This window comes from Hylobates moloch, unplaced genomic scaffold (assembly GCF_009828535.3).
Source record: "Hylobates moloch isolate HMO894 unplaced genomic scaffold, HMol_V3 SCAFFOLD_11, whole genome shotgun sequence".
In the NCBI taxonomy this organism is placed as follows: domain Eukaryota; kingdom Metazoa; phylum Chordata; class Mammalia; order Primates; family Hylobatidae; genus Hylobates; species Hylobates moloch.
The window spans coordinates 83,757,768-83,879,663 of record NW_026652286.1 but is presented as its reverse complement, the minus strand read 5'-3'; the positions used below and the strand labels follow the sequence as shown (position 1 = coordinate 83,879,663).

At 40.8% G+C, this 121,896-nt stretch overlaps 1 protein-coding gene across 1 annotated transcript; it reads right to left on the bottom strand.

Moving 5' to 3' along the window:
• Positions 1–4,691: 4,691 nt before the first annotated feature.
• POU2AF2 (POU class 2 homeobox associating factor 2) lies at positions 4,692–83,844 on the bottom strand. Its single transcript, XM_058446242.1, has 6 exons — positions 83,801–83,844; positions 60,091–60,179; positions 35,276–35,385; positions 9,635–9,677; positions 6,716–7,017; positions 4,692–5,449 (listed from the first exon to the last, which is right to left on the bottom strand). The coding sequence occupies exons 1-6, from the start codon at positions 83,842–83,844 to the stop codon at positions 5,048–5,050; spliced, it is 990 nt and encodes a 329-aa protein (XP_058302225.1). The 3' UTR covers positions 4,692–5,047.
• Between the last annotated feature and the right edge of the window lie 38,052 nt (positions 83,845–121,896).

Below are 121,896 nucleotides of genomic sequence, written 5' to 3'. Positions count from 1 at the left end.
TACTATTTTGATATTTAGATTAAATATTGAAAAACTGATCACAAAGATACTATAATACTTTTATACATGTGTGTACCTATGTATAGATGTATGTACATATGTCAATGTATATTTTACTATTGGCATTAGTAATTATTTTCCCTTTGTGCAATTTCTTTTAGAGTGCTTCTGTCTTCTCCTCCTACCCCAATAGTACCATGAAATTGTATTATTAACTGAGCTATAGCAAGTCATAATGATCATTTGAAATCATTTATGAAATAACCGAGGTAAAGATGTAGTTTTCTTCTCTCCTTGTTTTGGGGTTTGTATAATATTGTAAGAGGAATGCAAATGCCTTCAACTACATACTGCATGTGTTTCATGGCATGATTGTCTATATTGCAGCTTTTGCATGGGCAAATTGTGCTTGATTTCTTTTTGGCATTATCATCTAGTCAGCTTTCTTTAGTGGCTTGAACTTGACATACCATCTCTGATTACTTAAGTCTTAAATATATCCTGTGTCCTTACAAGACCTGAAAGAGATGGAGGGTTGAAACAGAGCTCTTTAACTTTCTCTAACTTTCTCGGGAAAGTTGTAAGTCAGTGAGTCAGTCAGTGTAGGCAGGTTTAAGGAAGGTGAGGGAGAGAAGAATGCACCTATTTTTGTATGTTGGCACGGTACATTGTTATGAAAAGGTGCGGTTAGTCCCCACATGTTGTAGAAAATTGGCTGGGCGTGGTGGCTCATGCCTGTAATCCCAGCACTTTGGGAGGCCAACATAGGTGGATCATTTGAGGCCAGGAGTTCCAGACCAGCCTGGCCAACGTGGCGAAACCCCATCTCTACTAAAAATACAAAAATTAGCTGGGTGTGGTGGTGCATGCCTGTAATCCCAGCTATTCAGGTGGCTGAAGCAGGAGAATTGCTTGGACCTGGGAGGCGGAGGTTGCAGTGAGCCGAGATTGTGTCACTGCCCTCCACCCTCCAGCCTGGGTTACTATCTCAAAAAAAAAAAAAAAAAAAAGAAAGGAAAGAAAACACAGAGTACTTGAAAGAAAAATGGGATGGGATAAGGAAATAGAATTAATTTTCCTGTCATAATTTTGTAGTTTGATTTCACCTTTTAACAAAGTATTCCCTGAACAATAAAACAGAATCAAATTAAAATATGTGTAAAACGGAGACACATTGTCAAATTAAACAGAATTCTCTTTTTTTTTTTTTTTTTTTTGAGACAGAGTTTCACTCTGTCGCCAGGCTGGAGTGCAGTGGCGCAATCTCGGTCACTGCAACCTCCGCCTCCCGGGTTCAAGCAATTCTCCTGCCTCAGCCTCCCGAGTAGCTGGGACTACAGGCGCCCACCACCATGCCCAGGTAATTTTTTGTATTTTTTAGTAGAGACGGGGTTTCACCATGTTAGCCACGATGGTCTCCATCTCCTGACCTTGTGATCCACCCGCCTCGGCCTCCCAAAGTGCTGGGATTACAAGCGTGAGCCACCACACCCGGCCCAAACTAAACAGAATTCTTAAAGATCACTTATTATTTGGAATTATTAGCACCAGCCCTACTCCCCAAACCCCTTTTAGACTAGATAACTGAAGTGGACACTAGCAGGCATATGTGGGCCTGAGTGCGTCTCTTTTTTATAAGTTAATTTAGTCAAATGTTATGAAAGGGATTGGATGCTTTAAGAAGAATGTAAACATCGTCGTCCTCCCTGTATTTACCTCCGTTCCAAGGTCTGGTTGTTGAGCTCTCTTTGTCTGAGAGCCAGTGCATCTTCAAGTTGTTAGGAGATGAAGGAATGCATGAACATGCATAATATGTAGTGTCACTTCTCAAAAGAAGACATTTATGCAGCCAACAGACACATGAAAAAATGCTCCTCATCACTGGCTATCAGAGAAATGCAAATCAAAACCACAATGAGATACCATCTCACACCAGTTAGAATGGCGATCATTAAAAAGTCAGGAAACAACAGGTGCTGGAGACGATGTGGAGAAGTAGGAACAATTTTACACTGTTGGTGGGACTGTAAACTAGTTCAACCATTGTGGAAGACAGGGTGGTGATTCCTCAAGGATCTAGAACTAGAAATACCATTTGATCCAGCCATCCCATTACTGGGTATATACCCAAAGGATTATAAATCATGCTGCTATAAAGACACATGCACATATATGTTTATTGCAGCACTATTCACAATAGCAAAGACTTGGAACCAACCCAAATGTCCAACAATGATAGACTGGATTAAGAAAATGTGGCACATATACACCATAGAATACTATGCAGCCATAAAAAAGGATGAGTTCATGTCCTTTGTAGGGACATGGATGAAGCTGGAAACCATCATTCTCAGCAAACTATCGCAAGGACAAAAAACCAAACACCTCATGTTCTCACTCATAGGTGGGAATTGAACAATGAGAACACTTGGACACAGAGTGGGGAACATCACACCCCGGGGCCTGTCATGGGGTGGGGGGATGGGGGTGGGATAGCATTAGGAGATATACCTAATGTAAATGACGAGTTAATGGGTGCAGCACACCAACATGGTGCATGTATACATATGTAACAAACCTGCATGTTGTGCACTTGTACCCTAGAACTTAAAGTATAATAATAATTAAAAAACAAAAAACAAACAAAAATTCAGAGTCATAATCACGTGAAAGTTAAAGTTATGTGGACACATATTTATGATTTACACAGCCACTACTGTGTTATTGATACCCAGTAAAATGGTAAGCAGTAGAGGACAAATCATTTTAAACTTTACAACACCAATCTAGGAAAATGACCCTGAGACCCTTGGGAAGACCTCTATATCTGCAGAGAGGGCCAGATCTCTTCTTTCTGATGCACAGGCCTGCTCTTCAGGTATGAGTAACTGCTGAATGACAGATGGTTCTACTAGCCATATTGGAAACCAGGACTGAGGTTGCAAGTTTCTGGATTTAGGAAAGAACAGCTCCTTTCTTGCACTGTGAACATTGCCATTTTTCACTGAAGAGCAAGCACTAAGCAAAGCAAAGTTCAGGCTGCCCAAAGTTGCTGGTGGAGGGGAAGGAAGTGGGGCAGGGGGCCTGGCAGTGCTGTCCAGGAGCAGAGAGCCCCATGCGTTCACTCTTGATCTACTCCTGAAGAATGCTGTGCCTGGAGGGAGCCGAAAGGATGAGGTGAAGGAAAGCTCACTACCCAAGCATTTCTGGTGGCACTCCATAAACTAGAAGTGTGTTTGCTTAACCAGAAAATACCCTGAAGGCCTGGAAAAAAAAGGAATATCAATTATTTGCTTGTAAGTGTGAATTAATCCCCTTATTGGAATTTCTGGGCTTCTACCTTGCTGAGGTAGAGTATGGGTCAGTCACAGAGGATGTGATGGAGATTGTGTTGAGGGTCTTTGGGCAACTAGAGGGAAAATGAAGGCCTTGGCCTCCAGAAGATGGAGAGAAATGGCATTGGATCAGGAGGGACCAGAGGGTGGAAAAGATGTGAGAATGAAGTGCAGAAAGACAGGTGGTAGGAAGCTAGGAAGAAGGGTGCAGGTACAACCCAGGGGCCTCCACTCATGCATCTGCAAAGTCTCAGTGTATACCAGGCATGTATGATGAGCTTGGCCTCAGATAGGCATGCTGGAATTATGCTGGGAACCCAATTAGCCAAGGAACCTACACCAATCAAATGTGGACAGATTCGTGCTTCAGATGTCAGTGTCTTCACTGACACATAGTAAGAGCTGTACATTTCCGACCAGTAAGCCACCAAATAGGAGGTGCTGTTTGTCAAGCCATTGGCTCACACATGGCGATATGTCCTTCTCCAAAGTCCTTTTGCTTCTTGGTGTTTTGTGGTCTGTTTCTTGCCAACAGCTTAGTCCTATTTTCTGTATTTTCTTTAAAGGGTATGAATTTGGTTGGGTGTGGTGGCTCACGCCCATAATCCTAACACTTTAGGAGGCCATGGTGGGTGGATAGATTGAGGTCAAGAATTCGAGACCAGCCTGGGCAACATAGTAAGACATTGTCTCTACAAAAACTTTAAAAAACAAAGTAAAAAATAAAAATACTAACTGGGCATGGTGGCATACACCTGGGTCCTAGCTACTTGGGAGGCAGAAGTAGGAGGATTGCTTGAGCCCAGGAGATTGAGGCTGCAGTGAGCCATGATTGCACCACTACACTCCAGCCTGGGTGACAGAGTGAGACCCTGTCTCAAAAAAAAAAAAAAAAAAAAAAGAATAAATTTCCATTTGATTACAGAATGCCTATTTTATTCATTCATGCTGATAACTGTAGGTTTATTCCATCAGAGAGACAATGTCTGGTTTAATTAAGGCCATCACTGATCAGAAAAAATTTTTGGCCTTTTTTGGATTGAACTAATTTGGGGACATCCTGGGCTTTAGGATAGAGTCAAAAAATAACTTTGTTATGTACAAAGCCATAGTCTCCTGATCTCATCCTATTTTATGGACAATAACGTATTTATAGATTGTGCCTTTTTTTTTAACTGGGCTTTTACAAGTCACTATAATACGCCATAAATATATGTATATAAAACACTTCAATCTTTCAAGTCACATGCTCTGAGTTTTATGTGGTCATAGCTATATTATATCCTATCCAGTGTCTTTTACTGCAGAATACACATAGTTTATAACTAAGAAACATTTGACAGAAAAATCAGTATGTTTTATGATCTGCATAAACTTTTTAATGTAATTTAAGAAAAACAAATCAGTGCCAAAAATGATACTTCAAGGATAACAGAAGATTCAGAACGTAACGGGTTACAACAGTTCCAAAAAGAACACATTGTAAGGTTATCTTACTAGAATACGGTCTCTGATACATTTAATTAACATTCTGTTTTATTTCAGTGGGGCTACGGTGGAGAGGATTACAAATAAATGCCCTCGTCCACTAACAAAGGGCGGCATTGAAGCTTATTCTGAAAATCCAGTCCTGGATGAGATGACACACCTAAAACGATCTTTGGAATATACCTCAAGTTAAAGAAAAACCCAGAAGTCCTTTGGCCCTCCCCTCAATAAGCTCTGCGGCATTCATATGACCCCCAGGCAATACTCCCGTCTTCTTTCACCCAAGGAGAAGGGTCATGGAGGGAACCGGTGTCTGCTTCCTCATCTGGGGAGAGCGGCCCCACCTTAGGCGGTAGGTCGTTTGACACCGTCATGAAAGGGGTGAAGGGGTAAGGATGCGGGGTAGGGTACCCTGGAGTGTGGTGCAGATCTTCCAGAGCATGCAGCGAGTAGGACTGAGTCCCAGCCAGGGAGGTCCCCCAGCTGGAGCCCCTGTGCTGGGCGATGCTCCCGGACTCAAGCTGGGAGAGGCAACTCGTGCTGGGTGGCAAGGTCTGCAGGGCATCGGCAGACACAGGGTCGGGCTGGCTGAGACCGTCGGGCAACGTCTGCTCCCATGAGTCCCTCTGAGGAGAATGGAAAGGCCACGGAGGTTATTCACTAGGTGACACTCTGATGATACATTGCATGCTGCCAGACTGTGGCTGCAGGGCAGCCTTCGTCCCCACTCTCTGCTGCCTGAAGCCTGGCTCTCAGGCTGCTCTTCTCTCTGGCTTTTGACACCAGCAGTGAAAGTTTTCCTCCCTTCCTACTCTAGAATTAGATTTGCTATAGCTATTGAGATTTCTTTTCCCAGAAGACAACATTAAATGAATGAAATGTGAGACTAATAAAATGCACATCTATGCAACATTTTACTGTGTACAATGCACTCTGTCTTGGATTCTTTTTGAGTCTCCCATTAGTCTGGGTCCTAGAACGCCCTTTACACAGTGGGGAAGGTCAGCGCTTGGCCCGCTCCTCGGAGTAGGCCTTCAACTCCATGGTGAGCTTTTGAGGGGACTAAGAAGCCCACTCTGTCCTCAGTAAGGCAGGAGGAAAGAGGCAGGAATCCCGTAAGTTTGGAGCTAGAAAGATTTGGATTCATTCATGGCTCCTCCTGACTCTGAGCCCAACATTGCTCATCTGCAAAATGGGACTTCCATACATATATCCTGAGTTGTTGCAAGTATTGAATGAACACATCACATTTCCCGGCATAGAGTATACTTAATAATGGGAATTCTCATCCTCTCCCTTTTGTCTAAACTCCTGTCTTTAGAGATTCATTCCTTTGTGGTAGAAACCTTTATGATTCTCTGTGAGCATTAGCAATCTTCAGATCTTTATGAACTCACCTGTTTGGAAGGATTGAGAGAGAACAAGGATTTTTAGGCTACAAATATGGGGAAGGGGAGGCAGGGGACTTGGAAAGAAAGAGGACCCTCCTTGGGAGATTATAATCCATCTCATCACTGCCTAGCATGTCTGAGATGCAGCTTCAGTGTTCCTTCCTTAGGGGCTGCAGGAATGATGACGACTGGCACTAACAGGGTGGGGGTATATCAGGCAATATCAGTAGAGCATTAACAAAATGGATATAAATCCTGCTGTACATTCCTCCCGGTTCCAAGCCCTGCGTAGACGCTCCTGGCTGTCATGGCTAACAGGGATCCTTGAACAAAGCTCCCTCGGAGGTTGTCCTGGCATCTCCAGGCAGCTGCAAAGCAGCCTCAGGAGTCTCCAGGGTGAGCCAGACCTGGCTTCAACCCGGATGCCAAGCACAGCGGCTGGGCCAGAGGGCGAGCCTCGCCTCTCTTTTACTCCCTCACACGAGGTCTCTGCATACTCACAAACAGGAAGTGAGCTGGGTCTCCGGGGAAGGGCGGCGGCAGGAGCGGCGGCAGGGGCGAGGCGCTGAACAGAGAGCCCGCGTTGGGCGTCAGCGCCGGAGGCCGGTAGTCTCCGTAGGGCTCCTGGGGGAAGTAGGGCTCCAGGAGGGCCGCATGGCTCTGGCCTGCGGAGGACTCACAGGGAAACGGCTTCCCCACGCTGGAGGTGTAGACGTCATTTGAAAACTGTTTACTGTTGTGGAAGTCTGAGTCAGATAAGAAAGATCTTCTGACACCGTAGTAACCTGACGTGACCGGCGAACCTGTTGCCAAATGAAAAACACATGGGCAGAAAGTTCCTCCCAGGGCGGTCAAGGCCTCGGTTGCAGCTGAGTCTCTGCCTGGGAAACGATATTACTAACGCGTGCCTGACTCCAACGCTAACATGGAAATAGAGAAATGTCTTGAAAAGCGTGAACTATTCCTGCATTAGCCCAAATAACTAATGTTCGAAAACATTGTCGCCTTTAGGGGTGAGTTCATTTTAGACAGTACCGTATCTGTTCATTCATTCACATTTACTGAGTACCTTCCAGGTGACCGGCGCTGTGCTAGGAAGAGATAAATGAAATAATCTCTTGGCATTCATATTTTAACCAAGGAAGCATCTTTTTCACAACATCGGAGCTTCCTCTCCATATACATAGAACTGTTAACGAGAGGCTGCTCCTGCCTGTTATCTGAGATCACTATCTCTGGATAAGGTAACACATATAACCCCACCTCAAATCAGAGGCAGGCTGTACTCTGTCTTCTAATTCTTCACACATTGACCTTACACTGGGTCGCACGCCTGGCAGACATCAATAAATGACTTGCTTTAGGATTAGACGGCTACACAGAAGCCAATTTTAGAGTCCTGTAGTTTTAGGGCTTTGATGAGTTTTATGTTATTTGCTGCCCTCTTGTGGCCTCATAGAATCCTTCACTCAACTCACCAGGGCCCAGCAAGTCTAGGAAGACAGTGCCGGCTACAGAAAGTTTCCCTTGGTGGGGCAGGCTCGGTGGCTCACATCTGTAATCCCAGCACTTTGGGAGGTCCAGGCTGGCGGATCACGAGGTCTCGAGCCAACGTGGTGAAACCCCATCTCTAGTAAAAACACTACAAAAATCAGCTGGGCCACCGTGCCTGTAATCCCAGCTGCTGTAGTCCCAGCTACTCAGGAGCCTGAGGCAGGAGAATCACTTGAACCTGGGAGGTGGAGGTTGCAGTGAGCCGAGATCTCGCCCCCAGCGAGAGTCCGTCTCAAATAAAAAAAAAAAAAGGAAAAAGTTTCCCTTGGTGGAGAGAAAGAGGGACAGAAACTGATAAGAGCTTCATTTAAGGTAAGCCCAGCAGTGAAATGGTTTCCAAAGAAAAAGGTGTGTTTGCTCAACACTTTCTGACCCCCGTAGCTCAGTTGTAGCAGAAAACACTGATGATTCAGAACATGTTTGAGGGCATAGACTTGAGGTCTATAAAACTGATGGTTTAATTGTTCCAGCTGGCCTTGGGTGTGATCTAATGCTAACACTAACACCCTTAAGTCATAGGTCACAAAAAGGCTGAGCTGGAGAGAAGATATAAGTGCCTGTCTTCCTTACCTCACCCCAACCACAGCAGCAGACCACTTCCGAGCTTCTGATTCTATAGACACAGAATTCCAGCCCGTTCCACAGGACGTGGCACTTTATATTATGCTCATTCCTCTTTCACTTGAGTCACAATGATCTTTCCAGTCAACCTGCGAGCCCAAGGGGGGCAGAGCTCATGCCTTATACATTTTCTTTAAACCTAGTAGTATAACACTGTGTTCAAGAATGGCATGTGAATTTATTCATCCAGAAGAAGAAATCAAAATTCCCCATCAAAACCTATAGCACGATTCTACTCACTTCACTTTCATCTTATATTCTATAACTTCTAACCTGCTCTTGTATTTGAAAGCTGCAGTTAGGGTTTTCATTATAAGCATACTTCCTTGAGAAAAAACTCTGTGCAGCTGAACCTTAATATAAATAGATCAGGTTCTGTTTCACACAATGAAATTATATTTATGAGAGTGGTTAAGGTTGAGAATATGAAAACAAGGTTTCCAGGCTCTCATCTATACTCCCAATTTCCAAATCAAAACCACCACAAAGAAAAAAGCCTCTGCTCTCTTAGCATGGATTTTCTCTGTACAAAGAGAAAGGATAATTTCTAGGTAAAGAGAAGCTATAGAAATTTTTTTTTCTGTAGAAGGCAGGAGATGCAACCAAATTTCAATGGCAGTATATATGATTTGGAAATAACATACAGACATTTAAATATTCGGGATCCTCGATTGATTGCTCTTATTCCTTTCCCTTATCCAGCTCTGAAGGTGATAAAACTATTAGGGACTGTGCCACTTCTGCGTTGAACTAAATGAGATTGTCTTTGCCTGTGTGTGTGTTTATACGAGAATGTCCAACAGTATTATTAGGAATTCCCCTTTTACATCCCCACAGGAGTATTTAATGAGACATAGGCATTGAAATGAATTCAAAATGCTGAACCAGGTGCCTGACTCCCTCTGCTCGCAGGCTGCTTTCCTCTTTCTGTTTGAAAGCAGATGCCTCATCTATCAGATCATGGTGTCAGAACTTTAGACAATTTAAAACTGTATCAAGGGCATAATTTATATTGCCCTTGCCCCAAAAGCTTGGGATAAAAGGGCTGCTTTCAAGACAAAATGAATTTTAAATTCAGAAATGACTGCATGAGTTCTGTCCTTCGCTGATTTTGTGTTTTAGACAAAACTATTTTAAAGGAGCAGAGTTTTGGAAATGTTATAAGGTCGTTATGAAAGAATGGAAGCCCAGATGCTTGATTTAAATTCAAAAGGGAATAATTGCTTATTGAATTAAAGTACTCACCTGGCATCTGCACAAATGGAGACTGAGAGGAACTGACGCTGCCCTGGAAGGTAAACAGAATTCAAGTGTTTTTTTTAGTCGTTAGTTTGAATTTAATAAAAATTAGGAATATACCTTATAAGCCTGGTTTTATGATATTCAGAAATATTATCTGGGGAGTTGGGTTGACCTCAGGTCAACTGAGAATAAGAATTCAAGTACCATAGAACAAAGTTTTACAAGGGACGAAGAGAAACCACACTTTTACATTTTGATAAACATCCCAGAAAGCACTGGCTGGATGAAATGTGGTAATTTATCCTTCATTTTCTACTGTTCCAGTTAACATCCCCTCATCCAATATATATTAAGTGACTATATATATGCATATCCAGTAGCCTCCCCTTACCCACGAGGGATATGTTCCAAGACTCCCCAGTGGGTTCCTAAAACTGAGGATAGTACCACACCTGATTGCCATCATGTCATCCACCCACAAACTCAATGCCTTTTCCATTTTAGCTAAGAATTTATCATGCACTGTGGCCACAGTTTTGCAGTTCGAGGTGCAACAGCAAAACTCGCATGAATTTCTTTCTCCTTCTTCACAATTTCACAGACAAAAGATTTGTTCTTACCATACCAATGTCTGAGCTCAGCATACATTTTTTTTTCTTTCCTTATTAAGTTGAGACGGTTTACTTTTTCATTTAAAGGAAGCACATTCCGGCTTCTCTTTGGCGTATCTAAATTGCCAGCGTCACTACTCTTGTGCTTCAGGGCCATTATGAAATACAGTAAGGGTGACTTGAACACAAGCACTGCCATACAGAGACAGGTGATCCAATCACCGAGTCGGCTACTGAGACACTAACGGGCAGGTGGTGTAGACAGTGTGGATCGGCTGGACAAAGGTAAGATTCAAGTCCTGGGCAGCACAGAGTGGGACTGAATGAAATTTCATCACACCACTGAGAAAGGCATACCATTTGAGATTTAGGAATTGTTTATTTCTGGAATTTCGTATTTAGTATGTTCAGACTGCAGTTAACCATGAGTAGCTGAAACCTCAGAAAGGGAAACCGTGGCTAAGGGGCGCCTACTGTATGTGTGTATGTGCATACATGCACTTAGTGTTTGGCTTCAGCACTGAAGGGCCACTTCAGTGTTTACTGTCTGAATCCATGTGGAGGAAGAAACTCCACCAACTGTGGGTACCTTGACTGTGTGTGATGTGCCCTCAGTGCCTAGAACAGGGTGTAGTTCATAATAGACATAAAAATATGTGGAATGAAGACACAATCTTCAAAGAACCCACAGGCTAGAGAGCAGGGAGAGGTTGGGGAATGTGGTGGGTTGCATTATGTGCCCCCTCCAAAAGATATATATATATATATATATATATATATTTTTTGAGTTGGAGTCTCACTCTGTCACCCAGGCTATAGTGCAATGGCACGATCTCGGCTCACTGCAACTTCCACCTCCCGGATTCAAGTGATTCTCCTGCCTCAGTCTCCTGAGTAGCTGGGATTACAGGCACGCACCACCACACCTGGCTACTTTTTGCATTTTTAGTAGAGATGGGTTTCACTATGTTGGCCAGGCTGGTCTCGAACTCCTGACCTCAGGTGATCTACCTGTTTCGGCCTCCCAAAGTGCTGGAATTTCAGGCATGAGCCACCCAAAGATATATTGATATCTTAATCCCTGATACCTGTGAATGTAATGGTATTTGCTAATAGGGCTGTTAAAGATGTAACTACTTAAATTAAGATGAGGTCATACTAAATTAGGGTGGGTCCTAAATCTCACATAACTGATGTCCTTATAGGAAGAGGAGAGGGACGCACAAAGATACAGATGCAGACGGGACAAGGTCATGTGAAGACAAAAGCAGCAGTTTGAGTGATACAACCTCAAGCCAAGGAACATCGAGGATCGCCAGCGACAATTGCCAGCTAGGAAGAGGTAAGGAAGGATTCTCCCCAGAGGCTCCAGAGGGAGCATGGCCCTGCTGACACCTTGATTTTGGACTTCTAGCCTCTAGAGCTATGAGATGATACATTTCTGTTGCTGTAAGTCATCCCATTTGTGGTAACTTGTTACTGCAGCCCTAAGACACCAGTACAGGGGTGATTGATGACAAAACAGAATATTCGGTGTAGTATGAGAAGTGGTAGCGTCGGAAAGATGGGGTGATGCGGGCACCTAAACTGGTGTTAGTGTGTCCGGAATTGGTGGGTTCTTGGTCTCACTGACTTCAAGAATGAAGCTGCGGACCCTCACGGTGAGTGTTACAGTTCTAAAGGTGGCGTGTCCAGAGTTTGTTCCTTCTGATGTTTGGATGTGTTCGGAGTTTCTTCCTTCTGGTAGGTTCGTGGTCTCGCTGGCTCAGGAGTGAAGCTGCAGACCTTCGCGGTGAGTGTTACAGCTCTTAAGGTGGCACGTCTGGAGTTGTTCGTTCCTCCCGTGGGCTCGTGGTCTCGCTGGCTTCAGGAGTGAAGCTACAGACTTTTGCAGTGAGTGTTACAGTTCTTAAGGCAGCGCGTCTGGAGTTGTTCATTCCTCCGGTGGGCTCGTGGTCTCGCTGGCTTCAGGAGTGAAGCTGCAGACCTTCGCAGTGAGTGTTACAGCTCATAAAAGCAGTGTGGACCCAAAGAGTGAGCAGTAGCAAGATTTATTGCAAAGAGCAAAAGAACAAAGCTTCCACAGTGTGGAAGGGTACCCCAGCGGGTTGCTGCTGCTGGCGGGGGCAGCCTGCTTTTATTCTCTTATCTGGCCCCACCTGCGTCCTGCTGATTGGTAGAGCCCAGTGGTCTGTTCTGACAGGGCGCTGATTGGTGCATTTACCATCCCTGAGCTAGGCGTAAAAGTTCTCCATGTCCCGGTGAGATACAGAGTATAGACACAAAGGTTCTCCAAGGTCCCACCAGAGCAGCCAGACACAGAGTGTTGATTGGTGCACTCACAAACCCCGAGCTAGACACAGGTTGCTGATTGGTGTGTTTGTAAACCTTGAGCTAGATACAGAGTGCCGATTGGTGTATTTACAATCCTTGAGCTAGACACAAAGGTTTTCCAAGGCCCCACCAGTGTAGCTGGATACAGAGTGTCGATTGGTGCATTCACAGACCCTGAGCTAGACACAGGGTGCTGATTGGTGTATTTACAATCCCTGAGCTAGACATAAAGGTTCTCCACATCTCCACCAGACTCAGGAGCCTAGCTGGCTTCACCCAGTGGATCCTGCACCGGAGCTGCAGGTGGAGCTGCCTGCCAGTCCCGTGCCATGTGCTCGCACTCCTCAGCCCTTGGATGGTCGATGAGACTGGGTGCCGTGGAGCAGGGGGTGGCGCTCATCGGGGAGGCTCGGGCCACACAGGAGCCCACAGAGGCGGGGGAAGGCTCAGGCATGGCAGGCTGCGGTCCCGAGGCCTGCCCCGCGGGAAGGCAGCTAAGGTCCAGTGAGAAATCGAGCACAGCGCCGGTGGGCTGGCACTGCTGGGGGACCCAGTACAGCCTCCGCAGCCGCTGGCCAGGGTGCTAAGTCCCTCATTGCCCAGGGCCGGCAGGGCCGGCTGGCTGCTCCGAGTGCGGGACCCGCCAAGCCCACGCCCACCCGGAACTCCAGCTAGCCCGCAAGCCCCGCGTGCAGCCCCGGTTCCTGCTCGCGCCTCTCCCTCCACACCTCCCTGCAAGCTGAGGGAGTGGGCTCTGGCCTTGGCCAGCCCAGAAAGGGGCTCCCACAGTGCAGCAGTGGGCTGAGGGGCTCCTCAAGTGTTGCCAAAGTGGGAGCCCAGGCAGAGGAGGCGCCGAGAGCAAGCGAGGGCTGTGAGGACTGCCAGCACGCTGTCACCTCTCATTAGGAATGGGGTGGGAGACACATCTTGCAGTACGCAGTGCCTAAGCTGACCTCTGAAGGAAGAGTATCTAGGCGTGTAGAGTCTTAAAATACGCAAATCATGGCTCCAAGATGTCCTGGAGCAAAGTAAGTGGAGAGGGTGTAGCTTCTGTGGAAGTTAAGAATCCTCAACATCCAGTTCATTGAATCTGAGCTCTTTTGCAGTGACTCTAATGATTCTATAGACTCTCAAGAGTTGGAAGAAATTTTACAGAGTCTCATTCAATGATTACATTCTCTCCATATTACTAACACCAGGTGCATCTAATATCCAGGCACAGAGAACTTAGCATCCTCTGAGGAAACCCATTTCTTCTTTAGGAACTTTTACCAATTACAAAGTTGGCTGGAAAGAATAACTTTCCTAGTTCTAATCCCTTTGGTCTTCATAGAATAAGTTTAACACTTCTTGCATACAGAGCCCTTCAAATATCTGAAGACAAGCCTGTGAAAAATACCATAGACTGCGTGGCTTAAATAACAAAAATTTGTTTCTCATAGTTCAGGAGACTGGAAGTCTGAGATCTAGGTGTGGTTTTTAGTGTGGGCTGCCTTTCTGGTTTGCAGAAGGCTGGCTTCTCACTGTGTGTTCACATGGCTGAGAGAGATAGAGACAGAGAGAGACAGAGAGACACAGAGAGAGAGAGAGATCATCTCTCTGGTGTCTCTTCTTATAAGGACACTAATCCCATTAGAGAGATTCACCTGCAAGATCTAATTACCTCCCAAAGGCCCCTTCTCCAAATGCCATCACACTGGGGATTAGCACCTCAACATCTGAATTTTAGGGGAATGCAAACGTGCAATTGCCATCTGTAGTATCAACCTCGAATTCGAACTTCTCCAGGCAAAATATCTTCCAACAACTCAGAAGCAGCATGGTAATTAAGAGTAAAGCCTCTGGAACCAGAGTGACTACATTTGAATCCCAGCTTTACCTCTTATTAGCTGTGGGATCTTGGGCACATGAAGATTAAATGAGATTATTACATTGAGCTCTTAGAATAGTGTCTGTGACAGGGTAAACAGCATGCGTGCCTTAGCTATTATTACTATTATGCATTTGTTGGTTCCTTCAAATCTGTGGTATATTTCTCCAAACCTTTTGATTTATGGGTTTTCCTGTTTAATATTTTAACACTTTTAAGTGGCAGAAGGTAACTCTTGGGCATGTAGTGGTCAGAAGTAGGTCCCCTAATATTTCTATGAGAAGTAAAGGGGCAGTGATTAAACCATAGATGCACTTGTATTTGGGCACATATTCCCATGTTGCAGGCACCCATGTTATCCAGTGTTACCCTCCCGTTTTCAGCTCTGTGGTGTGGCTGGGTCTTCCTTTGAAGACTTGTGCCAACACATATGCCTTCTGGTTTCAGCCTCAGCCTCCTTCCAGGTTAAGTAGGATGTGGCAGGGGGTGATAGCTGTCCTGGGTGCTGCCCAGGGAGATGTCCCATTGTTCTCCTGCTTGCTACTCTTAAACTGCTCTGGCCAGGGCTGGGGCCAGGATCAAGGCCCCTGTGAGACACAGCACACCTGCCCAATCTGATGAGCATCAGCATCAGCACCCTATTTGCCCTTAGCATGTTAGCCATTTATTTATCAGCTGGAATGGCTCTGCCTCCTGCCTCTGCCCCAGGCAGGGAGAGAGCCCAGTCTATGTCACTGTGGCTGACACAGCTTCTTCACCTTTTGACATCTCTGCTCTAAAAGTTTTTCTGTCTTTCTCCTCCACTGCCAACAATCTCCAGCATCTTCTATGATGCCTCCTCCATCTTCTGCCCAGGCTTAATTATTACTGTGGAACTGACAGTACTGACTCCTCCCCAGCCCAATTTTTATACCAGAAGTCTCTACAAAGATTTCACAATTAAAGGTCTAGTGGATTTTATTTATTACTTGATGAAGTTTTTTGTACTCTTGTCTCCTATATGATTTTGTTCTCTACCTGCTGTGGAAATTGTACTCTCTATTTTTATTCTTTGTGATTACCCTTACAATTTTACCATGTATATTTAACAAAACCTACAAACAATATCTTAAACCTGCAATTGACAGATAAGAACTGTCCCTCTTCTAATTTATGCGTGTGCTATTCTCTTTTCTTTTAGCTTGTTTCTTGTTATTGTCACAAATTAGACATCAATATCATCATTTAACTCAGTAATTCTGTATTAGATTTACTAATTTGAATTAAGGTTCAAATGTCTACCATTTGCTTTGCTTACTCCTTTCCCAGACTTTCTTTCTAGGTTCATTTCCTTCTTCTGAAATAATTTTTTTGAAAATTCCTTAAGTGTCAGTGGTGTTGACAGTAAACTCTTTCAATTTCTATTTATCTGAAAATATTATTTCTTTTGACCTTGTATTTGAAAGATAATACTGCTGGATTCACCATCTTAACTTTATAGTTTTTTTTTTTGTTAGCACTTTGAAGATACCATTCCACTGTCTTTTGGTTTCCACAATTGCTGTTGAGGTGTCTGCTATCGGTCTTTTATACCATTATCTTTTTTTTCTTTTTTTTTCTGATGGAATCTCGCACTGTCACCCAGGCTGGAGTGCAGTGGCGCAATCTTGGCTCATGGCAACCTCCGCCTCCCGGGTTGAAGCGATTCTCCTCCCTCAGCCTCCCAAGTAGTTGGGACCACAGGCACGTGCCACCATGTCCAGCTAATTTTTGTATTTTGTATTTTTTTTTTTTTTTTTTTTTTAGTAGAGACGGGTTTTCACCATGTTGGCCAGGATGGTCTCAATCTCTTGACCTTGTGATCCGCCTGCCTTGGCCTCCCAAAGTGCTGGGATTACAGGCATGAGCCACTGTGCCCGGCCAGTATCTGCTATTGGTCTTTCAGTTATTCTTTGTGACAATCTTTTCTTTATTTCTGACTGTTTCCAATATACTCCCTTGGTCTTTGAGGTTCTTCGAGTTCACCTCATTTTATCTAGAGGCAGATTTCTTTTTATTTATCTTCCTTGATATAGAATGGGCTTCATGAATCTAGGGATTCATGTCGTTCATAAATTCTGAAAAAATGTCAACCATCATCTCTTCAAATATTGTCTTGTCTTTATTATGACGGTTCTCTCCTCCTGGGACTCTGTTTAGATACATGTTAGAACTTTTACTATTGTCCTCAAAATCCCTTAACCTCTCTTTATTTTCTCTGTGTCTGTGATTCTTTCTTCTATATTTTGGTAGAGATTGGCATAGATTTCTTCAGATGTGTTTTCAGTTCACTAATTCTTTATTCAACTATAGTTAATTTGTTATTTAACTCACACATTGAATTTTTATATTCATGATTTTATATTTTTTTCATTTCTATAAATTCCATTTGATTTTTAGAATCTATTTGGTAAATTTTTGATATCCTCTTGTTGAGCGCTCATTATGTATTAAGTGTTATGTATTTTGTATTCAGTAATTCTAATATATGAAAGTTCTGGGAATTTAAATTTATTGTCTATTGTTCATGTGGACTCATTCATAGTGGTTTGTTTTCTTATGCATGGGTGATCTTTGATTGAAACTCACATCTTGTTGGCCTAATCTGTGAAGATCTGGGGTCCTGAATTGAGGCTGCTTTCCTCTAGAAGATTTATGTTTCTATCTATGGGGAGCCAGCTGCCTTCCATGTTCCCCACATTAATCCTGGAGTCCAAGGTTCAGCCTCCCAACCTTGGAAACAGGTCAAGAACCAGTCTTCACATGTAAAGCCAACTGGACACCTGTCCTCAGGAAACCTGTCTTTTTGGAATGATCACCTTCTCATCATTTGGTGCTTTGCTTTCTGCTCAAACCCTTTTTCAATCTCCCATGCCAACTCCTGCCCCTACCCCCAGCTTTAGAGATTTCCCTTACTTTCTGCTAGCTCAACAACTCACTAAAATTTGTATTATGTAAGATCCAGTTTTGTTGTGGGAGAGCTCTTCTCAACCCCCCATACCAGAGTTGAATCTGTAAATATTGAACCTAGATGTAGATACCTTCCTGGTTTTAACACAGCACAAAGCTTTTATTTTTCCATGACTTCCAACATTTTCCAGCAGAGATTTAAGTTATAACAGAAGTAATTCATAAGCACTTACTTATAGTAATTTCATAAACACACTGTTGGCCATTGCTATGGTCAACTGTGTTATATGTATCATCTCATTTAATTCTCACGACCACCCCAGAAGATAATTAATATTATTCTCATTTTGCCCACGAGGGAACCTAAGCATAGAGAGAATAACCTGATTTCCCTTCTAGGAGAGGATTGGTTGTGGCGATGGTGGTAGTAGGTGGAATTAGACAAGGGCTTTTCTGATATCAGAGCCTGTTTCTTAACCACCACACCAGTCTGCTTTGGAAGCATTTTAATAACTCAACAATTAAAAATAGAAAACCATCCTAGTTTGAAAAAATTTAGTATAATGGAGACTTAGGGACATCCAGAGAGATCATATAATTATATAAAAGCTCACAAAGAGGATCGGGTGGGATGCTTTCCTGTCTGTCTGTCTATCTGTCTCTGTCTCTTTCTTTCTCTTTCTTTCTTACGCACACACACACACACACACACGCACACACACACACCCTTTATCCTTTGAGTGACATTCTACTTTTGAAGGGGTCAGCTTTATTGAGATATAATTTACATATAATAAAATTCACAAAATTTAAGGGTACAATTTGATGAATTTTGGCAAAATTTGATGAACACTTGTGACCTACCACCACAATCATGATGTAAAACATTCTCATCAGACTAGTCAGTTTATAGCTATAATTAATGCTGCCCCCTCTGTGGTGACCTGGGAAATATTTTGATGGATAAACACAAAAGTCAGTGATAATGGACCTCTTCAGTTGGTATCACAGACCCTAGAAGACTCCCAAAGGGCCTGCATGGGGCTGGGAAGGATGCCACTGGGAAGGTTTCAGAGCTGCCACTTGCTTCTCCACCCCTTTTCCAGATTTCACGGGTCAGGAGAGAAAAGCCTAAACCAGGGTCCTTCAGCATGCGCACTCATTGTCATTTCCTATGTGAAGGGAAATCTTACATTTCTTTCCTGGTTCAATATATTGTATTCACACAGTTGCCGCTTATCGTGCAAATCCTCCAAAAAATAACATTGAAATTAATATTGAAGAGCCCATAACTTTTGACCAAGCGAGATGGTATATAATTTTTATTTTGCATACTGCAAACAACAGGATCCTGCAATGCCAGCTAGCCAAATTTAGAGGTTTATATTTGAATGAAATTTGCCAGCCTGCAACTTCCTGCAGCTAACACGGCAGCCTCACAGCTGCCCCCAAAGCCCCTCCATGAAAATGAGTTAATTTGAACTAATAGGTCACCAAGGTAGTAAAGTGATAAGATTAGGAGTTTCCCTTGAGTACATTTATAGTCATTTTATTATCCTATAATAATATTTTTAGGTGCCAACCTAGTTGAAGGACATATTGAAATGTACTAAGGAAGTGATGTCTGACTAGCATGACATGTTTCACACTGCTGTATAATTTTATTTCTTAATTCAAATTGAGATACAATTTCGTTTAGAAAATAAGTCTTCAAACTTAAAGGTATTGCTACTAATGCTTAAGTAATAATAATCATAGCCACTTGTGAATAGGTGATAGATCTCTTTGAGACATTCATAGTATTTTATACATTTAATTTTTCATTGTCATCATTTCTATGGTTGTGAGGCAGGTGGAGCTGATGATACCTTAGTGAACATTCTGACACTACATTTTAATGTGTACATTTAGATCCACCATAGGTCATATGGTTTTCCTCCAACTTTGGAATTAAAGGAAGGTTAATGCCGGATGTTAACACAGTTAGTCTTTAAATGGGCACTGATGTTAGGTTGGAACATCTCCTCAGGAAAAAAAAATGGGTACAGAGATTTACATCCCTTAGTTAACAGGATAAGTATATAGTAGAACCAGGGGCATTTCAGTTGGTGTGAAATGTTGTGTGTTGGCTAAACTATCTCAACCATATTCTTATAAATCTTATTACTTTTGCAAAGTTTGAAACAGGTTTTGATTTATAGGCCACTTATCTGAGTTATATATTTAATTGTAAATAGAAAAAATACTCTATAATAAATATAAACTACAGTTATAAGCATCTACTATGCATCAGAAAAGGGGGAAGTCAATGTGTGGAGGATTTGAATTGGGTGCTGAAGGCTGAGAGGATGCAGAGAGGAGAAAGGAAGCTCCCAGGAAGGAGGAATTTTGTGAACCAAACACAAGGTGGGAAAGCACAGCTCTTCTTCAGGGAATAATAAGCAAATTGGCTTGTCTAGAGCAGAAGTTTCATTTCATTCATTCTATTAAAATGTATTCTGTGCCTACTCTGCACCAGGATTGTGGTAGTTTCCAGAAATATAAAGAGGAGTAAGACATAGATTCTATTCTTGACAGCACACAGTTTCATCGCAAAAACAGGTGCATAAATACATATGTAATTGGTGTAATAATAGAAATAAGAGTTGTGGTTGAGAAGACTAGCATTTCCTGGTGCCACTTCCTGCCAGACTCTGTGTCTGGCACTTTACATATGTTAGTGTGTCTGTGTGATCATTTTTAGTGACAACTAATGTCTGGGTTCTTTATGTACTCTGTAGAGTGTGAGATGATTTACATGCATTATTTCATTAGTTCATCACCATTAACCAATGAGATAGATTGTTATAATCCCTAGCTTATTGATGGGAAAACTAATAGATACTTCTGAAGGACTTGTCCAAGGTCACAAAGCCGCTAAGTGACATAGCCTGAATTCTAAATGTGATTTAGTGCAGGTATGGGGGTGGGGGCAGGGATGAAGGTTGCGGGGGTGATGAGGTGATTTACTGTCTTGGGGGAATGTGATTTAGCACATCAAAACATAGGCGATATCTGAGTCTGGTTCTGAAGGCTAGATAAAAGGAAATCAGTTTAAGGGCTATTGTTGCTGGAGGGAGAAGCAAAGGCTCAAAATGTGAGGAACTGCATGTCACATACCTGGAAATGCGGGCAGGAAGTGTGAAGACAGGAAAGCTGAAGAGAAGCTGGAGGAAGATGCAGGAACCGGGTTATAGAGTTCTTTTTTTTTGAGATGGAATTTCACTCTTGTTGCCCAGGCTGGAGTGCAATGACACAATCTTGGCTCACTGCAACCTCCACCTCCTGGGTTCAAGTGATTCTCTTGCCTCAGCCTCCCAAGTAGCGGGGATTACAGGATTACATTCACCATGCCTGGCTAATTTTTTTTTTTGTATTTAGTATAGACGGGGTTTCACCATGTTGGGCAGGCTGGTCTCGAACTCCTGACCCCAGGTGATATGTTATTCACATAAAAAGATTAAGTGATTTGCTCAAGGCTTTCAAATATATAGGGGTAAAATGAAGACTAAAAGCCATGTTTAAATTCTCTCTCAGGAAGGGATTTTGCCACAAAAACATTAATTTATGCACTTTTTGTAATAGTGCATGTAATTATCTAACAAATTTTGATTTTCATTAACTTGTTGGTGCAACAACTTAATTTCTCTTTAATAAAATGCCATAGCAAATTTTCTGGGAGAATTTACGTGAAACATCACTTTGGGATGTAGAACAAGAGAACTAGGGACAGGGAAAACTTTAGTGAGCTTCTGCTTTTCACTTTAACTCTTGTTCTGTCTGAAATTTTACACTGAATTTCTTTTGTGATTAAAGCAATTATTTAAGAAAAATTAATAAATAGACTTTAGGTCATATATTTATTGCAAATCTCAAAACTTTTGAAAACTGTGATGTCAAGTGTCTTCAGTTGCTGGGATATAAACTATTTTACGTCATTTGGAAAGCTCGGATGGTTGCAGAATTCCCATTTTCAGATAATTTCCTAAAATTTTACTGTTAAAACTCTCCTGCTTGGCACAAAATAACGTCCAGGCTGTCTCTGTGAGAAAGTGATTTCTGTTGCCTAAGTTACAAAATGAAACACATTTTTTACCCCTGGATCTTGGCATGCCTTTGGAATGCTATTTGTATTTATGTAGCTAAGTTAGAACAACAGGAGTCACTGAGATGCACTTTGGTCAGAACGGAATCTGCAGAACTACAGCCCTGCCAGATGGACTTGCCACGGCTGTTCCTCTGCAAAAACTGATTATTTTTGCAAGCTGCATGAAAGAATTCACCACCAGGAATTATTTTAAATTTTATGACATTAAAAAAACCCTGCAGAACCAATAGAGCAGCTGAAAAAATAAGTTGCTTGCAAAAGGTTTGCCTTTATTATTATTTTTAAAATTTCTGTGATTGTGAGGGAGCAGGTGGTTGGGTGGGGAACACGGAAAGCACTGGGAATGTGGTTCAGATCTCTAAACAGGGCAGGACAGTGGGCTAATTAAAGTCAGACAATAGGCCATTTAGAAAGCCTTAGTAAAGCATTCATTCAAATGAATGCCAAGAATATAGTGTGTACCTCTGTATTCAAACATTGGTGTTTTGAGTTTACTAGGCACTGCCTGCTCAGAAAATGTATCTTTTTTTTTTTTTTCTTTTTAAATTCTTTGTAGGCTCGTGGAGGGGGTTAGCTGGCCATGTTAACAAGCAATATGCAAAGCACTGTGCTATGAGATGGAGCAAAAGGTATGGGGAGATGTTCCCTGGGCGAACACTGATTCCCTTTATCAATAACCTTGCAAAATTTCAAATGAGAAATAGATTCTTCTGCTGGCATTCATGAAAAAGTAGCAAGGATAAATAAGAATATTTATTAAAGAAAAATTGCAGGTTTCTTAAGAGCCTTAGCAGTCAAACACAAAGAGAACAACAGGGATTTCTAAAAATTTAAGAAAAATAAAGATGATATGGAAAGAAATAAAAAGCTAAGAGAAGATAAGAAAAATAAAGATGATATGGAAGGAAATAAAAAGCTAAGAGAAAATAAGAAAAATAAAGCAGGCTGGGTTTGGTGGCTCATGCCTGTAATCCCGGCACTTTGGGAGGCTGAGGCAGATGGATCACCTGAGGTCAAGAGTTCAAGACCAGCCTGACCAATACGGCAAAACCCTATCTCTACTAAAAATACAACAAACAAACAAACAAAAAAACATAGCCAGGCGTGGTGGCATGTGCCTATAGTCCCAGCTACTTGGGATCCTGAGACAGGAGAATTACTTGAACCCAGGAGGTGGAGGTTGTGGTGGGCTGAGATCATGCCACTGCACTTCAGCCTGGGCAACAGAGCGAGACTCTGTCTCAGAAAAAAAAATGAAAAAAAAATGAAAAAAAAAAAGAAAAATGTAGCAATAACCAAGAAAACACACACTGGGCCACCTGATGCCCATTTGCTATGCCCAGGCAAACACAGACAATCTTACTAAAATCAAAACATGTTGTAGGGTAGGTTCAGGTTATGAGTTGAAGAGGTGAAAAATAATTTCTATGGTAAATTTTAAGAAATCAGAGAAGACGGTATTTCCTGTAATTGCAGTGGTGCCAACTGTTTGGCACTCATGCCTGCAGAGCTCAGGATGCCTCGGTCCAAACCTTATCCTTTTTCCAACCACAGATTCAATATACTATCCACGTGTTATGTTCTCAGATGTGACAATATGCTGATGGCTGCGGAGTCTGTGATTTCTTCCTTGGATTTATGTATGACCAACTCCTTAATTTTAAGACCTGTGTACCAGTTTTTGCTCTTACTTGTATTCAACTTCTTCTTCCTTTTGGCATTTTCATTGTTTTTTTAGCACAACCATTAGAATGCCAAAGAGAAGTAGTACAGTATTAGATTTCTACATAAATATAGATAGATAGATGAAGGGTTCTATCTGTTTCTAGCATGGAATCCTGAAAACTGGCTTAGTATCTAGGAAATGAGAACATTGGTGCTCTTCCTCTCCCCATCTTTTCTCATACTTTCATAAGAAGGTGAAGCCTTAGGGAAATTATTCTCCCCTTTCCTTATCAGCTGTTATATTTATTGAGAATATTTGTAAGGCTCCATAGTGTGTACAACTATGAGAGAATTCCAGATACCATGGGGGCTACAAAAGCATTGAAGGGGTGGGTCACCAGAGACAGCAGGTCAATTGAGCTGGTAAACTGTATGTTTCACTGGGCTCAGGAATCTCTTGCAGCCCTCAAAAGGGGGCTGATATTGTCTCTGCCTTCTAAAGTGGAGGAAGTGGCATTCTGCATCCAGTCCCATGAGTGAGTCATGGATGCCAGCCTCTCAAATAACTTGGCGATATTCAGAAAAGAAATCCAAAGACATGCCAGGGGGAGTAAGCTTCAGGTAAGAAGAAAAGCTCAGAGAGAAATGGGTCACATGAGTAGGCCCCAGCGGTCTCTAGAGAACAGAAAAGAGGCTTCTGCAAGGTCAGGATGGCACACTCTGACTCTGGTTCAGGAAGCGATTGCATCTCATACAGAGACGGCCAGGTGCCACATAGAGCCCCACGAGGCCAGGGGGTCCAGGAGTGGTGGAGAATGACCAAGAGGGACTCTATTCAGTGTTCTCCATATATTCCCCCCGCTGGATGCAGCTGTTTCTGGGACAGAAAACAGGTTCTGGGATAGAACTGGAGATAAATTCTATAAGGAAATTGAAAACTTCTTGGGTCTAGTGTCTTTTAAGATGTCTGAGTGTCATAGGAAAGGAAGGTCCTGGTACTGGTTTGGGCTGGGTGTGGCATCATCTCTTGAACAGTCTACAGGCAGGCTGTGGGGCTGATTGGGGAGACAAATGTATTCCCGAGAGGGAGCAAAAGTCATAATTGGGGCCACCCGTCACACACGAAATCTAGAAGGTGACATGAGAGCTGAGCAGGAGGGCCTGAAGCAGAGTGACCACTCCAAAGCTCACCCATCCTTGGGCTGGAATCATAATGTAAGAGGGCAATAGGGTGGGTGAAGTGAAGACCTGGAGTCCCACAAACCTCGTTCCAAATCTAAGCCTCACTACTTTCTACCTGATTCTTCTTTTTCTGATCTCAAAAATAGATATGGGTACCACCCTCTGAAAGCTGTCGTGCTTGTCTTGATAAATGAAATATATTTTAAAATAGATAAAAGAAATTATTTGTAAAGTTCTCATTTCAGAGCCCAGTGGTAAGTGATAGTTATTGTTATTATTCATTATTATTTACGCTAGAGAGAACTGAACAGGTGGGAAGGGGACCCAGGTCCGAACGTCAACTCAGTTGTACCCCCATGCCCATCTTTGACTCAATATTAACGTTAGCATCAGAACTTTTGGAGGCTACATAATCATTTTTCTGCTTTATGTGTTTTTTCTATTCCCTATATTCCTGGCTAACTCAGATTGCAAAACTCTAGTTGAACTAGAGAAAAGGGAATTTATCTTTTTCAGATTACAGAGGGGGTTCAGCTTGGCCTTGGATGTTGGGGGTAGGGGTGCCAGTGGGTGGGACATGTTCTGAGGTCTGGGAAAATCTACTGAGTCAGGAGGAGAAACAGCTGCACCCAGCAGGGGAAACACACGGAGAACACTGAATGCTGACCCTCTCCCATCTGCACCACTCAGAAGATTTTTTAAATTCAGGAAATGCAGGCTTCAGAAAGTCACATCCCTTGTTAGGTCAGCAAATTGGTGGCAAATCCTGATCAAAATATTCAGACTTTTATTTCTTTCTTCTTGTCATTTGAAGCTGTTTTTTTTTTTTAAATTGGCAGTTCATGATGGATAAGTATAATTATAGTTTTGTTATCCTAAACTGATTGAGGTTTGGGATATTTAGTACTACAGAATGGGAGCAGTTGAAATTATCTTAATGAAATGCACCAGTTTGGAGTTTCAACTCTAGCCATCTCGACTGGAAGAATGGAGGACAGTGGTATAGCTCAGTCAGCATGTGGGTAACTACAGCTTCCACTGTTTTTTTTTTTTTTTTTAATTTATGCCTAGGAATAAAGTTTTCAAACCTACAAAAGTTACCCAGTAGGCTTTCTATTGGTTTCACTTGTGTATATTATATTAAAATTAATAGTAGTGATGACAGGAGGATCTAACTTTCAAAGCTGCTCTCCAGAGCTCCCTATAATCCAGTGCCTATCCACCTTAGTGTGGCACACCTTTGCTGAGACATTTATCAAGTACCGCTATGTACCAGATACTGTAAAAACCATAAAAGCTGCCGTTTGCTGAGCATTTACAGCATGCCATATGCTATACTAGGTGCTTTGTAGACATTATCAAATTTCACTTTCACAACACCTTCCATGGTAGCTATCACCGTTCCCATTTACATAGGAGGAAACTGAGGCCCAGAGAAGTGAGATCAATTTCACACACAAGAGTCAGAACCTTTGTCTGTCTGACGCTGATATTCAGGCACTCAACCAACTTTACCACACTGTTATTCTTCCTGGGCTGGAGGCTCCGAAAGGAACAAACAGAAATAGCAAGATGTTAGCCAGCTGAGGGACAGATTTAAGAAAACAAGAAGTGACAGTGCAATGCAAGAATATTTAAGCAGAAAAATATGCTGGAGGCTTTGGGAGCAGAGGGGAGTGTCTGAGAGACCTTAACAGGCAAGACGAGAACTGAATTTTGAAGGATTGTGCAGGCCTCTCAACCTTCTCTTTCACTTCTCTACGCTGCAGACAAAATTGGTTGACCCGCTGCATGTCACAGGGAATTGCTTCCTTTCCCCTGCGCCTTTGCCCCTTCCGTGTGTTCTGCTTGGATTTTACACCTGCTCACTGCTCACCTGGGTCATCTTCTTCCTTCAAAGCTTAGCTCGTGGCACACTTTCCTCCAAGAAGTCTTTTTCTCTTTCCTTCCTTCCCTTCCTGTCTGTCTTTCTTTCTGTCTTTCTTTCTTTCTGTCTTTCTTTCTTTCTTTCTTTCTTTCTTTCTCTTTCTTTTCCTTCCTTCCTTTTCCTTCCTTCCTTCCTTCCTTCCTTCCTTCCTTCCTTCCTTCCTTCCTTTCTTTCTTTCTTTCTTTCTTTCTTTCTTTCTTTCTTTCTTTCTTTCTTTCTTTCTTTCTTTCTTTCTCTCTCTCTCTTTCTCTCTCTCTCCCTCTCTCTCCCTCCTTCCTTCCTTCCTTTCTTCCTTCCTTTTTTCTCGTGAGTCTTGCTCTGTCACCCAGTCTGGAGTGCAGTGGTGCAATCTCACCTCACTGCAACCTCCGCCGCCCGGGTTCAAGCGATTCTTGTGCCTCAGCCTCCTGAGTAGCTGGGATTACAGGCATGCCCCACCATGCCCAGCTAATTTTTGTGTTTTTAGTAGAGATGGGGTTTCACCACATTGGCCAGGCTGGTGTCAAACTCTTGACCTCAAGTGATCTGCCCACCTTGGCCTCCCAAAGTGCTGGGATTACAGATGTGAGCCACTGCACCCGGCCCAAGAAGTCTTTTTCTGCCTACCTGCTTCATGCTTTGCTCTCCCTCCTCTGAACCTCCCTCATGTATACTGATGGTCACACTCAACTCTTTTGGCATTTGGAGCAAAGCCATCTTTTTATTTTTAGTCACTTATAATTTCTTACCCCACAACTGAACAGTACATTTCTTAAGGCCAACGAATTCTTATATTGTTTTGAATTCTAACAAACATCACTCCTCACATGCAATTGAGTGTTTAATAGCAATGGCATTGATTGAGCACCTACCATGTGCCAAGCCCTTGGCAAATATTAAATGTAATCCTTATGATAACCTTGCAAGGTAGATGTTATTATCTTCCTTTAGCAGCAAGGTTAAGTAACTTTACTGTTACGTCGCAGTTGGCAAATGGCAGAGCTGGGATTTGAATTCAGGTCATCTGGATCTAGAGCCCAAACTCTTCACTATGCTGCGTTTTCTATGTCTTAGAATATGAACTTCAGGCTGGGCACAGTGGCTCACGCCTGTAATCCCAGCACTTTGGGAGGCCGAGGTGGGCAGATCACGAGGTCAGGAGTTCAAGACCAGCCTGGCCAATATGGTGAAACCCTGTCTCTACTAAAGATACAAAAATTAGCTGGGCATGGTGGCGCTTGCCTGTATTCCCAGCTAGTCAGGAGGCTGAGGCAGAAGAATCACTTGAACCCAGGAGGCGGAAGTTGCAGTGAGCAAAGATCACGCCACTGCACTCCAGCCTGGATGACAGAGTGAGACTCTGTCTCAAAAAAAAAAAAAAAGAACTTCAGTAAACCCGAGTGCTGTAGGTTCCCAGACAACAGAGTAATCTGAAACATCAACTCAATGGTGCATCAAATTGGGTAAGAGCTAGTTGTCTGAGACTCAGGTCTATTTTAAATCCTAAACAATGAGATTAGGATTTAAATATTTAAAGAAATGGAAATATTTGAAGTATGAATAATAAAAATAACAAAGATAAATAAATGGAATAAACATTAAAAAATTTAAGTCTTAAAAGTGAATACTGAAATGTAGCTCAGAAGCTACAAAGCAGCTGATATGTAGAATGAACAAGTCTAGACATACAATGTACAACATGAGGGCCGTAGTTAACAAAGTTGAATTGTCTTAGGGATTTTTGTTAAATAAGTAGATTTTAGCAGCTTTTGCCACAAAAAGTAACTAAGTACCAGTAAGTAATAATGATTCGAAAAGCAACCACTTGAGGTTGGAATGAAAAAAACAGACCACTTGGAATAGTTAAATTTTGGTCTGTACTTGTACGGTATATATAAATCACGGCCCTGATGAGATAGGGGATATATTAATTTGCTTCACTATAGTGGCAATTTTACTATATGTATGTATCCCATAAGGTCATGTTGCAAACATCAATTATACACAGTAAACTTTATCTGAAAAAAATAAACACAGAAACTAGAGAAATCTTAGACGCACGGCCCAACTCTCTGCTTTTATGGACAGGGACACTGAGGATCAGAGAAGAGAAGGGAATTACCCAAGACCATTTGCAGCCAGAAGGAGGGGTTCAAACAGACGAAAGAAGGAGCAGCTTCTCTTTTGGTAGAGGAGAGATGTGTTACCCAAAGTTTCAGGGAAATCAAAGAAACTTGGAGATGATAGAATATACAACTTCCAATTGCATGTATTTTTTCCTCCTAATACTTCACAAGAAATCCAAATGCAAATCACAGATCTAGACGTCACAATGTTTACGCTTGTGGTAACTGAATTGTGCACATGATTGGTATAGCAAAGCAGCAGCTGAATGTGTAACTAAACAAATGTCCAACTAGCAGTCCTGCTGGAAGGACAGACAGTTTTAGGGACTAAGATAGACAGTGCACATCTGTTCTACAGTTAGAGTCTGCCCGACTTTATGGCAATTGCTCTATGTCATAAACACACCAAATGGTGCCTATTCACCTTCTGTTCCCCCAAAATTTTCCATCATATACGTACTATTGTCATACTTCTATCCATTGCTTATAATATTAACCCTCCAAAATAATTAGGAAAGATTATTAACCGAGAAACCCAGCTGACGGTATTGCCTTATCCTGTATGCCCTTGATGTAGAGATTTTAGCAGCGAAATAATTTCAATGTAAGAATTTAGGATAATGTACAGAAAGAAAATGACTGTAATTCTGATTTGAAAAGCAAACACTTGAGATTGGCATGCAAGAATCACGCTGTGCGGAAATAGCTCACTTTTGGTCTCTATATGTAGAGCATGTAAAAATCAAGGCTGTTATTATCCAAATATATTTCTCACTTGGGATATTTCTCCTTAAGATTTTACTCAATTCAGACCTTCTAAAAACAGAGCCAGAAATCTTCATTTATTTTTCCTTAGGTTTATGTAGGATATTAACTTGAAGGAACTTTCATGTCTATTTTCTTACTGTTCCTGGCTATAGCATTTTGATGAATGAGCAGAGCAAGAGGGCTGTTACTTTGTCCACAAATCAACAAAATAAATTGAACATCAAACCCTGATTCCTAGGGTCAATCTTAACCTCCCCTACACTACACGGCACTTCCCCATCTCCCCAACAGTTTCAATTCCAAGCTGATTTCCTTTTCCTACACAGCAAGTTTTACATTTTTTCCCCCTCATGTCAGCTGATGTATATTCAACAATTGTAAATAAATCCATAAAATCGCTTAAGAAAAACTTGATTTAAAGGAACAATGGTCTGAAAATCACTCACCAACTTTCAAAACAAAACTGAACAATTGTGGCTATTAGGCTTATTGCTTTTTTTCCCTATGTATACTAAAGAGGTTATTGAATTTTATGATGTTATTTGAAAATAATTTGATGATTAGCTTTTATAGAACTCAGTTGAAATGGTGTAGTTGAAAAAATGCACCAATCAGAACTTAATTATGTGTGTGTGTGTGTGTGTGTGGGCGTATTTGGTACTAGATGGTGGTGAATGGCTCACATTTATATATCTTGGTAGAAGATCTAGTAGTGTGGTAAAGAATAACAGAAAAATTTGAGAAAGAAAAAAGAAAAGCCATTATTTAAAGATAGACATACAGCCGGGCGCGGTGGCTCACGCCTGTAATCCCAGCACTTTGGGCGGCCAAGGCGGGCGGATCGTGAGGTCAGGAGATTGAGACCATCCTGGCTAACACGGTGAAACCCCGTCTCTACTACAAAACAGAAAAAATTAGCCAGGCGTGGTGTCAGGCGCCTGTAGTCCCAGCTACTCGGGAGGCTGAGGCAGGAGAATGGCATGAACTTGGGAAGCAGAGCTTGCAGTGAGCAGAGATGGCGCCACTGGACTCCAGTCTGGGCGACAGAGCGAGACTCCGTCTCAAAACAAAAACAAAAACAAAAACAAAACCCCCCAAAAAACAAAAAACATGCATAGCAATAGTTGTGAAACCACAGAATTGTAGCTAAAATGTATAGAAGTGGTTTTAATTTCTAGACTATGGTAAAAGTCTCTTTTGGTGCAAGGGATATTTTTTCTTGTTCCTACTGCAAAGATGTGAAAACCATTTCATCGTATCAAAAACAGATGTTCATGAGGGAAGCTGCGGTAAAGATGGATCAACAGAGTCTTGTTTAAATTTATCAGTGTCATCACAAACAAAAGAGCAGCAATTTGGGCATCCAATAGATACTTCCTGAAGTATGCCTATCCGGGGGGGACATAGTTTTCAGAATATGAGGAATATGTGAGTATTAGTTTTCTAGGACCGCTGTAACAAATTATCACAAACAGGGTGGGTTTAAACTAGTAACAATGATTCTCTCATAATTCTGGAGGCCAGAAGTCCAAAATCAAGGTGTTGGCAGAGCTGTATGCCCACCAGACTCTAGGGGGGAATTTGCCTTTGCCTTTTCAAGCTTCTGGTGGCTGCTGGTAGATATTAACCTTGACTGTGGCCTCATCACTCCAATTTCTGCTTAAGTGGTCACATTGCCTCCTCCTCTTTTGTGTATCTTCTCCCCTGTGTGTGTGTTTCTGTCTCAAAACTCCCCCTTGTGAGGGAGGATACTTGTGGATACATGTGATTATACTGAGAACTCACCTAAATAATGCCAGGTAAGGGCCTCTTCTAAAGATACTTCATTTAACCACAAATTCTGCCATGTAAAGCAGAACTCACCGGTCCCAGGGATTTGACATGGGATCTTTGGGGCTCCATTTTTTTTAACCTATCACAATGTGCTTATGGTAAACCACATGGTAGGGCCTCTGACTGGTCATTACTCATGCTGTCAGCTGCAAATTTTGAGCATGTCTAATGAATGACTTCTCTAACTGAACTTACTTGAGATATGAGAATCATTGTGTCCTAGTGCATTGGTATGAAAAAGGGGAGGTGGTCTCAGTATGAGCCATCGAAGCAGAACCCCACAGTGTCTCCCATAACATGATGTTCCATGATTCTTTCTTATTGGGTTGCATTTGCAACGGGGACAGAAATAGGTCCTCAAGAGTCAGTGACTAATGCATATGATATCCTTGAGATTTATAGATATTCTAGAGTAGTGGTTGAGAGGATGAAACATCAGTAGGTGGACAGTAAGGGCAATTCATGCAAATGTCTAAAGTCCAAATAAGTGCATTTTGGGACTTTATGCATTTAATTATCTGAATTTAAAAAGTCAGTGAAGTGAGGATGAGCGTAAGATAGTAGTGTTGAGATGCTGGGTAATATGATGGGGACATGACGTTAAGGATGAGTTCATATCATCTATGCACTTGATGCCTGAGAATAAATACCATGGTTAGAACCGGTGCGTACTGTTTTTGTTCTAGAAGTTATCTCTACCTGGTCCATTTTCTTTTTAAAAAACCCCTTTGTTTGTATGTATCAGAGATTATTCTGTTCTAGTCCCCACTGGCCATTCCCTTTAAATATGGAATGTGGGCTGGGCATGGTGGCTCACGCCTGTAATCCCAGCACTTTGGGAGGCCAAGGTGGGTGGATTACCTTAGGTCAGGAGTTCAAGACCAGCCTGGCCAACATGGTGAAACCCCGTCTCTACTAAAAATACAAAAATTAGCTGGGCATGGTGGCACACACCTGTAATCCAAGCTAATTGGGAGGCTGAGGCAGGAAAATTGCTTGAGCCCGGGAGGCAGAGGTTGCAGTGAGCTGAGATTGTGCCACTGCACTCCAGCCTGGCTGACAGAGCGGGATTCTGTCTCAGACAAAAAAAAAAAAAAAAAAAAAAAAAAGGAATGTGGAATTGGAGTCATCTGCTACTTGTAAATTGTGCAGCTTTGAAACCGTTACTTCCCTTCTCTTATTCTCAGTGCACTCATCTGGAAACTGGGAAACTGTGTAAATATCAATCTCAGGGTTAGTGTGTCTATCAAATGAAACAACACATGAGAAAGTACACTTTAAACTGTCCTTACGTAAATGTTATTATAGTCTTCATATTACATGACTATGCTGCCTGGTCTTTTGTCTTCAGCATTCAGTCTAGGGCTTGGTTGCTAAGTTCTTGTATTTTTCAAATGTGTAAGTATTTTTTCTTTCCACCAGGTTATTTGGTGTTCAACGGCACAAACTATATATTATATATGTTTCTTGTATCCACTTTCTCCGTAAGAGACCCAGTATCACTGGGTCAATAGCAAGAGCTCAGCAAGTTCTTATCTGAAGAGAGATAAAAACCTTGGCTGTGACATGTGAGGCTTAGACACTTGCTCTTTGCTCTATGGCAAAGTTCTCAAACAATGATGTGCAAAGGCACCATCCAAGGAGCTTGTAAAAAAATGACACAATGACCATGCCTTGGCTCCAACCCAATAATAGTAGACATGGGACAGGTCCAGGGATCTGTATTTTAAAATGAAATAAAATAATATGGCTTATTATTAATTATGTCTAGATTGTCTCATTTTATAAAAAGTAAAAACTCACCAAAAAATAAAGAAAGGAAACAAAATCCGTGACTTGATAGTCACAGATCTTGAGTAAGAAGTCATATTAGGTAAATTTTAAAGAAAAAAGTATGTCCACCATTTGGATATATGCCTTCATGCCATTTAATATAACTTTTCTTTTTCTATAACTCTGGTATAGTGCCTTATCATCTGTATATAGGCATTGATAATGATACAAGGTGTGAGTTACATACTCATTCACCCTGGGCAGGCACCATGTTTGTTCCTTGACGATGGATATTACCCTTATATGTAACTCTTGTCTTTCCAATTGATAGTTTGCCTGAAACTTTCATCAGCATTCATAATTTAGTTGCTGTTTCATGTTAGTTGCAGTTACTGTGGTCAAGCAACCCATGTGACTTCCGCTTGAAGCTGTGGTTCATTTTAAGTAGATTCTGAATTCCTTCTCTCTCTCTGTCAAGAGACTAGATTTGGATTGATATTTTATTTTTATTATTATTACTATTTTTGAGACAGAGTCTCACTGTGTTGCCCAGGCTGGAGTGCAGTAGCATGAACTCAGCTCACTGCAACCTCTGCCTCCCAGGTTCAAATGATCCTCCCACCTCAGCCTCCCGAGTAGCTGACGTTACTGGCACGAGCCACTACACCCGGCTAATTTCTGTATTTTTAGTAGAGATGGGGTTTCACCATGTTGGCCAGGCTGGTCTGGAATTCCTAGCCTCAAGTGATCTGCCTGCCTCAACCTCCCCAAGTGCTGGGATTACAGGCATGAGACACTGTGCCCTGCTGTATTGATATTTTTATCACACACCCCAGGTGATTCTGAGCAGGCACTGTGAGAAGCATTGAACTAGGAGCAGACAAGGAGCCAATTATTCAGATTTCTCTGTAGCAGATAAGCTCCATTTATTTAACTAGAAGAGAGGTGGTGGCTTAAAAGAAAGGATAACGACTGGGCGCGGTGGGTCACGCCTGTAATCCCAGCACTTGGAGAGGCCGAGGCAGTTGGATCACAAGGTCAGGAGTTTGATACCAGCCTGGCCAACATAGTGAAACCCCGTCTCTACTAAAAATACAAAAAAACCCCAAAAAACAAAATTAGCCGGGCGTGGTGGCAGGCACCTGTAATCCCAGCTGCTTGGGAGGCTGTGGCAGGAGAATCGCTTGAATCACTTCACACACACACACACACACACACACACACACACACACACACACAAAGGATAACATAAAATATGCAATTAAAGTTGTTCTTGGATGGGAGGAAATTGAATGTTCATTTGAAATATGTCCCAGGAGTTTGATTTTGGAGCAGAGTTGAACATGGTGCCAACATTCTCAGCAGACATGCTGGAAGAACCAGTACCTGCTGTGTATCAGCCCCTGCACTACGTACTGGACATGGTTGTCTCATTTATTTCTGGTCATCTGCTCTCATGCTCTGCACCCAGCAGGTGCCAACAGATGCCTGACATTCATGTGATTATATTTTACTTGATAGAATAGGTGTTTATATATTGATCTTGGTAACCAAATGATATTGCCATTCTAGAATCATTTCTGGAGATCTGGTGCAACTACTTAAACATTTGGGGTATACAGTAGAACTATTTATAAAGACATGGATGGCAGATAAAGATTTTAGACTCAGAACTAGGATTTTAGACTCTCCTACTAGGATTTTAAAATCTCATTTTGCATGTTGCAGAGAAGATTTTTTTTAAGTTATCTCTGTTGGGTTTATAATAACATTTATGTGAATGAAGGTGAGTATTATTCCCACCAACCAAGCCCTTGGTAATCCATGGCTTGGGGAAATGAAAAAGTCAGGACACACCATCTTTTAATTGCCATGAACCACAGTAGCCAGCCAGTAAGATCACAGAGCTCCTGGCGCGCCTGCTGGCTGCTAACAGACGTGCCATGATTAGAGATATTTATAGCTGGAAGGGACCCCAGAGGCCATTTTGCCTAACTCATTTCATATTGGGTCCAGAAGAGTAAAGTGACTTTCCCAGGGCCACATGACTGGTTCCTGGCAAGGGCCAGGGCCCCTCTCTACTGGTGTTCCTCCACTCCACCAGGCTCCTCAGTCATGAGGAGCACCAGCATTTATTGACTATAATTTATGTGATTTACATGACATCCAGTTATGAGGAAATAAGAATTCTGTTTCCAAGGGCATATAGTCAATAGCAGATGAACAAAGACATGAAAACTCTTTCAAAAAGGGCATGAAAACCAGCATAAAATAGACTAGGATGAGACTGAAGTAGAGGGAGTGTAAGTTAAGGTGTAAATGCTGGCACCACTAAGTGAGAGAAAGATTGTCCATCATGGAGTAATTCTATACTGCGTGCCAGTTAAAGGAAGGCTTTGTTTTGAGAATATCAGACCCAGGAAGTGGGGGATTGGTGTGTGGATAAAGGGAGAGGAGAGAGAACCTGCAACCACCTCAGAATGTATTAAATTGGGACTTACATTAAGTCTTGAGTTACTTGTCTGCCTGGATCGTTTTTCTGCCAGGAGATCTTTGACTGTGTGCTTCACTCTCACGCCTTGATACACTCGTTTGCTGTAGTCTCCTGGGACTTAAGCAAATGGAATAGTCACAACGAATGTGGATGGAATCATTAGGTTAACCTCCCAAAGGACATATTTAGGGGTTGATCATTGTGGTCATTTTCTTGATAGAATGATAGAATTCTTGGATTTGAAGTGTCTTTGATAGAGTAGCTTCAGTAGATTCCTGTCTCCTGATCTTTGATAGAGACTCATCTAAGCTCTACTAAGTGACAGAAACACCCTTCCATCATCTACACAACAGCTCTTCAAAGTCCCTTCCTTGTATTCTGGCTTGTCAAGATTTACTCTGGCAAGGTTTACAAATTATGCTTTAATCACAAGACCAAGGATTGGATGCAACTTGAAATGATGCTTCTAAATACATGAGGTAGAAGTTAGATTTGTATGATTCAGGTTACAATATAACAGTATTCTTGCCCTATTATACCTGATGGGAGTGAGCAGGTCAACAGGAGTTTTAAGAAGATTATGTTCCTAAGAAGAAAGTTGTTTGTTATTGGTTTACTGCACTAAATAAATATTTTGTTTTTGAAAATCGGTGATTCAACATGAGGAGTTACTGCTTCAAAATAAGGCTGAGGATAAATAAGGAATCATTCATTCATTTAACAAATATTTATTGAGCACTTACTATATTCACTTACTGAAGATGTTGTAGTGCTTGGCAATTTACATGTATTGCTTCATTTGATCTGTTTTACAGATGAGGAAACTGAGGTCTGGGACTAAATTATTTGCAAGGTCTCACAGCTGCTTATAAGCAATAGAGCTGGAATCCAGACTTAGGTCAGTTTGTAGTATCAACAACCAGAAAAATATGCTGTTTTCACCATGAGGGAATTACAGAGAGATAACAGACCATAGAGAAAAACGTTTCCCCAAGGTTCTAAAATTGACAGCATTGCTTCTAGGGATAGCAAGAACCTTATTACTGAGGATGGTGAAGAAATAATAAGAGAACATTTTGTTTGGCCTATTCTAGAAAGCATTTATACACCGTATTAGTGGTTCCACTAAAGGAATTCTAAGATGTTTCCTAACTATATAATTGTTATAATTGTTGTTCTGTAGTAGGTTAGACAACTTCCATTTAATTAAAATTAAATACATTATAGTTGAGGTGTTGCTGGCTTACCAGCAAATTCAGCTGGTACAGAATTCAGCATCAGTGTGTATGGCAGAATATAACCAAAATTATTCTCTAATCTGGTTGAATTTGTAGATAGTCTAGAATATATTTGATTTGTGAGTCAAATTGGATTGTAAAAAGAATGAAAGGAAGGAAGAAAGGAAGAAATTAAAGCTACAACCAGAGGTAGTATGGTGCACTGGAGAAAAGAGGTTGCTGGTAATCACAGTTACACATTAGTCACTGGCTTGGAACAATAATAATCTCTCAGTTCCATTTTCCTCATGTGTAAAATGGGTGTAATCACCTCTTCTTAGCTGTCTTCAGAGGATTAGAAGGCAAAAATAGGATATACATGTGAAAATTCCTTGAAAACTAACAAGCTTCATACAAAACACCGCTACAAAATGAAGAAGAAAAACAAATCCAGGTTCCAAGACAATGTATTATTTAATTCAAGTAAAGCCACATGCAGCCTTATTTCAGCAAAACAAAGTTATTTGAATCATCATTTGTGTCTAATTTTGACAGGATTTGGTCTATATATGCTGTAATTAAAGAAGCTTGAAATACTTCTTTGAAATCAGCCTCAAATCTAAAGCTTACTGACCTTATGATTGTTCTAAAGGAATCTAAATGTTGCTTCTAGAATTGTGTGTGATGCTCTACTTTTGGAAAAGCCTAAGGCCACATTGATTTATCGATTATTGATTGTTTTCTGTGTGTCAGAACTGGGGACACAGAAGAACATGGCTATCTAGTGGGGAGAGAAATACTTTAAAAGAAAATAATTGTGATGCAAACGTGCTAAGTGCAAGAACAGAAATACACCTAGGATAGTCAGAGAAACCCAGAACGCATCACTTCCTTGCAGCAGGGAGAGAGACTCAGGGAAGGCAAGGTGATACCTGAGTTGGGGCTTAAAGCAAGGTAGGGTGTGTGTGGTGATGGCAAAATAGGTAGGAAGACAGCACAGGCAAAGTCCTGGAGGCAAGGACAGAAAGAGGAAGTGGCAGGAAGTGAGGCTGGGGAAAAGAGTAGGGGTCAGTCATGATGTTTCTGGTACAGAGAAGAGTTTGGAATGCATCCTGTAGGCAATACGCCATTGGGGGCTTTTAAGAAAGAGATGATGTTGGTTTGATTTGCACTTTAGATAGACTTTTCTGGCAGCTGAAAGGAAGGTGGTTTTGAGAATCACAAAGCTGCGGGAAGATCAGTCAGGAGGGTTCTAGAATAATCCAGGCAAGAGCTGATGGGGTCTGAGTAGTGGTGGATGGGAGGGCAAGGATCAGACAGGTTTGAACATTATTTAAACATGAGAGAGAAGAAGATTCAAGGGTGAATCTCAAGTTTCCACCATGGAATTGCTCTCAGTACATAAGTTTCAGAACCATCGTGATGTGGATGGTAATGAAACCAAGAAAGAGGATGAAATCCCTTGGGGGAGTGATTGAAAGATAGAGTCACATGGTGGCACACATAGAAAAGAATAATGAGCACCTGGCATACTGGGGTAAACAGGTCAGGCTACTTCCAAAAGCTGAGAGGATCAGTATCTTTGGAATGCCTATAACACTGATTTCTGACACACAGGTTTGGAAGCTGTGGACTAAATGATTAAAGATGGAAGCCTGGGGAACAGTGACATTTGAATGGTTGTCAGAGGAGGAGAGGAGAACCCTATGAAGAAGATATGGGAAGACTAATTGGAGAAGAAACAGGAAAAACCAGGGGAATAAAGCATCCTAGAATTCTGGGGAAGAGATTTCAAGAAAGAAATTTAAAAAAATCAGAGGCAACAGAGTAGTTCAGGAAGATAAGGACAGAAAAACATCTCTTGCTTTCAATTCAGTGGTTGGCATTGAGTTTACCAAGAATAACTCAGAAGTGTGGGGTGGCTGGAAGCCAGACAATAATGTCAATGGAGGAGGTAGACACAGGAAGGGGAGACTATTTATTCTTGAAGTTTGAATGAGAAAGAGAAACAAGAGATTGAGTGATAATTAGAATTATGGTGTCAAGGAGACGTTTGCTTATGTTCTTATATCTATTTATGCATTTATGAGTTGGAGAGAGTTGAAAATACTTGAACAGGACAGAGGGAAGACTAATGGCTTAGAAGAGAGACAGAATGATGGAAGGAGGTCTTGAAAAGGCAGAAAGAAATTAAGGTCAAGGGCACAAATTGACCCTCAACTTCTGAGACTGAAATACAGAAAGTCAGGGTGTGGGTGGGGTGGTGGTATGGCCAGTGACTACGACGGCTCTAGTGCACATCAAGCAGGCTGGCATAGGAGAGCAATTCAAAACTGGGCAGAACCAGGCAGGGGTCAAATTCAGACAGACAAGTCAAAGAATATACATCGGTGATTCTCAAATGTGATCCCTGGACCAGCAGCATCAGCATTGTCTAGGAACTTGATAGAAATGCAAATTCTCAGACCGTACTCCAAATGTACCGAATCAGAAACCCTAGGGTGGGGCCTAGCCTTCCAGGTGATTCTGATGCTCTCTGACGTTGGAGAACCACAGATATACATATGAGTAAGGCCTTTAGAAGGTTCCTGTGGGGGTGGGGTGGTCAACTCTAATCTACGCAGTCCTGGTTGAGCAAGAGGGGGAGTATCTGACTGACTGAGGTCGATGTGGACTTAGACAACTCTGGGAAGGAGGAGGGCCTGGGAGTTGAGGTCCAGGCTGGATCCTTTGTATATTTGCAGACTGTCTCTGCTTTGCTTTTTAAAGTGCTTTTTAATTGATGATTTTAATCTGAATTAGCAATCTATACTTTATGTGTATGCCAAAAAGCCTAGGGGAAATACATCTATTCTAAATAAGTTTAACAAATAACCACATGGTGATTAATAGAGGAATAAAATTCATGAGATGGCAAATATCCAGATCAAAACTTCTGAAGTTTTGTCATAAAACAGTCTTATGTACCAGTTGGCACCGACTTAGTGCAAAGCATGGGGCTATATGCCGCAGGGGATGCAAAATAACTTTAGAACATATAGCAGATGTCCTCAAAGAGATCTTATTTTAGTGAGAGAAATCAGACATTCACGTGTGAAAGAGCAGGGGAGGGGGGAAGAGTACACTTTGTATTGTTGATGAAAGTTTTGTGGGAAAGGATGGGACTTAGGCTGGATTGAGAAGCATGCGGACAGGTTAGGAGGAAGGAGAATGGCCTTGTATACAGCAGGCATCTGTGAGCAAGAACAAAGAGACAGGAAGCAAAAAAGACGTGTGCAGGGGTAAGGAATGAGTACAATTGGAGATACTAGATTTAAATACCATATAGATGTAATCGAGTTTCAAATGGGTATCTCCAGCCCAGACCTGGACTTCAGTCTTGGATATCCATCTATGATTAGATGTCTAGTAGACATCTCAAACTCCACACATCCAAATATGAACTCCATTCTTCCTTTCCACATTTGTTTTATCTGAAACTTTTCCTATCTCAGTTGATGGCAGCCCGTCTTTGTAGTGACTCAGTCCCGAAGCTGTAGAGTCATTCTAGGCTCCTGTCTCTCATCTTTCACAGCCTATTCTTTAGCAATTCCTGACGGTGCCACCTACAAAATACATCCAGAGTCTGCTGACTTTTCTTTACTCCTCTGCTAATATCCAGGCTCCATCCGCTGCAATTTCTATAGTAATGCAGATTACTGCAGCAGCCTTCCAACTGTTTTTCCTGCTTCCACCTCCACCGTGCCCTGGTCTAGTTTCAACACAGTAGACAGGATGATCCTTTGAAAAAGCAAGTTCAATTGTGTCACTGATCTGCTCTAAACCCTACAGTGGTCCACCATGACACTCACAGGAAGAACCAAAGTCCTCATAATGGCTTTAAATGACCCTGTTCCCTGAAACAGGGTTTCATCTCCTAAGACTCATCTCCTTGCTTACTGTATCCCAGCGTTTCTGAAGCACCCCAAGCACCCTTCTGCCTTAAGACTTTTGCGCTGGCTGTCTCTACTGTCCAGAGTACTCTTTTCCCCATTATCCACATGGCTAAATGATTTTGTCTACTTCAAGTCTTGGTTCAAATGTCATCTTCTCAAGGAGAACGTATTTCAAGTTGCATCCTCCCCAGAAAATATTCCTGATCCCCTTACTCTACTCTAGTTTTTCTGTCTGTGCAGCACTTGCCACTCTATTATGTCCTATATCGTTTCCTTATGGAGTACATTTATTGTTTATTGTCTGTCTGCTTCTTGCTAGAATGTAAGCTCCACGAAGTGGGGGCTTTGCCTGTTTTTACTCATGCATGCATCCCAAGTGCTAGTGCCTGGAACACAGGAAGCTTTCAGTAAATATTTGTTGAAAACATTTGTTTTTGGTTGAAAATATTGGACATGTTAAAGGTCTTAAAAACTTGGCTGCAAAAATTTACAGTTTATGTTGTAAGGTATGGAAACCACTAAATTTTTTGGACAGAGAGTATTATGGCTCTTATATTTTTTGGAAGTTCAGTCTGAGGGTAGATTCTAGAATGGGCTGGGGATGAGGAAACCGAGAGGATGGGAAATGGTAAAACAGGTTAGCCAGAAATACTGGAAATGACAAGGAAAGGACATACTCAAGGGAAAACACACAGACACACACACACACACACACACACACACACACACACACACCCAAAAAACAGCGCTATGATTAATAAGAGAAGTCAAGAAGGTCGGGGAAAGAATTGGTTTTGATGGGGAAGAAGAATGCAGTATTTTTAATATGTTGACTTTGAGGTTGTGGTGACATGATAAAATACAAAATAAAAATATTCTGGAGATATGAGAACCTGGACCTGGTAAAAACTGTACGTCTAAGAAGCATCTTTAGAATTATGGTAATTGAAGCTAAGAAAGTAAAGTTCTCCAAGGAAGACTTTGTAGCCAGAGAAGAGTAGAAATTCAAGCCTGAAGTCTTGGGAAACGCTACCATTCTGATGCCCAGGGGAAGAGAGGGGCTGGAGAAGTACTTCAAGAGGGAGGGGTGCAGGGAGGAGAGGCCAGAAATGTAGGAATATACCAGAGTAGTAGCATCAGGAAAATGAAAGAAAGAGGGTTAGAGAGAAAAAGGAACAATCAGTGTTGTCAAGTATCTGGTATTTAGTAGTTGCTCAATAAATGCTTACGAAATAAATGAAATGCCTTACAGAAGTTGAGAAAAACGAAGGTAAGAAAGACAGTGGAGTTTGGAAAGGTGAAGGTCTTTAGAAAATGGGAAAGAGCAGTTTCCTAAGATGTGAGGGTGAAATCTTTCTCTCGGGTTTCATGGGAGTTTGGGTGGTAACAAACCAGGACAAATGGGATAACCAAGCTCTGAAGCAGGGGTACAGGTAAGTGAATGCTTACATTTTGCAACAGCACAAAAGGTGAATTAAAGTAAATTTGAACAAAGCAATGGAAACTGGTACAAATTATTTAAAATATCATGCTGAGTATTCTTCATGTTTTTGAGAATTCTGAAAGTTTCGTAACCTATCCTACCTCCCACCTTCTTTTTTTTGGAGAGGAATGATATTTAGAGTTTAAAAATTTTACCAGGATTCCTACTCCAAAACATTTTTTTCCCCTGTGCATTGCGTCTATTTAAAGAATCCACACCTGCATACACCAGGAGAGCTTAAGAGTTTTTATTCAAATACTCTAGATACATACTTGCATTCAGATCAGTTGTTGAGAAAACAAAGACATGTGCTTCCGGAAAGAAAGCACAAGCAAATTTAATAGGAATCGACTCATCCTTTAGAATTTGGAAAAAGATGTTTTTTTGCACTGTAGGACTGTGTTTGTGTCTACGCAACAAATGGTCTCAATCACGTCATCTCCTCATTTACTTTAATGATGAAGAATTTAGTCCATAGTAGATTTAATGGTGATGTTACCTTAAGATTGTTTTTCAAAATTAAACATTTTCTCCATCAAATCAAACACATATTCTGAAATCAATTTGTCATTTAAAATGCAGGTGATTTTTAAACGTTTTAGTTATTAAATATCAAATACACTTATGGCACTTAAAGCACCTTCTTATTTTTACTGTTTTTGATGACATTCTCTGAGGTACCTGTTACTGCTTTTAAATTATTTAATGTTTTTAAGCAGGTTTTTGTGACTTTACATGAGGGAGTAAAGAGATAGTTCAAACGAAGAAAAAGAAAGAAAAAGCAAAATCATCCCATAACTTTAGAAATAAAGAATTTATATTCTGAGTTATGTGATGGACGATGACACAATTAAGATGGTAGAGAATGTCTCTCCGAATTATAGTCCCTCTTGACCCTAGAATGTAGCTACACTGTCACTCAAGACAGAGTAGAATTAAAATCCAGAATAGGTCATTGGTGGATGGATCTATGTTTGGTCCATTCTCTGCCTGTCAGGGAAATGCCAAGAATCAGGTCCTGGACAGTGCAATGGCAGTATAGTGTGTTGGGTCAGCGTCTAGCTCAGGTACCAGCTCTGGTGTTGGCATCCCTCCCCTCACCCCACTATCCCAGCTCAGTCCGCATTACTCAGGATCAGACTCCTCTCACAGAAGGGAAGGCAGATACCCATTAGGAATGAATAGTAAGCCTTACACCCACTAGCAGCTCAGGGTTAGTGGTTTCACTTCTAATCTGGGGAGATGATATGTTAGTTATATTGTGGAAAACCTCCAGGAGAGTACAAGAAAAGGCCACGCGGATCACGAGGTCAGCAGATAGAGACCATCTTGGCTAACACGGTGAAACCTCGTCTCTACTAAAAAAAATACAAAAAAATCAGCTGGGCGTGGTGGCAGGCGCCTGTAGACCCAACTACTCTGGAGGCTGAGGCAGGAGAATGGCGTGAACTCGGGAGGCCAAGCTTGCAGTGAGCCGAGATTGCGCCACTGCACTCCAGCCTGAGCGGCAAAGCGAGACTCCGTCTAAAAAAAAAAAGGCCACATATAGTCTCCAAGCTCATAAACTAATCTTGAAATATTCAAAATATTAATTATTAAGCAGAAAATAATACACATGATGAAATCGGTTTTTTTTTTGGTTTTTGGTTTTTTTTTTTTTTAGATGGAGTCTCGCTCTGTCACCAGGCTGGAGTGCAGTGGCACGATCTCAGCTCACCGCAACCTCCACCTCCTGGGTTCAAGTGATTCTCCTGCCTCAGCTTCCCGAGTAGCTGGGACTACAGGTGCCCGCCACCACGCCAAGCAATTTTTGTATTTTTAGTAGAGGTGGGATTTCCTCATGTTGGCCAGGATGGTTTTGATCTCTTGACCTCATGATCTGCCCACCTCAGCCTCCCAAAGTGCTGGGATTACAGGCATGAGCCACCACGCTTGGCCTATTTATGAAATCTTAAACTTGAAATAAAGACTAACTTTTAAAGAAGCTAGGTCAAATCAGTTAACATATTAGGATTTTGTTGAAGTTTGATTTGCCTACACTGTAGGTATCCACAAACTCCTCCCAATGTACCTTCATAGCTGAATCCAATACCCAAAGAAGGTGTAATTAACACCTTGTAAAAATAGCTGCACTCTCATGTTCATTGCAGCATTATTCACAATAGCCAAGATACGGAGACAACCTGAAAAGCCATCTGTTGATGGATGAATAAAGTAATATGGTGTCTCTCTCTCTCTCTCTCTCTCTCTCTCTCTGTGTGTGTGTGTGTATAAATATATAAAATTCAGACTTAAAAAGAAGGAGATCCTGCCATGTGCCACAACTTGGCTGAAAGTGGAGGACATTATGCTAAGTGAAACAAGCCAGACATGGAAAGAAAAATATTGCATGATCTCACTTGTATGTGGAATCTAGGGAAAAAAAAGGTCAAGTATATAAAGAATAAAACTAGTCACCATAGGTAGGATTGAGGTGGGGGAGGAAATGAGATGTAGATCAGAAAATACAAAGTAGCCAATGTGTAGGATGGAAGTCTAGAGATATAATGTACCGCATAAGGACTATAGTTAATAACATTGCAGTGCATTAGGGATTTTTGTTAAATAAGTAGAGTTTAGCTGCTCTTGTCACAAAAAAGTAACTAGGTGATATGATAGATATATTAATCTGTTTCACTATAATAACTATCTTTACTATCTGTATGTATATGACAACATGCTGTGAATCTCAAGTATACACAATACAATTTATTATTTTTTAAAAATTGCCACAGCTAATAACCAATTTTATGTTGCAAAAGATAGATGCTCTTAGGGCTCTTTCTATCTTCTTTTGAGATCAGACTTTGAAGAATTGCAGCATTTAAAAAATATTAGTTTTTCTTTTAAGGTACTTTACAAGGCATTTTTGAAATGTTCCCTCTGTCATCATTTGTTAACATTTAAAGTGCTGACTTTTGCAATCTTACATTTGTTCCCGAACAGGTGGGCTTTGCTCTCTGTTGACCATTCACATTTGTATGTCAGGATGAACAACGGGGGAAAGATCTATATTTAGATAGAATTCATGAAATAACAGCTCAGACTCTTCCTTATCATATGTAAATAGAATGACCTTGCTTCTTAGCCTTAAAAGCCTAAAGCAAGATGCATGAATAAGAGATGTTTCAGGTTCTATATGAATGTGAATGCTTCTTCTGCACTTTCTCTATAGTTGAGAGCTTACTGAAAATTGTTAAAATAAAATTTCACTATATATTGGAAAAGAATGCTTTGATATTCAAGTCCTCATTTTATGACAATAATGTTCAACTGAGTTGATCTTTCAGAATATCTCTGTAAACTCTATGAAGCAAAACAAAATCTAACAATTAGTAATTAAATGTAACTAGAATTAGGAAAATGTTACCAAGAGTTCTAAATAGCTAATCCTTGATCTGTGTTTTGTGTTTTTATATGTTCTAGGCGATAGTTAGGAGATTTCTCCTTAACCTTTGTTTTATGTTATGACTTTGTGTTGTCAAAAATAAAAATTAGGATTAAAGTTTTTTTAAATTATAATAATTGATGTTGACTTACCACTTTCCATTCTGGATGTTTCGGGTGGATTTCCTTCTTAACAGCAGTGCAGAATTTCTTGTGAATGGTGTTCGGTCCTTGGTAAGGGGTCCTGGTTTGCTAGAAAGTTCAGCCTGACCCTGGTGGGAAAGCCTTCTGCACACGGTAGTGATGCTTCTGAAATGACTTGCTCTAGATTTGATTAAATGCAAATCCTTTGGTGTGTGTTTCTCTACAATTTGCATCCTCAATGTAGATGATATATGAAGGTACTTTTTCCCTCCCCATGAAGACTTTTATTCCCCACGAATGAATTTCCATTAGGAACAAACTCTCTTAAAAGTTTATTATGAAAACAAGGAATCTCTTATTTCTTTTATGAATAACAGTGGAATTTTCCATCCTCTTTAATTTAGAGTTATTTTAAAAAAAATAATATGTATGTATATATGTATGTATGTAAAAGCCCATATTTGCCAGTAGGTACTATGCCTATAGTACTTAGTTTATGAATACATGATTTTTAAGAGATGGGCATCTTGCAGGTGGAGATGAAAATTCTAAGAAAATGTTTTCAATTAGGAATAGGAATCACAATTAATGTCACTTTAATACAATTGGTTTGCCTTTTTATTATGTCTAAAACATAAATACATGATGTATAGCTGAGGTCCCTAATCCTATTAGTACATCAGAATCAATTGTGAAGCTGGTTAAAAATATCTTTGTCCAGCTCCCACTGCTGTAGAATTCAGAATCTTTTGAAGTAGGGCCTGAATAGCTATGTTTCAAAACAAGCTTTCTCATTTTTTAAAAGAGTCTTTTTGATACATAGTGTTGTCAACTCTTCTGGAGCAAAAAATTTTTAAAAACCAATTTTTAGGTACTTTCTGACATTCCTCTCATTCATCTTCAACTGCTCACAGTTGCTGCTTAACCTAATTTTGGTTCTACCTCCCAGTTCTAAACAGAGTTAGAGTTCCTGGACATCTTCCTAGGCATTCTAGATTTGTACAACACGTGGCATTTTAGGACTTCCAGTGGGTATCATCTAGTGGTTCTCAAGCTTAGCTGTGCCTCTGGTACTCTTGCCTGATGTCAGACCAATGGAATCTAGAATCAAAATATGTTCTAGAGACTCTGGAGTCCTGGAGACTGGTTGAGGGGTTTTGCAAAAGTCCAAACTATTTTCACAATAAAACTAGTCAGTCATTTGCCTTCTACTCTCCCATTCTCTCATGAGGGTACAGGGGAGTTTTCTAGAGAAAACTCAGTGATATCACAACAGATTGTGGTATCTGATATTGGAGAAGCAGATATGAAAATCCAGCTGTTTTCTATGAAGTTAGTCATTAAGAAAGTTTGCAAAAACGCAAAGCAGTTCCACTCTTCTCATTCAATTTTTGTTTTGGTTTTGGAAATATATTTTTTAAATAAAAGTTTATGTTAACATGATGATTTATTATTGTTTTTAAATGAATTGTTTTAAAATTCTTAGCTTTGATTTTTAATATAATAAATAATATGGCTATAACTCATATTAAGTAAAAAAGCTCTTGGGGGTCCTCAATAATTTATAGGAGAATAAAGGAGTCCTGAAACAGGAATGTTTGGGAACTGCTTCTCAAGAAGGACATCTGTAGTTTAAATGAGCTTCTAGGGCATTCTAATGCACAAATCTGAAGGTGTCTGCACTTGTGGTTTCCACATTTATACAAGAATACCAAAATACATTTGTCTCAATTTCCCAGCTTCCTGTACCTTTTTCCTTCACTCCTTTAAGCAAATGAGAAGAAAAGGAAAGCGTGGTCACACTGACCTGACAGCCACCAAGATTTGTATTTTTTTCCAAGTAGGGGAGCCCTAGGAGTCATCCCAATCTATTCTTGCTAACTCTTCGTACCAAAAGCTCTATCTTCAAATGAAACGTAACATTATTAAGTGAACTAGTTACAATTTCTTTGTAGATACCTAAGAAGCATGTGGATTATTCTAAATACTGGGCTTTTAAAAGTGGCTAGAACTTTTTAAACCTTTCAAGCAAAAAAGGGAACCATTTAAAAACAGATATGACTCCCCATTGCTGATAGAATAAAGATGAACCTTCACGGCATGGCACCTAAGGCTCTCCGTGACCTGGTCCCATCCTACCTTTCTACCTCATCTGTGCTTGCTTCCTTCCAGGCAGCCTGTGCCCTGGTGCAGGTTTTTCATAGTGTGGTCTTGGGCCACCTGCCTCAGAATCACCTGCAATGCTTATAAAATTCAGTCTACCCTAGATGGACTGAATCAGAATATCTGGTTATCATGCCAGATAACCTGTGTTTGAAGCAAGCCAGATGAGTGGCAAGATTAAAGTACTACAAATCTTTCAAGATTCAGCACAAATGCTACCTTCTCCACGTAGATTGTAATTTGCTTGTATATTCACCAAGATTGAGTTAATAGCCCATTTCATGGTGCTCCTTGCATGAATCTCTGTAACAGAACTGATTTCATGCTGCTTTCCATTCTTGTCAGTGGTTTGCATATCCATCCCCCAGCTCCAAATGTATTGTCTCTTTCTCTCTTTTCTTCTCTATAGTCCCACAGCATTGCACTGTGTTTATGGTGCTGTGCATGCAGTAGGGCCCCAGTGAGGGCCAGCCATGCTGAACCCTCTGCAGAATGCATCAGAGATGATGGTTTCTGGGTAAGCAGCAATGTATCAATGATAAAGTATATCAAGGAGGAGTCCATTATTTTTCATGGTAAAGAAACATGACCATGAGTACAGTAGTCCCACCTTATCCACAGAGGATATGTTCCAAGACCCCCAGTGGATTCCCGAAACCATAGATGGTACCAAACTCCATATACACTATGTTTTTTCTTATACATATATGCCTATGGTGAAGTTGAATTGACAAATTAGGCACAGTAAGAGATTAACAATAATAACTCATTATAGCAATGTACTGTAATAAAAGTTATGTGAATGTGGTCTCCATCTCTCTTTCAAAATATAATATTTTTGGACTGCAGTTGACTGTGGGTAACTGAAATCTTGGAAAGCCTAACTGTGGATAAGGGGAAATTACTGCATAATATTTGTCTTTCCACGAACCAAACAGAGCACTGAAGAGTTTCTACCCATCTCCCTGTGGGCTGGACTATGTCTGAAATTCAAAGATGCAATGAAGTTTGATGTAGAAATATTTAGTGCCCTGTAGAAGCATTTGAGATATGAGATGTCATTGGAAGAGCTGAAGTGCATTGAAACTGAGAAATTGATTTGCAATAAACACTTGCCTGTTCTTCAAAATACCCTCTAGTTCATGTGCTGTATTTGCTTAGATGCAATTACTTACTCCAAATTGATTACACATGATTAAATATATTTCTTAAAATCTCAGAATAGATTGTTTTCTTATACCAAGGACACAAGTCTTCCATAGAACTGGGGGGATGGTTTCTACTGGATCCATGTGGCTTTGGCTGTTTGCTTCAGTTGCTGAGGGATTCAAAAACCTGGTACCTGTGTTATCAGGCAGGTTGCTGGGTCATATCAAGGTCTGATGATGGTCTGGAGCACCCTGTTAAGAAGGAGGGAAAACAAGGGTAAGTTTGGGTAGAACAAACACAGATCTATAGAGCAGAGAAATGATTGGTAGTTTCCCCCTTTATCTTGTATTGGGAACACCCCTCAGATACTCCAAACCACAACGTTTTTATATCAGCCTCCTTATTCATTCCAGGACTGGGCACCTGCTCTTCGAGTTGGGTAGCTCCTGATGACTTGGCAGGGGTTTTGTCGACAAGTTTGCTAAAAGGTAGATACAGTGAAGGTAAAGGTGTGGAGGGCAGGTGTGAGGGACCCTGAAGCAGGCACACCAGGGTGGGAACCAAGGCACCTTCTGTTTTCCTTATCCTGCCTTTGTTCTAAGGCTTCCTATTTCCCAGGCCTATCCATACGGGCAGTGGAAGGAGCAGGTAGGGCTGCTCAGTGGTGTGGGCTGATCCCGTGCTCCATTGGCACAGTGCATGGGGGCCCAGGAGCAGGTGAGAGAGGATCCATGAGGAGGCAGAGGAGAAATGTGCTGGTGACACAAGAGATGCCCTGAAATGGAGAACAGAATGGGTATGAACAAGCAGCAATATATAAATGAAAAAGTATATCAAGGAGGAGTCCATTATTTTTCATGGTAAAGAAACATGACCACGAGTACAGTAGTCTCACCTTATCCACAGGGGATATGTTCCAAGACCCCCAGTGGATTCCTGAAACCATAGATGGTACCAAACCCCATATGCACCGTGTTTTTTCTTATACATATACGCCTATGGTATATCCTCACATGCAGATGCAAGTTTCTCTCCTCCCTACACTGGAGAGATGTGAAGAGCTGTTTGACTCAGGAACCCCTGAAAAGGTTGCTGTGTCTGCTCCAGTGACACAAACTCAAGTTTCTGGGTCTGCTCCGTTGACCACATGCTTCTTTGAGGAGTGCAGAGTGACCTCTGGTGAAGGATGAGCAGAAGGAAGAGGCTTGTCCACCACAGTTTGCATGCAAAAGTGAAGATGGCTTGAGGACAGAGCCAGTGGCTGACCCGGGGTACAGCAAAGTGCAGGAAAGGTACCAGAGAGGCTACTCCAGGCCAACTAAACTGTTACTTAAAGAGACCTGCCCTGGGATTTGGAATGGGATGAGCTGGGCACTAACCATCTAGATCTTTCTACGTGTGGTCAGTTTTGTGGCCACCAGCTTTCCCTTGAATCTGAAAACAGCTGTCTCGCAAATACCATGGCATCTGGGCATATGGAAGCTCAGTTGGAGAATAAAATGTGGATGAGAGACTGTTTCCACTGGAAGGGGCACTTGAGATCTGACAGCTTATATTCCTTGGTTTACATGGGAGAAAACCCAGTCCTAGGTCTGCTGGATCAGAGTAAATCACCAGCACTGGGGAAATGGTTAAATTGACCCTGGCATTTTGTTTGGTTAAATTGGAGCTACAGACATTCGGGAGTCTAGAGTCCCCACCTGAGGGGTATGACTTTGGTGATAAGACATGCTCCAGGGAGTGGCTGGCCCATAACCATGGGAGAGGACGGATGAAATGGGCTGGGGAAGCCTTTGGGATGCAGTTATTTTACTTCTCAGGGTACATCATTTTGTGACACCCAATGTGCCCTCCAGAAAGCAATGAGAGTGCTGAAAGTATTTCTTTGGGGCAGGGAGGATGGCTGGATTTATTTCTGAGCAGCGTGTAGAGCCTTGGTCCATCAGCCTCACACTTAGAGAAATCAGTCAGTTCCCCAAGCCCATTCCCAGAATTCAAGAGAGAAGGAGTTTTAGAGATTGGTAAAAAAGCTGAGTGAGCTGGGCTGGTGGTCTTGAAGGTGAATGCCTGCCTGCTCATTTCTATCTCGACTCTAATACTTCTTCCTTTGATAAAGAGTCTGCCTCTGGACCCTTTAACTATGGTGTCATGAGGGAAAGAAGCAGAGATGCTAGGGACATAAATAAACCCTCTTCCCAACTATGAGTTAGTCCTGGATTATAAAAAATGCCAGGATTTTAGAATAATAAGTTTCCTATATATATATTCAGTTATACATACATATATACACATACACATATGTATATACACATACATACACGTTATACATACATATATACCCATACACGTGTATATACATGTGTATATACACGTGTATGGGTATATATGTATGTATAACGTGTATATATGTATAACATATGTGTATATATATATAATGTGTATATATGTGTATATGTGTATAACTATATATGTATATTATACATACATACACACATATGTATATGTGTATATATGTATAACTTAATATGACAGTTGAAGATTTTGACTATGTAAGTCAAGAAACAGATTTAAGTAATTTTATTGAAATAGAGATTTTGGGCTGGGCATGGTAGCTCATGCCTGTAATCCCAACACTTTGAGAGGCCGAGACGGGCGGATCACTTGAGCCAGGAGTTGAGACCAGCCTGACCAACATGGTGAAACCCTGTCTCTACTAAAAATACAAAAATTAGCTGGGCATGATGGCGCACACCTGTAGCCCCAGCTACTCCGGAGGCTGAGGCAGGAGAATAACTTGAACCCAGGAGGTGGAGATTGCAGTGAGCCAAGATCACACCACTGCACTCCAGCGTGGGTGACAGAGCAAGACTCTGTTGCAACAACAACAACAACAACAACAACAACAACAACAAAACAAAGTAGGGATTTTCTTTCACATTTATGAGGTGCAAGGCAGCCAGCTTGCCAAAGGGTAGGAGGCCCTGGCCAGATGTGTTGTGCTCACCCACTCTGCAACATTGTGACATTGTAAATAGCTGACCCCTTGTGTCTACAGACTTCTCGTAATTCCATAATTGCAGAGTGACTGTGTTTGTTGGTGTCATTATTATGTAACCTATGGGCAATGGTACTGGTGGTGTAACATGAAATAGTACCCAGGTCCAGATGTTAGATTCAGATGTTATGGCTTGCTAAAGACAGCTTTTACAATCTTTTAATTCTGCTAGAGTTTTAGCAAACATATCTGGGTAAAAGAGCTAGCCAAGTCCATTCAGGGATTCTTGCTTTCTGGCTGGAGGCTTGGCTTGAAGCCTGGCTTGAGCACATCTCCAGGAAGAACCGAGTGGATGTGATAAAACCACCTTCAGAAATAGTCTTTATCCAGATACAGCCAGGTATGCATTGATGAGAAGGGTTCTTTCTCATTGATCTAGACAAAATATGGTATCTCATTGAAGGTAAGGTGCCACTGATTGTTAGACACACCGTGACTTTATGTATCACTGAGAATGAAGGAAAAAGCTGCTTTAGACTATGCCATAATGCCTAGCAATACCCCTGAAACATAGATTAGTCACAGAGCCTCTCCTTACTTTGGAGTTTTTTTTTTTTTAATCAATTTTGAGGGACTTGGCAATTTCTCCTGCTTTCAGTTGCCTTGTCTGGCATTTAAAAGGCAACCCTTTTGCATATTTCCTATCAAAATGATGTAACACACCTTTGTATACCTGTAAGTATTTACCTAAGGTTCCATGAATACTAGGTGTTTGCTTTGTAAGAAAACACAGAATTGTGACAATTCCTCCAAAAATGAATATTTGTTTTACTATTGCCAAATTTATGTTCACAGCTCTTTCTGTGCTTTTTGTGGATGTGGTCATTTCTAATTTAAATGCTTATCATAGTGCACTCTTTTTGAAGACATTTGGAATGACATTTAAATCCATTGTAGGCAGTACTAACAAGGCACCTCATCTGTCCACATTTGCCTGCGACAGTCTAGATTTGCTCTTGTCATGGCGTCCCATCTGGTTAGTGTCCCTTTTCATTCTCAAAAGAGTGCAGGTTTGGAGGATAAAATTATGTGGTCGTCTTGCACATACCTCAATGGAGGGGACAGCATAAACAGCTGTGTCTAAGTTGTCATGATGTGGGCAGTCACAACTACACCATAACCATTGCTTGAACAACTGCGACTGTGGGTACAACTCCATTTCAGAGACACTGAATGTAGTAAAAGATACCTATGTAAAAACATAGGTATATTCCAGTCCATAGGATAAGAAAGAACTATTCTAAAATCGATGTGCCTGAGTGTTCATTTTTCTCAAGCTGCCTTCCCTTTCCTCTAGTAAGAAATAGAAATTAATTCTCATTCAGTCTTTCAAATGGATCACCTACAGTGTGTGAGGAAATTGCAAAATCCATTCTCTTAAGGGGCGGATGATTTAGTGGGGAAGACAGACATAAATGAATGATTAGAATGCAGTGTGAGAAGTGCCATTTGGAGACTATTATCCCAGCCCCCCAAGTGTTTATATCAGTGTAGTATTTCTCAACCATTTAAAAATCCATGTTTCTTTTTGATAAACATTAAAATCCCCTCCTCCTAAAGATTCAGAAAGTGGCTTCTTCCTCTTCATGTTTTCTTGTCCTCCTTCTCTTTGTCCTTCTTCAAATCACTGCTCTAGTTCGCACAAATTAAGATAATACAAAGAGTGCTGGAGCCCTAATATGGCACAAATGTCCAGGGAGTTATAAATGGCCTAGAAAAGGGACTCAGAAAGGAGGAAGGTCTTTTAGAGGAGTTGGCATTTCAGCTGAGTCTTGCAAGATGCGTGTATATGTGTGCATACATGTGTGCACCCACTTTTTGAGATATAATTAAAAGTCTCCTACGTACTCATTCTTTCTGCCATAGATGGTCATTATTATTAGTTTCTTGTGTATTTTTTCAAGGGTTTCTTTAGGTACTTACTAGTAAATACAAATATAAATTCTTATCTGGTTCCCAGCTTCTTCTACAAACAAGTTAGCACACTATACACTATTCTATTCCCCCTTCCTTTTATTCTTCCTAACTTAATTACCTTGGAGAATATTCTTCTAAATTTCTGCATAGAATTCTTTTGTATGGATGCATGATCATTAATCTTATCAGTTTCCTACTTATAAACATTTGAGTTGTTTATTACAACTCAAGTTGCTATTACAAACATTACTACATTATTCTGCTATTGCAAACATTGCTATAGTAAATAATCTCGGACATTCATCATTTCATCTAGTGCAAGTAAGTATATCTGTAGACTAGATTCTCATGATGGAATGTTGGATCAAAGGTTATGTGGATTTTAAACCTTGATAGATACTGCCAAATTACCCCACATAGTCCTTGTAGATTTTCTCTCCCACTAAGAATGATGAGAGTGTCTGTTTCCCACAACTTCACTGACAGTATGCATGATAGGGAGAACGGTGGCCCCCATAGATGTCCAAATCCTAACCCCTGGAACCTGTGAATATGTTAGGTAACACGGCAATGAGGAATTAAGTTTGATAATCAGCTGACTTTAAGATAGGACTTTTTTCTGCCTTATCCAGATGGGCCCAGTGTAATCACAAGGGTCCTTCAATGTGGAAGAGGGAGGCAGCAGAGGAGTCAATCACAGGAAGATGTGATAATAGAAGAAAGACAGAGAGAGGAGAAATGCTGCTGCCTTTGCAGATTGAAGAAGGGACCACGAGCAAAGGAACATGGGCGGCTTGTAGAGGCTGGAAGGAGCAAGGACACAGTCTCTCCTGGAGCCTCCAGAGGGAGCACAGCCCAGCTGACACCTTGATTTTAGCCCAGTGAGACCCAAGCTGGGCTCTAACCTACAAAACTGTAAGATACACATTTGTGTTGTAAATGTAAAAGCCTTTAAGTCTGTGGTAATTCGTTACAGCAGCAATTGAAAACTCTACATCATGTTATCAAATTTAAGGACCTTTGCCAATCTAAAAGTAATAAATGCTCTCAGTGTAGTTTTACTTTGCATTTCTCCTATTAGGAGTGAGATAAAACATCTTTTTATACATTTATCTCCTCTCCCGTGACCTGTCTACTTTTATATTGGGTTGACTGGTTTTTGTCTTATCAAATTCTAGGAGTATGTTATAAATTAAGGCTCTGTAATAGGAGTTGCAAATAACTCCCCCTAGTTTGCCATTTATCTTTTGATGTTGCTTATGTCTAATATTTGTAGTTTTTTATTTTGTACAGAAGTTTTTATTTTTACTTAGCTGAATATATCAGTCTTTTCTCCAGGGCTTCTATTTATGGGGACAAAGTAAGTAAAGTCTTTTTCATGCCAGGTTTATAAAGGAATTCTCCTTTGTTTTCCTTTAGTATTTTTATTATTATTCTAAAAAATATTTAACTCTTACATCCAATTGGAACCCAGACAACAAAACTATTTTTTGAATACTTTGTTTCTCACACTGATTGAGATGTCGCTTATATCATAATCCAAATTCACACATATATTTCAGTGTATATCTTGACTTTGTCTTCTATTCCATTGGTCTATTTATGGACCAAAATGACATCACTGAACCACTGACATGTAATATTTTAATATTTGGTAGGGCTAGTCACTCCTCTTCATTATTCTTTCCCAGAGTTTTCCTAGCTATTCCAATAATTTATTTAATTATTCATATGAACTTTAGAATTAAACTGTCTAGTCAAAAAAAAAAAAAAAGAAAGGAAAAAGAAGGATAGAGAAGAGAAAATAAAGGTGAGTCAAAATAGAAAAGAGAGAATAGGGGCAGGGGAGCCTGAAACTTTAGGGAGCTGAGTTACAGAGGCTAAAGGAAAGGTGAAGGAGTGAGTTGCAATGTCAGTCCTGATATGCCCGAAGGGCAAGTCCTTGATGGTCAAATAGAAGAAATGCCATCCTCTGCCTTGGTCTGAATACTGAGGGGTTGCAGGGGCTGGGGTGCCTGGAGAGCAGATGTAACAAAGCCCAGGTGCAGAGAGAAACATCTAGGGTATCATTCTTAGAAAACAACAGAATATCGATGCCCGCAGGGTCAAGGGTTCCATCACACCTTGCACGCTGCTAACATGAACAGACTTGGGGCCAAATCTGTACAGACTGACTATCATTCAACCTGGCATAAATTGACACTAAATTTGGCCACTTCCTGAATCTGATTTTGTCTGTCTTCCACCTCTCCTGTCTGATCCTTTGAATGCTTGAAATTTCCCCATCTCCCCAGGTTTTAGAGGTGGAGTGAGGGAGCCCAATCAGCTGCCTAGTTTCCTGAGGTTGGACCCTGGCACAAACCCTTCTTATCAACCATCCTGAATTGACTTCACCAGTTGACAGCCTCATCTGCACCTGACACCAATGTATGAACATTGCTCAGAGTTCTAGAAGCTGTATTTAAACCTTTTTCCTCAGACTGAATCTCCTATCTGCCCTCCTTTCCCATAACTCTCCTCACTCACATGCCTAATCTAGACTATAGTTCTTTTTGGGGTCTTGAAATCCATTGACCTGACTTACCAACCTCTCTCACATAAAAGTGCTTGACCCCAGCTGGGTGCGGTGGCTCACGCTGTAATCCCAGCACTTTGAAAGGCTGAGGTGGGCGGATCACCTTAAGTCGGGAGTTCGAGACCCCTGGCCAACACGGCGAAACCCCGCCTCCACTAAAAATACAAACATTGGTCAGATGTGGTGACACGCGCCTATAGTCCCAGCTACTCGGGAGGCTGAGGCAGGAGAATCACTTGAACCCGGGAGGCGGAGGTTGCAGTGAGCCCAGATCGGGCCATTGCACTCCAGCCTGGGCAACAAGAGCGAAACTCCTTCTCAAAGCAAAACAAACAAACAAACAGACAAAAACCCAACAATAACATAATAGTTCTTGACCAGGCTGGCATAAAAAGGACATCTTTTAATGATGTGTAGCTGTAGGCTAGAGGGGAATACAGAAAGGAGGCTTTGAGCATGAGTAGTTTTTGCTTTCTATTCCTTTTCCTGCCTTGGGCGATCACGATTTCCCTCCTTGCCTCCTTTCACCAGGGACATTCATTTGGGAGTATTTTCAGTTTAAGCCACTAGGTGGTGCCTCAACCCTATCCGCAGCTCGCCAAAAGGGCTTGCTCCGACAGCTGGGCAAGAGCGAGGATTTTTTTGGGAACTGAAGTGACCTGGAAGGAATGTACTCTTTTCTTCCTGAAAATCGCGGACATCAACTTGAATGCTCCCTCCATGACTGGTTGCAGAGAAGGAATCCACTTCCCGACCTTCCCTGCCTATCCCTCCAATTCTTTCCCCCGCCCTTTGCTGTGGATCACTACATAGTATGTACTAATTGGCACATAGAGGAGGTGCCTCTTTCTCTGAGTGGTCTGGGCATGCAGAACTCTCTAGTTTACCACAGGTGGAAGAGCCATGTGGTTAAGGGCACAGGGTCTGGATCTATAGGGCCAGGTTTGAATCCCGGCTCCACTTACAAATGATGTAAACATGGGTGAGTCACATAGCTTCTCTGTGCCTCAGTCTCCTCATCTGAGAAATGGGGAGAAAGACATTGGCCTGTCTCAGGATTGTTCCATTGTCGTGATGTAGCTGTTATTTATTAGCACTGGATTTATTTGATCTAGTAAGACACTAGATCAAACCAAGCAAACTTTGGTCCTTGGTAGGCTCCATTTGCCATCTTGCTGGCCCTCATGATAAAATACGAGTCCACATCTTTTCTAGTCTTTTCTCTAAGAAGGATCCTTGGTATGCCTCCTCCTTCCGGGACTGAGAGAACGCTACTTCTACTTCTGACCACAAAGCTGACACAAGATTGGTAATCTGCTCCCCTGGCCTTGAATTTCTTTCTGTGGGAGGCAGAACCTCTACACTGTAACTCCAGCTTTCCAACTCAAAGTTGGCTACCCCGCACACCCCATCCTGCCCACAATCAGCTTGCTCTTGGCACTCCCTTCCCTTGTAACCATTGTGCATCTAACTTGGCATTTTTGTTCTGGTTTACATTTCTGGGTACTCTGATATAAAACCTTTGAAATCAGTTTGGTATAAAAGCATTTATTCAGTGATTCTTATGGCCAGGTACTGTGCCAATATGCTTTGTATCTGCTGGGCATTGTCACTGGAGTGTGTGTCTTCCCTCCCAGCGGTCTAGGGGTGGGAACCGGCTTTCCTCTCTGTCTCCACATTGCAAACAATAGGGACTGCAAAGTCATTGGTTCACTGGCCAACTATTGGACGCACGGAGCTGTGAAGGGAGAGAACAGAGTCAGCCCCCTGGATACAGTAGTCCTCTATTCTTTATTAAGTTTAAAATGAAATTCCCATCTTCTTAGGGGCTTACTCTGAAAATCACTGAGGGAATAACCTCTACTCTATTGATAACAACTCTTGGCCTCTCTGACTTCTCTGAATTGTTTGTGCTTTATGTCCTTCCAATTTGTCCTCCAGTTAGTGGCTTCTTGACCGACTGTTGGGGGTAAGTGAGGACTGGATAATGGGGAAAATAAAATCTTTCATGAGCTCAGGATTTTTGAGATGATCCCCTTCAGGTGTCAGGGTCTTGAAGCCTTGGGATCCGTTCCCTGCCGCTAAACAGCTGTTTGATTTCCTCAGCTGGAGAACTAGCCCTTCCTTCCTGACCAGCTCATGCAGGAGATGAACCTTTTGGTTAGGAGAGGATTTCTGTGTCTACACACAAAAGATATAAGTAGTCTCACTCATCCCCAACAAACAGATTTGTGCCTTGCATTCTGTGGTGAAAATATTTTGCCTTTTTTTTCTTTTATTAAAGCTTGCACATTTTTTGTTGAAGGCTGCTGAAGGATGTTGAGTGGTCCTTCTCCTGATATCCCTAAATGGGCACTAGGGCCATAGCTGGAAGCAAGAGGTGTGAACTATCTTCCATTGTAAGGAGACCCACCAAGCCCTGGAGGTCCCTGGAAGCCACCCCCACCCAGACTGTTTAGGAGGTAATGAGTAGCTCCTTCTACCATTAGCCACTTATATCCCTCTCGCAAGTCTACATAAGAAAACTAGGAAGGGGGTGCTATGGTTTGAATCTGTGTGTTCCCCCGAAATTCATTATGATGGAACCTAAGACCCAATGTGATAGTATCAAGAGGTGGGGCCTCTCAGAGGTGATTAGGCCACGAGGGCTCCACTCTCGCAAATGAGATTAGTGCCCTTGTGAAAGGGTTCAGGGGAACTAACTTGGCCCTTTTAGCCCTTCTTCTGCCTTATGCCATATGAGGACACACTGTCCCTTCTGCCATGTGAAGATGCAGTAGGAAGTCCCTCACCAGACACCAAATGCTGGTGCCTTGATTTTGGACTTCCCAGCCTCCAGAACTGTAACAAATAAATTTCTTTGTAAATTACCTAGTCTAAGATAGTTTGTTACAGCAGCAGGAATAAACTAAGATGGGGGTGTGTGAAGAAGCAGGAATGGGGAAGAAAGCCATGAGTGTGAGGCATTTGTATTGAGAAATTATTTCTTCTCTTCCCCCTGAGGTGAAAGTTATATCCCCACCCTCTCACCCCCAGCAAGCCCAGTGAGGCGAGGCTCCAAGAAAATTACTTGTGGAAATTAGAGGTGCCTTGGAAAGGGAGACTGACATCTTGGTCCCCAGTTTGATGACTTGCTGATCTGCTCTGGGCCCCACCAAGCAGGAGAAAGAGAACTGAGAGATCGCAGGGCAGGGTGGGGGTGTGACCAAGGCAAGTATGAACATGTCACCCATGGGCCTAGAGGTCACAGGGGAAAGTAGCTTGAGCCACTTAAGATAGCTTCTGGCTGGGTGCGGTGGCTCACACCTGTAATCCCAGCACTTTGGGAGGCCAAGGTGGGCAGATCACGAAGTCAGGAGTTCGAGACTAGCCTGACCAGCATGGTGAAACCTCGTCTCTACTAAAAACACAAAAGATTAGCCAGCCATGGTGGCATGCACCTGTAGTCTCAGCTATTCAGGAGGATGAAGGAGGAGAATTGCTTGAGCCCAGCAGGTGGAGGTTGCAGTGAGCCGAGGTCATGCCACTGCACTCCAGCCTGGGCAACAGAGTGAGACTCCATCTCAAAAAAAAAAAAAAAAAAAAAAAAAGAGCTTCCAGATGAGAAGGGGACTCTGGCAATGAGTTGTCATGGTGCTGTCACAAGTACCCCTAGAGGTGGATGCTATGTGGAGCCGAGAGGTAGGACCAGAGCCAAGTCTCCTGGGTCAGGGATGTGTGCTATGCTGGGGCCTGGGAGCCCTGAGAAGAACTCTCACATGGGCTCCTTGAAAGAGCAGGGATTTGAACACCAACCACATTGAAGGTGTTTAGAGCTAGTCCATGCTGCCCTGAGAAGCAGAGTAACCTATGGGGAGAGGAACCATAGCAGTCAGTTGTAAGAGACACCTCCTTCCAGCCCTCTGCCTCCTTCCTGCTGACCAACTGAAGAAACCAGGCCTCGAAGAGTGGGTGGAGGAAGCACCTCCGAGCATTTATGCCCGAGTCTTTTAACAAACCGCACTCATAGGAGGAGACGACGTGATGTGTAAATCAAGTTTGAGATTAAAGTTTTAATTGGAGTAGTTTTTTTCCCCCAAGTGACCAAAACAAAAATGAATTTATAATCGCATATAATAAAAGATCAGTAGGCAGAGCAGTTCTTGGGCTGGTCAATTAATTTATTCAATAATGTCACTTTCCAATTCTGTTGGCTGATTCTTACTCTCGCTACCTCAAGGTCCCCAGGTGGCAACCACAGTTCCAGCTGTCATACACAAACAACAACCTCCAAGTCATAACAAACCACTCCAAACTTAGTAGAGTAAAACAAACACCATCTTGCTTTGCTCACAGATTCTGTGGTCCACAAATTTGGACAAGGCCCAGTGTGGGTGTGGGTAGCCTACCTCTGCTTCACAATATCTGAGGCCTTGATTTCTCTTCCACACTGCTTTTTAAAAATGTAATTACATATTTTTAATCAACTAATAATAATTCTATGTATTCATGAAGTACATACTGATGTTTCAATATATATAATGTGATCAGATCAAGGTAATCAGCATGTTCATCTTAAATATTTATTATTTGTTTGTGTTGGGAATATTCAATTTCCTCCTTCTAGCTCTTTGAAACTCTATATTATTAACTATAGTTATCCTACAGTGGTGTAGAAAGCTAGAACTGATTCCTCCTATCTAGCTGTAATTTTGTATCCTTTAGAAAAATCTCTCCTATCTCTTCCTTCCTCCTACCCTTCCCAGACTCTAGTATCCTTTGTTCTACTTTTTACTTCTAGGAGATAAACTTTTCTCTGCTTTCACATGAGTAAGAACATGAGGTATTTAACTTTCTGTTTCTGGCTTACTTCACTTAACATAATGTCCTCTAATTCCATCCATGTTGCCCCAAATGACAGGATTTCATTGTCTTCTAATGTCGAATAATATTCTATGGTGTAAATATATCACATTTTCTTTGTCCACACATCTGTTGTTGGACACCAAGCTTGGTTCCATATCTCGGCTACTGTGAATAGGGCTGCAATAAGCAAGGGGGTGCAGATGTCTCTCCAATATAATGATTTCTTTTCCTTTGAATAAATTCCCAGCAGTGCGATTGTGAGACCATATGGTAGTTCTATTTGTAGTTAGGAACCTCCATCCTGTTCTGCACAGTGGCTGTACTAGTTGGCATTCCCACCAACAGTATATAAAAATTCCGCTTTCTCTGCGTCCTCATCAGCATTTGTTAGTTTTCGTCTTTTTGATAATAGCGATAACTGTGGTTTTGCTCTGCATTTCTCTGATGATTAGTGATGCTGAACATTTTTTTCATATATTTTTTAGCTATTTGTATGTCTTCTTTTGAGAAACGTCTCTTTAGATCCATCTATTAATTGGATTTTTTTTTGCTAAGAAGATATTTCAGTTCTTCATAGATTCTGGAGATTAATCCCCTTTTGGATAAGGAGTTTGCAAATATTTTCTCCCATTCTGTAGGTTGTCATTTAACTGTATTGATTATTTCCTTTGCTGTGCAGAGCTTTTTAGTTTGATATAATCCCATTTGTTTATTTCTGCTTTTGTTATCTTTGCTTTTGATGTCTTATTCATAAAATCTTTTCTCAGATGAAAGTCTTGAAGCATTCTGCTATGTTTTCTTCTAGTAATTTTATTGTTTTAGGTCTTACATTTAGGTCTTTGATCCATTTGGAGTTGATTTTTGCAAAGGGTGACATGTGGGGAGTCTAGTTTCATTCTTTTGGATATGGATATCCAGTTTTCCCAGCACCATTTATTGAAAAGACTATCTTTTCCCCAATGAATGTTCTTGGCACTTTTGTCAAAAATCAGTTGGCTTCAGATACGTGGATTACTTTCTGGGTTCTCTGTTCTGTTCCATCAGTCTATGTGCCTGTTTTTATGTCAGCACCATGCTGTTTTGGTTACCACAGCTTTGTAGTATATTTTGATGTCTGGAAGTGTGATAACTCTATTGTTCTTTTTGCTCAGGGTTGCTTTGGCTATTTGGGGTTTTTGTGATTCCATATAAATGTTAGGATTTTATTTCTATTTCTGTGAAAAACATCATTGGTATTTTTATAGGGATTGCATTGAGTTTAGTAGATTGCTTTGGGTAGTATTGTCATTTTAACAATATTAAGTCTTCTGTCCCATGGGCATGGGATGTCTTTTTATTTGTTTGTACCCTCTTCATTTTCTTTCAGTAGTGTTTTGTAGTTTTCCTTGTAAAGGTCTTTTACCTCCTTGGTTAAATTTATTCCTAGGTATTATTTTGTAGCTATTATAAATGGGATTGCCTTTTTGATTTCTTTTTCAGCTAGTTAATTTGTTCATGTACAGAAATGCTACTAATTTTTGTGTATCAATTTTGTGTTCAGCAACTTTACTGAATTCATTTATCAGTTCTAAGAGTTCTTTGGTCAAATATTTAGGTTTTTCTGTCTATAAAATTATGTCACCTGCAAACAAGGGCAATTTGACTTCCTCCTGTCTAATTTGGATGCTCTTTATTTCTTTCTCTTGCCTAATTGTTCTGACTAGAACTTCCAGTCCTGCGTTGAATGAATGGTGAGAGTGGTCATCCTTGCCTTGTTCTAGTTTTTAGAGAAAAGGCTTTCAGCTTTTCCCCTTTCAGTAAGATGTTAGCTTGGCCGGGCATGGTGGCTCACGCTTGTAATCCCAGCACTTTGGGAGGCCGAGGCCGGCGGATCACGAGGTCAGGAGATCGAGACCACGGTGAAACCCCGTCTCTACTAAAAATACAAAAAAATTAACCGGGCTTGGTGGCGGGCGCCTGTAGTCCCAGCTACTCAGAGAGGCTGAGGCAGGAGAATGGCGTGAACCCGGGAGGCGCAGCTTGCAGTGAGCCGAGATCGCGCCACTGCACTCTAGCCTGGGTGACAGAGCAAGACTCCATCTCAAAAAAAAAAAAAAAAAAAAAAGATGTTAGCTGTGGTGGACTGAGTTTTAATAATAGAAAATAAAAGACAAAGTTTTGAAATCTGCCTAGGATGCAATTAAGGATGCAAAGGACAGATTTGATTGAGCTTCAGTGAAGGAGTAATTAAATTAGAGAAAAATGAAACTGCTTTGTGTTCATACACCATTGAGTTGAGACAGAGCAATATACTGTTTACAAGCCTTTGGAACATGATTTGTTCCAAAAGGGACATTTATATCCTTAAAAGAAAAGTTTATCTTATAAAAGTAATTATAACTGATAACCGTAATTCATATAAAAATATCACATTAAAGTAATTATAACAGATAATTACTTTTATATGATAAACTTTTCTTTTAAGGATGTAAGTGTCCCTTTGAACATGTTCAAATTGTGCCATTTTCTGTTTTCAAACCATTTTGCCTTCAAAGAACACAACATGGGAGGTGAATAAGGAGAGTAAAGGCAAAAGTAATCATCAGTTATAATTATAATTATATTTTATCAGTTTTATATTTATATTTATAATTATAACTGATAATTACTTTTATCAGTAAGAAGTTGTAGAAGTTTCTGGATGAAAACATAGATTTTTCCTAATACCTTAATCAGGTGCTATCTTAATCAGAAGCAAATAATAAAAATCACTTGGTGTTGGGTCTTTATAGATTTTTATGCACTTTGAGATGAGAGTTAGAGATGAAGATGTAGGATTATTGATTGCCTTCTTAGAGTAAACTCAAAGTCCACCAAGAATCCAAAAAATCATGTCTATTGAAAACTTCTCAGACCAGACATAGGTATTGGAATATCTATGAAGCTATTCTAGAATTTATTTCCACCTTGACTGATTTGGTTCACATATTCAACCTAGAGGAGCTCCAATTCATTCTTTTGGATCTAATGAATTTCTATAGAGCTTTAGTACCTTTTCCTCTCCCAATCAGGAAAAATGTAGCTAGCTGTTGTGGAATACCACCTTGTGGATGGCACCAGGCGTGGCTTCCCTTGCCTGACGATTACTTTCCTTGCCTGGTCACTGGCCACCAACTGTGGTCTTAACTATACCTAAGATGCCCTTTTCTACTGTCCCTGACCATGGTCTCAACATAACCTCACATGAAATTCTCTTGTTTGGCCATGATCCTGCCTCTGTTTATTAATTTCTGTGTGTAGCTTGGTTAAACATGTTCAAATTGTGTCACTTTTTGTGTTCAAACCATTTTGCCTTTAAAGAACACAATGTGGGAGGTGAACAAGGAGAGCAGTTTTTGCGAAGAGAAGAAGACACAGATTGGAAAGCATTTATGGTGCAGCTATAGGTCAAAGTATTCATCTGTGAGTTTTCCAAGTTCAGCATATCTTTCTTTCTCTGCTTTCATGGGTGCCCTGGGGGCTGTCTTCCCCTCCCCAAACTGTACGGAAGCAGAAACATACTTCCAACCCCCTGGCCTAACAGGAGAAAAGAAAACTCTGATGCATGCCTATATTTAGCTAGAGTTTTCCATCCCCAAAGGCAGGTAAGCCTGGAGCTAGTGAATACGGAAGAAAAAGAGCAGGTGGAGAAATGGGAGTGTTCGCAATGAGGAGGGAAAAAAACCCAGCCTTGGTGAGGACTGGGGATGGAGCAAGTGGTTGGTCCTTAGTACCCACCAATCCATCCATTGTCCATGCACAGCCTGTTGTCCTACAGTGCTGGATCCCTGTAAGGCCCTACACAGAAGGTGAGAAACTTGACACACTTGTGTAAGGGAGGAGCTATGAAAGGAAACTGCATCTCTGGCCAAGGAAGAACGATTCAGAAGCGTTCAGAAACAAAAGATTTTTCTTTAAACCAGGGAAGCCATGGGCATACTCCCATTGTTACATACTTAGTGAACAGAGCTGATTTTCTAGCTTGTGGGTGAAAATGATGCATTTCACCTGAATTTTAAGCTCTGTCGCTGCCAATTTTAGAGGGGCTAATCTTCCCATTGATAATATTATTTTTACAGATTCAGATAAATTATAAGGTAAAAAACAATATTTGACCTGGACGATGTATTATGATGTATATTTGGGTGTTCAGTTTGCTCTGGATGGAAGATTTGGCATTCCATTGATTTAATATTCAGGGTTGGCTAGTCTGAATCTGTGGCTGATGATAAACCAAGCCAGCTTTGCAGGTGGTTACTAGTGACTTAGCTGGAAACCCAGCAGTCCAAGTTCCGGCTCCAAAGTATGTGTTTCTAACCTCAGATTCATGCTTGATTGCTTTTGTAGAATTAAGTATACAGAGATACATCATCAAATCGACTACCGGGATTTCTTGAGTCAATTTTAGGATAGAATTTTGTTTCTATACCTGTGTGTCTGTGTGTGTGTATGTGTGTATGCACTGTAAAAATGTAGAAGATGCGACTATAACACTAGAGGAGGTTATAATCTAGTTAGGGAGGTAACATATAAAGTTATAGGTTTATCTTTAGTATTGTCTAATGACTAAGCTATCTCACAAGTATTTCTTGGTCCCTGAATATGTGCTTATATACATACATAACAGGACATTAACTCAGGAAAGAATGAAATCATGTCTTTTGTGGGAAAATGAATGGAGCTGGAGGCCATCATCCTTAGCAAACTAATGCAGGAAGAGAAAATCAAATACCGCATGCTCTCACTTATAAGCGGGAGCTAAATGAGAACTTATTAATACAAAGAAGGGAACAACTTGAGGGGTCTACTTGAGAGTGGAGGGTGGAAGGAGGGAGAAGAGAAGAAAAGATAACTATTGGGTACTGGGTTTAATACCCGGGTGATGAAATAATGTGTACAACAAACCTCATGACATGAGTTTACCTATGTAAGAAACCTTCACCTGTACTCCTGAACCTAAAGTAACAGTTAAAAAGCAATAACAATAAAAAAAGCCCAGGGCATCAAAGTTCAAGTTTCAACTAAGGTAATAGATATGGTTTGCCAAAATGAGATGTGGGAAAAAAAATACAAGATTTTCAAAAGCAATGGTTATGAAGAGTTCCATGGCTGGGCGTGGCAGCTCATGCCTGTAATCCCAGCACTTTGGGAGACAAAGGTGAGAGCCTGGGAGTTCAAGACCAGCCTGGGCAACATGGCAAAACCCAGTCTCTAGAAAAAGTACAAAACTTTGCCGAGTGTGGTGGCATGCGTCTGTAGTCCCAAATACTTGAGAGGCTGAGGTGGGAAATTTGCTTGAGCCCGGGGGGCAGAGGTTGCAGTGAGCCAAAATACCACCACTGCACTCCAGCCCGGATGACAGAACATGACTCTGTCTCAAAAAAAAAAAAAAAAAATGGTTCCACAATTCTTGGATCACCTAAATCAGATCAAGTGCAAAGTATGAGGATTAGATTTCGTGCACAGTATTTCACTAGAGAAAGCTGAGCTTTGACCCTAGAGTAAGAGAGAGAGAAAAAAAGAGAGAGAGAGAGTGTGTGTGTGTGTTAATGCACCTGCTTCCTCCCTGCCAGCCTAATTGGAGGGGAGGGGAGGGGGAGGAGAGGGGCTTCGGGTGATTAAAAGTGCACCCTGTGTGTTCCTTGCAGGTAGAGAACACCTCAGATATCTAAGGCAGCTATGGCAGCAAAGAGAGAGTAGAGAGTCTAGTACTGTGTGTTTCTCTGGACTTTCAGCTGTTGGTGCTGATGGGGTAGAGTTGTTTACGTCCTGCCTTAGGGAACAGCCTGGCAGGACATAAACTGCCAAGAGCCAGAGCTGAGGGGATATGGAGAAAAATACCTACTTTTTGGGACCTTGGTCGGAGCCCCACAAGTAACCTCCAAACAGCCCATGGAAACACCTTCAGCTTTAAGCATGTTGGACCCAGAGAGCCTGATGCCAACTTACAGTCGTTCCCAGTTACCAGCCAAGCAGGAACTTCCAGTACTTTCGGCTCCCTTTCTGCTTCAGCCTTCCTGGCCCAAAGCTGGTAGGTGGATGGGGAGGATACCAGCAGAGAAAGAGAGAAAGCACTCACTAGATCCCCTTCCCCGATGTCATTACAGCCCTTAGTAAAGATGGGGAAAGAAGCAAGTTCCGGCTGGGCGCGGTGGCTCACGCCTGTAATCCCAGCACTTTGGAAGGCTGAGGGGGGTGGATCATGAGGTCAGGAGATTGAGACCATCCTGGCTAACACGGTGAAACCCTGTCTCTACTAAAAATACAAAAAAATTAGCCGGGCGTGGTGGCGGGCGCCTGTAGTCCCAGCTACTCGGGAGGCTGAGGCAGGAGAATGGCGTGAACCCGGGAGGCGGAGCTTGCAGTGAGCCGAGATGGCGCCACTGCACTCCAGCCTGGGCGACAAGGAGGGACTCCATCTCAAAAAAAAAAAAAGAAAAAAAGCAGCAAGTTGCTTTTTGGGGCAGTGGAGTATAGTGGGTGGGAACACAGATTCAGCAATCAGACTGGTTCATATCCCAGCTCTGGCAGCTGTGAGGAGGTAATTATTTTCTCCATGATTTGGTTTCCTCCCCTATAAAGTGGGCGTAGTAATAGTATGCACATCATTAGGTTTGTAGTTTTCTAGGTAAAATTTATTTTTTATAAGTTTTAGATTTACAGAAAAATTATGAAGATGGTACAGAGAATTCCCACATATCCCACACCAGTTTCCTTAACACTTGACCATACTTTGGTATATTTGTTACAATTAATGAGCCTATATTGATAGATTATTATTAACTAAAGTTTAGACTTAATTCAGATTTCATTTGTATTTACCAAAGGTTCATTTCTGGTTTTAGGATCCTACACAAGATACCATATTACCTTTAGCTGTCATGCCCCCTTAGGCTTTTCTTTGCTGTGGTAGGTTTTTTAGACTTTCCTTGTTTTTGATGACCTTAACGGTCTTGAGAAATACTGGTTGGGTATCTCGTAGAATGTCTCTCAATGGGGATTTTTCTGATGTTTTTCTCATGATGAGACTGGGGTCATAGTTTTTTTGGGAGAAAGACCACAGAGGTAAAGTACCACTGTCGTCTCATTATATCAAGGGTATTTAAAATCAAGGGTGACTTATCTTGTTAATATTAATCTTGATCACTTAGCTAAGGTATTATTCAGATTTCTCCACTGTGAAGCTACTGTATCCCCCCCCCTTTCCATACTGTACTCTTTAGAAGGAAGTCACTATGTCCAGCCCACCTTTAAGGAAGGGGGAGAGTACAGTACTTTTGGAAGGAAGTCACTATGTCCACCCTTGAGGGTGGAATATCTACATAAATTATTTGGAATCCTACCTAGATATTTGCCTCTTCTCTGCCATTTACTTATTTATTCAGTCATTTATATCAGTATGGATTCATGGATATTTATTTAATACTTTGGATTATAATCCAATACTACTCTATTTTCTCAGATTGTTCCAGCTTTGACCACTGGCAGTTCTTTCAGTGACTCCCATGTCTCTTACCTGCCCTCATCACTATGTGCATGTGTGAGGTATGGGAGTGTGCGTGTGTGTTGGCATGCACGCGTGTGTTTGAGCACTTCCTTGCTTTTAGTCATTACAAAATGCTCCAGGCTCATCTTGTTTGTTTCCTGCCTCAGTCCTAGAACCAGTTTGTTCTCCAAGGATCCTTTTATCGAAGGATAATATTAGAACTCAAGATATGAGTGATAGGTGTGTTTACTGCTACTGGGGTATCATTGCATCTAGGCCCTTTTAGCTGAGACAGCAAGCAAAGATATTGTGTATTGTGTGTGTGTGTATGTGTGTGTGTGTATATATTTCTATATGAAACCATTTGTGTCCATATTAAGCCAAACATGAGTTTATACTGACGTTTCCAATCTAATCCATTACCACGTGGATCACTTTAAGCCTCTTCCTCTTGCTTATCAGTAAACTCCCATGCCAACTGTGAGAAGTCTGGCTGCTGTCATCTGTCATTCATTTACAAAACTGTTCATTTTCAGTACACATATATAGTGGTTTCCACATTGTTAACCTGTACCCCTATGGGAAGCACTTTATCAAGCAGAGTGCAGTGCTTATGTACAGTTCATTTTGCCTTTACTCTTATAGACTCCACTCATTTCCAAAATAGGTTAGCACTGTTTTTCCTTCCCTTGTTCAATTCAATAAGGTTGTTTCATCCATATTGTCAGATTGTTTTGTTACATTTTGCATTTCATCTTGGGATTCCCTTCATCTCCTGAATTAGGTTTTTTTTTTTTTTTTTCTTTACATTTGCCTATATCAAGTTCTACTCTTTGAGCTGTAAAGTTATATGGACTAAAAACAAAACAAAACAAAACAACATATATTTACAATTACAGTATCAGAGAGAATAGTTTCATTGCCGTAAAATACCTTTGTGCTTCACCTATTCAACCCTCCAAAAATTCTTCAAACTCTTTGCAACTACTGATATTTTTATTATTGCTATGTTATTTTTGCTTTTTCCAGAATGTCACATAATTAGAATCATAGTAGTTCACTTTTTCAGGCTGGGTTCTCTGACTTAGCAATGGGCATTTAAGATTCAACCCGTGTCTTTTTATGTCTTGATTGCTCAATTCTTTTATAAAATTTTTATTTAATTTTTAATTGCTGGGGGTACATAGAAGGTGTATATATTTATGGGGTACATGAGATATTTTGATACAGGCATGCAATATGATATAAGCACATCATGAAGAATGGGGTATCCATCCCCTCAAGCATTTATCCATTGAGTTGCAAACAATCCACTTAAACTCTTTAGGTTATTTTAAAATGTACAGTTAAGTTATTATTGACTACAGTCATCCTGTTGTGCTATCAAATAATAGGTCTTATTCATTCTATTTTTTTTGTACCCATTAACCATCCCCATCTTCCCCACCACAACCCCCGTTATCCTTCCCAGCCTCTGGTAACCATCGTTCTATTCTCTATGTCTATGAGTTCAATTGTTTAGATTTTTAAATTCCGCAAACAAGTAAGAACATACAATGTTTGTCTTTATGTGCCTGGCTTATTTCACTTAACATAATGATCTCCAGTTCCTTCCATGTTGTTGCAAATGACAGAATCTCATTCTTTTTTGTGGCTGAGTAGTACTCCATTATGTATATGTACCATGTTTTTTATCCATTCATCTGTTGATGGACAGTTAGGTTGGTTCCAAATCTTAGCTATTGTAAACAGTGCTGCAACAAATATAGGAGTGCAGATATCTCTTTGACATACTGATTTCCTTTCTTTTGGATATATACCAGCAGTGAGATTGCTGGATCACATGACAGCTCAATTTTTAGTTTTTTGAGGAAACTCCAAGCTGTTTTCCACAGTGGTTGCGCTAATTCACAATCCCACCAAGAGAATACAAGGGTTCCCTTTTCTTCACATCCTCACCAGCATTTGTTATTGCCTGTCTTTTGGATATAAGCCATTTTAACAGGGTGAGATGATATCTCACTGTAGCTTTGATTTGCATTTCTCTGATGATAAATGATGTTGAACATCTTTTCATATGCCTGTTTGCCATTTGTATGTCTTCATTTGAGAAATGTTTATTCAAATCTTTTGCCTGTCTTTTGATAGGATTATTAGATTTTTCCTACAGAGTTGTTTGAGCTCCTTATATATTCTGATTATTAATCTTTTGTCAGATGGGTAATTTGCAAATATTTTCTCCCATTCTGTGGGTTGTCTTTTCATTTTATTGATTGCATCCTTTGCTGTGCAGAAGCTTTTTAACTTGATGTAATTCCATTTGTCCACATTTGCTTTGGTTGACTGTCCTTCTGGGGTATTGCTCAAGAAAGTTTTGCCCAGACCAATGTCCTGGAGATTTTCTGCAATGTTTTCTCGTAGCAGTTTCATGTTTTGAAGTCTTAGATCTAAGTCTTTGATCTATTTTCATTTGATTTTTGTATATGGTGAGAGATAGGGGTCTAGTTTCATTCTTCTGCATTCGGGTGCTGGTTTTCCCAGCACCATTTATTGAAGAGACTGTCTTTTCCCCATCACATGTTCTTGGTAGCTGTGTTGAAAATGAGTTCACTGTAGGTGTGTGGATTTTTTTCTGGGTTCTCTACTATGTTCCATTGGTCTACGTGTCTGTTTTATGGCAGTACTGTGCTGTTTTGTTTACTATAGCGCTGTAGTGTAATTTGAATTCAGGTAATGGGATTCTTCCAGTTTGGTTCTTTTTGCTTAGGATATCTTTGGCCAATCTGGGTCTTTTGTGGTTCCACATAAATTTTAGGATTTTTTTCTATTTCTGTGAAGAATGTCATTGGTATTTTGATAGGGATTGCACTGAATCTGTAGATTGCTTTTCTAGGAGACTTTTTTATTGTGACTTTGATCTCATTACTTGTTATTAGTCTGTTCAGGTTTTGGACTTCCTCTGGATTTAATCTTGATAGCATGTATGTATCTACAAATTTATCTATTTCTTCTAGGCTTTCCAATTTATTGGCATATAGTTGGTCATAGTAGCCACTAATAATCCTTTGAATGTCTGCAGTATGTCTTATAATGTCTCCTTTTTCACTTCTGATTTTATTTATTTGGATCTTCTGTCTCTTTTTCTTAGTTTAGCTTGGCAAAAGATTTGTCAATTTTGTTTAACTTTTCAAAAAAGCATTTTTTTGTTTCATTGATATTTTGTATTGTTTTTTCTTTCATTTCAATTTCATTTATTTCTTCTCTGATCTTTTTTTTTTTCTTCTACTAATTTGGATTTGGTTTGTTCTTGCTTTTCTAGTTCTTAAAGATGCATTGTTAAATTGTTTATTTGAAGCTTTTCCTCTTTATTGATGTAGGCACTTATAGCTATCAACTTCCCTCTCAGTACTTTGCTATGCCTCATAGATTTAGCTATGTTGTGTTTCTGTTATTATTTGTCTCAAGAAATTTTTAATTTTCTTATGAATTTATTCATTAACCTACTAGTCATTCAGAAGCATACTGTTTAATATCCAGGTATTTGTATAGTTTCCAAAATTCTTCTTGTTTTTAAATTCTGGTTTTATTCCATTGTGGTCAGAGAAGGTGCTTGATATTATTTCAATTTTTTTGAATACTTTAATACTTGTTTTGTGACCTAATGTATAGTCTATCCTTGAGAATGATCCATATGCTGAGGAAAAGACTATGTATTATGCAGCTCTTGGGTGAAGTATTCTGTAAATATATATTAGATTAATTAGGTCTATAGTGCAGATTAAGTCTGATGTTTCTTTGTTGATTTTCTGTCCGGAAGATCTGTCCAATGGTGAAGGTGGGTTGTTGAAATCTGTAGCTATTATTGTACTGGAGCTCTAATAATATTTCCTTTACTATCTGGATGGCCCAATGCTGGGTGCACATGTTGCACAATTAAAATTGTTAGATCCTCTTGCTGAATTGACCCCTTTATTATTATATAGTGACCGTCTTTGTCTCATCTTAGAGTTTTTGTCTTGATATCTATTTTGTCTGATATGACTCTTGCTCTTTTTTGGTTTCCATTGGCATGGAATATCTTTTCTTATCCCTTTATTTTCAGTCTGAGTGTCTTTTTAGATGAAGTGTGTTTCTTGTAGGCAATAGGTCAATGGGTCTCGTTTTTTCATTCATTCAGCCAGTCTATCTCTTTTGATTGGAGAGTTTAGTCCATTTACATTCAATGTTATTATTGATAAGTAAGAACTTGCTCCTGCCATCTTCTGGTTGTTTTGTGGTCTTCTCTTCCTTCTTTCTTTTATTCTTGTCTTTCTCTAGTAAAGATTATTTTCTCTTTTGCAATGATTTAGTTTCTTTTTGCTTTTTGTGTATCCATTTTATGTTTTTTGGTTTAAGGTTACCATGAGGTTTGCAAATACTATCTTATAACCCATTGTTTTAACCTGATAACAAATTAACACTATTTGCATAAACAAACAAGCAAAAAGAAAAGTAATAAAAAATTCAACTTAGTCTCCATGCTTTTTAACTTTTTGTTGTTTCTATTTATATCTTATTGTACTGACTGTTTTGAAAAGTTGTTGTAGCTATTATTTTTGACTGGTTCATCATTTAGCCTTTCTACTTAGGATAACAGTAGTTTACACACCACAGTTACAGTGTTATAATATTCTGTGTTTCTCTGTGTATTTACTATTAATGGTGAGTTTTGCACCTTCAGGTGATTATTTATTGCCCATTAATGTCTTTTTCTTTCTGACTTAAGTACTCCCTTTAACATTTCTTGTAGGATGGGTCTGGTATTGATGAAATGGCCCTGTTTTTGTCTGGGAAAGTCTTTATTTCTCCTTCATGTTTCAAGGATATTTTCACTGAATATACTACTCTAGGGTAAAAGTTTTTTTCCTTCAGCACTTTACATATATCATGCCACTCTCTTCTGGCCTGTGATGTTTTTACTAAAAAGTCTGCTGCCAGACATATTGGAGCTCCCTAATATGTTATTTGTTTCTTTCCTCTTGCTGCTTTTTGGATCATTTCTTTATCCTTGACCTCTGAGGGTTTGGTTATTAACTGCCTTGAGGTAGTCTTCTTTGGGTTAAATCTGCTTGGTGTTCTATAACCTTCTTGTACTTGGACATTAACATCTTTCTCTAGGTTTGGGAAATTTCCTGATATTATCCCCTTGAATTAATTTTTTTTTTTTGAGGTGGAGTCTTGTTCTGTCACCCAGGCTGGAATGCAGTGGTGTGATCTCAGCTCACTGCAATCTCTGCCTTTCAGGTTCAAGCAATTCTCCTGCCTCAGTCTCCCGATTAGCTGGGACTACAGGCATATGCCACCACGCCTGGCTAATTTTTTGTATTTTTAGTAGACAGGGGGTTTCATTGTGTTAACCAGGATGGTCTTGATCTCCTGACCTTGTGATCTGCCCTCCTTGGCCTTCCAAAGTGCTGGGATTATAGGTGTGAGCCACCGTACCCGGACTGAATTAACTTTCTACCCCTATCTCTTTCTCTACCTTCTCTTTAAGGTCAATAACCATTAGATTTGCCCTTTTGAGGCTATTTTCTATATCCTGTAGGCATGCTTCTTTTTTTTAATTCTTTTTTCTTTCGTTTTCTCTGACTGTATTTTCAAATAGCCTGTCTTCACGCTCACTAATTCTTTCTTCTGCTTGATCTATTCTGCTATTAAGGGAATCTGATGCATTCTTCGGTATGCCAGTTTCAGCTCCAGAATGTGTGCTTGAATCTTTTAAATTGTTTTAGTCTCTTTGTACATTTATCTGATAGAATTCTGAATTACTTCTCTGTTTTATCTTGAATTTCTTTGAGTTTCCTCAACACTGCTTTTTTGAATTCTCTGTCTGAAAAGCACATATCTCTGGTTCTCCAGGATTTGTCCCTGGTGCCTTGTTTAGTTCAGTTTTCCTGGATGCTGTTGATGCTAGTAGATGTTCTTTGGTGTCTGGGCATTGAAGAGTTAGATGTTTATTGTAGCCTTCACTGTCTGGGCTTATTTGTAGCTGCCCTTCTTGGGAAGGCTTTCCAGATATTTGAAAGAACTTGAGTGTTGTGATCTAAGCTGTTTCTGCTTTAGGAGACACCCCAAGCCCAGTAACACTGTGGTTCTTGCAAAGTCGTAGAGGTACCACCTTGATGGTTTTGGACAAGATCCAGGAGAATTCTCTAGATTACCAGGCAGATACTCTTGTTCTCTCCCCTTACTTTCTCCCAAACATAGAGTCTCTCTGTTCTGAGCCACCTAAAGCTGGGGGTGGAGTGACAGAAGCACCACTTTGGCTGTCACCACCATTACTGTGCTGGGACCTGAAGCCAGCACAGGGCTGGGTCTTGCCCAAGGACTGCAATAACCACTGCCTATCTACTTCCTATGTTTGCTCAGGGCCCTGGTGCTCTACCATCAGCAGGTGGCAAAGCCAACTAGGCCTATGCCCTTCCCTTCAGGGTGGCAAAGTCCCCCAGGCCCCAGGTGGGTCAAGAAGTGCCATCTGGGGGTAAGGGGCTAGAGTCAAGAAGCTTAGAAGTCTACCTCTTATTCCATTGTATTGTGGATAAGCTGGCACTCAAACCACAAGAAGCAGTCCTTCCGCCTCTTCCCTCTCCCTTCCAAAGACAGAGGAGCCTCACCCCATAGCCATCACCAACCCTGGCCACAAGGAGTACTGCCAGACTACCACGGATGTTTCTTTAAGGCTCAAGTTCTCTTGAGTCAGCTTGTAGTGAATGCTGCCTGACCTGGGGCTTACCATTTAGGGCAGTGGACTCCCATCTGGCCCAGGCAGGTCCAGAAATGCCATCCAAGAATCAAATCCTGAAATTGTAGACCCCAAGAGCCCACTTGGTGCTCCAGCCCCGTGTGATGGTGTTGGTATCTGAAGCCAGCAAGTCTCAGAGGCTCACCAAGGCCATTTATGTAGTACCTGGCTATCATGGCTGGTTATTCAGGGCCCAACGGCTGTTTCGTTAGCAGGTGATGAATGCTGGCAGGTCTGGATTTTTTCCTTCAAGTCAGTGGGTTCCTTTCTGGCCCAGGGTGTGGTCTGGGAGCTAGGGCGTGAAAGGGGGTGCCTCACTTGACTGGTGCCCCACCCTGCTGTGGCTGAGATTGTATCCAAGATGCAAGACAAAGTTCTCCCCAGTCTTCCCTCTCCTCTCTTCAAGCTACAGACAAAGGTCTCTTTTGAAGCCATGAGCTCTATAGCCTGGGTTAGGGGAGGGGTGATGCCAGGGTTAGGGGAGATAGCTCTCTTGGCTGCCCCAGCTAGTTTCTCAGTACGTTGTATGCCCCCACCCCGTCCACTGTCTCTGGTCCTAGTTTAGCCCTAGGACTCAAAGAATTGCAGTCCTTATGTCCTAAACTTCCTTTCAAGTTTACTTAGAGACTGAGAGCACTTTGGCCTTTGGTGGCAAAGTTTGTGGGCACTCAAGTTTGGACCACTGGAATTGGTAATTCCCTTCTTGCTAGGGCTGGTGTAAATGCTCCCTCTGTGGGTGGGCATCAGCTGAATTTTGTCTGGGTTTTCTTTCTGCTCTAAAGGGATAGCACTGAGTCCAATGCCCCACAATTGCTGTGCTCTCCCTCCCCCAGTGCCAAGAGATGCTCTCGGCACCACATGGCTGCCACTGCTGCTACATGGTAGCATCAGAGATTCAGGATTGTTTTTTCTTTTCTTTTTTCTTTTTGAGACAGGCTCTTACTCTGACACCCAGGCTGGAGTGCAGTGGTGCAATCCTGGCTCACTGTAACCGCCTCTCCCTAGACTCGAGTGATCCTTATCAGCCTCCTGAGTAGCTGGGACCACAGGCACACATCACCACCTGGGGTTATTTTTTTAATTTTTATTTTTAGCAGAGATGGGGATTTTGCCATGTTGCCCAGGATGTTGAACTCCTGAGCCTAAGTGATCCACCCACCTTGGCCTCCCATAGTGCTGCAATTACAGGTGTGAGCCACCGTGCCAGGCTTAGTATTATTTTTTCTGTCTCTACAGTCCCTCTTTCAGCGATATGAAGTTAAAACCAGGTACTATGAGTGCTCCCTGCTTTTTGGTTCGTATGAAGGTGTTTTCTTCTGTGTGGATAGCTGATAATTTGGTTTCCTAGGGGTGGGAGGCTGGTGATCTGTGGAGCTTTCTCTGCCGCCATCTTGCTCCACCTCCACAAGTCGACATTCTGATAGCTCAGTTCTTGTTGTCACTGAATACTATTCCATTGTATGAATGCTTCATGGTTGTTTATTCATTCACCTATTGAAGGAGATCTTGGTTGCTTCCAATTTTTGGCAATTATAAATAAAGCCGCTATAAACATTTGTGTTTAGGTTTTTGTGTGGACATACTTTCAACTCAATTGGGTAAATACTTAGGAGCACATAAAACTATATTTGGCTTTGTAAAAAACTGTCAAATTCTCTTTTATTGTGGCTGTACCATTTTGCATTCCCAACAACAGTGAATGAGAATTCTCATTGTTTCCCCTTCTCACTAACAACTGGTATTGTGATTTTTTTTAAAAAAATTAGCCATTCTGATAGGTATGTAGTGGTATTTGAAATTCTCTAATGACAAATGATGTTGAGCATCTTTTTATGTTCTATTTGCTGTTTGTATATCTTCTTCAGTGAGGTATAGGTTTAGATCTTTGGCCCATTATTTAAGCAGGTTGTTTTCTTACTGATGAATTTTAAGAGCTCTTTGTGTGTAAGTTCTTTATTAGGATGTATTTTGCAAAGATTTATCTAGTCTTTGGCTGTCTTTTCATTCTCTAGCAGTGTCTTTTGCAAAGTAGAAATTATGAATCTTAAGAAAGTACAACTTATGATCTATATTTTCTTTCATGGATTTTGCTTTTGATGAATCTAAAAACTCATTGCCAAACCCTAGGTCACCTAGATTTTCTCCTATGCTTTCTTCTAAAAGTTCAATAGTTTTATATTTTACATTTATGTTTGCAATCCCTTTTGAGTTAATTTTTGTGAAACGTATAAGGTCTGAGCCTAGGTTGACTTTTTTGGATATGGGCATCAAATTGTTCCAGCACCATTTGTTGAAAAGACTATCCTTTTTTCATTGAATTGGCTTTATTTCTACTTCAAAGATCAGTTGACTGTGTTTGCATAAGTCTATTTTAGGGTCCTCTATTCTGATATAATCTGCTGTGATCCATGTTTCTATTCTTTCACCAATAGCACGCTGTCTTGATTATTGTAGCTTTTAAGGTTGTTTTTAAGTTTAGATACCCAATATAGTACCTGCCCTTAGTAAGGAATTATTAGTGGAGTGAAGATTGAAATGTTGATTAATATTTTCGCCTGTTTTTGAAATGAGACTGAATTTTGTTCTTAAGTGACCATGGCAATTCTATTACCTTAAAATGAATAAAAAACTTATGAGACCTGCTAAGTTTTCATCTGAGGCAGGGGCAAAACTTAATTCACTGAATAGTTTTAAAGGGCATTGGGAGACAAAAATAAAGTTGAATTTTAATGAAATCCCACCCAATAGGCTTGTTAAACATATGTGCTACATACATAAATATGTTGGAACTCATATAACATTTAAAAAGTTATTTCATGGATTTGGGTTAACATGAGTCAAATCATGTTCCCTCAAACATTATAATTATATCTTTCAAGCAAGTCCTTGATATGCATCATAAAACATAACAGTTAAATCATAGGGGTTAGTTCTATTTTCTTGTATCAAATTTAGAAAGGAATTGTATTTCCTCTTCTTAGTATTGTAGTGATACAACCCAGATAAAATATAAGTAGTTCCAAATAATGTTTATGTCTTATTTTAAAAATAGTATAAACTGTAGATTGCCTTAAGGATGTTACAGTCTGTTAATTACCAGTCATTTCTCAGTGTTTGTAGAATTTCCTACAAACTGTGTGTCTAACACTACATCAGTTATGCTTTGTGTTGTATAACACAATTATTACTTAAAGAGTTTTCTATCTCTTATCTAATTTTATGTCTCAGATAAAATTATGATGTGCATTCTCCAATGCACTTTTGTTGCAGTTAGAGGATGTCATCATTGGAATTCTTGTGAGGTACTTGCGTAAACTCCACTGTTGCCTATAACTTGTTTTGTCCTGTGGGAGAAATGTCAGACATTAAGGATTTACCAACAACATTGAAGTGGCTCATTAATAAGCATTTGCCTGGTAGACTGTTGATTATTTCGTATCTTTTCCATTTAGAAAAAGAAAGATATTGTTGGAATTTGCCCCGTTGTGGAAGTAAACCTGTTTAGGTGAGGTGACTAGTTAACCTAGATCGGGGCAACTAACTTTTTCTATAAGTATTTTAGCCTTCATGAGCCATACAATCTTTGTCTCAACCACTCAACCTTGATATTGTAGGATAAAAGCAATGTTAGATAATATGTAAACGATTGAAATGAGCTTTGAAAAAAAACTGTATTTGCACAAACTGCCAGCATTTGGCCTGCAGGCTGTTCTTTGCTGACAACTGGCTTACAGAGCATAACAATCTTTTTTAAACTTTTTGTTGGTTTGGAAATTTAAACTTTTTGTTGGTTTGGAAATAAGTGGAATTAAATAAATGCTGGTAGGCCACTCATAAAATCCAGCATGGAGTGGTAATTACAATGAGTGCTTTTGCTATCAGTCTGTCAGGAGTCTTTTAATAAAATTTCCCAAGTACTAGAATTTGATCTAAAAATTTTCAAGAATAAAAAAGCAGCGGTGTCTAATGCCATCTTATCCATCTAGAAGAGGAATCAAAAGAAGGGCAAATTCTATAATGGTACAGATGAGCCACTAGAATTGATTCACCTCTCAGTTGCAGACAGTGGTGCCAATCTTAGCAATGGCTTACTTAGAGGGAGCCTCTAGCAACTGGATTACTCTGTGGCATTTCAGAGGAGCAAGAAATAGACATACATGCAGAGCTTAGGAAATGGTTATTGTACCCAAGTTTACACACTTCTCTCATAGGAAAGACTTGGGCCTGTCAGTCACAGCGTATGTATTATTACTTTAAAATAGATTTCCTAGTCCAGGATGGATTGGAAACAGCAAATTAGACAGGAGAAATAGAAAAGCTGTTGCTGCAAACTGACAGCATGAGACTAAAGAAGGACATGGACTTAAAAAGACACAACAATTAAACACCTGCAACTCTAAAGTCATTTACTGCTGGGACAAACAGTCCTTATATACAGATTACAGCTATTGATTTTGGTGAAGGTAATTATGAAGTATGGGCTAGATCAATCTGAAACATCACGGAAAAAAGGGATATTGGCAAATATGTATTTGTGAATAGATGTTACTCAAGCTCAGTGAAATTGACTGAAGTAATAGCTTGGATATGAAAGAGCAAATTTTCCCAAGAAACATCTATTGTTTAGCAGCCGGAAGTATGAAGGGAACTACTACTACATATATTTCCTGGAGACAAAGGTAAGGGTTCTTTGGAATGATGATACAAATGACATTAGCAGCCTAATTGATCTTGACCTAAGGTCAAACAAAAACTTTAATCATTTTCTATCTATTGCTTAAAAAAGACAGAAAAATATCCAAGTGTGTAATAGCTTTCCAAAGATGATTCCAATCCAAGTGGCTATAATTATTTTTAAAAAAGATGTTTTGGCACTTAAAGGTGTAAAATTATTTGAAACACATCATTTCACAATGATGTTGAATAAATAAAGCATTACTCTCCTTAAGTAAGCCCAGGTGTAGAAACAAATTACTTTTTTTGCTGAACATTTTAGGAATTTTTACTTGCATAAGATTATTTCCCTATAGTACAAAGTGTAGTTGTAGTGGATATTTGACTATTATTTGGTAATTGTGATCAATATTAAAGATTTAAGAATAATTTATTCTTCACATGAGCGATTTTAATGCAGATTTTAATTTTAGATGTCTAATACCAATAAAATTAATTGAATAACTGCCAAACATCTTTTCTTTTTCCTACGTATACGACATTTATATTGCTAGGACATATTTGAAATTCTTACATTATCCAAGGTTTCCAACCTTGTTACCAAGGAGAATTGGCTGAACATTTTTATCTTTTTTAAAAAACGTTTACCTGTTACTCAGGTTCAATTCTTTTGCCTTCTTTGTTTCCTGTTTCTTTCTCTCCTTTTTAATGTAGTAAATAAGGTGTAATATTAAATAGATACAGAGGAAGCCCCATTTGTACCTGTTCCAAGCCCCACTACCCCCTTATTTACTCCAGAGATAACCATTATCTAACTTCATGTTTTTATTGTTTTTAACTGTATTTAAATTGTATCTACGATTTTAGTGTACGAATAAGTCACAATTAATTCTCCATTCACCTGTTGATGGACATTTGGGTTGTTTTGCATGAATATACAATTCTGAAATCACCTTTGCAATGTTGGTTTCTTTGTACATGTGGGCAGGTATCTAGAAGCGACATTTCTGGCTATGTTTATCTTTAACCTGGCTTTTACTGCAAAATTGCTCTCTACTGTGGCTGTACCAAGGTACAGTTCCATCAGTGTGTGAGAACTGTTGTGCATCCACATCTTCAATAAACTTGACATTGTCAGGCTTATAATTTTAACAAGTTTGCAAATCTGATCAGCATTGGAGCTGATGAGGTTTTGTTTTAATTTGCATTTGCTTGATTACTAGTCACATTGAGCCTTTTGCCATGTATTTTTGCTTCTCTCATGTGGTTATTGAAGTCACAGAGAATGATAATGAGTTGGAACACCGAAAGTTTCTGTGGCCAGGGTCAAATTCTTCAAAAAAATGAGGGAAGCGATTACAGGTTGATTAGCTGTCAGCAGTGAGTAGAGAGAGAAGGTGGCAAGATCAAGAACATGTGAAGGCTGTTTGTGGCATGGGAGTGTCATGGGAGACCCAGAAGACCCCTACTAAAGTATGTGAGGCTGCTTCCAGGGGGCTGAGAGGGAAGAGGATCAGAGTGTGTCTACAAGAGAGAGCCAGGTTTTAACTTAAGACACAAGAACAAGTAGATTACACAGAAGAGTTTGTAAATTGCAGATTGGGAAGTCCAAGGGCCCATTTGAAGGATTTGTGGGAGAAGGGAATAGGTCAGAATTAGGTGTATAGGGAGTAGTACAGAGAAAGTGTAGTGTGAGGCTGATGGGATTGGTCCTGACACCTCTCTGAGGATGCCGTTGTAGGGGGATGATCTTCCCTTGAACTATGACAGTTCCCAGGGAGAGGGATTAGGCTTATTGCTCTTACTCATTTTTGGGTCCTCAAAAATCTAATGTGGTATCTTCATCTGAGCCAATAGTTTTCTATGTTCCAGTCCTCTAGGAGGCCTGGCTGTCTGCAACAGCAGAATCCAGAACCAGGAGCACTTGATAACCTCTGTTGTCAGAGTAGGGTGCACACAAAATATTCAGAATTTACGACTAAAATTCACTAAGGAACTCCTCTAAAAAGTATTTAAAAAATGTCTCTGTTTTGGCTGCATCACGCTGAGTCATGTTCTTTTTGGCTTAGGCATTATCTAATACTTCATAAGGAAATATTTTTATTATTTCAACATGGCATTCCATTGGGATTATATTCTATGCAAATATAAGTTCTGAGGGTGTTTACCTTCATGTACTGCTGAAAGTGTGTTTGCTTACTTTATGCACATGTATCTACAATTAAACTTATATTTTTTGGAATATTTGTTCTAAGAAGTACTCTTGATGCTTATATAAACCGCCACATTTTATGCATTTTACTAAAATTTGATGCTTATGAAAGAACAAGTTTTGTTCTGTTGTGTAGCATGAAATATATAACAACAAAGGTGGTGGCTTCAAAAAATACTGAAATAATAAATTAAATTAATAGAGTTTCATAATTCTTTTGGAAATTATTGACGACTTCTCAAATTTACCCAAGAGTTAGTGATGAGCTAAGACAAAGGAATTAAGGCTGGAACTTATTTGGGGTCAGTGCCCCAAGTCTTATCAGATGACATGAAGGCATATCCTCCTCCTGGCTTTACCTGTTGCCATGTGGCTTTGTGTCTTCATTGAGTCTTTGGTGAAGATAAGACATTTCTGGTAACTACATCTATTTAAATACTTAAAGGTGTATTTAAGTATTTATTTGAATATTCAAAAATTTGGTTTAACAAGAAACTATTTTAAGCAGAAATTAGAGAACCATCCATTCAATACAGGTCTTACTCTGGTTTATATTCAATTCTGCCTATTCGTTTTCCTGTATTTTCACCATGCAGCTGGTTTTTCAGTTCATAGCATTTCCAAGAAATGAAATTTTCCACTGAAGTCAGCATGCACACAGTTCACATCACCTTCAAGTCAAGTCAGTTAGTATTCAAGCCCTGGTCAGTTAACCAGAGACAAGGTAGCATGTTTCCAAAAGGCACCAACTTGCTAACATTAGTTCATTCAGCAAACACTCAGTGAATGTCTACTGTGTACCAGCACTATAGAAATGCTGGGGACGCAGGAACCAAAACTCTCATGAAAGCCCGGCTTCAAGTTTGTGTTCTGCACTGATATGTCTGAGCAGAGGACCTGCTCCCTGGTCTTCTCGTAGTGTCAGAGTGCTTCCAGTTGTCTTCATTAGTGACAAGCCTAAGACCAAATAACGAGACATACCTTCCCTTTATTTTCCTAGAGAGCTTTTGTCTTTTAAGAGGTCCTTAAAGAGGGCCAGGCATGGTGGCTCACGCCTGTAATTCCAGCACTTTGGGAGGCTGAGACCAGAGGATCACGTGAGGTCAGGAATTTGAGGCCAGCCTGGCTAACATGGTGAAACCCGTCTCTACTAAAAATAGAAAAATTAACTGATGTGGTGGCATGTGCCTGTAATCCCAGCTACTTGGGAGGCTGAGGCAGGAGAATTGCTTGAATCCAGGAGGTGGAGGTTGCAGTGAGCTGAGATCACACCACTGCACTCCAGCCTGGGCAACAGAGCCAGACTCCGTCTCAAAATAAAAAAAGAGATCCCTAATGAGCTAAGCAAAGCCTAGTTGACAGTTTCCAATGTTGTGGTGAACATGCCTGATACAGAAGACAGACAGGCTTAATCATTAGCAACAATCTCTGCCTCCTCAAGACCTGCCTCACCTTATGAGAACTTTCCTGCTGCCATTTCTCTCGGCCAGATCCATGTCCCTCAATGGCCTACCTCAGTTTCCCAGTCCCTTCATCATGCGTCATCCAGGCGTGTCACTCCTAAACTCTACTTCAACATGTGCCTTGTAGGAGTGTGGAACTTTAATAAAGGAGTACCCAACCCAGTTCCTGCCCTCTAAGACCTTAGAGTTTTGCTGAAGATTTAAGGTGTTTGAGATTTTATCATAAAGAAATGTGTCTTATTTAGAAAAATGTCAGCAATGATAACATTATTAAAATACATATATGTGAACATAGTACATATATAAATATATACATATTTTTTCTTCCAAGAGACTACTACATTTGGTTAGATCCATAAGCTCTAATAATGCTTTAAAAACCAGTTGTGTTTTTCTTAGTCAGTTTGGGCTGCTGTAACAAATTACCATACACTGAGTGGTTTAAACAGTTATTTTTCACAGTTCTGGAGCCTGGAAAATCTAAGATCAAGGCATCAGCATGGCTGGGTTTTGGTGAGAGCCTGATTCCTGGTTTACAGATGACCGTCTTCTGTTTGTATCCTCACGTGGACAGAAAGAAGAGCAGAGAGAGAGAGAGAGAGAGAGAGAGAGAGAGAGAAAGCTTTAGTATATTTCCTTACAAGGCCACTAATTTCATGCATGAGGGATCCAACCTCATGACCTAATCACTTCCCAAAGTCCCCACTTATTAATATCGTCACATTAGGAATTAGAATCTCAATGTATGAATTTTGGGGAGGAGGAACAAACATTCAATTCATAACAATATTGTGACTGGAATGCAATGCGTTATAAAACCTGAGCAAATTACTAAATTGCTATATGTTTAACATACGAAACAGTGGATGGTATGAGGCAAGACGTAATCAGGTAGCATAAAGAATGCCATAGGGTTATGGTAAAGGTGACATCTGTGTGGGATCCAGTATTGGGGAAAGACTCCACAGATTTCCAAGACCTAGGTTTGGCCTTGAATGAGGGGTAAGGTTTGGACTGGGGGGAGTGTAGGAAAGAGAGTGGCAGGACTGTATTGAAGTTGAAAGTGTCCACTGATGACCTGGTTGGTTCTGCCTTGCTCCATTTTGGTGAGGGAGAGAGGGATTCTTTTGCATTTTAATTTCTAACAAGGACCTTCAGGCCTGGTTTGGGTGTGGGAAGACTGGTGCTTAGAGACAGTAAGCAGAACTGGGGAGCTCTGGGTTTTCTGCAGAGGATCAGGTGAGAGGAAAGATGTCTTACGGAGAGTAGACACTGAACACTAACAGACTGGCTGGTTATGGGGCATGGGAATCATTGGTTGGAGTGAGTTAGCTTCCTGTCAGCTCTTAAGAAATGATGACAGGCATTGTTTTACAGGCAGAGCCATGATTAGAAAAAGGTAAAGGAAATTCATTCCAAAAATGAAGAGGAAAAAAAATCCAGATCAAGAAGCACATTCCTTGTTTTAGGGGTAGGGTTGAGGAGCTGGTGGTTGTCAGTTTCTGTAATCTACGGATTTGTGTTTTAGTATTCATACGGGGTTAGACAATGAGTGTTTCGCCCAAATGAGGAGGGAGGATGAGTTAGACCTGAGACACTTGAATAAAAGCAAGACCTTTGAAGGGCCATACTGTCAGTAAAAGGACGAATTAGGAAAATAGTCCATAGGTACAGAGAGGCAGCAAGAGAGACTAGACTGCCTGTCATGAGTGGAAAAATTTCCTGAGAATTTTTAATGACAAGCCTGTGCTTCCTGTTGACTTGGGGTTTGAATTTGTGCCATCAGCTAAGAAATTAACATAAAAATTTGTCCTGAGCCAGTAATACCATGGCAACGGGAAGGTGCCATGGAGGGGCAAGTGCTTAAAGTAGTTTGCACCGAATTCTCATAAATAAGACCATACTGAAGATGAACTCACAATCCAAATATAGGTAAAAGCATGTCAAATTCACAATTTCTTTTGTCTTAGAATTTTGACAGGTCCCCCAAGGCTGAGAACCTCCTGTGTTATAGCACCTATGAAGAACAGGTGAAACTTGTAAAGCTGAGTTTTGAATTGCCCTCCGAATATGCAAACGGAGGCTTCAATGTTGATAAGTAGGAATTCTAGAGTGAGAGAGTTGTAGATGAGCTAAGTGTTTCCTCCCCTTCTGTCAACCAAATGGGGCTGGGGATAGGGTTCAAATATACAACCACTTGGAGAGTTTTCTCATATCATCTGTAATTTGGGAGATGTAGGAATGTCCTAATTTATGCCTAGTATCTGATTTATGCTTGGAAACAGAATGTCAAGAGGCTGGTCAGATGCTCTGAGGCAGAGGGAAAATAGTGGTTACAATGGGAGAAGCTACATTTACACAGAATGGGGGTAAAGGTGAATGTTCTTGTGGGCCTGATGTTGATCATGGGGTGGGGAGAATCTGAGAAAGGGTTTTGCCTGGAAGAGTGCATTCATTCCAGCAGGAAAATTTTGAATATAGAATCCAGACACCAAGGGTCTGTGGTTCTCTCCCGTGGCCCCTAGAGAAGGGTTGCTCAGAGTAGCAAAATACAGATGTAAGTTGTCAGAAGTGGAATCTCTGAGAAACCCAGAGGGCATTTCAGGAGAGAAAGAAAAGGCCCATTCCACCGTCTGCCAGAGCTGGAAGGCATCGATGCCGTATCACCATTGCGCCAGTCAAGTAGGCCTCCTCAGCAAACCTTTGGACCCTAGGTTCACAGAACTGGGTGACTATAATCTTTGGTCCATGACAGAGACATCATTAGTCTGTGCATGGACTAGTTGTGTATTTATTTTTAATGATGTAATAGGAATCATGAAACCACGACTTTAAGCAAAAGCTAGGACCCTGGTAACACTCTAAGTCTAAAGATGTGGTATCCTCATCATCACCTGGCTCCCTCAACTCAAAGCAGTTATCATTCTGAATCCTGTGTTCAGCATTCCCTTGCTTTCTTTTTCTCTAGGAAAAGTTTATTGAGTTATAAGAAATGTACACAAAAGTGCACAAATCTTAAGTATATAGCTCAATAAAATTGAAGTTGTTCTCTAAAAACACTAATAAACTAGATAAAATTCTGGCAAGGTTTATTCTGATGGGAAAGACAGAGCAAATAATAATAGGAATAGAAAGGGAACAAAGCTATAGATGCAGTGGGTATTTTTAAAAAGAACATCCATGAACAACTTTGTGACAACAAGTTTGGAATATGAAATAGACAATTATCTAGAAAAATAAAATTTAAAAAACGGGCTTAAGAAGAAACAGAAAATCTGAATAGATCTAAAACTACCAGAAAAATTGAGGCTGGTCACCATGGCTCATGTCTGTAATCCCAGCACTTTGGGAGGCTGAGGTGGGAGGAACACTTGAGGTCAGGAATTCAAGGCCAACCTGGCCAACATGGCGAAACCCTGCCTCTACTAAAAATAGAAAAATTAACTGATGGGGTGGCATGTGCCTGTAATCCCAGCTACTTGGAAGGCTGAGGCAGGAGAATCATTTGAACCCAGGAGATAGAGTTTGCAGTGAGCTGAGATCGTGCCACTGCACTCCAGGCGGGGCAACAGAGCGAGACTCTGTCTCAAAAAAAACAAAAAACAAACAAAAAACAAACACACACCACCAAAAAAAACCTAAAAAAATTGAATCAGTAGTTAAGAATTTAATATCCAGCTCCTCCAGACAAATAAACACAAACCAGAAGCTTATGATGTAGTCTGAATTTTTGTATCCCTCCAAAATTCATATTTTGAAACCTAATTTCAAAGGTGATGCTGTTAAGAGGTGGGGCCTTTGGAGGTGATTAGGTCATGAGGGCTCCACTTTCATGAATAGGATTAGTGCCCTTACAAAAGGCACTGAGGGAGCCTATTTGCCTCTCCCACCCTTCCTCCATGTGAGGATACATCATCTTTGAAGCAGAGAGTGAGCCCTCACACTGAACCTGCCAGTGCCTTGATCTTGGACCTTCCAACCTCTAGAACTATCAGAAATCAATTTCTGTTGTTTATTAATTACCCAGTCTAAGCTATTTTGTTACAGCAGCCTAAATGGACTAAGACAACCCACCAGACTCAGGGGATTTTACAGGTGACTGCTAGCAAACACAGAACATAGAATACTACTGTTATACACATTTTTTCTGTGACGCTCATTGTCTATGTTGGAAATTACCTTGCTTTGTGGATAAGATTGAGCCATGGCTGCATGAACTTAGACATGGCCTGCTTAAGTTCTCAACCCTTCAAAAATAATATTGTGGGGTCTTAGAGATATGTAACTGAATTTTTGACTTCTTAAACATTTTCATAAAAAGTAGTTGAGCCACAGTTTTAGTTGTAAAAATAAGTACTGGCTACTTCAGAGGAACATTTCTTTTTTCTTTTTTCTTTTTTTTGGTTTGAAAAGGGCAAGTGTTCCAGTTAAATGTGTCCTTTGTTAACCAACCTCACTAATCAAGTCATACCACTGGTTTCAGAGCAAAATATTTACAAACTGCATAGAAATTACCAGAATCAGTCATGTGGCCTAATTGTGTCATATTAGCCCCCTTCCTTGGTAGTTACAGTGTTTCGAGAGACATAATTCAGTCTAAGTTATATATAAGTCTACATTTTAATGAGCTCTGTTATAGTAGAATTCTACCGTGTTTTCTTCAGAATGTAGATCTTGCCTAATTATTGTATTTCATTTTTTGCATTTTCTTACTATCTGATTTCACAGCTGATTAATTCTGACCTGATTAATTAATTAGTGGTTGTGGATTGTTAACTTCATTTATGGGTCATTGTTCCGACAGATATTTTTTAATGTCTTGTAAGAGCTAACATGCAAAGAGTTTCCTACTTTGGCTAAAATAGTCTTGGTACTATAATTCTTCATTCAGTCAGTCATTCAGATGTCTGTTCATTCATCAGGCATTTATTTTTGTCTTCTGTGTATCAGGCACTGTTAGGTGCTGGAGACACAAAGTCTTGACCTAGAATACCTCTCACTCTAGAGGGAGATGTGAACGTGCTCCTAGATTTATTACAGCAGACTAGGATAAATGATATTACAGAGATATGAAGAAAGGGTCAGTGCTGTGCAGAGGAGGGAGGAATTAATTTTGCTTCACTGGGGAGGTGAGTTTTGAGCTGTATTTTGAAGGATGATAAAAAAGAGGGTTGAACAGTGGAACTAACAAATGCAAAAAAATGAATTTCTTAAATTATCTAGAAATTGGTTATAACTTCAGTATGGTAGGAGTAGAGTGTACAAAGAGGAGTTTTGGGAGATGAAGTTACAAAGATATTTTGAGGACTGTATTAGTTAACTATTGCTGTGTAACAAATTACCTCAAAACCTAGTGGCTTAAGAACAATGAATTATTTCACAGTTTTGGTGGGTCAGGAATTTGGGAGCAGCTTAGCAGAGGAATTCTGGTTTGGAGTCTCTCACAAGGTTGCAGTTAAGATACTAGCTGGGGCTGCAGTCACCTTAAGGTGTCAATGGGGCTGGAGGATCTGCTTCAAAGGTGGCTCACTGACATGCCTGGCAAGTTTATTGCTGTTTTGTTGGCAGAAGACCTCAGCTTCTCATCTCATGGATCATTCCAGAGGGCTGCTCAGGGGTCCTCATGACAGGGCAGCTGGCTTCCCCCAGAGTGAGTGATCCTACAGCGTGTAAGGCAGAAGTCATGTCTTTTATGACTTGGCTTTGGAAGACACACACTTCCATGTCTACAATATCCTATTGATTATACAGGTCAGCCCTACGATATAGGAATACCAGGAGGCAAGAATCATTTGGGGGTCATTGTGGAAACCTGCTACCACAGGAGCATATTGTGAAGTGCCCTGGGTGTAAGGCTCAGGAGTTCGGATTTGCAAAAGCATTCATGAGGAAGCCAGTGGAGCTTGTTATTTAAAATAACATTTATGAAAGCAATATATGTACAGTGTAGACAATTTGGAAACTATACAAAAGTACAAAGAAAAAACACCCATAATCTTACCGTGCAGAGAAGATCACTGTTAACATTTTAATTTATTTTCTTTCAGTTTTCCCCTGCTTATAGGGCTTTTGTACTTTTTTACTTTGTACTATAATGCAAGCAGTTTTTAAGTAACTAAAAAAGCTTGGAGTTTTTTTTTTTTTTTTGAGACAGAGTCTTGCTCTGTCACCCAGGCTGGAGTGCAGTGGTGCGAGATCAATCTTGGCTCACTGCAACCTATGCCTCCCAGGTTCAAGTGATTCTCCTGCCTCAGCCTCCCGAGTAGCTGGGACTACAAGAGCACGCCACCACGCCCGGCTAATTTTTGTGTTTTTAGTAGAGATGGGGTTTCACCATGTTGGCCAGGATGGTCTTGAACTCCTGACCTCATGATCCACCCGCCTTGGCCTCCCAAAGTGCTGGGATTACAGGCGTGAGCCACTGTGCCTGGCCCAACAAGGAAGCTTTTTAAACAGAGTAGTTTAAGCTAAACTGAGGTCTTGAGAAACTTGTGACAGTGACTAGTGAAAAGTCTGAGAGATAATGGCAAGGAAATGGTAATAGAGTTGGCGATAAAAGTGTTGGAAGAAATTTCTGAGCTGGAATTAATAAAATTAGGTGGCCAATTAGATGTTCAGAGTATGGAAGGGAGATATTCAGGATAACTCTAATATTTCTGGAGCACTAACAAGATTTGTAGTTGGCAGTATGGGAACATGAAGGGTAGCTCGTGGCCTGTGTTTGAAATGTGTTGTTGGAGGTGCCTGCTGGACATAGGGGCACTCTACATATGTCCCATAGTTAGAGAAGAAGGTAGTGAAGTGGAAGAAATGGAAGACACAAGAGAGAAAGAGATGATAAGTGAGGTGTTAGAGGAGGTACGAAGGAAGGGGATCCAGGGCACATGGTACAGGGCTAGCCTTGGAGAGCAGAAGGGAGAAAGCTCCAACATTATTGAGTATCTGCCACGTGCCAGGCACTAAGGATATGTTTTTTTAATTTAATTCTTACAAATAAATATACAGTGTATATTTACACCGTATCAATCTCATGTAATTGATATGGAAATTAGGCTCATGTAATTGGTATGGGAATTAGTCTCAGAATGGTTAAATGTCTCCTTAGTATCACTCAGTGTGTAAGTAATAGACCTGTATTTCCAAAATTCCAATCCAGCTCTTCTTGGAGAGTATAATAAGGAGTCTAACTCCATTTGTGATTGCTGATAGTTTTTTTTTTTTTTTTTTTTTTTGACAGGGTTGCACTCTGTCACCCAGGCTGGAGTACAGTGGCACAATCATGGCTCACTGCAGCCTTGACTTCTCAGGCTCAAGCGATTCTCTTACTTCAGTCCCTAGAGTAGCTGGGACTATAGGTACGTGCCACCACACCTGGTTAATTAAAAAAAAAAAATTGTAGAGACAAAGTCTCTCCATGTTTCCTAGGCTGATCTCGAACTCCTGGGCTCAAGTGATCCTCCTGCCTTGGCCTCCCAAAGTGCTGGGATTGTAGGTATGAGCCCCTGTACCTGGCCTGCTGACAGCTTTTAAGCCTGACCACCCTTCCTTCCCATCCTGCTCCACATCTGGGCAAGCTGGTTAGAAAGCGTGGGTGCTGCCTTCTTTGGTGCTGATGGGAAGTTAAAACCACACAAGCCCCAGCCAGTTCAGGAGAGCCCTCACCCCAGGCTCAGCCCCTAATCACAATAGAAGCCAAGCCTATCTCCTTTCTCTGCCCTCTCAAGCCAGTGTCAGACGTTGGAAGCCGGACCTGCTCTGCCCAGAGAGCCTCATTATGTGAGTAATCAATCTTTTCATACCCTTGGTGCATGCGTGTCAGCCTCATTCTCAATATTTAAACCAAATTTTGGGTAGAAGCATCTTCCGTGGGGCAACCACAACAGTTGGCCCTGTGAGCAGGCTATCTAGGAGATGACCACTACCACCAGAGGTCTTCCTTCTCTTCTTGCAGAAGAGCCATGCCATTTCTTCCTCTAAGACACAAACTGAAGAGGGAAAGATGGACATAGTAATGCACACATTTAAAGATGTAATGGTGCAAGAGACAGGGTTGTTGGAGAGAAAGAAGAGAGTGGTGTTCTGCTGGGATTAGGCAAGGTGGTGAGGCTTGTGTACTTGCTGGGGGAGAGGCCAAAGAGAATGCACTCGGAAGTAGAAGACTGCTGGGTGACACTGTGGGTCACCCACGCAGTCATGGTGGCTCTAATTTGCATGAATTAAGTAGTTTTTATCTAGCAGTGGATTGCATCTTGGGAAAAATCTGCATATAATTTTGGGATATTCATAAACCTGCTGAACTCCAACTAGGGGATCAAGAACTCAGGGTTAAAAATTTCTCTGACTGAGCGATCTCAATGAAGATGGACAGGCACTGCTCAGCTCCAGCTGGTTGCTGTCAGAAGAGAATAGACCCCATGTTGTCAGATTTTCCAAAAATAAGCAGTACACTCAGATTATGTGGTATCTCCTGAATTTAAAATGATGACAGCTAGTTACACATGCTGATGAACTGTAGAGACTACAAACCCTGATGCTGGCTGGATTTGTACCATGGATGGTCAAGGATCACATAGCTAGGACAGGCAGGGTATACAGGACAGGCAGGCAGGATAAAAATGGAATGCACAGCTCAGGGTTCTCACTGGCATGCCGCTGCTCTCCCTGGTCATATGGAAAGCTGTTAGGATGCAGAGTCTAAGCCCTGGTGGTTTCTGCTGAGCAGGCTGCTGGAAACAGATGGTCTTCTTTTTGTTAGAGACAATCACGACTCCTCCCTCTAAAGAGCTTACTGTCCATTTGAGTGGAGAAAACTGCTGTACTTGAGATGGGAGGTTTCTCATGCAAATCACCTGTGTAGCCAGAGCTTCTCAGGTTGAGTAGGATTTAGGCATGCAAAGGAGGTGGCCTCACTCAGGGTCCTCCAAGAAGGGAAAACAGCGTGGAGACAAGCAGGGAGATGGGGTGTGCAGTAAGAGTAAAGAGCCCACCTTGAATGTAGAATGTCAGGAGATCATGGGAAGGTCTCTCAGGGTTGTCTGTTCTTCTCCCCCTCCAGGTTCACTCCCTCCCTTGCTCTGGGTCTCAGGATGCTGGCGTCTAGGGACTGAACCCATCAAGCTCGCTTGCTCTTTGGCATCTGCTTTAGTTCAGCTAATGGGAGGTAACAGCAAGAGATAAAAGGGCTGGAGAGAACTGATCAGGGTACTTATTTCCCAGGCACCCTTTTTGTTGGGCTGTGGGTTGGCAGCAGGGGTCACTGGGCAGCCCTTTTCTTCCGCTGTAGATCTTACTGGATTTCTATAAATGCTTGTTGTTCTTGCCTTCTCAGGCCCAGGGGTGGTGGCAGCTCCCTGCTGTTTGCCAGTTGCTGGGTGCTTCACCATCCCTGAGTCACCTCAATCCCGCCCTCTTCTTTGTGAATTGTCCCTTCATTAAACTCTCCTCAAGTATTCTGTTTGAGTGTGCCATCTATTTCCTGCTGAGGCCTTGAATTATAAATGTAAACAAACAAACAAACAAACAAACAGGTATACCTTGAAGATATTGCAGGTTTGGTTCCTGACCACTATAATAAAGTGAATGTTGCAATAAAGTGACTGTTGTTATTTTTTGGTTCCCCAGTGCAGATTAAAGTTTTGTCTATACTATATTTTAGGCTATTAAGTGTGCAATAGCATTATATCCTAAATAATGTACATACATTAATTAAAAGTACTTTATTGCTAAAATATGCTACCTATCATCCAAGCCTTTAGTGAGTCATCATCTTTTTGCTGTTGGAGGGTCTTGCTTCCATGTTGATAGCTACTGACTGATCAGAATGATGTTTGCTGAAGGTGGGAGTGATTGTGGCAATTTCTTAAAATAAGACAACAATGACATATGCCATATCGATGGACTCTTCCTTTAAAAAAATTTCTCCCTACCATGCAATGCTGTTTGATAGCATTTTACCTACAGTAGAACTTACACAATTTTTCAAAATTGGAGTCAGTCCTCTCAAACACTGTTGCTGCTTTATCAACTAAGCTTACGTAATATTCTAAATCCTTTGTTGTCATTTCAACAAAGTTCACAGCGTCTTCACGAAGATTAGATCCTATCTCAAGAAACCACTTTCTTTGCTTGTCCATAAGAAGCAACTCCTCATCTGTTTACATTTCATCATGAAATTGCAGCAATACAGTCACATCTTCAGGCTTCACTTCTAAGTCTAGCTCTCTTGGTAATTCTACCAAATGTCAAGTTACTTCCTCCACTAAAATCTTGAATCTCTCATGTCATCCTTGAGGGTTGGAATCAACTTCTTCCAAACTCCTGTTAATGTTGATATTTTGACCACCTCCCATGAATCATTAATGTTCTTAATGGCATCTAGGATGGCGAATCCTTTCTTCTTAATTTCCTCAAAACCTCTAGAAGGTTTTCAATTTACTTTGCCCAGATCCATCAGAGGAATCACTATCTACGGCAGCTATAGCCTTTTGAAATGTATTTCCTAAATAATAGGATTGAAAGTCAAAATTACTCCTTGATTCATGGGCTACAGAATGAAAGTTCTCTTAGCAGGCATGAAAACAACATTAATCTCCTTGTACATCCCCATCAGAGCTCTTGGGTGACTAGGTGTATTGTCAAAGAGCAGTAATATTTTGAAAGTAGTATTTTGAAATACTTTTTTTTTTTGAGCAGTAGGTCTCAAGAGCAGGCTTAAAATTTTCGGTAAACCATGCAGTAAACAGATGTGCTGTCATCTATTTCATTACAGAGCACAGGCAGAGTAAATTTAGCATAATTCTTAAGCACCTTAGGATTTTCAGGATGGTCAGCGAGAATTAGCTTCAACTTAAAGTCACCAGCTGCATTAGCCCCTAACAAGAGAGTCAGCCTGTCCTTTGAAACTTTCAAGGCAGGCATTGATTTTTCCTCTCTGGTTATGAAAGTCCTAGATAGCCTCTTTTTCCAGTATAAGGTTATTTTGCCTACATTGTAAATCTGTTTTTTAGTGTAACCACCTTCATTAATGATCTTAGCTAGACCTTCTGGATAACTTGCTACATTAGCACTTGCTTCTTCACCTTGCACTTTTATGTTATGGAAATGGCTTCAGCTTCCTTAAATCTCATGAACCAGCCTAGCCTCTGGTATGTTCAAACTTTTCCTCTGTGACTTCCTTGCCTCTCTCAGCCTTCATATAATTGATGAGAGTTAGGGCTTTGCTCTGAGTTAGGCTTTGGCTTAAGAGAATGTTGTGGCTAGTTGGTCTTCTATCCAAACTACTAAATCTTCCACCGTATCAACAATATAGCAGTTTCACTTTCTTATTTTATTTTTTTTTTTGTTCACTGGAGTAGCACTTTTAATTTCCTCAAAAACTTTTCCTTTCCATTAACAACTTGGCTGTTTGGTGCAAGAGGCCTAGCTTTCGACAAGTCTTCCTCACTAAGCTTAATCACATTTAGCTTTTGATTTAAAGTGTGACTCTTCCTTTGGTGTGAACACTTAGAGGCCGTTGTAGGACTACTCACTGGCCCAATTTCAATGCTGTTATATCTCAGGGAATAGGAAGGCCAGAGGACAGGGAGAGACATGAGAGAATGATTGGTCTGGAGAGTGGTCCAAACTTTCAGATTTATTAAGTTTTCCATTTTGTATGGGTACAATTCATGGCATCACAAAACAATTACAATAGTAACATCAAAGATCACTCATCACAGATCACCATAATAGATACAAGAATAATGAAACAGTAAGAAATATTGTGAAAGTTGCCAAAACGTGGCACAGAGACAGGAAGTAAATATGTGCTGTTGGAAAAATCGCACTGATAGATTTGCTCTATGTAGGGTTTACACGAACATTCAATTTATAAAAAATGCAATATCTGGCTGGTTTGGTGGCACACGCCTATAATCCCAGCACTTTGGGAGGCTGAGGCGGGCAGATCACCTGAGGTCAGGAGTTCGAGACCAGCCTGGTCAACACGGTGAAACCCCATCTCTACTTAAAAAAAAAAAGCAAAAATTTAGCCAGGCGTGGTGGTGTGAACCTGCAATCCTAGCTACTCAGGAGGCTGAGACAGGAGAATTGCTTGAACCTGGGAGGCGGAGGTTGCAGTGAGCCAAGATCACGCCACTGCACTCCAGCTTGGGCAACAAGAGCGAAACTCCATCTAAAAAAAAAAAAAAAAACAGCAATATCTGTGAAGTGCAAAACAGCACAGCAAAGCACAATAAAATGCATATCTAATATATACAGGTATACATACATATGTAGGCATACCTACCGGCATATAGACAGTATAATTATATTAGGCATTGTAACAATCACCAACATCTTTGAGGAGCTTCCAAATAGTTTCTTTGGGAATCCTGAAAGATGGGATTTTGGGATCCCTCCCATCTGATGCCAAAGAATCCCACCTGATTCTTTTTGCTGCCACTCTAAGTAATGGGAAAATCTCCCAGAATTCTGCCTCTTGGTCTGTGCCTTTGCTTTTCACGTCCCTGGCTGTGTGCCACAGGGGTCTTCTTGCGGTAGGTCCCTCACACTCAGCCACTTAGAATGCAAAAGCAAACTCTAAGAAGATACCAGGATAAAAGAATATAAAGGTACAAAGCATAATTTGGCAAAATTGACGCCAGTGAAAACAGCACTCACACCTCTAACCCTGTGTGCGATTTTACATCTGATTCACCTTTATTATGTTCACCAGTATGAAAACCAGGGCTATTTTCTTTCACATTTTCATCTCCAAGGAATGAAAGTCTTGCCCCTAAATTTATCTCTGGTTCCAAATAAAATCTGTGGTTTCAACGGCCCTCTGAGCATTCAGACCCCCTGCTTTCTGGAATTTCTTCCTGCTCACAGAGTTTCTGTTCAATTAGGGCTATTGCCTTGGTGCCCATACAGCAACCAGAGCCTTCTTGGTTCCTCCTGTATAGCCCTCTAGCCCTCTAGTTCTTTCTCTCTGTCTTAGTCTTTTCTTCTTTTTTTTTTTTTTGTTTGCTTTCTGACTTCAATTCCACCAGAGCTCAAGATTTTCTCTTCAAATCACAATTTATTTTCTTCTCTTTTTCTTGCAGATTCTAAAAATGGTTTCCTTTTCCTTTTCAACATAGACCTGCCTGGTCAGAACCAGCCTCCAAATCAGTGTGACTATGCCCAGCATATCCAGGAGTTATGGGGCATTTCTAAGTCTCATTGCTTCCTTAATTCAAAGAGAGGCATGTAAATGAGAAGATCTGCAACCTAAATTGCATTTTCATGACTTTGACCTCAGTCAGCTTGGCTCTTCTTAAATTATAAAAGAAAACTGGAGGTTGTAAGTGGGAATTGTTTAAGTCTATAAGTAAGTGTCATGTGACTTCCATAAAGTCAATTATCTTCTTTGGGCCTCAATTTCCCCATTCATAAAATGGAGAGAAATAGAGAAGTGTTTTTTAGCAATGTACATTCTTATCGAACAAGATCTTGTATATAAAACAGTTCTGTATGTTTTTCTGTTCACCTTTTTAACGTTTACATATTGTAAAGTCAGTCACTGAAAATAATTCTGTTTTAATAAACAGACAAATTTAAATTGGGGGAGGTGGTAGTGGAGAATGAGTGATGGATGGAGGCTCAGAGAAGCCTCATTGCTAGCAAATTTAAATTGAGGACTGACAGAGCATCTGTCTAACACTTCTCACCAAATCCTGGAGTTCTGAGAACACAGCTTGCCAACCACTGGGCTGGCTGATCTCTGAGCCTTACTACCCAGAGTGCGTTCGGCACATGGCAGTAGCTGCTTCACCTGGGGGCTTACTAGAAATGCAGAATCTCAGACTCACCCCAGACCTACTGAATCAGAATGTGCACTTAAACAAAATCTTCAAGTGACTTGTTTGCTTCTTAAAATTTGAGAAGCACTGATTTAGAACACCGTGTCTCAAACTTGGAATCATCACAGAGCTTCTCAAACCTTAAGGCTTCTGATTCCTTTAGGACCTCATTGTTTTGAGGTCTGATCTTTTTTGAGGTCTTGCCTCTTTTTTCCCCTTGAGGTTGACAGATGAAGTAGGCAGTAAAGGAAGACAGTGCTTAGGAAATGTGCGAGTCTCACCTTTATCATCTTATTATACTATGAGAAAATCCCTAGCACGTTAAAAACATTTTAGGACTGGGAGGCAGAAAAGATTATGAGGTATTTTTGCTTTCTAAATGATACATTTTCGTATCCCCTGAATTTTGAATAGTAAGCCCCATGAAAATAATAAAACAATAAAACAATAAATAAATAAATAAATAAAGTCACAACTTGATGTTCTAAGCACTTCTTGGAAAAGCAAAGAAAAAAAGACACTGTGGTAACATTATAGAATGTATCAAAGTGAAGCATCCCCAATATAGAAATGTTTTCTGTGTTGAGGAGAGTAATCTTTGAGTGACCACATATTTTTCTAAAATATTTTATTTTATTTTAAATTTGTATTTATTTATTTAACTTTTATTTTAGAATCAGGGGATACATTGTTACAGAAGTATATTGCATAATACTGAGGTTTGGAGTATGACAACCCATTGCCCTGGTATTAAGCACAGTACCCAATAGGTAATTTTTCAGCCTGTTGCTTAGGATAATGGTCTCCAACTACCCCCATGTTGCTGCAAAAGACAATATTTTGTTCTTCTTTATGGCTGCATAGTGTTCCATGGTGTATATGTACCACAGTTTTTAATCCAGTTCACCACTGGTGGGCACCTGGGTTGATTCCGTGTTTTTGTTCTTGTGAAGAATGCAGTGATGAACATACGAGTGCATGAGTTCTTTTGGTAGAATGATTTATTTTCCTTTGGGTCTATACCTAACAATGGGATGACTGGGTCACGTGGCAGTTCAACTCTTATTTCTTTTTTCTTTTTTTTTTTTTTTTGAGACAGAGTCTTCCTCTGCCGCCCAAGCTGGAGTGCAGTGGCGCCATCTCGGCTCACTGCAAGCTCCGCCTCCCGGGTTCAGGCCATTCTCCTGCCTCAGCCTCCCGAGTAGCTGGGACTACAGGTGCCTGCCACCACTCCTGGCTAATTTTTTGTATTTTTAGTAGAGACGGGGTTTCACCATGTTAGCCAGGATGGTCTCGATTTCCTGACCTTGTGATCTGCCTGCCTCGGCCTCCCAAAGTGCTGGGAACTCTTAGTGCTGGGAACTCTTAGTTCTTTGAGAAGTCTCCAGACTGCTCTGGACAGTGGCTGGACTAATTTACATTCCCACGAACAGTGTATGTGTTCTCTTTTCTCCACAGCCTTTGGCAACATTGGTTATTTTTCTGACTTTTTAAAAAAAGCCATTCTGACTAGTGTGAGATAGTATCTCATTGTGGTTTTGATGTGCATTTTCTCTGATTATTAGTGATGAACATTTTTTTCATGTTTTTTGGATGCTTGTATGTCTTCTTTTTACAAGTATCTGTTCATGTAATTTGCTGACATTTTAATAAGGTTATTTGTTTTTTGTTTGTTGATTTAAGTTCCCTATAGGTTCTGGATTATTAGACCCTTGTCAGATGCATAGTTTTTGAATATTTTCTCTCATTATGTAGGTTGTCCATTTATTTCCTTGACAGTTTATCTTGCTGTGCAGGAGCTCTTTAGTTTAATGACCCATTTTTGTTTTTTGTTGCAATTGCTTTTGGGGACAGAGCTATAAATTATTTGCCAAGGCTGATACTGAGAAGAGTATTTCCTAGGTTTTCTTCTAGATTCTTTATAGTTTGAGGTCTTACATTTAAGTCTCTAATCTATCTAGAGTTAACTTTTATATATGGTGATAAGTAGGGGTCCAATTTCATTCCTCTGCATATGCATAGCCAGTTATCCCAGCACCATTTATTGAGTAGGAAGACCTCTCTCTATTGCCTGTTTTTCTCAGGTTTGTCAAAGATCAGGTGGTTGTAGGAGTGTGGTCTTATTTCTGGGTTCTCTATTCTGTTTCATTGATCTTTGTGTCTTAATTAAGCCTTTTGTACAAGTACCATGCTGTTTTGTTACTGTAGCCTTGTAGTATAGTTTGAAGTAGGGTAATGTGATGCATCTGGCTTTGTTCTTTTTGCTTAGGATTGCTTTGGCTATTTGGGCTCTTTTTTGATTCCATATGAATTTTATGATAGTTTTTTTCTGCTTCTGTGAAAAATGATGTTGGTAGTTTGATAGGAAAATTGTTGAATCTATAAATTCCTTTGGGCAGTATGGCCATTTTAACTGCATTGATTCTTCCAATCCATTGATTGGAATCCAATCTATTGATTTTTCCATTTATTTGTGTTGTCTCTAGTTTCTTTCTGCAGTGTTTTATAGTTCTCCTTGTAGAGGTCTTTAACTTCCTTGGTTAGACGTATTGCTAGGTATTTTATTTTGTGTGTTTGGCTATTGTAAGTGGAATTGTATTCATGGTTTGTAACATTATTGGTGTACAGAAATGCTACTGATTTTTGTTCATTGATTTTATATCCTGAAACTTTACTGAAGTTGTTTATCAGTTCCAGAAGGCTTTTTGCAGAGTCTTTAGGGTTTTTTAGGTATAGAATCGTATTGTCAGTGAAGAGAGATAGTTTGACTTATTTTCCTATTTGGATGCTTTTATTTCTTTCTCTTGCCTGATTGCTTTGACTAGGACTTCTAGGACTATGTAGAATAGTGAGAGTGGGCATTCCTGTCTTGTCCACCTTTTGCCTATTCAGTATGATGTTGGCTGTGGGTCTGTTATAGATGGCTCTTATTATTTTGAAGTGTGTTCCTTTGATGCCTCATTTGTTGAGGGTTTTCATTGCAAAGGGATGTTGTATTTTATCAAAGCCTTTTTCTGTAGAGTGACCACATCTTACTTAGACTTTTTACTTTTATCTTTACTCTTCTTAGCTATTGTAACTCAAAGTACTTTATTTCAACGGAGCTACTTCCCCTAAAAGTAATGCTTCTGTGCTTGTGGTCTAGGTCACAATGGGGTGACGAGCTGGGATTTGTATGTTTTGTTGAGCCAATGAAAGTTGGCCTCTTCTGGAAAAGCCTGCTTTGTCAATGAGAAGAAGCATCTGTAATTATCAGTCTTTTTGATGTGGGAAAAATTCTACTCTTCTTTATTTATTTATAATTTCTGTTGTAAACTGTACTTCAGTACAGTTGCACCTCATGAATTTGATAACATTTAAAGCTCTCCCCCGAGTTCTTTCCATTTATATAAATGGCATGTGTATAAAAGCTGAACAGGAAGTATGATGACTATTTTAGCTATTTTTACCTAAGCTAGAAAAGTACTCCTAGTAGAATTACTGTTGGGAAGAAAAATGAACTTTTCTCTAGGGATATCACTAGCATGGTTAATACATGCTGTTGGGTGTCTTCTGAGGCAGCACATAAGGTTCCACCTGAATAAAAGGAACTGGGGTCTATCTGTCAGATTTGAGGATAGTTGACAGCAGATTTTTCAATTTTAAGTCTTTCCATGTTAAATATCAAATGGGTGAATAAAATATAATTATTTAACTACAGAATGGTAGCTACCACATTTAATAGAAGGAGAAATACAGCAATTGGCCATACATTTTAAGGAAACTTTGTTGTGGTATTTGTGACATCAGATCTGTCTTTATTACAGTGCTCCAAACATACTGTCTTTGACAGTGGGGAGAGCTGATTACCACCTGGTTGGATTACAAAGTGACCATGATCTTGAATAAACCAAGGCCAGAAGGTTAAAAAAAAAAGTGAAACTAGACTCTCAAAAAAAAGTCCCAAACCCCACTGTTTATCAAATCAAATCAAATCAAAATAATAATAATGTTTTGGTAACACAACGGAATGTTTTTCAGTATGAATTTGAAAAGAATTCCCATTTTATCAATTAACTTTCTACTGTTCATCCAACACCATTTATTTATCCGGCTACTAGAATGTACATTTTCTGTGTTTTTTCTAAGATTGTACCTAGTACCCAAACACTAGGCACTTTCTTTTATTGGTAGATGACATCCACGCTGTCTGTGGTCTAAAGTGATGTATTTATATTTACTAAAAAGAATTAGCCTAACATCACAGGGAAAACATGGGTCCCCTCTACTCCTCAGAGGCTGAATGCAGATCTCCTTGTCTCTGTAGGAAGAGTGGGTTATAAAGTCTGCACAGGGAGCCTTGAGGTACTTCCAGGGTTGAAAGAGCTGGAGGTGTTTGTCCATCAAAGGAAAGTGTAACCAAACAGAAAGGAAGAGGCATTTTTCAAGAGGGGGATGCAAATTCCTGTTGAGGGGAAGACTTTTGAATAATAAAATAACTGATCCAAACCGTCTGTCTTAAAAACACTCTGCTTGCCTGGAGAGACTAAATTATGCTTTATTAGGAAGGTTGAAAGTGTACCTTAAGCCAGCTTCATAGCTAGTTACAAATCTATCTGAAAGATTTAGGATTTCCCAAGACACTCTACTTTTGGAGGAGTACCTAAAATAAACACACTGTGTAATATTAGGAATAGCATTTGTTTATTGAATGTTCCCCATATGCAAGAAAGGTATAGCACAAAGTGCTTTAATTGATGTTCTCTCTTTTATGAATTGTCCGATTCTTTATCTCTGAAACTGAAATTTGAGCCAACAATTATCCTTCTTTCTACCACTCTGTTTGTATTCACATATACTTTTCTTTTGGGCAAATCTTTAGCTTCTTGAATTAGGAACTATCACAAGAACAGCACCAGGCCGTGAGGGAAGCCCCCGTGGCCCAAACACCTCCTACCAGGCCCGCCTTCAACATTATGGATTACATCTCAACATGAGATTTGGAGAGGACATCCAAACTACATCATTCTGTTCCTGGGCCCAAAGATCTTATGTTCTTTCACATTGCAAAATACAATTATTTCTTCTCAATCGTCCCCCCACGTCTTAACTTATTCCAGCATCACTCAAAAGTCCAAAGTCCCAAGTCCAAAGTCTCACCTGGAGATGAGTTTCTTTCACCTATGAGTTTGTAAAATCAAAACAAGTTATTTACTTCCAAGATACAATGGGGGTACAGGAATTGGGTGAATAATGCCCTTCCAAAAGGGAGAAATTTGCCAAAAGAAAGGGGCTACAGACCCCACACAAGTCTGAAAACTAGCAGGGCAGTTACCAAATCTTAAAGCCCCAAAACAATCTCCTTTGACTGCATGTCCCATATCCAGTGCACACTGCTGCAAGGGGTGGGTTCCCATGGGCAGCTCTGCCCCTGCAGCTTTGCAGGGTGCAGCCCTGTGGCTGCTCTCATGGGTTGAGTTTGAGTGTCTGTAGCTTTTGCAGGTGCAGGGTGCAAACTGCCAGTGGATTTACCATTCTGGGGTCTGGGTAGTCCCCTTCCCACAGCTCCATTAGGCAATGCCCTGGTAGGGGCTCTGTGTGAGGCCTCTAGCCCTACATTTTTCCTCTGCACTGCCCTAGCAGAGATTCTTTGTGGGGTATTCATTCCTGCAGCAGGCTTCTGCCTGGGTATCCAGGCTTTCCAATACCTCTTCTGAAATCTAGGGAGAGGCTGCCAAGCTTCCTTCATGCTTGCATTCTTTGCACCTACAGGCTTGACACCATGTAGAAGCCACCAAGGTTTATAGCTTTCACTCTGCAGGGTGGCAGCCCAAGCTGTACCTGGAGTCCTTTGTGTCAAGGCTGGAGCTGGAGCAGTAAGGATGGGTGGAAGAGCCTCCTTAGGTGACACAGCACTTTGGCATTCTGGGCCTGGCCCATGCAACCATTCTTTTCTCCTAGGCCTCTGGGCCTCTGATGGGAGGGGCTGCCTCAGAGATCTCTGAAATGCCTTCAAGATCTTTTTCTCATTGTCTTGGCTATCAGCACTTGGCTCCCTTTTAGTCAATCTAATAACTCTAGCAAATGGTTACTTGCTACTCTGAAGCTTCCTTGAATTCCTCTCCTGGTAATGCTTTTTGTTTCTCTGCCACATGGCCAGGCTGCAAATTTTCCAAACTTTTACACTCTGCTTTTCCATTAAATATAACTTCCAACTTTAAGTCACCACGTTATTCTCACATCTCAATGTAGGCTGTTAAAATCAGCTAGGCCACATCTTGAATGCTTTGCTGCTTAGAAATTTCTTCCACCAAATACCTTAAGTTATCGTTCTTAATTTCAAACTTCCACAGATCCCTAGGGCATTAACGGAATGCAGCCACATTTTTTGTTAAGACATAACAAAGGTGACATTTCCTCCAGTTACCCCCAAAATCCTCATTTCCATCTGTGACTTCATCAGCCTGGATCTCACTGTCTGTATTATTAATACTATCAGGATTTTGGTCAAAACCATTTAACCAGTCTCTAAGGAATTCCAAACTTTCCCTCATCTTTCTCTCTTCTTCTGAGCCCTCCAAACTCTTCCGACCTTGGCCTATTACCCAGTTTCAAAGCTGCTTCCACATTTTTAGGTATCTTTATAGCAATGCCACACTCCTTAGTATCAATTTTCTATGTTTGGACATTCTTATGTTACTATAAAGGAATACCTCAGGCTGGGTAAAGGAAACAGGTTTAATTGGCTTATGGTTCTGCAGACTGTACAAGCACGACACCAGCATCCGCTTGGCTTCTGGGGAGGGACTTAGGGAGCTTCTAGACATGCAGGAAGGTGAAGTGGAAGCAGACACATTACATGGCAAGAGCAGGAGCAAGAGCAGGGGGCAGGTGCCACACACTTTTAAACAAATAGTTTTTTTTTTTTTTTTTTTTTTTTTGAGATGGAGTCTTGCTCTGTCACCCAGGCTGGAGTGCAATGGTGCGATCTCAGTTCACTGCAACCTCTGCCTCCTGAGTTCAAGTAATTCTCCTGCCTTAGCCTCCCGAGTAGCTGGGATTACAGGCACGTGTCACCAGGCCCAGCTAATTTTTTGTATTTTTAGTAGAGACAGGGTTTTACCATTTTAGCCAGGATGGTCTCGATCTCCTGACTTTGTGATCCCCCCATCTCAGCCTTCCAAAGTGCTGGGATTACAGGTGTGAGCCATTGTGCCAGGCCCAACAAATAGATCTTATGAGAACTCACTCACTATCATGAGGATAGCACCAAGCCATGAGGGATCATCCCCTATGATACAAACACCTCCCACCAGATGCCACCTCCAACACTGGGGATTACAACTTAACATTAGATTTGGAGGGGACATCCAAACTATATCACAGTAATATTCATGGTATTCTGAAACACAGTCCTCTAGCAAAATCACTTGATTTTTTTAATTTCACAGCCCTTAAAAAGAATCAAACAAGTTTATAAGAGACCACTAGAGGTCTTTGCATTAGTGGTGTTTCATTGTCACTCCATTAGGACTTACTGTCTAGTCTCTAGGATGAACCCTGAGCCTCCTGTGTGGCCTGAACGATCCCTGATTTCGATATTGTTTTAGCTCTTGTCTCCAGTCATTGCCACCAAGGTGGGGAGAATACAGGAGCCATGTACACCAATTTTTTATTACTATCTAGATTGTTAAGCTCTTTAGTTTGACTTGCTTATTGGTATATTCCAGTTCTACTTTTCCTCATTTTTATACGTGTAACTGTGTTTCATATAAAAATGGGCACTTTTCTTACTGTGGCACCCCATTTTTTCTCCCTCGAGTGAGTTCCTTGTCCATCTGGTATGCCATCCAGAATTTTTTTTTTTTATGAAGTGGTCATTATTCTCCACTATTTAGGATTCTGGGCACCAAAGAATGATGTCAACACCAATGCATTTTTTCTTTTTTTTTTGAGACAAGGTCTTGCTCTGTCACCCAGGCTGGAGTGCAGTGGCATGATTGCAGCTCACTACAGCCTCAACCTCTCGGGCTCAAGCAATCCTCCTGAGAAGGTGGGCCAACCTGCACACACCACCGTGACTAGCTAATTTTCATATATTTTTCATAGAGACAGAGTTTTGCCATGTTTCCCAGGCTGGAACACCAATGCATTTAATGACTGACCTCAAGCTCACTGGATTCCTGAGACCTGGTTGACATCATCACAGGAGATATATGCGTGTATACACACACACACACACACACACACACACACAGACTATATATATATATATATATATGTGTAAAATATAGGCTTTTGTTCTGTGAAATGCCTTACATACACACTGCTCTTTGCGGGAAGCATGCAAGGGGAGAAGAAAAGACACACACAAATACCTTTAAGGGTAAACAACCTTTATCTCATGTAAATGACAATGCAGATATAATAAGCAAATGATATAATAAGCAAATTGATATAATAAGCCAACTGCAATGGGAAGTGGAGAAGGGAAAAGAGATATATATATATATATATGTGTGTGTATATATATGTATATATATGTATATATATATATGTGTATACATATGTGTATATATATATGTATATATGTGTGTGTATATATATATACTCACCAGACTATGGAGGATTCACCACCAGACCAGGAAGCAACAGCCTGGGCTCCAGAGTCAGTCACTCATCCATGCACAGATGAGGAGAGGTCTCATGAAGCGTCAGCATAGACTGGGACCCTAGGTCTTTTTGTAACAAGTTGTTTGGCATGAGGCCCAGCCATGAGGGCTCTTCCTGACTGGGCTCAAGGAACACAAAAAGGTCAACTTGTTTTTGCGATTGTCTATTGTTTTTCATAACTAACGTATAGGAATAGATTGAAATAGAGATTTCTCCAAAACAGCGCTGGATGAACGCCTCAAGGGGCTCACACAACCTATTCTGGGACTTGGTGACTACTGTTTGTGTCCGCGTTCAATTGAGTTCAATTTAATATTTAGCTTTTCACACACACACACACACACACACACACACACACACACACACACACACAATTAAAATATAACCCAAGGTAGTAGTTGTGGTTATGGTAAAATATAAATAGGACCTTCTGTGTATAGTGGGATTAGCAAAAGGGAGGGTGTACTAGAGAAGGTTGTGTAATTTGAACAAGGACTTTAAAAGTGCATACTCATTCCTTGAAGAAGCAGACAGTCTTTTCTAGGCGCGAGAAAGATCTTTAGGATGGTGAAGATGTGAAGAAGTTCATGAGTGTGTGTGTGTGTGTGTGTGTGTGTGCGCGTGTGGTGGGGGGTGGCAGTTAGGAATGGAGAAGATGGACCTCTTGAGAAAAAAGAGAGATATTCTGCAATTCTGGGGCCTATGGAAGGTGGGAGTCAGGTTGTAAAATCTTAAAAGTGAGATAGCCCTGAGGTGATGCCTCCCTAGAAGCTAACAGATCCTTATGGCTAAACTTAATACCAGAAAATCTTATGTTACACTCTGGGGTTACTGAGTCAGGGATTCACCAATAAGCAGAACAGTCTCAATCTGAAATTGAGGGGTGGATCTGGGAGTCAATAAAAAAAGAAACTGCTTTTCTTATAATTAAGGGATATGGTGAATTCTAACACGGCTTAACATTTTTGCGTATTTATTCAGTATTAAGCATGGTTCTAAGAGTTTTATATCTACTCATTTAACCTTTACAAAATTATTATATAGGTACTCTAACCTCTTTTTACAGATGAGAAAAGTGAAGGCTAAAGTCATATAGCACTATGTGGCAGAGCCAGGATTAGAACCCAGCACTCTGGCCCCAGAACCTGTTCTTTTAAGCATCTTGGACTAGAGGTGCAGGCAAGAATGAGACTGAGAAGGGTTTGGACCAGAGGAGCCTATGAAGTAGGGAGGCTTTGTTATTGCTCACTTATTACCCACTGCACACATGTACACACACTCACATGCATGTGCACACACTCACACAGGTACACACACTCATACACATGTACAAGCATTCACACAAACATATATACTTACATATACACACTCTGATCCATACACACTCATGTCCATATACACACATTCACACATAGTACACATGTGCACACACATACCTCCCACACAAGTAGAGATGGTAAAGAGAACACATAGGTTTGAAAAAAAATCTCGTTATTTCTAGTAACAGTTTGAAATGTTACCGGAACAAGCCAAAATAGGAACAATGTGTCATCACAATTGCCTTTATATTTTTTTTCTCATTTAAGGATAATGTGGTTTTTCTTAGCTTAAAGCTAAATATAGATGAAGAATTCTGAAATGTGGTAATTTTTGCATAGCTATTTATAATGCACTTTTAAATAGATAATTAAAAGATGACTTTAAAATATGAATCTAATGGAAGAATTTGGTAGATAATTTGGTCTGATGATGTAGTTACATCAAAGAAAACTCAGAACCCTTTCAGCCTGAATTAGGGAATATTATTATTTTTACCTACTTCCCTCTGAGGCAATCAAGAACTCCATACCTTCTGCTATGCAGAAATTGGCATGATCTGGCTTCTGGTCTTGTCTGTGGCAGCCACATTTGTACAAGGATGACACTTAGGTACCTAACCTATCTAAACTCCTGTGGATAACACTTGTGTTAGTTAGAATTGTTTGGTGCCAAGTACCAGAAAGCCACTCCAGCAAACTTAAGATCTGAGAGGAGGTGGATATAGAAGTCCATCACGGAACCAAGGGTAAAAAATGCCACTGGGCTTCCTCTCCCTTCTCCCTCTTATGAGCTGTGTGGTCTCACATTTCTGTTCCTCTCTCTGTCTAATTATTGTCTATTTTTTTTTTCTCAAAATGGCCCTTTCTTCTTTGCATTTACTTGACCTGACTGTAGCTTTAAATCATTCCAGGTGCATGTCCACTTTCTGACCCAGGTCTCTGGATCTCCATTCAGAATTGTGGAAAGGGATCTGATGCTTGGGCTAGGTGTCCACTCTTGGTTCAGTTAGCTGTGGCTAAACAGATGGGTATAACTGCCCTGCCCACTGACTACTCGATAGGAATTCTTGATGCAGACTCTCTGAGAAAGGGCACGTGGGATGAGTGGAGGATGAGAGGGATTAATTCATGGAGAAAATGATTTGGGCACCTTATGTTAGGTTATTCTTGCATTGCTATGAAGAAATACCTGAGACTGGGCAATTTATAAGAAAAGAGGTTTAATTGGCTCATGGTTCTGCAGGATGTACTGGAAACATAGCACCAGTATAAGCTCCTGGGGAGGCCTCAGGAAGCTTACAATCATGACAGAAGGCAAAGGGGCAGCAGACATCTCACATGGCAAGACAGACAGCAAGAGATGGGGCGGGGAGGTGTCACACACTTTTAAACAGCCAGATCTCCAGAACTCAACTTGCTATCTCCAGGACAGCGTCAAGGGGATGGTGCTAAATCATTCATGAGAAATCTGCCCCATGAGCAAATCACCTCCCACCAGGTCCCACCTCCAACACTGGGGATCACAATTTAACATGAGATTTAAAGGGGAAAATATCCAAACTATATCACACATGCAAAACAGCAGCTGACATTTTCCATTGTATATATTGCTTGAATGCCCCCAAATATTAAAAGCAGATTTGTGGCTGAATGCAGTAGCTCACACCTGTAGTCCCAGCACTTTTGGAGGCCGAGACAGGTGGATCACGAGGTCAAGAGAGTGAGACCATCCTAGCCAACATGGTGAAACCCCATCTCTACTAAAAATACAAAGATTAGCTGGGCGTACAGGCATGCCTGTAGTCCCAGCTACTTGGGAGGCTGAGGCAGGAAAATTGCTTTAACCCGGGAGGCGTAGGTTGCAGTGAGCTGAGATCTCACCACTGCATCCCTGCCTGGGTGACAGAGCGAGACTCCATCTCAGAAAAAAAAAAAAAAAAAGCAGGAGCAGGTTTGTGTGAATAGGGTTATACTAACATTAATACTCAAACATTGAGGCACAGAAAGGTTAAAACAATAGTCTAAAGTGATCGTGTTATGTAGTAGAGTCAGGATTAAAGCCTAGCACTCTGGCCCCAGAGCCTGTTATCTTAAGCATCTTGGACCAGGTGTGCAGGCAAGAATAAAAACCGGAAGAAGGGTTTGGTCCAGAGAAGGAGCCTATGAAGCAGGGAGGACTTGTGACCTGCTGTGGTTTGAATATGCCCGCCAGATTTCATATGTTGGAAACTTAATCCCCAACACAACAATGTTGAGAGATGGGAGCTTTAAGAACTGATTAGGTCATTAGCCCTAATTAGCCCTCGTGGATGGATTAATGTTATTACTGAGGAAATGGGCTTGTTATTGCAGGAGTAGATTTGTTATAAAGGGGAATTCAGCCTTCTCTTGCTGTCTCTTGTTTTTTTGCACTCTCTTCCCCTTTTGCTTCCCACCACAGGCTGATGCAGCAAGAAGGCCCTCACCAGATTCAGGCCACTCACTCAACCTTGAACTTCCTAGCCTACAGACCCGTAAGAAATAAATTGCTTTTCTTTATAAATTACCACAAATGTAATATTTTGTTATAGCAGCACAAAACGGACTAAGACACCACCTCTCACTTATAACTTTCTGTACACATGTACACACACACACACATACATATGTACATGCCCTTGTGCGTGCATGCACACACACACCCACAGACACAATCTGAGCTTTTAATGGTATTAAACACCTTCTCTCAAGTATTCTTGGCATCCCTTAAGGGTTCTTACTTGTGCCATGGGCCCAGGTTACTCTTATTTTGTCTTCTGTCACGCCAATTAGTGCCCCTTCTCTGGTTCCAGCTTTCTGCATGGGCCTCTGTCCCCAGTTATGCCCAGATCCCTGCTGATTCATCCAGGCCACCATTGCCATCAGCTCCTCCATGGAATGGGGAAGGAAAATGCTTTTTCTTCTGTGTTGCACTTAATTGGGGCAGGATGAACTGCAGTGGATCACGTGGTCATAAAGCATTGCGGGGTTTGGTGGAACAGCTCTTTCCATTCTTACACAGGCTCCTTTCTCTCCAGGGTCACACGTGCCACCCAGACAGCTACATTTAACAAAGGCTTCAAGCATAGGTCACCACCTGAAACTCTCTCTTTGTGACCTGCTGGGACTTGTTGCTGATTTGCTCTGCTTGGTGAATTTTCTTTTTGCTTCCTTTCTCCACTGTGGTTTCCAGTGCATCTTTGACTCCTACTCGATCATGAATAGCTGAGATTTCCGAACCATAGTACTGGATATTGTTCAAGCTTTTATTCCAATGAAGCTCCTAGTTTCCATGTAAACTAGGATGATACTTGATGTGTGTGTGCACACGCATGTGTGTGTGCGTGTGTGTGTGTGTATGCATATGTGTGTGTGTGTGAGAATGCTATTGCTAGCGCCACAGATGGACTTGTACATGTCAATTCAGGCTTCAGAAACACATAACTTGCCAGATAGTGTCTTGGAGATGAGTAGAACCTCTTGTTTCTTTATAGTTGGTGAGCAAATCTTTCATACACACCATAGTCCTTTACTGTCCCAAGATTCTCTAGGTCCAGCATTCTTAACCTGGATTTGTGGACCCCAAGTGGGCCCATAAGTGAATACTAGGGAGTCTGTGAGAAATTGCCTGCAAAATGTTATATGCACATGAACTTGTTAGGGGAGAGATGATCTACAACCTTAATTAGACGCACAAAGCATCTGGATCCCCAAAAGTTTGAGAGCCAGACATTCAGACTGGCCTTGGCATTTGGGAAGCACTGGCTGTGACCTGATCCAGAAAGGTGAAGGGAATAAGGAAACCAACACTCACTGAATGGCTGCTATGAGCCAATGTCCTGAGCTGGGTTCTTTATGAGTTTTCTCGTTTCATTCTCAAAACTGTTCTGTGTAGCAGTTATGACTCCCATATTCCAGAGGAGAAATAGAAGCTGAGAGGGGTTGAAGGAAGGTCCACAAGGCCACACAACTGCTAAGTCAGGCAAACACGATTCACACATCTAGGCTTTTGGCCTCTAAATAACTGTGCACTTTCTGTGACATCATGCTGACCCTCAAGAAAAACAAGAAATACCAATTTCCACAGATTTCATAAGCACATTGGTAAATACTGCATTCTCATTTTTCTAAAGCCCATACTATATACTAATAGCATGTATTAAATTATATTGCTCGCAAAACAAAATTTTGATCAGCTATCCATGGTGTTGCTTTTTTAAAAACACACTTTTGCTATTGCTCATCGTGCTTTCTGTCATAATGATACGGTTGTTATTAATAAATACAAGACACTATGTACTTGTAACTCCTTACTCTATCTTAAAGACACAAATGGGGCAGTGTAATGGTTCTCAGGGATTTCCTCTCTTTGGCTAATAGGTGGGGTGGTGCAGGAGGCTGAGAAAGTCCTACTCTGTTGGGGTAGGAGGCGGGGACGGGACTCGATTCCAGAGGCGGGGCTCAGACACCAGACCAAATTGAGGACTAGTTAGAATGGACTGGGAGGAAGCAGCTTTCCATAAGCCATGCCCGCCATGTCGGTTTACCATTGCCATGGCAACACTCAGGAATTACCACCTCTTTCCAAGGCAATGACCCAACAACCCAAAAGAAATTTCCCTAGAAATTTCTGCATAAACCAGCCCTTAATCTACATGTAATTAAAAGTCGGTATAACTATGACTGCAAAACTGCCCTGAGCTGCTACCCTGAGCACATGGCCTGTGTTGTATCCCTGCTCTGCAGGAGCAGTCATGGAGCTGTAACACCACCGGAGCTGTAACACTGCCACTTCAATAAAGCTGCTTTCTTCTAAGTCTTGCTCACCCCTGAATTCTTTCCTAGGCAAAGCCAAGAGCCCTTGTGGGCTAAGCCCCAGTTTAGTTGTGTAATTATCTTTAAATTTTTTAAGATACGAATATTATATGACTTCTGATCTTTTGAAAATTTTCTTCAGACAGAATCTTGTTCTGTCATGTAGGCTGGAGTGCAGTGATGTGATCTTGACAAACTGCAACCTCCGCCTCCCAGGTTCAAGCAATTCTCATGTCTCAGCCTCCTGAGTAGCTGGGGTTACAGGCATGTGCCACCATGCCCAGCTAATTTTTGTATTTTTAGTAGAGACAGGATTTCACCATGTTGGCCAGGCTGGTCTCAAACTCCTGACATTAGGTGATCACCCACCTTGACCCCCCAAAGTGCTGGGATTACAGGGCGTAAGCCACCATGCCTGGCTTGATCTTTTGTTGGAAATAAATAGTGTATAAATTATCTCAGGGAAATTTAAATAATAAGCATACATTCTAATGCAGTCATCAGTGTAGCTTTGCGTCCACTGTCTGTTTTCTAGAGCTCTCTTCAATACAGTGTAACCTACTGAACAACATGTTAATAACATCTATGAAAAACACACTGGATTCCAGGGATGTCTTTCTTAACCATCTAATATCTACTGTTGAAAACTGTAACTCTTCCTTTTGGTTCTGTTAGTGCCCCGTAGAATTCGTTATGTCACGGATCATAAAATAAATCTTCACAGTTCATTAGTAGAGTCTAAAGCAATTCTGAACACATTTTACTTGCTTCACACCTGTTTGCTTAAATGTAAATATAGAAAATACCTTGTATTCCTGCTCTAGAATTTGTAGTGGGAATTCATATTAAACAGTTCATAGAGTTATGGAATCTGGATTTTTAAAAAAGAATTAAAAACTAATGAATTTGTATTTAGAGTTTAGAAAGTACAGAACTGATTTCAAACTAATATAGTCAGTTGTGTCTGTTTTTAAATGAAATTCCTCTCTGAGGCTGCTTTATTAATGAAACCGATTGCACTCCCTCACTACCAGGCTGGGGGTGGTGGGCTCCACGCGAGTGAGCATCCTTGCTTCTTTAGGGAAGCACAGAATTGCTTGAGAAAACAAGTCAGCAATGGTGAAGACTGGAGCTTGGAAACATGGGGTCTAGGACTGGGGGAGAGGTATTGCTCTTGTCCTCAGCTTGGTTATGTAGAGTAGCTGTTCTCAGTTCCTATAGCTCAGAAACAGGGTTTCCCAAACTTCTCTGATGGAAAGAACAACCTGAGGGGCTTGGCAGACAGACAGTTCCCCAGACCACTGCGCTGGGGATTCAGATCCCAAAGGTATGGGTTGAGGCCTGAGGATTTGTATTACTGATGAGGACTCAAGTAATTATTTTCATCAAGAGGTTTGGGAAGATATTTCATTGAAACCCTTCCTCTTTCTTCCTTTTTAACCCCCATTCGATTCTTCCAAAATCACAAAATGACCACAAGAATATTACAATCGGTGATACTCTTACTTTCCAAGTGGTTTCCTGAGTTGCTGCCCCCACACCACTATTAATTTTACACACCATCCTCAGCTTATTCTTCTGGAAACTCAGCTCTGAGCACTACTTTCCTCTTTAACAAACACCAAGGCTGCTCTGTGGCCTGTTACATTGTGTCCAGATTCATCAGCCTGGAATTTAAGGGCCTCTGTAAATTGGCCCAACCTACGTTTTCAAATTCTTTCTTACCAAGTTCCTTTATACAGTGTAGGATTCAGCCAGGTTGTGGCCATTTGATTCCCCCTGTATACATTCTTTAAGATCCTGCCTCTTTGCCTTGGTGTATACTTTTCTTTCTGCCTTGAATAGTTTTCTTCTCATCCATGCATATCCATGTCTCAAATCTGTCTTTCAGGGGCCAGTTCAAAGTTCCCTCCTCTCTGAGGTGTGACCTCATTTGACCAGTCAGAGAATAACAATCTATTGATGGCTGGTTTGTCAGGCACGATGCTGAACCCTTTATATGGATGATCTCATTTGAATCTCAGAATAATCCTCTGAGAGGACTTTCTTTCCTCCGGAACTCATCCCCACTGTACTTCTCATTCTTCTTGGATTCTATATTTGAGAATTCACCTACTCGCTGGATTTAGTTATAAACTCCAGATCAATATTTGTGGCGCATTTAAGGTCATGTGTGGACACGCGTAGAGTGGTGAAAAATCTGAGTTGCCTAAATGCTCATGTTCCCAGCTGAGGTCAAACAGGGCCACACTCTGCCTTTTTGTTTCTGCTCTCATGCTAAATAAAAGACCTTTTGGAAGTCTATTCAGTGCCATGTTTTTTGCATTTTCATGCTTATTGTTAGTAATTTTGCTACTTAAAATGGTCCCCCATGCTGTCTAGTGCTCCTAAGTACAAGAAGGCTGTGATATGCCTCGTGAGAAAATGCATGTGTTAAATAGGCTTCCTTCAGGCATGAGTTATATGATGTTGGCCATGAATTCAATGTTGATGAATCAACAATACAGTACATCCAGAAAAAGAAAGGAGATATTCGCTAATCTGGGCCACTGTGGAGGTTGCTAAAGTAACATCTATAGTGTGTGATGAGTCTATGGAACAAGCAGAAAAGCAGCTGGAGATGATAACTGATTAAAAAACACATAGTAGACAGCAGGGTTGTGAGACTGAAAGCCAAAGAAATGTATGGTCACATTTCCCTGGATCAGGAGAATGTGACACTATTTTTGGCTAGCATTGACTTGGCTGGTTCACACATTCCAAAAGGTGATATGGTGTGAAAGTTATTAAACTTGCAGATGAGGCAGATTCTACAGATCAGAAGGCTAGAGAAGAATTGAAACCCCGTCTCTGCTAAAAATACAAAAATTAGCAGGTGTTGTGGCACACGCCTGTAATCCCAGCTACTTGGGAGGCTGACGCAGGAGAATTGCTTGAGTCTGGGAGGCGGAGGTTGCAGTGAGCCAAGATTGTGCCACCGCACTCCAGCCTGGGTGACAGAGCGAGATTCTGTCTCGGAAAAAAAAAAAAATTAAAAAATACTTGCTAAATATCGTTCGGGGAAAGAGTTATGTGGAAGAGCAGGGTTTCAATGCTGATGAGACTGGCTTGTTTTACAAGGAAGTTCTCAAACAAACCTATATAACGCAACTGGCAGAGGCTCCCAGGAACCTAATCTTGTATTTCTCTTAGGAGCAACTATTTAGTGCTTGCTAATTCAGTGTTCAGAGCAATTTTATGGCCATAACTCTTGTTGCTAACGATGAGAATCGACTGTACTTTGTTTTAAACCTCCTTTATAAAATTTATTATTTTCTACCTTGTATTATAGATATTATAATATATGTCACCTCCCTCACAACAGTACTAATTTATAATCTCTTTCTGGGGAAGATTCTGTACTCATTCATTCAGCAACAGTTTTTGAGTGTTCCTTATGAGACTACCTCTCTACCAGAGGCAGAAGACATGAAGGTGAATGAGACCAAGTCCCTGCCCTTGGGTAGCTTATTGCCCCGTGGGAGGAGACAAACAAGTAACAGAGAGTTGTCACAATGATTCAGAGAAGCACAGGAGATTAGATGTGATTCTTCAATGGATTAAACATAATTTATAGCCTACACATTGAATGGATGGATCTGCCATTGAAATATCTTCTGAATGCTTCATCATGATCTGATCGTTTTTTCCTCTAAGTCACCCTTTTTCTATATCTATATTTAAATCTTTCTATCAGTTTATTTTTCTGAAGACCCATAATAATTAATGTGTGGTTTTGGTAAATATGGAACAGTTGGTTTACATATTTACTGCCATTAACATGCATTGATAAACTTCAAAAGAAACATAACTCTTAGTAGTTTTGGTAAGAAGAGCATCAGACAGAAGCTCTGCCCTGTGAAGTTGCCAGCACGTGAGATGAGAAGGCAGCGCTGAGCCTGGCACAGCAGGTATGTCCGTGGCTATGCTGCAATAGAACTGGCTCTCCATGTGTCTTTCATGGCAAACCTTGGATGCTGAGTGCACGTGCAGGTCCTGACTGTGCAAGGCAAGGAAGGCACCAGCAAGACTGTGCGAGCAGCTCCAGGGCTTCTCATTCCCGCAGACCCTGGCTTTACTATACTAACCCTAACTAATCACTGTGCTTTGGGTGGAGACCTTATGATTAGGTCACAAATGAGTATGGGATGGCCACAAATGACACATTTTCTTTCCCTTTCCTGTTTTGGCAATAATTGAAAATAATTAGTGATATATTCAGCAATTTCAAACACTTCTGCTCGTCTGTTTGTACAAAGACATTAATATATTTGCTATGAGAATGCTGGCTGATGTTCAAATGAAGGCTACATTTTTAAGACATTTCTTTTATCTTTTAAAAGAGAAAATGGGACAGAAACATCAATTTTAGAGAAGAAGGGGAAATAAAAGTAAAGTGGAGGCTGGGTTAGTCTTTAGGATTTTCCGTCTGAGCCATCTCTCCCATGAAGTTTAGATTCACCAACCCAGACTGCTAACCTTATTTCTAGACCCTATCAGACTCTTCTCTTCCATGACTCTCGTTCTCCTTCTTGTCTCCAGGCTGCTAGACAGCCTCTCTACAGCTGTCCCAGGCCCTGTGGTCGGTGCAAAGACCATCAATTGCGCCACTCTGCTCTGCTGTTGCACTGCAGCTCCTAAGTTGACAAAGACCTGGCCACTGGCTTCTGTGATGCTGGCCCCTTCTTTCATTGCTCTACGTTGAAATCGGGGGCTGCTCCTGCTTGAGGCCTCCTTTGTTACAAATCTGCTTGTTTCCCGGGTATAATCTCATCTCCTAAAGAAGATGATCAACTCCTCAGGGGCAAAACTATGCCATTTTCTTCCTTAATAGACTTCTCATAATAACCAGTGTCGTTTTGAGGCTATTGCAGTTTCTACATAATACTTTTTGATATTTATTTTTGTCAATATGGCCCTGATATCCACATGCCCAATTAAACATACTAAATCCAATAACAGCCAATAATGCAGAGAGGGGTGATCTAGGAAGCTTTTTCAGTCAGAAATTGTTTTGTATATGTATTTCAAGGCTGATAATTTTTCACCTGAACTTGTAAAAATACTACTTGAGTTTTACAAAATAAACAATTTAATTGCACATCCCCAGCAATTTACCCCCAGTGTTCATTCTAAGCAGACCTTCAAAAATAATGTGGTGTTTTATTGTCTACTGATACAGAAGAAATGGAATGAAAAATGTCCCAACCTTTGATAGTTCTAAGTCAGGACTCTTGAAAGATGGAGGAGGGCTCAGAGTTCAAAATGCTCATTTGTTTCATCTGAATTTGGCCTCTGGGGAAAGGAGTAGGATTCACATAATCCTTCAAAAGTATTTCCCTACATTTGGTGCCTTCTGTGCTCAAGGTTTCTCATTACTCCCTTTAAGGGTTTCTGTGAACTGTCAATTACCTAAACGCTTTTTCTTCCACCTCGTAGAGATTATTCATTTCCCACGTGTCAGTGCGCATGTGTGTGCACGCACGCCGTGTGTGTTGTCCTCCAACTTTTCACCTATTCATCAATACCCTGTAAGGGTGTGGACAGGTCAGATGAAAATGACAGCTATTTGGTATTTTTTTCATGGTTCTAATGAAAGGTTTTGTGAAGAAAGGGATTAAAATTACTGCTTTCAATGCTGTGTTCCCTGTTGGTAATTTGAAAAGCATATGAATTGCACATTTTATATTTCTCTCAGTAAGAAAAAGTTTCTTTTGTATATGATCCTTATTTTTTTCTGTGAATAGGGCTCCTTAATAGAATATAAGATGGTTTATTACCCATGTTTTACGTATTTCTCTCTTGTCAGATCCCCTTCTCAACTCAACCATGATGTTCTTTTTAAATTTTTTTTTAAGAGCATTCTCTTATGTGAAAACTGCCCAGGACCTCCTAAAACATAGTTTCTCATCTGTACTGCTGCATTCTCCTGCTGTTTTCACTCAGAGAGCAAGGAGTATTCTCTTTAGTCTGCTATATTGAAACCAAATCCAAGCTTCACAGCTACTATTATAATATTATGGGCCATGTCCTTCACTTCTTCTAGCAGTTACTTTCAGAGATCAAAATCAACTTTGTTACACAGTAAGACAGAATTTTCTAAAGTGTTCCTGAGAATTCTAGTTCTGCGATATGGCTCATGAAAAAGGTCCTGTGATCATGTAAGTTTCACACACATGCCGAACATACTCTAACCCCTTCTTGAAGGTTTCTGATGCATAATAATTCATTAATGCCTCTGAGAAATCCTGCCTTCAGCAAACTTGTTGTTGACTGTTGTCTCTTTGCCATATCCCAAATGTATTTCATCACGTTACATTTATGAGCCCCTTTATTCTTGTAGCACATTTTTCATTTAGCAAAACATGTTTGGGGAGATACTGGGAAAGGAATTAGGAAAACACAGCTCAACATATCTGAATGAGCCACAGGTGTGTAATGGCTTACTCTTAAATCTGGCCTCTAGGTCCTGTTTGTTTTATCAGCGAAATGCAAGTTCCACAGCAACAAGAACTTTTATCAATTTTTTTCACTGCTGAATCTCCATTGCTGTAACAGGGCCTGACATGTGTTTGGTGATTAATAGATATTTGCTGAATGGGAGAATGCATGCATCTTTGGATCATGGACATCGTGACTTTCTTAGCTCAGTCTTAGAGGTGGCCCTAGTTTCAGATTGAAGCTGGACTTCTACCAGTTGATTGCTTTTTTTTTTTTTTTTTTTTTTTTTTGAGATGGAGTTTTGCTCTTGTTGCCCACGCTGGAGTGCAATGGTGCAATCTCAGCTCACAGCAACCTATGCCTCCTGGGTTCAAGCGATTCTCCTGCCTCAGCCTCCCGACTAGCTGGGATTACAAGCATGTGCCACCACGCCCGGCTAATTTTGTAGTTTTAGTAGAGGGCTTCTCCATGTTGGTCAGCCTGGTCTCGAACTCCTGACCTCAGGTGATCCACCCACCTCTGCCTCCCAAAGTGCTGGGATTACAGGCATGAGCCACCCCGCTTGGCTGATTAATTCTTTAACCAGTTATTTATTCTCTCTTGCTTAATAACCAGAACCTCTTGAATTCTTCATCTTCAGAAGTTGTGTGGTGCACACTTATTCTATTCATGGCTTCCCATCATGTTTTGACAAGTCTCTTTATGTATTTGGGGGAAGGCCTTTGTTATTAGTATTGCCTCCCAATGTACTGACTTGCCTCTCAACTCAAATTTCCAGGCTGTTTTGTAGAAATATGCATGACAAACGTAAGAAAAGAGCATTGTGAGGAAATAGGATTTGCTGCTGAGTGAGTGGTCCAGGTGAGGTCAGCTTCTAATACAGAAATGACAGCAGTGGTGGGGCCTTCAAGTCAAGTGGTGTGGATTGGTCAAGGCTGGCAATGGCATGTCAACAATTGCCTTATCAGGCCAGTTCTGTAGGGTGATTTGAGCCTTGTTCCTGGAAACTTAGCCGAGAGCCTGGTTCCAGGCCTAGAACCTAATTAATTCCATATGTCTAAATGTCCCAGCTAAAGTTGTCATCCTCTACCATAGCTATACCCTCTTCTACCATAGAGGCACCATCCTATAATTCCACAGTCTCAAGTTCCTATTTTAGAAGACTGCTTTCCTTATTGCTAAGGATTTCCCTACTTTGAGGTTGCTTATACCATTTCCCTATTTTATTCAATCCCATCAATTCATTATACACACACACTCCTCCTTTGCCTCTGTCTTCTGACTGGTTTTCTGGGTTTTGATCCTACTATGTGTATGACTCTCCCCTTCTGAGGGCCAATGTCTGTGATTTGCTTTTTATAATGGCTCTATTTCTTTTGTTTTTGTGTTTTGACGACTGAGCTGCATCAAAAGATTCCTAATCCCTACTAAATTACTTTTTATTATCCCTCTCTTGCACTCCAGAAATTCTTTTGCATTTAAATGATTATGCTAAATAACTGCAGAATTCTATTTTCCAATAGTTGCAATTATCTAAATTAAATTTTAATAATTTAGTTTAATACATCAAGCATTATATTTGTCAAATGCAATTGGGAAGTTAATAGGGAGACAAGATTGGGTTTGGTTGCTAGTAAGAAAGACCCAAAGCTGTAGCAGTTTAAATAAGGCACAAATGCATTTTATTCTCGTGAAAGAGAACTTTAGAAATAGGCTAATGAGGACTGGCATGTTGACTCTATGTCCTTGAGGACCCAGTTTTTTTACATTCTTCTGCTCTACTCTCTCCAGTAGATGGCTTCCAGCCATAGGATAACCTCATTCTTACAAGATACTACCATAGCTACAGCTTTTCCATCCTGCCTCCCATCTGAGTCAATTCCCTTTCCAAGAAACCACACTCAATGACTTTTGCTCATATCTCTTTGATCATCCCTATCTATAAGAGAGGCAATGTAGTTTCATAGTTGGGCAAATTGCCACACCCATTGATTCAGGGGTCTGTTCTCTTGCAAAGGAAGAAGGAGGAAGTGAATAGTGGGAAAACAACTAACAGTCTCCGCTTTGGAGATTTTCTTTTAAAATCTGTTGTTGGGCAGAAGATGCTATTGGCTTTATATATCCAATTAGCGTAGTTGTGAAGATTTCTCATAAAACATATCTTTCATAGAAACACTCATGGCTAAATTCTTTGTATTTGGAACATTTTCCATGAAGTTGTTTGGTCTCATGGGCCAGAAGGTGGGTACCAATTATCTGTGTTTACATACCGTGAGCAATGTTGTCCTCCAGGATTCAAGCCACACTTTTAGTGTATTGCTTTTCTGATAGGCTTTTAAAAGAATACATATTGTACAAAGCATGCCAAAATGAAGCATTTTAATAATGTTCCATTGCAATTAATTCTTGAGGACAAGATTCACATTTCAAGAGATTTTGAACTTTTAAAAAAGATTTACATTGTTTGAGCATAAAACAAAGTCATGCTTCTCTGGGCTCATTATCAAAGGCCAAATCATAGTCCCTATCACAGAAAACAGTTTTGTTATTTATTTTTATTTATTGGCAGACAATGGATATTGGATTAGGGTAATCTAATTCAGAGGAGAATCTGCTCACCCAAAAGACAGACAATACAGAGAAGAAACAGAGAAAAATTATGCTGATGCTGTCTTGGATAAGCTATGTTGGCATAAGCTTCTTCTTGTGCCAGTTTTAAAGTGACAGGTTCAAAGCTCAAAACCACGAGCAGACTGCAATATGCAATGAATATTATCTCCAGTGACTTAATGAGGATGCACTGGATTTCAAGTCAGTTATTCTTTTGAACTTCTGCTATGTAATTACCCATTTTTGTTATTTATTTGAACTAATAATAAAGAATTCAGACTTAGCAAATTACTGTACAGTTCTTGCCTTCTCTCTTCCTTCCCACACAGTTCGTCTTTGTAACAACTGGTTCTGCTCAGCCTGTGTGA

What these genes read in the sequence shown, in the direction of transcription:
- POU2AF2 (XM_058446242.1), bottom strand. Translation starts at nt 83,844, where the DNA reads ATGGATCTGGCCGAGAGAAATGGCAGCAGGAAAGTTCTCATAAG. An exon ending in TCCATTTGTGCAGATGCCAG is followed by an intron (nt 7,018 to 9,634) that starts GTGAGTACTTTA and finishes ATTTGGCAACAG; the next exon opens with GTTCGCCGGTCACGTCAGGT. An exon ending in ACCCAGCTCACTTCCTGTTT is followed by an intron (nt 5,450 to 6,715) that starts GTGAGTATGCAG and finishes CATTCTCCTCAG; the next exon opens with AGGGACTCATGGGAGCAGAC.